The sequence below is a fragment of the Corythoichthys intestinalis genome, chromosome 16 (assembly GCF_030265065.1).
Source record: "Corythoichthys intestinalis isolate RoL2023-P3 chromosome 16, ASM3026506v1, whole genome shotgun sequence".
In the NCBI taxonomy this organism is placed as follows: domain Eukaryota; kingdom Metazoa; phylum Chordata; class Actinopteri; order Syngnathiformes; family Syngnathidae; genus Corythoichthys; species Corythoichthys intestinalis.
Window position 1 is genome coordinate 35,752,968 of NC_080410.1, and position 121,896 is coordinate 35,874,863.

The window sequence follows — 121,896 nt, forward strand, 5'->3', positions numbered from 1 at the left end:
CTCTGATAGAGTGATTGGAACAGATACTTCTTTGTCACAAAAAAACATTCATGAAGTTTGGTTCTTTTATGACTTTATTATGGGTGAACAGAAAAAAGTGATCAAATCTGCTGGGTCAAAAATATACATACAGCAGCGCTAATATTTGGTAACATGTCCCTTGGCCCTTTTCACTTCAATTAGGCGCTTTTGATAGCCATCCACAAGCTTCTGGCAAGCTTCTGGTTGAATCTTTGACCACTCCTCTTGACAGAATTGGTGCAATTCAGTTAAATTTGATGGCTTTTTGACATGGACTTGTTCCTTCAGCATTGTCCACAAGTTCTCAATGGGGTTTAAGTCAGGACTTTGGGAAGGCCATTCGAAAACCTTAATTCTAGCCTGATATAGCCATTCCATTACCACTTTTGATGTGTGTTTGGGGTCATTGTCCTGTTGGAACACCCAACTGCGCCCAAGACCCAATCTTCAGGCTGATGACGTTAGGTTATCTTGAAGAATTTGAAGGTAATCCTCCTTCTTCATTATCCCATTTACTCTCTGTAAAGCACCAGTTCCATTGGCAGCAAAACAGCCCCACAGCATAATACTACCACCACCGTGCTTGACTGTAGGCATGGTGTACTTGGGGTTAAAGGCCTCACCTTTTCTCCTCCAAACATATAGCTGGGATTGTGGCCAAACAGCTCGATTTTTGTTTCATCTTACCACAGAACTTTCCTCCAGAAGGTCTTATCTTTGTCCATTTGATCAGCAGCAAACTTCAGTCGAGCCTTAAGGAGCCGCTTTTGGAGCAAGGGCTTCCTTCTTGCACGGCAGCCTCTCAGTCCATGGAGATACAAAACACGCTTGACTGTGGACACTGACACCTGTGTTCCAGCAGCTTCTAATTCTTGGCAGATCTGCTTTTTGGTGATTCTCGGTTGAATCTTCACCCTCCTGACCAATTTTTCTCTCAGCAGCAGGTGATAGCTTGCGTTTCCTTCCCGATCGTGGCAGTGACAAAACAGTGCCATGCTCTCTATACTTACAAACGATTGTTTGCACTGTTGCTCTTGGGACCTGCAGCTGCTTTGAAATGGCTCCAAGTGACTTTCCTGACTTGTTCAAGTCAATGATTCGCTTTTTCAGATCCATGTATGTATATTTTTGACCCAGCAGATTTGATCACTTTTTCTGTTAACCCATAACTAAGTCATAAAAGAACCAAACTTCATGAATGTTTTTTGTGACAAAGAAGTATCTGTTCCAATCACTCTATCGGAGAAAAATCAGAGTTGTAGAAATAACTGGGAACTCAAAAGAGCCATGACATTATGTTCTTCACAAGTGTATGTAAACTTTTTACCCATATATTTTTTTCATCTAAATAAGCAACGCCTCTACTTCGTGGATTTCCGGGGGGGGGGGGGGGGGGGGGGGTGTTATCACTGTAGTTTGAAACGCTTTGAGGGCCTTAAAAAGGTGGAAAGGCGCAATACAAGTGTAATTCCATTTAACCAGTCAGAGGACGGGGCGAATACTCATGCAGGAGAGAGCGGCGCAGCTGGAACTGAGCTGAAGTAACCCAGGTTTAAGTAGATTTGTTCATATCGGCCGGTCGGATTAAAAAAAGGCTGATACTGATACGCGTCAAATTTCCAAATATAGGTGCCTATAATTGACTCGGCCGTTAATCGGTCTCTCTCTAGTTTTTATCCTTTATTTTTGAGTCTCAAGAAGGAACCAAGAAAATGGGAATATGTTCATTACATGGGAAAATTATATAGTGACTAGGGCTGCAGCTATTGATTATTTTAGTAGTCAATTAATTGATGAACTAGTTAGTTCGAATAATCAAGTAATCTGATATGGAACATAAAAAAATAAAATACCTACGCTGAGCCTCAAACGGTAGGCTATAAAAAATAAATTAAGGATCTAAGTACAACAAAAGAACAATTGGCTAACCTACATAGTAAAAGTCTGCTAGCTTAAAGGCTATAAAATGCAAACTTTTTTTTTTTTTAACAATGCTCTTAACAAATGGTTCAAACACATATTCCCACAAAAACTGCTAAATGTTCCTATAAACTTCTTCACAAATGCATTAAAAAACATTAGCTCAAACAAAAACTTAGCTTATGTTGATCTTAACAGGTAGCAGCTGGATTCAGACATGTGAAATGAGTTATTTCATATTCACTGTTGCCACAAGAGGGCAGTCTATCCACCCAAATCAATAAAACAAAATGTAAACACTTTCAAAACAAACCATTACAACACCACTTTAATTAAATGAATACTGGAAGCAGCTAAATTTAATTCGAATCTTTTTTCTAATAGAATTACTCGAGTTACTCCATTAATCGTTGCAGCACTAAAAGTGGCGTCATCAAGTTAAGTTGTTCCTAAATGTCGACAGCGTGTAGGACAGAGAAATAAAGGGGAAATATTCATTGTAATTTGAACGTTACACTTAAAAAAAAGAATGAACCAGGGCTGATCATTGACTAACATGTGAGCTTTATTCATTGCCTTTCCAATTCATTGTCCTTTCCATTTGGACTGGGAGATGTGGTTGTAAATGATCATGTTACAATGCTATCCATTTTGACTTTCCAGTCTAAATTAATCTGACGTCTATGACCGTCAATGAATTAAGATTTGTATTGTACACACAACAGAAAGCAGATGACACATGTGTGTATGATATGAGAGGCGTTAAAGTGATGTAGGAGTACAAAAAAAGGCATGGTTTGTTGTTCAATTGCTCAAGTGGTGACTAACAGAAAATTCCCGCAGCCACACACATTCCAAGACTGACAAAGGGTAAAATGAAAGATCAAATAATAAGCCATCTAAGCAGCCAAATTCAAAGCATCGCTATATTTGGGAAATTCCCTTCCACAATGTCCCAAAATTTCATTACACTTTCTGTCATCCTCATATTACCTATCCTGCAAATTTGAAATAAATAGACTAATGTATTATCAAGTTATCACAGAATTCCTTCTCTGGCATTTTTAACCCTTGATCTCATCACCATCTTCCGTTTCATATTCCAAACTTATCCTGCAAATTTGATAATAACCTCTTTGTTCAATCTTGAGTTATCTTGAACATGTATTTCAGACCTCTGTAACCTTTGACCTTATTAAAATTTAATTACCTATTCTGTTTCGTATTACAAACATAACAGAACAGAATACATCCGCTTTCTGTATATTTCGTCAACTTGTGGATTAGCTAATGGGATTCATGTGTATTAAAGTTCAGTATTGAGCAAGAAAAGGTGAAAGCACTCATCATAATCATAAATGACCTCTCATTCCAGGATGTCAACAGCGTGGCCGTTTCGCCCAACGACAAGCTGCTGGCTTCCGGCTCGCAGGACCGCACGGCCAAGCTGTGGTCCCTGGCGAGCCAGGGGACTATCAATCTGCTAGGCGTGTTTCGGGGCCACCGGCGCGGCGTCTGGTCTGTGTGCTTCTCGCCCGTTGACCAGGTGCTGGTCACTTCTTCCGCTGACGGTACCATCAAGTTGTGGAGCCTGCAGGACTTCAGCTGTCTCAAGGTAGGCAAGGAGATCCTTCCCAAAGTTTTTTGAGGTGCGGTTTGTAACTTGTAAAGTAAAAATACATGCTTTATTGTTTTGATTAGACATTTGAAGGGCACGACGCCTCCGTGTTGAAGGTCATCTTTGTGAGCCGAGGCACACAGCTGGTCAGCAGGTAAATCTTGACGCATATTTCTAAAGTGCCAAGACACATAATGCTATAATTGTCATGTGATATTGTTGACTTTAAAATTGTCCAAGTATTTTTCGCACTATAAGGTGCACTGGATTACAAGGCGCCCCATCAGTGAGCCAGTTAAGTTGGCCCCCAGTCAGACACAAATTTATTTAAAAATTATGTCAATCGTCTGTGCTACATTTGTGCCAGTTTGTGCTGTAAAAAGATTTGTTTGGGCTGCTGTCATTTTTGAGGTACTGTATTTACTAAGGGTGTAACGGTACATGTATTTGTATTGAACCGTTTCGGTGCGTGGTGTTCGGTTCGGAATGATGGCGTACCTAACAAGTTTCTGACGTAATGTAACCCTTACTTTTCGAGGCTGGGAGTCGATCGAGTTACAGTTTCTATGTGTAGATTATATTTACTCCATCTTCTCTACTATAATGAGGACCAACACCGTAGGACACTATAACCCAGAAACATCAACGGCGCGACAACGTGACCGCCGCGAGAACGCAATGAAACGCGGGCGTTTAAGTCAATCAGCCAATGCACACCAGTCACAGTGCGGCCGCGTGTTAGACGCGTCCCAGAAGCGGTGATGCACGCGAAAAGAACGGCAGAGTTTATTATTGGACGCGAGACGCGACCCTCCTGCGTCAGTACTACTACCGGTAGCTAGGATCGGGCAGACCGGAAGTCATTTGTGTAAAAATATGGTGGATCCGGTCGATTTTCGAACTAATATGCAATCATAACCCACTTTTTGAGTCCATCAGATCTCTTGAGTGGTAGATCGGGGCACAGTTGACATGTCTTTGTTGATTTACTGCTGTCTTCTCTGCTATAATAATAACCAACACGGCCCCGTGTTCAATACAAAACCCTCCTACCACAACAAAACAAGTAGGAACTAATATTCATATATCAACTAAAGTTATACAACATAAAATATACAATATAGATGAATACTACATCACATTTGTAAAATATAAACACATGATAAAATAAATGATAGCCCATTTAAATGAAATAAATTGAAATGAGCTAAAACACCTGTAATTAAATAATAAGAATATTAGACAGATCCTGCTTACACAATTAAATTTATTAATTTCTGTGTGGCGCTTAAACTTGAGAAAATCCACCAATAAAGCTTTTGAAAACCGTTCAAAGGAAACAAAAAAAAAGATTAATTGAGGCATTTCATTTGTAAAATACATGGTAAAATCTTTGTCATTGGGATTACTTTTCTCTTTAGTACAGAACTTCTTTTTTCTTCTTTCTTTCAGAAAGAAAGCTGACCAATACGCGGGGTCTGAAAGGCAAATTGTTGTTGGATTATCTTTAAATACCCGCTACTTTTTGAGCAGAATTCTAGCTTTGTATAGACCCTACTCACCAACGTCACAGAATGACGTGTCGCTGTATCCGGCCGCCATATTGTCCGTCTTTGTTTATCCGTATTCTCAATAGTTTCAATTTGTCGTGCAATTTATAGTGCAATTCATGGAAGCCCCGGTGCTTTCAGATGCTGTTAACTCATTGGATGCGTTGCATAAAAGGCGTTATGTGGAAAAGCTTCAGTCTATCCATTCACCAGATCCATATTTGATGCCTAAATCGATATTTTTCGACCCGCTGTCTTCGCCCTCTCTGCCTGACATCTGCTACCCTGATATCTACAACTATCTTGTCCACACAAAATCAGCCTATTCTCACGAAAGTTTGAAAAACTTTAAGAGCAGCACTCTACGCAACATTACCCCGTGTGGCCCTTTACTTCCAATTTTCTAAAATGGCGACAATCAATAAAAAAAAAAAAAGTTGACTACGATGGCCGACGCTTCAAGGATAGGTGGATATCGGACTATTTCTTCAATAAAACACGCAACAACTGTGTCTGCCTCATTTGCAAAGAGACAGTCGCTGTTTTCAAAGAGTTCGATGTGACACGATAATGATATTACCGAACAAGACACGCTGACATGTGCGACAACATTACAGGGAAGATACGCAGCGAGAAATTATAGCAACTTGAAGCTAGTTTAATTTCACAGCAGCAGTATTTCGCAAGAGCCCGAGTGTCGAAAGAGAACGCCACAAAGACGAGACTATTGAAATTATGAATTAAAAAAAATAATAAAGCAAATGTGACACACAGAAGGGCTCGCTAAAATTTTTTTAAATATATTGTTCATTTTTACCACACCAAATCTGGCCCCCTTTGCAAAACGTTTGGACACACCTGTTTAACTGATGATCCGTAGACGAGGCCAGCTTCTTTCACTTGGTACCAGTTAAATATTATTCAAAATGTAATGATGGTGGAAGAAATAAGCATCTTGAATTTGAAACTGTATGTTGTCGGCGATTAGCCTCGCAATGATCTTAATTGTGGTTGTCAGCCCAAAACCCTCTAAATATTTATTAAATGCATCTTACCTGATATAAAATGACTACTACATAATCTGCGGTAATCGTTTGGAGCCCAGTTTTCTCGTCGAATTGCAGCAGTCCATCTCGCTCTCCTCTCCGGGTCTCTCGGAATACGGTAGAACTTCAAGTCTCTCCGTCTATCTTCTCTGTTATTGCAACCAACCGCCACACATGCCTTCACCATTTTGATTATTAATGTTAACGAGCAGAAAAACACGCCATATCAGGAGGAATTTACGTAGCGGTAATGCGTCAACACGACGAGTAGACGGACAATATGGCGCGGAGGCGTGGTTGTGACGTCATGTGAGTAGGGTCTATAGCAGGGGTGGGCAAACCGGTCCTCGAGGGCCGCAGTGGGTCCTGGTCTTTGTTCCAACTGATTCAGCACAGACAGTTTAACCAATGAGGTTTCAGTGGAAACAAGAAGCACCTGACGGCAATCAACTGATTGTACTTGTAAGAAACCAGATTGGTGAAAGGCTATCCTCATGATGGGTATGAACAAAAACCCGCACCCACTGCGGCCCTTTGTGGAATAGTTTGCCCACCCCTGGTCTATAGGCTAATGTTCCTATTGTTGAAAGCACAAAGGTGTGTAATAAACAACTAGCACATTTAGATTTTGCATTTTGTTTTCTTACTGTACCGACAATGAACCGAACTGTGACCTCAAAACCGAGGTACGTACCGAACCGAGATATTTTATGTACCGTCACAACCTTAGTATTTACAATTCTTTAAGAGGTCAATCTGAGGTCAACCAGCCCCCCATTTTGATCTGGCTAAAAATGGTGTCAACCGTTTGTGCTGTATTAAATTTTGTTTTTGCTGAAACGGTTTTGTAGATATTCTACTTTTAATTTGTAGTGATGTAGTCACACGTGTTTATTTGTACTTTAATAAAGAATTTAAGTGTCCAAATTTTTTTGGGGGGGGGATTGATGAGCGTCAACAAAAATTTCATTGCAAAAAAAAAAAAAAAATGAGATTAGTCAACTAATCGTAAAAATAGTCTGCTGACTAATCGGGACAAAAATAGTCATTTGGGACTGCTCTAGATCAGTCAGTTAGATAAAGTTAGTTTCGAGGTCATTAAGCACAACCAGAATTCATATATCTGTAAGGTGCACTGTCAATTTTTAGAGAAAAAAAATAAAGGATTTTAAAAGTGCCTTGTAGTCAGAAAAATACATTATTCTTTTGAGCGTCTTAATTCATTGGCTTATGTTGATATCAGTCGCTGCCAGCATCTCCCTAGGACGTTTAAACGCCATTAGTGCAAGTGAATGAGTTAATAGTAAATATTGTCTTATTCACTTATTTTTTAATTAGTAACATGTTCTTTGTTTTTAAATTAAAAAAACACTGGAAAAGATTCCTATTCATGTTTTAATTTTTAAAATACAGTGCCTTGCAAAAGTATTCGGCCCCCTTGAATCTTGCAACCTTTCGCCACATTTCAGGCTTCAAACATAAAGATATAAAATTTTAATTTTTTGTCAAGAATCAACAACAAGTGGGACACAATCGTGAAGTGGGACAAAATTTATTGGATAATTTAAACTTTTTTAACAAATAAAAAACTGAAAAGTGGGGCGTGCAATATTATTCGGCCCCCTTGCGTTAATACTTTGTAGCGCCACCTTTTGCTCCAATTACAGCTGCAAGTCGCTTGGGGTATGTTTCTATCAGTTTTGCACATCGAGAGACTGACATTCTTGCCCATTCTTCCTTGCAAAACAGCTCGAGCTCAGTGAGGTTGGATGGAGAGTGTTTGTGAACAGCAGTCTTCAGCTCTTTCCACAGATTCTCGATTGGATTCAGGTCTGGACTTTGACTTGGCCATTCTAACACCTGGATACGTTAATTTTTGAACCATTCCATTGTAGATTTGGCTTTATGTTTTGGATCATTGTCCTGTTGGAAGATTAATCTCTGTCCCAGTCTCAGGTCTTGTGCAGATACCAACAGGTTTTTTTCCAGAATGTTCCTGTATTTGGGTGCATCCATCTTCCCGTCAATTTTAACCATCTTCCCTGTCTCTGCTGAAGAAAAGCAGGCCCAAACCATGATGCTGCCACCACCATGTTTGACAGTGGGGATGGTGTGTTCAGGGTGATGAGCTGTGTTGCTTTTACGCCAAACATATCGTTTTGCATTGTGGCCAAAAAGTTCAATTTTGGTTTCATCTGACCAGAGCACCTTCTTCCACATGTTTGGTGTGTCTCCCAGGTGGCTTGTGGCAAACTTTAAACGAGACTTTTTATGGATATCTTTGAGAAATGGGTTTCTTCTTGCCACTCTTCCATAAAGGCCAGATTTGTGCAGTGTACGACTGATTGTTGTCCTATGGACAGACTCTCCCACCTCAGCTGTAGATCTCTGCAGTTCATCCAGAGTGATCATGGGCCTCTTGGCTGCATCTCTGATCAGTTTTCTCCTTGTTTGAGAAGAAAGTTTGGGTCTTGGTAGATTTGCAGTGGTCTGATGCTCCTTCCATTTCAATATGATGGCTAGCACAGTGCTCCTTGAGATGTTTAAAGCTTGGGAAATTTTTTTGTATCCAAATCCGGCTTTAAACTTCTCCACAACAGTATCTCGGACCTGCCTGGTGTGTTCCTTGGTTTTCATAATGCTCTCTGCACTTTAAACAGAACCCTGAGACTATCACAGAGCAGGTGCATTTATACGGAGACTTGATTACACACAGGTGGATTCTGTTTATCATCATCGGTCATTTAGGACAACATTGGACCATTCAGAGATCCTCACTGAACTTCTGGAGTGAATTTGCTGCACTGAAAGTAAAGGGGCCGAATAATATTGCACGGCCCACTTTTCAGTTTTTTATTTGTTAAAAAAGTTTAAATTATCCAATAAATGTTGTTCCACTTCACGATTGTGTCCCACTTGTTGTTGATTCTTGACCAAAAAATTAAATTTCATATCTTTATGTTTGAAGCCTGAAATGTGGCGAAAGGTTGCAAGATTCAAGGGGGCCGAATACTTTTGCAAGGCACTGTATATATATATTACTAATATATTAAATATTCCCTGATTTGTGTAATATCAACCGTAAATAATGGGATTTGTAAATTAGCTGAAAAAATACATGAGGATTAGTCAACTGTAAAAATTGTTTGTGGCAGCCAAAATTCTAACCGCCCTCCCTCCGCAGCGGCTCGGATGGTCTGGTCAAACTGTGGACCATCAAGACCAACGAGTGCGTGAAGACGCTTGACGGTCACCAGGACAAAGTCTGGGGGCTCCATAGCAGCAGGAAGGACGACAAGATGGTGACCGGTTCTGCCGACTCCAACATAACCGTGTGGACGGTGAGGAACAGATGGCCACTATGAATACTATAATATCCTGGACGTGATGGTCTCACTGTTAAATTTTTTCGGCGTATGCGCATCCTCATGTCTCTTAACAGGACGTGACGGAAATCGAGCTGGCTGAGGAGCAAGCCAAGCAGGAGGATCAGATTATGAAGTAAGTCATCGGGTCATACTGCCTTTGTCACACAAAATTGCAAACAACCCAGTTGGCTTTTATTCTCAGCTGTTGCGACATACGGATAAATAAAGAAACCTTTTTGACAAAGACCGCCATTTTCATGCTTTTCTATTTAGTGTGACAATACCAGAGAGGCTGAGACTAAGAATTTGACAGGTTGCCTGCATGCCAACAAATTACATGCTTGCATGCACTCATTATCAAGGTTGTGTAAGCTGAAGCTGAAGGTTGCTTAAGCTTTTTTCATACAAAGCGTGCAAATAACACCAGGAGATGTGATCTTTATCAGCACACGGAGGTCGAATTGCCTCCTTTAAGCTTGGACATATATTCCACATCAATGTCTTATAATTATATGTGTTGTGGGAATGACAATTGACGAAATCTTACAAACCTAACAGTTGATCAACAATTTCTGTGTTCAGCAAAACCTTAATGCATTGTTATCACACTTTTTTAAAATATATGTCCTTATGATGTTTGTGTTGTAAAGGCAGCAGGAGTTGTCCAACCTGCTTCATGAGAAGAAATACTTGAAAGCTCTGGGCCTCGCTATCTCGTTGGACCAGCCGCACACAGTCCTGTCCGTAATTAAAGGTATCTAACCCATTTAAAGTTATTCTCTTTGTTTATCTTGCAGTAAGCTGAAGGGAACAAGAAAAAAAATAATTTGGTTCTTAGTTAAAAATGTCGAGGAGCCTTTTGTTAAATTTTATTTTTAAACGTATATGCTTAAATAGTCATTGGCTCTTGTTAACGGCGCCAGATATCCAATGCATTTTGACTGGGAGAGGGATTTCACTGTTAAAGTGAGTGCCCTAAAAAGGGTTAATATGTTTTGGCATGGCCTGGCTATGCTTGATGTGTTTGCTTTGTTACCTGTTGGGTCTCACGTCCACATTTGTGAAAATCTGGTTCTACAGGTTCCCGCATACTTTAATGTTCTTACCTTGGCAACGCGGTGTTGCGTAACACTGCAATGTGCAATTGCAAAAAGATGTGAAATTTGTCGAGATGACAGTTACGGAAATATGGATGGAAATCCCTTTGGTATTGTCGCGACTGACATGTTACAACATCTGTGGTTTGTAGCAATCCGACAAGAGGAAGACTGCAGTGAGCTTTTGGAAAAGACAGTTTTGAAACTTCGAGTGGATCAGAAAGGTAACAGGAAAGTTGGGCCTTTACCCCGTAATACTTACTTAAACCAGACCAGGACAAATTAACCTTTGAACTTGTTACACGAACGCACCCCTTGAAAGCTGTTAAATAAGCCTGATTGTCATCTTGACTTTTGTTGTCTTGTGCAGAGGCTCTACTGCGCTACTGTGGGGTATGGAACACCAATGCCAGGAACTGTCTAGATGCCCAAGTGGTCCTCAAAGTTCTGCTCACTCACCTACCACCTGAAGAGCTGCTGCAGTATCAGGGAGCCCGCACTGTTTTGGAGGGCCTTATACCGTACACAGGTCAGCAAATTTGTGTATGGTAGTTCTCTGGTTGCCATTGATGGCGCTAGACATCTAATTTATTTTGAATGGATTGGACGTCTTACGCCGTCATTAGCACTGAAACCAGAGTATTCACAGCCAGTCTATTGGTACAGTGCCTTGCAAAAGTATTCGGCCCCCTTGAACCTTGCAACCTTTCGCCACATTTCAGGCTTCAAACATAAAGATATAAAATTTTAATTTTTTGTCAAGAATCAACAACAAGTGGGACACAATCGTGAAGTAGAACAAAATTTATTGGATAATTTAAACTTTTTTAACAAATAAAAAACTGAAAAGTGGGGCGTGCAATATTATTCGGCCCCCTTGCGTTAATACTTTGTAGCGCCACCTTTTGCTCCAATTACAGCTGCAAGTCGCTTGGGGTATGTTTCTATCAGTTTTGCACATCGAGAGACTGACATTCTTGCCCATTCTTCCTTGCAAAACAGCTCGAGCTCAGTGAGGTTGGATGGAGAGTGTTTGTGAACAGCAGTCTTCAGCTCTTTCCACAGATTCTCGATTGGATTCAGGTCTGGACTTTGACTTGGCCATTCTAACACCTGGATACGTTAATTTTTGAACCATTCCATTGTAGATTTGGCTTTATGTTTTGGAGCATTGTCCTGTTGGAAGATAAATCTCCGTCCCAGTCTCAGGTCTTGTGCAGATACCAACAGGTTTTTTTCCAGAATGTTCCTGTATTTGGCTGCATCCATCTTCCCGTCAATTTTAACCATCTTCCCTGTCCCTGCTGAAGAAAAGCAGGCCCAAACCATGATGCTGCCACCACCATGTTTGACAGTGGGGATGGTGTGTTCAGGGTGATGAGCTGTGTTGCTTTTACGCCAAACATATCGTTTTGCATTGTGGCCAAAAAGTTCAATTTTGGTTTCATCTGACCAGAGCTCCCAGGTGGCTTGTGGCAAGCTTTAAACGAGACTCTTTATGGATATCTTTGAGAAATGGCTTTCTTCTTGCCACTCTTCCATAAAGGCCAGATTTGTGCAGTGTACGACTGATTGTTGTCCTATGGACAGACTCTCCCACCTCAGCTGTAGATCTCTGCAGTTCATCCAGAGTGATCATGGGCCTCTTGGCTGCATCTCTGATCAGTTTTCTCCTTGTTTGAGAAGAAAGTTTGGAAGGACGGCCGGGTCTTGGTAGATTTGCAGTGGTCTGATGCTCCTTCCATTTCAATATGATGGCTTGCACAGTGCTCCTTGAGATGTTTAAAGCTTGGGAAATCTTTTTGTATCCAAATCCGGCTTTAAACTTCTCCACAACAGTATCTCAGACCTGCCTGGTGTGTTCCTTGGTTTTCATAATGCTCTCTGCACTTTAAACAGAACCCTGAGACTATCACAGAGCAGGTGCATTTATACGGAGACTTGATTACACACAGGTGGATTCTATTTATCATCATCGGTCATTTAGGACAACATTGGATCATTCAGAGATCCTCACTGAACTTCTGGAGTGAGTTTGCTGCACTGAAAGTAAAGGGGCCGAATAATATTGCACGCCCCACTTTTCAGTTTTTTATTTGTTAAAAAAGTTTAAATTATCCAATAAATGTTGTTCCACTTCACGATTGTGTCCCACTTGTTGTTGATTCTTGACAAAAAAATTAAATTTCATATCTTTATGTTTGAAGCCTGAAATGTGGCGAAAGGTTGCAAGATTCAAGGGGGCCGAATACTTTTGCAAGGCACTGTATATACAGGTAACTTCCTGTTCCTTATGGGGAATTTCCCTGTTACTTTCAGTTGATCTAGAGTCATTTCCTATTCATCTGGGGACATTCTTGAGTTACTTCCTATTCAGTAACCCAAAATGCACGATAAGTGACCTGTCAATGCTCCAAAAACAAAAGGAAGTTACCCGTAAATGCGTAAATCCGTAAAAAAATCAGCAGGAAATGACGTGAAATGCCCCAAAATGAACTCATTGCCAGGCATTGTCTGCCACTGACGGCCATAGACGTCCAATCCGTTTGAAGTGGTAGCGATGGCAGCGAATGAAGAAACGTTTATTCGCTGCCACCCTCCCAGTTCAAACAAATCGGACATCTACTAGTAATAAACTTTTTCCAATTCACAGCAGAAGGAAGAAAATTGCTTGTTTTTCTGTTTATTAGTTCTTTTGAATGATTTACTCACCCATGAATCGACAAATGTTGTATTACTATATCGAGAGATCATCATTATTGTGAGGCTTGTATCAAATCGTATTGTATTGTGAGCTACTTAGAGGTTCCAACCCCTATTCAAACCTACTTGGGCCCAAATAGAAATTTGGCTGGTGTTGCATCCTAAAGTGGCTTTTTCCGGTTTAGAGAGACACATGCAGCGGATCGGCCGTCTCCTGCAGGCGTCCATGTTCCTGAACTACATGTGGCAGAAGATGAGAGTAGCCGGAGCGCCGGCTAGGTGAGGGACAGTCTTTACACACATGCACTGTGACCTTAAGTCATAAAATGAATTCTACCACTAAATGTAGGAAATATAGTAAGGAGAAACGTTTTTTTTGCCCTTTTTGATTCTATTTGTGACAGACAGCCAACATAACTATAGCTCCAGCAAAACTCTAGCGCTTCTAATGAATTGAGTTCAAAGAGCAAACTCCAAATAAGTCAGTTGTTTTTTTTTTTTTTTTTTTTTTTAAAGTTGGCACAAGATAATTCGACCTGCACATATTATCCGATTGGTAAATATATGTCATTGCAGATACTAATGGCGTACCGCACGCATGCTATTTTTAGACCGTGACGTTGCATCGCAAAGCAGAAGTAAAGCCGAAGTGGGACATTATAGACCCGCCCTCGCATAGAAACAACATAATTTCTGCTGCTTTTCTCCAGTAATCTTTCAAAAACGAACATGCCTATCACACATTGTTTTTTTGGAACTTGTAGAAACGACTCTAGACATTACGACACATGAAGGATTTTTTCTTCATACGTTTCCGGAAACCAAAAACTCGGGAGGAAAAAATGTGAAGACCGAATCAACTTGCGCGGACTTTAACACCAGCTCGGTGAATCCATTCACATTTCATACGCGGTAAACATTTTGTTGGGTTGGCATGGTCTTTCAGAGGACAAAGAGGGAAGCCATTTTTATATTTTTAATTAATTTTTTTAGCGTAACGTCGTGCCGTACTGCTTCTGTCTGACAATGAATGACCTGAAAAGAATTACAACGGTATCTGACTGCCACTGTTACCGTTTCTGTTATATATATACAGTGCTGCTCGAAAGTTTGTGAACCCCACAGCGATGGTCAGATTTTTTGTAAAAAAAAAACTAAAATAACCTTATTAAATGTTAAGTTATACCCAAATCCACAATACTGACATTCCAAATAATGGACTGAAACAAAAGAAATAGTTATATTGTCATTCTTTATTTAACAAAAGTGGTTGATTTAAGAAAAACTCAGATATCATGTGTGCAAAAGTATGTGAACCCCTTCAGTTAATAGGATATTGCGCCTCCTTTTGCAGAGATTACCTCAACCAAACGGTTTCTGTAGTGACTAATCAGCCTCTCACATCTACTTTGGGGGATTTTTGCCCATTCTTCCTTGCAGAACGCAGTCAGTTGAGAGAGGTTTGATGGGCGTCTGGCATGAACTGCTCGCTTCAGGTCCCGCCACAGCATTTCAATGGGATTTAGGTCAGGACTTTGACTGGGCCAGTCCAGAACACGAATCTTCTTCTTTTTCAGCCATTCCTTGGTTGTATTGCTGGAATGCTTTGGATCATTATCATGTTGCATGATCCACCTTCTGCCAAGCTTTAACTTCAAAACAGATGGCGTCAGGTTATGTTCTAGGATTTGACAATATTCCTCAGAATTCATGATTCCCTGGACTATGTGGAGTTGTCCAGGTCCTGAGGATGAAAAGCAAGCCCAGATCTTGACATTCCCACCTCCATGCTTCACTGTTGGGAGAAGGTTCTTTTGGTGGTATGCAGTGTTGACTTTTCGCCAGACATGGCGGTTTTGGTTGTGACCAAACAGTTCAATTTTGCACCTACATCAGTTGATGAAAACTCTTTTTAATTTAGTCTCGACAACACAACTGTTAAAAAAACAAACAAAAAAACTACTGAATTGATTGATTAGGAAATCAGGTTGAAATAATAGAAAATTCCAAAATGTTGAGGGGGTTCACAAACTTTTGAGCAGCACTGTATATATATGTAAGAAAAAACAACTTTAGTAAGGGGGAAGTGTAAATAAATTATAGAATTAAGATTTTTTATCCATGAAAAAATTAAAAGTGTTCGTTGGCTGTCACTGAGTAGCATTTGCGATCGCTACACAAAGCTAACTAAATTAGCCCCAAGAACGGTCAGAGATGTAGGACAACCAGAGGATACATAAGAAAGACAGGGCTGATGGTAAAGGATAGCTTGTTGAAACAGGAGAATGTCATTGTCAGTCGCGTCAATAAAAAAGCTAAGGCTATACTCAGGTCGGCTCGTTTTTTTATCGTCTTTTTCAGCCTTCAACACTCAAGCCATCTCTTTAACTCAGTACTTCTCAAATAGTGGGGCGCGCCCCCCTGGGGGGGCGCAGAGCGATGCCAGGGGGGGCGCATGTGTCCTCGGGGAACATGCTTTTTTCTTTTTTCTTTTTTTTTGCCGGACTGGAATAAAGTGTACTTGCACATCCACTCAGTGGGTGGCAGTGGCGCTTTCATTTTCAGAGTGCGTGCAGTATTTTTGAACTAAGGAAGAGCACTCAGCAGTCAGCACTCGTGACGGGATCTGTCGTTCACTTGAGTAAACGAATCCATTCCGGATCGTTCAGTAAAAAGATTCGTTCAAACGAATCGTTCAACGAATCGTTCGCCCCCCTCATCTCCCTGCCCGCCCAAATGAATCGTTCGGTTAGTGAACGGGAAGTGACGTTGCCGAACGAATCACCAAAGACCGCTTCGCAGTATAACTGAACGGGAAGTGACATTGCTTGGTCCCTCCCTCTCTTGCACATTGACCACTCGTCGTAGTTTCAGAAATGAGTGACAGGCGATATCATTCTGCTTTCACAGACAGCCTCGTCGCCCTCCCGCTGCTGCAAAAGCGAGGGAGAACTTCCGCGTCGTCTGTCCTAGTTCTATGGGCTCAAAGTCATGGCTCGTGCTTGCATTTCGATTGAGGACACGGTTAAACATTTTCCTTTTGTGGGGGGAGCGGGGGGTTGGGGTCGGGGGCGCACGGACTTTCATTAGCATGTTCTTGATCACATTTACAATGCTGCTTGCTACCAGCCAACGCAGCATGCTTGCTGTCACGAAAATAAAAATAAATCGAAAGTTTAATTTCTGAATATGGAACGACCATCACATCATATTTACATCTCGCTCTGTTGTATTTTTGTTTTTATGCTCATCACTATTATTTTTAGTCACTATTGTTACAAATATAAGTGTAAATAGCTAGTTGTCGAATGTGCTGCTCTGAAATAAAGACAATACTACATTTTGATATTTGTCAGTTTAATTGCAAATCAGTATTAAGATGATCGTATTGAATTTTTGCACTGGTATTAATAAATAAAATAATCCGGTCAACTCCCCTGTCGTCCCCGCATCTCAGATCGTCAAATGCTGACGAGAAATGATTGCTTGCTCTTTACGATGTCGCCTTTCTACCCTCATTAGTCTGTTAAGAAAAATGTAGACATATTGCGACATCTCCCGTGTCCGCGTGCGTTGTTTTGGGGCGCTTGAGTAGCGCATGATGGACGGATTGACATAATTTGTCAAACCAACCGACACGCTCTGGCACGAAAAAAAAAAACACTCGGAAAAAATTGACATGTATATAGTTTCATTGCAAATCAGTATTATGGTGATCGTATTGAATTTTTGCACTGGTATTAATAAATAAAATAATCCGGTCAGCTCCCCTGTCGTCCCCGCATCTCAGATCGTCAAATGCTGACTAGAAAATTGTTTGCTCTTTACGATATCGCCTTTCTACTCTCATTAGTCTGATAAGAAAAATGTAGACATATTGCGACATCTCCCGTGTCCATGTGCGTTGTTTTGGGGCGCTTGAGTAGCACATGATGGACGGATTGACATAATTTGTCAAACCAACCAACATCTGACACGAAAAAAAAAAATAAAACACTTGGAAAAAATGGGCACGTATATACCGTTTAATTGCAAATCAGTATTATGGTGATCATACTATATATTCTTTTTTTCTGTGCACATATGAGGTAAATATCGCTGCCATGAAGCCTCCATATAGTGACAGTTCTTTGCCTCCTTCATTGCCGTCACGCGACCGCAGCTCAGCTTTTGCTTGCCTCGTAGCTACCCGTGTTTTAAATTACTGTAAATTTGATAGTATGTCGTAATAGGTAGTCCCGAGTCTGTTGAGAAAAGTAGTACACTAAACCATGCTCGCTAGATTTGTGTGGTGTTTTTATCTTTTAGAGCTGCATTTGATAGGCTCCACGTTAACAAATATGTGACAAAGTCCTTTCCTTTCATTATTTGATTCGTTCACCGCATAGTCATTACTGGAAAGTCAAGTTAGCAGCAAGCTAGGTCAGGAGCCGGAGGACCGAGTCACTGAACGGGAAGTGACAAAACTCAGTCTTGCCCCCCTGCCTGCACGCTGGCTGCTTATTGGCCACACGTGGAAGTGAGTGACATACGCGCTGATTCTGTTTCCGGTCCCTCCCCTGCCCGCGATGAGGCTGGCGTCTGATTGGTCGTGTGCGATGTCAGAAGACGCTGCCGCTTGCTCAATGCCCTCCCACGCAGTGAACAAGCACCAACTTCATAGAACGAATCAGTGCAGATGGTGATTAGTTCGGTCTCGTTCACCCAAACAATTCGTTCAAAAAGAACGAATCGTTCGCGACCGATACAACACTAGTCAGCACACAGAAAACAGACATGAAGAGCAGTACGCCGCCGCCGTTTTCGAAAGCCGTTTTCCGACCGGACTCACTCATACAGCGACCCACTGTCTTGTCCGGTTCTCACGTCGCCGCCCGAGAAGTGCCATTTTCGGCTTGGGATCGTCACGACGACCGCCCTCACCTACGGTTCTACCTCGGCCGCCGAGAATGCGCTTTTTTCGGGCCGTTTGCCTTTTAGCTTTGACTTTTAATACAGTGGGGTGATGAGGAAAGACTACTGTTTACTGTGTCTGAAAATAATTATAGCGGACTGCCAGAAGCCAAATCATTTAAGACGCCACTTAAAGACATTCAACCCCAATCTCATAGATAAGCCGCTTGATTGTTTTTCAGCGAAAACGTGCCGAATATTGCCAACAATAGTCCTGCTTTGTCAGTGTTATATCAGTAAACCAGTGAGCGTTGTTAGCATGCTCATTGCATAATGACTCCACACCATTGCAAAGGAGGTAATACTGAGTGTGAGCAGCAAAAATAAAAACTGTCCTTCTGTCCAAGGACACTCTTTTTTTCCTTTATTCATTTTTGTTTTTTCGGTCAATTTTTTTGGCATATTGTCCTCATGAGTAAATGTTTCTAATCAATTTGAATTTGTTATTATTTACGGATTTTATTACATTTAATTTTTCTGTATCAAATGGTCAAAAATACCTTGAGTGTATTTTTACAGTTTGAATGTGACTTTTTTTTTTTTTAATTCAGGCAAATTGATGCACGTCAAGTCTTCTCTGTTACAAACAAAACAATGTTAGTAAAGTTATACTTTATTATAAGTTGATCTGTTACTTTTTTTCTTTATTAGAAAAAAAGGACACAATGTTAGGCAGATGCGTATTTATAATAGTAATTTTATAGACGAAGTATACTATTTACAGTGGCGGCGGAGAGTTTGGGGGGGCGCGAAACATTTACGTCTTGCTTGGGGGGGCGTAACAGAAAATAATTGAGAAGCACTGCTTTAACTGAACATTTTTATGTTCTTCCACATCTTTGCCAGTGAATTTAGCACCAGGCACATCATTTTCGGAGAGAATTGTTAGGTTTAGCTCTGTAAACATCTCCTTCGTACACGATTTCCATTCATTTCCTATTAGGGACAAATGGTGGCTTGTCCCTACTTAGCAACAGTAGCTAATGTCATGAATATTAATGAGCGGAAGTGACGTGTTGCTTGCGGTACGCCATTGAATACAATTACCGTACTTTTTGGACTATAAGCCGATACTTTTTCCCCTCATTTTAAATCCTGCAGCTAACAGTCCAGTGCAGCTTATTTGTTCATTTATTTGGGTTAGTAGGTACCACTCTATTTGACAGTGTCATAAGACTGTCCTAAGGCCGTCATAATTATGACATGACACTCTCATGGGCATTACTGAAGGCTTATGACATACTGTATGCCATTAAGTGTCATCTGGCAAATTATGTTACTTTTCCAGTTTGGATCTTTTACATCCAATCAAAAGTGAGATCATTTCCCAGATGACACTAAATGACATCTGTTATAAGCAATGATTAACACTAGAACTACCAAGGGTGGACAGTTGATACAAGTCGCTTTTGTAACCAGCGAAGGATCATCTGACCCTAGTCGGCATATCTTTTATGAGAACTATGGTCCTCATTCGACATAGAAGACAGGATGTGCTTTTTCTTTTTAAGTGTTTACTTGTCCCTTCAACTCTTCCAGTTTATACTGTATACTGTATGTGTGTGTAAACTGTATGGAAACAGAAAGGTGCCATTGGTCTGAGGCAATGAACACCTTTAGAGGTCATTTTCTCTCCCCCTTCCAAATAGGCTTGTCCAGTTGGACTAAACAGTTGTTGCTTGTCGGACAGTGGACCGCTCAGGCAGGCAGTCGGGCGGACAACCTTTTTACATCTTCCAAAAGCTGCAGTTTGCCTACAGTACATGGACGGTGTAATAAAAAATAAAACAAAACATTTTTTATTTGGTGACATATGACACTTCGCCCTTTTCCCAGGGCAAGGTTGTTGCCAAAGCATTTTTTCCTTATGGGCCTTCTTTGCGCCCACATGAGAGTGACCCAATTCCTTTGCAAGACCCACCAAGAAGTCCACCCGTCTATCTTATATTCAAGATGCTAATTGCAGCTATCCGGAGGGAACCAAACCCCCCCCCTTCAAATCTAGGCAGCGACTCCACAGGAGTGTGTAGGGTGGTGGCCTGCTTGATTGCTTATTTAAGTGGTCTATTGTTTGACAAAGCCCAGTAGTCAGTTTGGTATCGGGGTCATTTGACGCCTTTATGGTATTTCTTTATAGCCCAAAAAAAACCATGGACTTCCAGTGTTAATCCTCATGACAGTATGATGTCATATTTATGATTGTCTGATGACAGTCTTATGGCACTACTGTAGAATACGGTGTTACCAAATACCATAACTTGCAATTAATGAAACAATGTGAACAGTAGAGCTGGGAATCTTTTGGCACCTAACGATTCGATTACGATTACGATTCAGAGGCTCTGATTCGATTATAAAACGATTATTGAGGAACCCCCCTCATTTTTTTTTTTATTTTTTTTTATTGTTTTGTACATTAGTTCCAAAATTGTTCAAAAATCCTCTCAGGCTAAACCAAACTACTATTTCAGTATCAAGTTAATATATAACAGGAAACAAATATACAAAAATAACATTAAATAAAATACTCCAGTCCCCATTCTGTATTAGCAGCTTCAAACTACATTCAATTAATTTAATGTTGTGAATCAACCGTTGTTAAAATTGCTCCCGTTATTCCATAATTTCCCTTCTGTCTACTTTTGACATGTCAAAGTTTTAAAACTGTTTCATCATTTAAAGATAGATTCAAGACAAGATTTTGCCGATTTAGGAGTATTTTAGATAAAATGTTAATTAGGTTCGCTACAAAAGAGCCAGCTAGAAAAGTCTACTGCTTTAAGATGGCGGCCGTTTACTAACGCCGGCAAGTCTGTCTTTTCGCATCTCTGTTCAATAATACATGTTCTAACACCGCCGTTGTCTGTCATTTTGCATCTCGTTCTACATATCTATGATATCTACTGTAGCCGTATGTTTGTAGCAACTAGCAACTGGGCGTTGTTTGTAGCGGCTGTCGGCCGCATTCAGGTATGATTGTTTTTTTCATCTAGCGGCATGAGTTGAACATGATATTTACTGTCGGACCGTTCCTCATTGCGTCCCAAAGACCGCGACTACTGTGTTTTACTTCAGTTTTACCTGGTATAGTTCAATAATCGGAATTTGGAAGTTTGTGAATCGTTCTCGAATCTTCCATGGCCGAATTGCGAATAATCTAAGAATCGGAAATTTCGCACGCCTCTAGTGAACAGTGACTGAAGAAATATTTAGCACAGAACATGAATTTTGTCTGTAGCGCCACAATGCATGCTAGGAGGTAGAGCTGGGCGGTAAACCGAAAATTTACCGTCACCGAAATTCTTCACGATGACCGACGTAATTTTGACCATGTCGGTAAATTCATAAAACAAGAAAAGAGTCTTTTCATCCCCCTTTGACTCTTTTGTTCGTTTATGTTCATTCCCCTTTAAGAAAGCAGTCAATGGACTTACGTAGGGAGTCACGTGATGATCAGGAAGCCAATCAAACAGAAGCCCGGTAAGCTAACGCTAGCAGCTAACGCTACAAGCAAAACGTGATGGAGTGTGGCTTAAGGGAGGTTCGCCAAACTTTCACCCGACATTTAGTAGACTCTTGGTGGCATCCAGACGGGCTTTCACCCGCTGTCCTCCCTTGTTCTCACGATTTCCGGAGATGGTGCTTTCAGTGCTTTCTATTGGTAGCCAGGCCACAGGCTAGCGCTAGCGGCCGCTAGCGGCTAACGCTAGCGGCTAACACTACAAATGAACGTGATGGAGTCGGATAGCGGCTCTAACCTTGTCGAAACGGCTGAACTTAATGAGTGGATTGGGCACGGACTGCATCTAGCAATTACTATGTCGCGTTATTTTTTTTATCTGACTGTGTGTGATTTCTCTGATAGCTTTTGTGATGGTAAAGCATTCAGCATAAAGCACAATCCAACGGTGAAATTTTTAATATGACCGAGAAATGGCCCCAGCTATTTTTCTGTAAGTGCTTAATTCTGTGTCATTATTGCTATCATAAAATCTTAAGTGTTTCATTGCAGAAGATCAATATAGCTTTAATGTGTGTCTGTCTGTCTGTTTGGGGGTTCATGTATGCATGCATGTATTAAAAAATGCACTGGGGGGAAAAAAAAAAACCTGAAACCATAAAGTAAACACTTGTATTGAATAATTATGTCACAGCAGCCATTAACAATAAATTGTCTTTTTGAAGTGTGTCAAGCTGCAAGTCATTTGTGTTACAATGACATGTTTGCACAGGCATATTGATTTTGACAATGTACATTGTTCAAGCCATACACGCTGTTATAAATGCTCATACTTGAATTCTTATTGTTTACAATACATTTTTATAAACTTAATGTTTAGACTGCATGTACAATTGTTAAATATATCAAATTGAATGCTGGTAACTAAATCAACAAGAAACTGTTAATCTGTATTTCATGCATTGATTTAGATTTTCAAATTATATAACAGTCCGCTTGGGTGGACTTTATCGTCATTTATCGTTATCGAGGTAAATCTGCTCAATTTATCGTGATACGTGTTTAAGGCCATATCGCCCACCCCTACTAGGAGGCATGTTGGACGACAACAGTGTTGGCAGCAGAGGTTGACTGTCTCTCAAGGGAGCAGTGATGGCCAAATGAAGCTACTTGAAGCAATGAACCAATTGGTTCAAAGTTTCATGGTGTTTCTTTTGGTCTCATGACAGTCTGATGATGCCACTGTCAGTGTTACCAGTTAATATCTTTTGGTGTAAATATCTCATAATTCAATGAAGACTGTTGCCCCTTATAGTCCAGTGCAGCTTATCTATGAACGAGTGCCGTTTATGTGCCAAATTTGGTGGGTGGCGGCTTATAGTCAGGTGCGCCTTATACTCCGAATATTACGGTATATTAAAAATAAATGTTCTTCCCATTCAAATTCTGAACCTCCTGATTCAAACTGCCAATATTTCGGACAAACGGGATTAGAATGTAGCTTTTGAAGTACTTGTGTCTTTTAGCGTATTGCTAAAAAAAAATTTCGAATCCTCTTTCCTAGCATGGACCAAGATGAAGAAATGGACACTACTCCTCTTGGCTCTGAACCCGTGTTTATGATCAGCAAAGAGGGGTCAAAAGCTAGCCAAGACAGCCACGATGCGGGCGATAGTGAAAACGAACTTAAAGAGGAAGAAGACAGCGATGACGATGAGGTGAGTGCCACCAACAAAGCCACCACAAATGGCAACCACCACCCAGAGAGCGCGGAGATTTCTGATGAGGAAGACGTGGAAGAAGACGAGCGGGATCAAATGATAGTGAAAGCTGCAAAACATCTTGCAACTTCCTCTTTTTCACAAGGCTCTACTGTCACCAGCTGATCGGCATGACGCTACCACGCACAGTCTACTTTTCTTAATAGCTTCAGTGAACCATTAAGGAAACAAGGGCGTTGTTGTCTGCTGTCACGTTAATTGTACAGTAATAAGCGTTCCTGTGCAGCAGCTAGTAATAACTGTTTGCTCCGCCCAGTACACCCGCGCTACTGCAATCATGTAAGAGGGTGTTTTTTTTGGGGGGGGGGTATTTTTCTCTTTACATACACAGGAACATTTTTAGGGGAGGTAATTTCAGTATTCAACAGAACTCTGAGTGAAAATTCATGTAGAAAGCCACCCACTCCAGGTGACTTTCAATCTAGCGTGGTCACAGTCAGAGTGAAATATGTGCTTTATTTGCTTTATTATTGAAATAAAAAAGGATGTATTTTATATGAAGCAATCGGTGACTTGAAATTGTCTTTATACATAAAACCAGAATGGAGACCTAACATATAGTTGACTTTAGGAGTGGGAACCTCAGGGCACCTCACGATACGATACGATTCGCGATACAAGGCTCACGATAACGATTATCTTACGATATCACGATACAGCGATTATTGATATATTGGTCAGAAATTGGATCCATGACATTCTACGATACAACTGTTGAAACGAAAAAAAAAATCTAAATAGAAAAATACTGTTTGAGTCATTTATTAAACAGTGACACCTTTTCTGTGCAACATTGCTGTAAAATATAAATACTGCAAATTGTGCACCTGCACATATAGAGGAAACAAACCACAACCACTGATATCGCTTGGAGAGATCATGATGAATGGCACCCTTAATTTCTTTAAAGTTTTAAATCTAAAAAAAAAAAAAAAATGCTGTAGGTGTCAGCAGTTGAGCTTGGAGTGGGGCAATGATAAAATTGGTGGGTCTTTTCTTCGTATATGACCTTTGTTGCTTGGTTTGAGCACTTCCACTATCTGCTTCAACATTTAAGATGTCAGACTTGCTCAGTCACAGCCTTCCTCACCTTAAAAACAACAAAATAAAACAAAAAATATTAGCTACTTCATAGCTTTTTAGTTGAAATCCTGATTTTTTTGTGTTGTAAGTATTGAATTAAAAAATATAAATTGAATGTTTAGAAATTAAAAATGCAATAATTACCTATTTTTAATATGTAGGCTACATTAATTATCATGCACATCACTTTATATATTTTGGAACCTATTCAAACCATTTTTATAGCTTATTGTATCAAAATGACAGTAATAACAGTTTGTGTAGTAAACTAGAGGGAAAGTGGTTCTCAAATAATATCAAATAAATCTGTAAATTCATGTGGGCTTGTTCGATATTCATTTTCATCCAGTTTAGGGTCCTGGTTTATTTCATATCATTCAACACCAAATGTCATCAAAATAATACATGTAAATAAAAAATCAATTACATTGCAAAACTTTCTTACTTCAAGTTATGAATGCGAAGCAGTGAAAAAATCCGGTGTGCACTTCGTCACCAGCTCCCAGTGAACCTTATTTTTGTTAGACAATTCTTGCATAAAGCAAAGTCCTTGTTCACCTTACTTCTTTTCTTGTTGGTGTAAAATCTAAAGTGTGTCCCCATGTGTGATTTGTAGCAATATTTTTCTCATTTTTTTCCTCCACCGTTTTCACAGAGCTTTTTTATTTTATCAACCCAGTTGGAGCTTCCTGTCTTCTTCTCTAGACGACTTGTGCGCACTTTACCTTCACCGCCACTCCCGAGCGCCCCTAGTGGACCTCCAAGGAATTGCTCAACAAACATTGAGCAATTTACAGCATCCATACTCCATTGTATGGCCAATATGTTAAATAAAAGTATCGATACTTGGCGGGAGCATATCGATAACCGATCAGGTTGCAAAATATCGCGATAGATCGCTGTATCAAGATATTCTCACACTCTTAGTTGATTGTGTTTCTGCTGTCACACGGTTCTCAATGTGAAATTGAAAATTAAATTTAATCATCAAGGATTGGAATGAAGAAATTGTCTGTGACCAAGTTACTCCCTGCGGTTTGTCAGTGCAGTCTTTCTTTGAAATCACATTTCACACACCCATTGTCAATTTCTAACATTCTTACACTTAAACAAAAATCTTTGGATACATGTATAATTGAGCTCTCTGTCTAAATGCATATAAGGCACAACAAAAGTTTTCCAGTATGGAAAATATATCCAGGAGAGACAGGAAAAGCTTGAGTCGTACATGTTATTTTTTAATTGTGAATTAGCTACAAAGGGGCTTACAATCTTTCTAGTATGAAACAGTAAATACACGTGACCAAGTCGATCTGAGAAGTCAAAATTGAATCTGGTCTGGATTCTTCAACATCTGCTTCTTCTACCGACTCTGTATGGGAGTGGGTGTCGGACTCTGAGATCGGCTGGCGTTCTTGCGGGTGATTGTGGTACATCGGGTGAGGATCTCCTGGGACTGCGGCCTGGGTGGCATCCTGGGTGCTGAGACGTTCTTGAAAATGTTCGGATCGGAGACAGCGGGCATCATTTTGCCCCCCATGGCACTTTCTGGGTTTAGGGTGTTTCTGACAGGCGACGAAGGGCCAGGACTTTGGTGCATGCGGTAGTGGTCAGTGCTCATGCTCAGGTTCATGCTAGCTTTGGGCGCTGAGACGCTCTCGAAGATGTTTGGGTCGGAGACCGCTGGCATCATTTTGCCTCTCGTGGCTCTTTGTGGGTTTAGGGTGTTTTTCGCCGGCGGCTCAGGTGTGCGGCTCCGGCGCAGGCGGTAGTCATCGGTACTCATGCTCAGGCTCGTGCTTGGTGAGGAGGAGCTGAATTCGTCACTGCTGAAGTCGCTGTCGCTTGTAAACTCGTCTTCGCTGTCAGCGATCAGGCTATGGGGAAGATCACTATCCGCATCGTTTTCCACCATGATGATAGGCGTAGGGACGTACATTGCGTTGGAAGGTGAGGGTTGTCTGGTATTGGAAGGTGATGCTTGTCTTTCATTAGGAAGTGAAGTTTGTCTTCCATTGGATGCTGAGTCTTGTCTTTCATTAGGAAGTGAAGTTTGTCTTCCATTGGATGCTGAGTCTTGTCTTTCATTAGGAAGCATGACTTGTCTTCCATTGGATGCTGAGTCTTGTCTTTCAATAGGAAGCATGACTTGTCTTCCATTGGAGGGCGAGGCTTGTCTTTCCTTAGGAAATGAGATTTGTCTTGCATCGGGAGACTGGGGGCGTCTTGGTGGGACAGGCCTCGCCTTGGGTGGTATGGCAACGGCTGGCTTGGAGATAGGCAGAGTAGTCACAGGTTGGCTTAGGACCTCTGCGGATTTGGACAATTGCTTGCTCTGGGGTTGGAGGAGGTTGGGTGAGGTAGGCCTGACGGAGTTTGGACTACGTAGGTTTTCTTGAGAGCGGCTCATCAACTGAGAATGCACCGCGAGGGTGGAAGTGGTCAGTGGAGTGGGATTGCTGCGCCCGTGGTGGCCACCTAACATGCGGCCATGGCTCGGGGGCTTTAAGTACATGCTGGGAATGTAGCCTGCCTTTCCCTGGTGTCTGTGGAAAGCCAAAGGTTGGTTTATTATCTTGACAGAAAAATTCCTACATTGTCAGACATGGATGTAAGTACCCTTTTATCTAGTTCAAACAGGGTACAGCTATGTTCCCAAGTCCTAGAAATCAGTTGTATCGTGTGTAAAGGTACAACATTTGAGGGTGCCACCTCAATGCAAAGACGAGGTACATTGAAGGTACAAACAATGTGAAAGTACCTGTACATTGTTCATCGCCAATGGGGTACAGGTATGTTACCGAGTCATTAAGGTCTAGTGTCAAGCGTACAAGAGCAGTGCTTCTACGGGAGCCACCCAATGACAAGCTATTGTACTCCTTGTGGCATTTTCTGTCCCTTATAAAAACTACTTCATTAATACATTTGTCAATAGTTTGGCGTATAAATTACAGTACAGTAACCCTGAAACCTAATTCTGTACCTTTTCAAGAAGCAAAAAGAGATATGTCCTCAATCGGTAAAATTCAGTTATCAAAGGTGCAAGAACAGTTCCACTTATGGGAAAAACAAAATGTCAAGCCATTGATTAAACGTACAAAGATATCATTCGCTCTTTGAAATTCACATCAGAAAGGTCGAAGGATTAGAATACCTGATGAGCCACCAGCCGTTTTCAGACTTTTGCAGGACCTCCACCGAGACACCGATGCTCACTGTTATTTCATCATCGTTGGTGGCTTTATAACTCTTGGTCACGGTGTAAAACAATCCTGATAGGGATGGATAGATATCGTTTCAGTGACTTGTTCAACTCCATTATAGAATGGGAAGGAGTCCACAGGGTTTGTTGGCGTTTCTGTACCTCTTTCGGGAAGTCCGTCGATATCGTCCTCCTCTGGTTCATCGTCCGTCCTCTCTAGGTACGGTGCAGGAAACCAGGCTAAGCACTTGTCTTCATTCTCCACAAGCCACCAGCCTGAAGTCGTCCACAAAGCCAAATATCAGAACCAGATGCCAATTTGAATGTTTTCAGCTGAGGTTGAGCAAGTTGCTCAGCTAACCTGCTTTGTCCTTGATGAGCACGTCAACTTTTTCATTCAGCGCTACTTTGAATGGCTTGTTCTTGGTGTCCTTGGTCTCGTATGGGGCCACGCACCTGTACGTCTCTGTGGCAAAAGGCTGGGTCACGTTACCTCCTTGGCTGAAAATCTGCTCCTGAGCTTGGCTTTCAGGGGGCGTGATTATAATGCTGCAAGAGAGGGAGATAATATGTAAATATTGTGCAAAAACAGGGTAGTTTTTTGGTTATTTGATGACTCTAAATTGACCTTAGGTGGGAATGCGTCTTTGTCAATGTGCCCTGCGGTTGGCTGTTATGCAGCTCAACGCATACACCCTTTGGCTAAAAGCCAACTGGCATAGGCCTCAGTGGTATAAATGTATCAGTGGATGGAAACAAGCCTCAAGCAATGTCGCGCTGCCATTCTGCTTTTTCACTGAGGCGTTTCAGCAATTAAGACAAAAATGTCTCACTGTCACTGAACATTCTCGGCGCTCCAACAAGGAGTGTGGGGAAATATATTTTCGAATATTTCATTTTCTGTAATTTTGGATTAAAGCATTTCATAAACTATCTGGTTTAGTGGTTAATGTTTTTTTTCCTCCCAAAGTTACTAATTAATTGGGACTTTTAAATTCAACCTTGGTGCGGGCTTTATCAGACAGCCTCGTTTGTCTTAGTGAAACAAACATACCTGTTCATGGAGTACTCAGGCTGCAGTTCCTCATTTTTGGGGTTGAGAAACTGGATGAGATGAACAGACTGGTTGACCTGCGGATCGCAGCTTAGCAACTCATTACAGTACTTCTGCAAAGGCTTCAGGTAATTCAGGGACTTAGTGCCACCATTCTTCTGCCCAGCTTTAGCCGGCTTTGTCACTAGAAGCATAATGTCCCCTCAAGTTAGTCTCTATCTATAAGGAGGCAGTGTGATTGTGATGAGTGGCTACCTTTAAATTTAGGCACGATTCTCTCAGATTTTTTTGTGCCAGGGAAAGCTTTCTTGAGCAACTTCTGCAAATCAAGCCAGAATGGCACATTTAGCAACAAAACTGTAAAGTTAGTGGACTTGTATATACGTCTTTACACTTACATGCATTTTTTTGAAGTCCTCAACACTCCTGTAGATGACAATGTCTTCCTCGTCCGACCAAAGCACCGAGGTAATGTACATCTGGAAGAGGAACCATTAAGCATCCCAACTTGTTTAGAAATACAAGTAACTGGATTTACTCAGCAAATCTGAAAACATTACTTTTTTCTTGTCCTTCTCCATCACTCCGGTTAAACGGATGCTGATGGGGTATCTTTGCGACGACATGACAGTTCCAAAGTCCGACGTCTACGCCAGCAGCAGTCAGTTGAGAGAGCGGCCACGTCCTCTTTCTTTTTTGGCAGTGCGACACACGGATGCTTGCAAGTGGCATTTATACACATTCCACCTGCGCAGGTGTGGCTGCCTGACACAACTGCAGCATTTGGAGCACTATTGCGAAACCCGTTTTTGACCTAATCCCACAGCGCATCACAAATACAAATAATTAGTGGGAACGGGGAAATATTCAATTATTTGGAGGGCCAACAAAAGTAGTTGAACGTAGAGGTTGCTATCCAATTCCATCACAGGACGTTTATTTAAATAATTACAGTGGGGCAAATAAGTATTTAGTCAACCCAATTGTGCAAGTTCTCCTACTTGAAAAGATTAGAGAAGCCTGTAATTGTCAACATGGGTAAACCTCAACCATGAGAGACAGAATGTGGAAAAAAACAGAAAATCACATTGTTTGATTTTTAAAGAATTTATTTCCTAATTACAGTGGAAAATAAGTATTTGGTCACCTATAAACAAGCAAGATTTCTGGCTGTCAAAGAGGTCTGACTTCTTCAAACAAGGTCTAACAAGGCTCCACTCGTTACCTGCATTAATGGCACCTGTTTTAACTCATTATCGGTATATAAGACACCTGTCCACAACTTCAGTCATTCACACTCCAAACTCCACTATGGCCAAGACCGAAGAGCCGTCAAAGGACACCAGAGACAAAATTATAGACTTATTCCAGGCTGGGAAGACTGAATCTGTGAATCTGAATCTGAAATCAACTGTGGGAGCAATTATTAGAAAATGGAAGACATACACGACCCTGATAATCTCCCTCGATCTGGGGCTCCATGCAAGATCTCACCCCGTGGCGTCAAAATGATAACAAGAACGGTGAGCAAAAATCCCAGAACCACACGGGGGAACCTAGTGAATGACCTAGAGAGAGCTGGGAACACAGTAACAAAGGCTACTATCAGTAACACAATGCGCCGCCAGGGACTCAAATCCTGCACTGCCAGACGTGTCCCTCTGCTGAAGCCAGTACACGTCCAGGCCCGTCTGCGGTTCGTTAGAGAGCATTTGGATGATCCAGAAGAGGACTGGGAGAATGTGGTATGGTCAGATGAAACCAAAATAGAACTTTTTGGTAGAAACACAGGTTCTCGTGTTTGGAGGAGAAAGAATACTGAATTGCATCCGAAGAACACCATACCAACTGTGAAGCATGGGGGTGGAAACATCATGCTTTGGGGCTGTTTTTCTGCAAAGGGACCAGGACGACTGTCTGTGTAAAGCAGGGGTGTCCAAACTTTTTGCAAAGGGGGCCAGATTTGGTGTGGTAAAAATGTGTGGGGCCGACCTTGGCTGACGTCTTTTATGTAGAACAATATATTTAAGCAAATTTTGGCAATTCTGTGCGGCACATTTGCTTCATTATTATTATTATTGTATTAATAATTACAACAATCTCGCAACTAGCCTTTGTGGCGTTCTCTTTCGACTCGGGCTCTTGCGAAATACTGCTGCTGTGAAATTAATATAGCTTCAAGTTGCTTCAATTTCTCGCTACGTATCTTGCCTGTAATCTTGTCGTACATGTCAGCGTGTCTTGTTTAGTAATATCGCCTCACATTGAACTCTTTAAAACAGCGACTGTCTCTTTGCAAATAAGGCAGACAGTTGCGTATTTTAGTGAAGAAATAAGTCCAATTTCCACCTATCCTTGAAGCGCCAGCCGTCGCAGGCAACTTTCTTTTTTTGTTGATTGTCGCCGTTTTAGAAAATTGGGAGTAAAGGGTCACACGGGGTAATGTTGCTTAGAGTGCTGTTGCCTTTTCGTGGGTAAATGAGGAGCAGCATTTAGTGTGTAAGATACTTCAAATGCTGGTAGCAGTACTGCTGACCAATTTATTAAGTCTGTGTGCGGGCCAGACGTTATTGATTTTATGACAGAGGCTGGGGGCCGGATGAAATTTGATCACGGGCCGCATTTGGCCCCCGGGCCGGACTTTGGACATGTCTGGTGTAAAGGAAAGAATGAATGGGGCCATGTATCGAGAGATTTTGAGAGAAAATCTCCTTCCATCAGCAAGGGCATTGAAGATGAGACGTGGCTGGGTCTTTCAGCATGACAATGATCCCAAACACACAGCCAGGGCAACAAAGGAGTGGCTTCGTAAGAAGCATTTCAAGGTCCTGGAGTGGCCTAGCCAGTCTCCAGATCTCAACCCCATAGAAAATCTGTGGAGGGAGTTGAAAGTCCGTGTTGCCCAACGACAGCCCCAAAATATCACTGCTTTAGAGGAGATCTGCATGGAGGAATGGGCCAAAATACCAGCAACAGTGTGTGAAAAAGCTTGTGAAGAGTTACAGAAAACGTTTGACCTCCATTATTGCCAACAAAGGGTACATAACAAAGTATTGAGATGAACTTTTGGTATTGACCAAATACTTATTTTCCACTCTAATTTGGAAATAAATTCTTTAAAAATCAAACAATGTGATTTTCTTTTTCTTTTTTTTTCACATTCTGTCTCTCATGGTTGAGGTTTACCCATGTTGACAATTACAGGCCTCTCAAATAGTTTCAAGTGGGAGAACTTGCACAATTAGTAGTTGACTAAATACTTATTTGCCCCACTGTATATCTGTACAGGCATTAGTTACAAAAGTAAATGTAACCTGGAAAGTTTTTAGCTCCACTGACAAAAACTGTATGTTTAATTATAAAAGCAAACAGGTGAGGTGTTCTTGTTCCGAGCACATTTGCGGCAAAATTGAGTTACGCTAGCATAAATAAATCTTATTACGGCACTTCAAGATTATTACTCAAAACCCAGTGGGACTACATATAATTTTTATTGTGGTAAAAGTACAGCTAGAAATACATGGGCTCCCTCTAGTGATATAGGAAAGAATCACTGAATTAAGTACCAATATAATTAGCATTTGAACATGAATTGAAATAATCATTCGATTAAAATTTTATTCAGTCCAGTACAGTGCATTGTTTTGCTTTTTATAGCAACACTAGGTAACTTTTCACCCTTTATAAAATATTTTTAGAACATTTGTGGTGATATGTTGACTGACAGCTAGTTGAGTGACACCCTTTTTTATATCTTGAGGGCGTCTGTATTGCTTTCACCGGCACTAATTAACTTTGAGGATGGTGGCAGGAACCCTGCCACAAACAAAAAAAAAAATGATACAAATGTCCTGACTGCTTTATGGCATACCTTCACCGCCCCCCAACCGAACTCATTAGCACTGACGAGTTCAAGTGGGTTGGGGGGGTTAAGCCATTCTAAGCCCTACGGTTGCTAACCGTCATATGCTATTGTTTAGCCACAACTGGATTCATTACCTTAAACTACTCATCCTTCACACAGCCGCTATAAACAGAAATGTTGTTTAATCCATGTGCAGGTGATTGATTGATGATTTTACTACACTGCAGTTGTGCTGTCTTCCTTAAGGCAAAACACTACCGTTTTTGTCCATTGGCGTCGCTAAAGTCGACCAAAAATGAAAAATTACCAAGTGTTACTTTAAGCACTGCATATTTTTAAGTACAGTGGTACCCCTACATATGAAGATTTTTCGTTTCAGGACCTTGTTTGTAAATAGAAATGGTCGTATGTCGAGCAGGATTTTCCCATAACTATACATTATAATTCCATTAATTCATTCATGTAAAACATAGCCTTTTTTTACGTTCAGTACGTGTGGTACTTTACACGACAGAATGTTTTTAATGGATGGGCCATGTTTTCAAACCTCATACATAACTCCATCACCAAAACACTGAAATCAAGCAAATCAGTACAGCGCAGTGGCTCCGCCCAGGGGATACAATTTTTGACAGGGGTAACTACATTGGCATGACACCGGTTGGCGTACCATATTCAATGGATAATGATCTTGGCGAAAAGTATAGCTGTCCAAAGCAGCCTGATGTAGAATTTCCCTCAGGAATAATGGGAATTGGGAAATAACCAAAAAAAACACTCATTTTCAATTTATTTGGGTTGTTCCGATCATGTTTTTTTGCTCCCGATCCGATCGTTTTAGTTTGAGTATCGGCCGATCCCGATATTTCCCGATCCGATTGCTTTTTTTGCTCCCGATTCAATTCCAATCATTCCCGATAATTTTTCCCGATCATATACATTTTGGCAATGCATTAAGAAAAAAATGAATAAAATTCGGACGAATATATACATTCAACATACAGTACATAAGTACTGTATTTGTTTATTCTGACAATAAATCCTCAAGATGGCATTTACATTATTAACATTCTTTCTGTAAAAGGGATCCACGGATAGAAAGACTTGTAATTCTTAAAGGATAAATGTGACTTTGTATATTGTGACTAAATACAGCCATCTAGTGTATTTGTTGAGCTTTCAGTAAATGATACTGTAGCCATTTAACTTCTGCCCAAATGCGTGATGGGAAGTGCAACCATGACAGTGCGTCGTGGTACCAACTGATATATCTTCTCTGCGTCGGGAAATATCATAGGGTGTTAAGAAAAAGATCAACTACTACCTTTCTTCCCCACATTTCTTCCCACGATTATTCTAATCGTTGGGAGAGGGATTGTAAGGCTTTAGCCATTTAAAAAAAAGGCTCCAAAGGCTGCCCAAATTCACTCTATTCATTTAACGCTGCCTTTTAGCTCTATACACTGTATGGGTAAAACGGCGCCATTATAGATTGAACGCGACAATGTGTGAGTGGGTCGTGCAGCGCATGCGTTAATTGCGTTAAATATTGTAACGTGATGAATGTAAAAAATATTAATTCTCGCCGTTAACGCGATAAATTTGATAACCCTACCTTACGCTTAAACTAAAGACTCTGGAAGAGTGTAACACATTATGTCTGTAACGTTAAATACAATTAGAAAACGATTTAATTAAATTATATATATATATATTAGGGCTGTCAAACGATTAAAATTTTTAATCGAGTTAATTGCAGCTTAAAAATTAATTAATCGTAATTCATCGCAATTAATCGCAGTTCAAACCATCTATAAAATATGCCATATTTTTCTGTAAATTATATATATATTCTGTAAAATAATTTGTTGGAATGGAAAGATAAGACACAAGATGGATATATACATTCAACATACGGTACATAAGGACTGTAGTGGGCATTTCACTCTACTGTCATTTAAATCTGTCTATGCTGTCCTCACTCCGAAGCGTCTACTTTTTCCAAAGCTAGACAGCTAGTGAACGACGCCTTAATAATCAGACTTCTTCCTTTTTCATCTGATTTATTAATAAAATGGCCTCAAACCACTGTCCTCTTTAGACCGTAGTGAAACTACAAAAAAAAGTACAGAAGCATTGCATTGGCAACAACGTTAGCTTAGCACGCTATACAGGTTCACTAAACATAAACAAAAAGCGTCTCATACAAAAAATATAACATTTCGCTTACTAACATAATATGTACATTCTTTACAACAACCATACTTACGGACAAATCTTGTCCAAGGATCATATAAGCACAACATTACAACGTAGGCGTCAGCCCGATACGTCGTGCAGCCATATTGAACTGGCAAGAAAGCAATAAACCATGTCGCAAAGCGACCACAAGAGTTCGCTGTTAGACAGCACAAAAAACCTTGCTGTAAAACTTACCAAAATGCAGAATACTGTCTGAGCGGGACATGTGCGTTAATTGCGTCAAATATTTTAACGTGATTAATTAAAAAATTAAGTACCGCGCGTTAACGCGATAATTTTGACAGCCCTAATATATATATATATATATATATATATATATATATATATATATATATATACAGTGGGGAGAACAAGTATTTGATACACTGCCAATGGGAAAACCCATTGGCAGTGTATCAAATACTTGTTCTCCCCACTGTATTAAAAAAAGGCATGTCCGATATTTTTTTGCCGATTCCGATACTTTGAAAATGACGTGATCGGACCCGATCAATTGGGATGCCGATGGATCGGGACATCTCTGGTTGTAATTTGATTCCCTCAATTGGAATCGAGCTTGTAGGTTAGGCGGGAGACAGTTTGCGTGGGCCTTGTACATCATTTGAACAGTATTGAAGTTTATCAGGTCATAAGATTTTAATAGCTTGGATTTGATGTAGAGCTCATTTGTGTGTGCTCTGAACGGTGCATTGTGAATGATCCGAATTGCTTTTTTTTGAAGGATAAAAAGAGGATAAAGGTGAGTAGTGTGTGTGTGTCCCCAAATTTCCAAATAGTAGCTAAGGTGCGGCAAGACAAGTGCACTGTAAAGAGTTTGGAGAGCCTTCTCATCTAGCATATTTTGGGCTCTACAAGAGAATGGGAAATGCTCCTGGCAAGCTTGTTGCGCAGCTGTTCCACATGGGCCTTCCATGTTAGTAAGTCGTCTAGTACAACACCCAAGACTTTGTGCTGCTGTACTCTTATCATAACATTGTTTATTTGAATGTTTAAGTGCTGCTTGAGACCTTTCCTGCCAAATAGCATGTATTTAGTTTTTTCGAGAATAATATATACGATATGAAAATCTTTACAATTGGATGTGATTTTTTTTCTCCCTAATACTTTGCCGAGGTATTGGATCGGTACTCGGTATCGACAGATCCTCAAAATCAGGTGACTTGAACTCGGAACTTTAAAATTACATGATCAGGGCAACCCTAGTATTCAAGTGAAATTCTTAAATGAATTACATAGCCAATTTATTTGTTGAAAAAATATGTTTAATCTTGAATTGTCCAAATCCTCAGAAGATCAGCCTGTCAACAGCAAAAACAACAGAAAATGTTTACTATAACATGAATTGAAAAGCCTTGTTACCCAAGAAAAGCACCTTATTGGTATTGGAGTGCTATTGCAACACGGTTATTTACCACAACGACTTGCAAATTCTTTGCCCATGTAGGAGTTCATCTGATATTACTTTACGTCACAACAACTCTGAATTGTGTTTGCATACTTTCCTAAAATAAATGGTAGGTCGTAACGTCTACCGCTTGAATAAGGTGTGTCAGAAAAGTCCCTGAGGAAGTAATCCCATGCTTGATCGTTGATTTTAATTCCAAGGTGTGGTGTTACCAGTTTGGTCATGGAACAAATTCCCTTTCTACGTGAACACATCAACCGACTGTATATTAAGGCTACAATAAATGATTATTTTGATGTTCAACTAATCACCGATCATTTCTTAGATAAGTCAACTGATCGGTTTATATATACGACCAAATTTTAAATGAAGTCGCGACGTTGTGTTCAGCATAAAAACAGAATACAATGATTTGCAAAACATTTTCAATCTGTAATTAAATACACAACTAAGACATTTACTGTTCAAACTGATTAACTTTATTAATGGTTTTCATGTAACCATCAGTTTTTTTTGTGTGCAAAAGCAGATATTTCCAAATATTTGATTTTGATTCATAACAAAGATATCAAGGACTAAAGCAATCTATTTTGATTAAAAGTTTTTTTAAAAAATAAATAAATAAATAAAAGAATTTTAACATTCACAATGAAATTTACTTTGGTTTTTTTTTTTCATTTCAGGCAATTACAGTCATTTTTACAAGTACAGTTCTTCTGCTTTCAACTGGTGACATACAGTGCCCTCCATAATTATTGGCACCTCTGGTTAAGATGTGTTTTTTAGCTTCTAATATATATTTTTTTAATTCAAATAATATGGGACCTTAATGGAAAAAAAGAGAAAAATCCAACCTTCAATACAAGTGCATTTATTCAGTGGGGGAAAAAATCCCACATAAAGAAATAATTATTTGACATCAAATAATGTGTGTCACAATTATTAGCACCCCTGGTGTTAATACTTTGTACAACCCCCTTTTGCCAACAAAACAAGGTCGGGGGACTGAGATGGCCATGGGAGGAGCTTGATTTTGTGTCTGGTGAACCATTTCTGTGTAGATTTGGCCATATGTTTACGGTCATTGTCTTGCTGAAAGACCCAATGACTACCCATCTTCAGCTTTCGGGCAGAGAACAACAGATTTTGATTTAAAATGTCCTGGTATTTCAAAGCATTCATGATGCCATGCACCCTAACAAGGTTCCCAGGGCCTTTGGAAGCGAAACAGCCCCACAGCATCACTGACCCACCCCCATACTTCACAGTGAGTATGAGGTGCTTTTCAGCATGCGCATCTTTCGTGGCACGCCAGACCCACTTAGAGTGTTTGGTTCCAAAAAGCTCAATCTTGGTCTCATCTGACCAAAGCACACGGTCCCAGGCTTCAACTGACTGTTTTACATTCATATCTATAAAGAATTCGGGGATATAAGCATTTATTCACAAGAATTTTCAACGGAAAAAGCTCTTGGTCTGTGGTTCCACTCGGTCAGCTTTGACAGCCACGGCAACAATGCAGGCCCCCTATTAATGAGCCCGTGTCCCGTCATTAGTTATGAAGTCTATGCACTCAGGAAACTTGTCTATAAGGGCCTATTTTTACACATTTTTCCCTACCTGTTTAGTCATTTTTCACCCAGTCCCCAGCTACCACTTGAATGCCATATAACCTTTAAGAGGCTCAAGAAAGGATTGGGACAATTTTAAGGTGAGCAATATCTAAACGATTAATCGACTATCAAAATAGTTGTTGATTTATTTATTAAATGATTTAGTTGTCAATCACGGCAGACCTACTGTACAGTGGGGCAGATAAGTATTTAGTCAACCACTAATTGTGCAAGTTCTCCCACTTGAAAATATTAGAGAGGCCTGTAATTGTCAACATGGGTAAACCTCAACCATGAGAGACAGAACATGGGAAAAAAAGCGTTTTCTGTAACTCTTCACAAGCTTTTCACACACTGTTGCTGGTATTTTGGCCTATTCCTCCATGCAGATCTCCTCTAGAGCAGTGATGTTTTAGGGCTGTCGTCGGGCAACACGGACTTTCAACTCCCTCCGCAGATTTTCTATGGGGTTGAGATCTGGAGACTGGCTAGGCCACTCCAGGACCTTGAAATGCTTTTTACGAAGCCACTCCTTTGTTGCCCTGGCTGTGTGTTTGCGATCATTGTCATGCTGAAAGACCCAGCCACGTGTCATTTCAATGCCCTTGCTGATGGAAGGAGAGTTTCACTCAAAATCTCTCGATACATGGCCCCATTCATTCTTTCCTTTACACAGATCAGTCGTCCTGGTCCCTTTGCAGAAAAACAGCTTCAAAGCATGATGTTTCCACCCCCATGCTTCACACTGGGTATGGTGCAATTGAGTATTCTTTCTCCTCCAAACACGTGAACCTGTGTTTCTACCAAAAAGTTCTATTTTGGTTTCATCTGACCATAACACATACTCCCAGTCCTCTTCTGGATCATCCAAATGCTCTCTAGCGAACTGCAGACGGGCCTGGACGTGTACTGGCTTCAGCAGGGGGACACGTCTGGCAGTGCAGGATTTGAGTCCCTGGCGGCGCATTGTGTTACTGATAGTAGCCTTTGTTACTGTGGTCCCAGCTCTCTGTAGGTTATTCACTAGGTCCCCCCATGTGGTTCTGGGATTTTTGCTCACCGTTCTTGTTATTATTTTGATGCCACGGGGTGACATCTTGCATGGAGCCCCAGATCAAGGGAGATTATCAGTGGTCTTGTATGTCTTCCATTTTCTAATAATTTCTCCCACAGTTGATTTCTTTACACCAAGCGAAGAGTGAAGAGTTACAGAAAACGTTTGACCTCCGTTATTGCCAACAAAGGGTACATAACAAAGTATTGAGATGAACTTTTGGTATTGACCAAATACTTATTTTCCACCATGATTTGCAAATAAATTCTTTAAAAATCAAACAATGTGATTTTCTGTTTTTTTTTTTCCACATTCTGTCTCTCGTGGTTGAGGTTTACCCATGTTGACAACTACAGGCCTCTCTAATCTTTTCAAGTAGGAGAACTTACACAATTAGTGGTTGACTAAATACTTATTTGCCCCACTGTATATACTGAGAGTAACAAAGCTAAAAACTAGGACACCTTGCGGTATGAGCACACCTTTGTTTTTATCGGCCTTTATTCAACTTGGCTACCTTCCTTAAACCAACCAAAGCTTCCCCTCATCTCTGCCAAATGTTTGATGAGATTTCGTGTGGTTGAAAAGATAGCAGAACCTAATAATAAATCGGTTAAATGAGGGCCTGCAAAAGTGATATCTACTCTCGGCTAAATTAAATTGTAGCTGTGGTTTAATTTGCATATAAAGAAAGATATAAATACCCCTTGAACCAGTGCTCTACATGAATACTTGGGGAAAAATTAGATGAGAGGAGTTTTCTGTCAACTCTTGAGTCTCGTAAATCAGGTGAGTTCTTCCGAGAAAATGATCTGCAGAATTAGGCAGTTGCTTCCTTCATCCAGTGATGCATAGAAGCAATGGCGGTGTCTTCCTCCTGTTGGTTTCCATGGCTACGGCACGTACACACCGCAGTTGTTTGGAGTCGAATAGCATGTTAATAATCAGCTGCGTAGTCCAAAAGCGAGTGCTGCACGTGTTTTGTGTGCTCATCGGCAAAACCTGGCAGAAGTTATTTTAAGAAAATGTTTTGGTATTTGGGAGTATACAGGGTGACCCAAAAATTGGCCCCACATTTTGATGTCTTTTTTTTTTTTTTTTTCAGAATAAAAGTAATTAAACAAAAACTAGTTAACTTTAATATCATGTATAATATACTGAAAAAATATGCGGTACAGTAATTATAGCTCTTTTTTTTTTTTTTTTTTTTTTTTTTTGGGTCACCCGGAACTCTTAGTCCAATATTTCACATTGTCTTATTTTGTTTGAAATCGGATGTATTTTGAGAGTACTGGATGTACTCTAAAGAATCTTGAATTACCTAAAAATGAATTTTTGAGCAAAAGATGTCCACGCTAGTCTACACCAGGTTTTAATTCCTTAATTCTGGCAGTTAAAGATCACGTCACACTGACAGTCACTTTTGTTATGTACTTCCCTGATCTAAGTACATGTAAGGCCGAGACTTGAATGGAACAACACTTCTTTATTCAGTGTGCTTCTCATCATATATGTCAGAGACATAACAGAGATTCCTTTTTATACTGTAATACCACGCCCACAGGAAGTGCACACTATGGCAACAGCAGTGTGACATAAATATGTCACATCTCTGACAGACGTCCAATCTGTTTTGACTGACTGCCACCTCCATGTCAAAATGGACTCGAAATGACTGTCACGTCAAAGGAGCCAAAGAAGACGCAGAGGCAATGATAGTAGTACACAATAAACTACAGTACACAGTGCTCCGTTTTTCACGGTTAATGGGGACCAGAACCCGCCGTGATAAGTGAAAAACAGCAAAGTAGCGCACCCCCCTTACAAAAAATATAAATGAATTTATTCAGATTTAGCATTGGAAAGAGATCTATATAAGACATTTTTTTCCACTTTTTTTTTCCCAAAGTATAATTAGAAAAAATATGTATATGGCGGAAAACATTCAGGTGACTTGAAGTTCCGCTCTGAGACCCCCAATATAGCCAATTTTCAAAATTGTCCGATATGCATGTGTGATACATCATTGGAAAGCTTAAAGGGCATGAAAACGCAAAGGGGGTGTGAGACATCAATAGAACCGTTATGTGCCAAGATAAGAAATATTGATAAAGTTAACAAAAAAATCAATCACATTAATGAGCAATTATCGAAAATAGATCGAAAATGACGAACATTTCCGAAAGTGTTCCGGAAACAGCCGAATGGGGCGGAGACGTCATAACAAGGAAACAAAAGGTCGAGGCAGGTGCCATTGTTGTTTATCGACGAGAGAGTTGCGTTCGTGTTTTATCAAAAAATCGCTAAAATGGTTCAAACCTGTCATGCTATGTGGTTTAAAAATAGCCATTTGTCGCAATGTAGTATCCATGAGTTCCCGAACGCGAGAAAAAGAGCTGGACTACGCAGACAATGAGTAAAGTTCGTCAGTGCTAAGAGGGCTAATTTTGCAATTTTACAGGGAAACGGGAACCTGACGAGCCAGAAGATGTGCCTACAACCTCAAAGAAAACAAAATTTATGCTACTTCCCAATCACTAAAGACCCATGAACTGCGAAGGAGTGAATTCGTGACCCGTATGTGAATAAATCGAGTGATTCAAGCATGTCTATGGAACAGGAATATCAGCTTGTAGAGATCGCAAATCACGGCGACTTAAACGTACATTTGAGACAACAACTCTACCGAAGTTCTGGATTAAAGTCATTTCGGAATATCCCGACATCGCTAGGAGCAAGCTGAAAACTGTGCTCCAATTTCCAACATCGTGTATTTGTGATGCTAGCTTCTCTCACTCTCCCATCTCGGGACCATCTCGTCTCAACGAAACAAACTCAGCCCTCCCACTGATTCAGCGGGTGGGTTGTATTTTTTCCCTGCACTTAACACGACGGGGCTAAAAACAAATGCTATTTTATATTTGCTGTATTTTTCTGCTGCACATTGCCGGTGTTCTGACAAAGTTGGCATGCGCGTAACGTTAAAAAGGACCGCGAATGCAGCGATTCCTAAGTACACACTACAAACTTTCTTTAAAGAAGGGAATATTAATTTACGTTTGCCATGTTTGGCGCACACAACAACTGCATGTAGCCCTCTCACTTAACGACTTCGCCGTGTCGTTAAGCGTTAATTTACGCCATTTCCGTGTTGCACATGTATGTTTGTGATGTAAATAGTTTTTTAGCACCATTGGATAACATTGAGAGTCCAACTGAATATAAAAGTGGGACACCGGTCCGTGAAAAAAAGACCCAAATCACACCGGTCCGTGGTGCAAAAAAGGTTGGGGACCCCTGCTCTAATTCCATTCATATTTGTGTCGGTTGGAAGAGCGAAACCGATGATAGCATATTAAATGATAATTATTCTATACATTACTTTATTTTGCGGTCACGGTGTATCAGCTTCACAAAAAGAAATGCAAAACATACCATTTGGTGTTTCCCACATGAACTGTTGTTGGGGTTTCATCAGTGTGATTGCTCCCCTCCATGATCCTTTCATTAGGCTGCATTGGCTTTCGTTTGGGCTCAAATTGATAACCCAAAACACCAAAGAAAGGTTCATAACTCTCCTCGTCACCATTAGAAGAATGTTCATTACGTCGGCTTCGTCGCTGCAAATAGAAACAAAATTGTCCGCCATCATCGCCGCCATTCAGTACTAAGCACTGAGCCGCTTGTTTCCCTATAGTGACGTCACACACACAGTATGTTAGATTTCCGGCATCTCGGGGGCGGGTCCTTTTAGCTTGACAATCGACCTAATTTCTATCATTTTCTTGGTGTTGCGATGTGTGTAATTACACGAAGTGGCATGATATGAATTCAAAAGGCATGCGTTGATGGATAAACGATGGAATATTAGCATTTCCCCAGGTGTTGTCATACCCTTTAAAATCTCAATTTTCTGGGGGAAGACAAATTTTGAGCAGGAGGGCATTTTTTTTTTTAAATATATTTTTTAAACGGCAAAACCCTATCTGGAGGTGAGAGCACACGAGAACAGAATTACAGACGCAATGATGTTAACGAGATATTATCGCGTACCTACTTTGTTTCGATCCAAAAACTCCATATAGCATGTATCACTGAGTGTCAAGACACAGCTGTGAATGGCCACAGCTGGATTTTGGGGGGATTTTATGGGTGAAACATGGTAATATAACCAGTGTTGTTAATTTTACTTTAAAAAAGTAATTAATTACAGTTAAAAATTACTTCTCCCAAAAAGTAATTGCGTTAGTAACTCAGTTACCTGAATGTAACAGTAATTAGTTACTTGGCAAAGTAACTAGTGATAATTTTTTTTTTTCTCCAAAAAAAAAAAAAACAAAAAAAAAAAACAGGTCACACAATGTGAAGCTTAAAGGGTTTGGGGGACAACTGGCCCGAGCCCAATTCTTTACCCTCCACTTAACTAGACACAAGGATATTGCGATAACTAGCTAGTAACCTTTGCTATGTGTGGAAGTCATTTAAAGTTGTGAATCAATCGTTAAAGTTGTTAAAATTGCTGCCGTTATTGCAGTAGTTCCCTTCTGTCTACATTAAACATGTGTAAGTTTTAAAACTGTTTCATCATTTAAAGATAGATTTAAGTTAAGATTTTGCCGATTTAGGAGCATTTTAGATTAAAAAAAAAAAAAAAAAACTTAGGTTCGCTAGGAAGGATCTCTACATCAGGGCTACTGCTTTAAGATGGCGGCTGTTTACTGACGCAGGTAGTCCTTAAAACATATTGGCAATGCAGCAGTGCCTGTCTTTGCATCTATTCTATAATATGATATCTACCGTGTCATGTGGGCGTAGTTTGTCGGCTATGGCTACAGTCAGGCATTATGAGAGGGGCATTATAGACCCTACTCACCTACGTCACAAAATGGGCGTGTCGCTGTTTCCGGCCGCCATATTGTACCTCTTTTTCAGACCTATTCTCATTGTTTTCAATTAGTCGAGCAAGTTATAGAGCAATTCATGGAATCCCCGGTGTTATCTGACGCTGTAAACTCATTGGATCCGTTGCATAAAAGGCGTTACGTGGAAAAGCTTCAGTTTATCCATTCGCCAGATCTGTATTTGATGCCTAAATCGATGTTTTTCGACCCGCTGGCTTCGCCTGACATCTGATATCCTGATATTTACAACTATCTTGTCCACACAAAATCAGCCTATTCTCACGAAAGTTTGAAAAACTTTAAGAGCTTGGAGGCTTATAAATGCTACGTTGCTGGTTGGGTGAAACAGGTCCTCGTACACGAAAATTCGGCAGGAATCTTGTGTCCGGAAGGTGAGTTACGAAATTTTCAATTCAAAATCTTTTGTTCTTGCTAACATCCACTGTCAAGTCTAATGTATTTCATATCATTTGTCAATGGAGCTAGGGCTTTTAATGTTTATATGGTTTAGCGATAGCACTCTCACTGTATACATATATAATACGTAATAAATATGAAGTGCGATAGCACTACTCCAGCTTGTCCCTAGTTGAATTTATTTTTTGGCTTTTGACCTCAATAGTGAAATTGTAAATTAATTGTATGACAACTGTCTTATTATCCCCTTATAATTATATATTTTCAGGTAGTTCATTCACAACGTCTGAGTGTATGTTGTCGGCGATTAGCCTAGCAATGATCTTAATTGTGGTTGTCAGCCCAAAACCCTCTAAATATATATTAAATGCATCTTACCAGATATAAAATGACTACTACGTAATCTGTGGTAGTCGTTTGGAGCCCAGTTTTCTCGTCGAATTGCAGCAGTCAATCTCGGTCTCCTCTTCGGGTCTCTCGGAATACGGTAAAAATTCAAGTCTCTCCGTCTATCTTCTCTGTTTTTGCAACCGACCGCCACACACGACTTCACCATTTTGATTATTAATGTTAACGAGCAGAAAAACACGCCATAATAGGAGGAATTTACGAAGCGCTAATGCATTAACATGACTAGTATCCGGACAACATGGCGCGGGGGCGTGGCTGTGACGTCACGTGAGTAGGGTCTATTGGAGCCACCTAGCATCGCGGTTGCAACGGTGTCTTCCCCACTCCTGCTCTGCTCTCGTCCCCGTGAGTCCGTTTTTCTCAGACTTTTTTTATTCAACCAACTTAGTAACGCATAGTAACGCACGCCTTTCCCGCCTCAGTAACGGTAACGGCGTTGCCAAGATGAGAAAAGTAATTAATTAGATTACTCATTACTGAAAAAAATAACGCCGTTAGTAACGCCGTTATATTCTAACGCCGTTATTAACAACACTGAATATAACAAGGGTCGCGATGCAGAAATCGCAGACATCAAGGAGTGGTCGAGATTTTCTTTTTCATATAGTTACCCTTTTAAACATTTGTTTTTCAAATTTTTTTTGTTTGGATCAATTATTTATCATCTAACATATCAGAAAATATGCGACAGAAACAACAACAAAAAAAATACAATCAAGCGATAGTTATGAGGTAAATATATGTATAAATATATTTTTACAGTCGGCATTTTTTTCATTGTGATGTCATTTGTTTGAAAGTTTACAATATGTGAGTGAATAATTTTTTAAAGTCGTTTTTTTTTTTTTTCCCAAACGAAATATTAGACATCAATGATTCTAAGCTAAAAATGACATTTTGAATAATAAATATATCGTTTTATGGCTGGGATGAAACAAAAGCGGTTGCGCGACGTCTGTAAACGGGGGTTTTCAGGGTAAAACGGACAAATTAAAAATAGTTCGGGGGCTTAATGTGCCATGAATCTGCTATGGCAACATATAGACATATTGTTCTATCAAGCACAACAGTTGTTTTAGCTTAAAATACAGCAGTTTCTTTTAAAGAGGAGTGCAAGAGCAGAAACTGCTTTTTCAGTCTTGTCTGTGTTTTCCGCCATATATATACAGTATATATATATACAGTGGGGAGAACAAGTATTTGATACACTGCCAATGGGTTTTCCCATTGACTGTGGATCAAATACTTGTTCTTCCCACTGTATATGGCGGAAAACACTCAGGTGACTTGAAGTTCCGCTCTGAGACCCCCAATTTGGCCAAATTTCAGAATTGTCCGATATGCATGTGTGACAGCATGGGAAAGCTTAAAATCTGAATTTTCTGGGGGAAGAAAAATTTTGAACTGGAGGGCATTTTGAAAAAAAAAAAAAGTTTTTTAAACAGAAAAACCCTGTCTGGAGGTGAGAGCACGCGAGAGCAGAATTACAGACGCCATGACTTTAAATAGATATTATCGCGTACTTACCTTGTTTCGATCCAAAAACTCCATGTAGCATGTATCACTTTGTGTCAAGACACAGCTGTGAATGGCCACAGCCGGATTTTGGGGGGATTTTATGGGTGAAACATGGTCATATAAGAAGGGCTGCGATGCAGAAATCGCAGACATCAAGGAGTGGTCGAGATGTTCTTTTTCATATATTTACCTTTTTAAACTTTTTTTTTCCAATTTTTCTTTCTTTGGATCAATTATTTATCATCTAACATATCAGAAAAAATGCGACAGAAACAAAGAAAATATATATAATTAAGCGATAGTTATGAGGTAAATATCCGTCACTTTTTTACAGACGCCACTTTTTTCATTGTGACGTCATTTGTTTAAAAGTTTACAATATGAAAGTGAATAATTTTTTAAAGTCGTTTTTTTTTTTTTTCCCAAACGAAATATTAGACATCAATTAATGATTCTAAGCTAAAAATGACATTTTGAATAATAAATATATTTAATTACCTTCGTTTTATGGCTGGGTTGAAACAAAAGTGATTGTGCGACGTCTGTAAACGGGGGTTTTCAGGGTAAACCGGTCAAATTAAAAATAGTTCGGGGGCTTAATGCGCCATGAATCTGCTATGGCAGCATATAGACATATTGTTCTATCAAACACAACAGTTGTTTTGGCTTAAAATACAGCAGTTTCTTGTATAGAGGAGTGCAAGAGCAGAAACTGCTTTTTCAGTCTTGTCTGTGTTTTCCGCCATAATATATATATATATATATATATATATATATATATAATATACACACACACATATTTTAATGTTTATAGGCAACTCAAATGTAATAATTATGATAAGTTTTAAAACATGTTACTGTCCCACCGAATTATTTTTAAACAAGAATAAAGTAGTCGTAGGATAATGCTTGGCTTTATTAACTCATTCACTCCCAGCCATTTTCACCGGAGCAAGGCCCTTCGCTCCCGGCCATTTTACTGGATTTTGACTGATTTTGCACGGCCCACAAAAAATTCTGTTCTATTGCTATATAAACATGGAACCCACCAAAAGAAAGATTAGACTCTCTTCTTTCAGCAGAAAAAAAAAGTAAGTTCATACGTTATTTCATTCTTTAGAAATCAGCATTAGAAAATAGCTTAGTTTGAGCATTTTTCCAATTTCTGATGAAAAAACGGAGAAAATGAGCTTTTTGTAAACGCAAAAATTTCAAACATAATTTTGACTTTAACACGGCTATTTTTTGCTTCAGTGACATCCCAAACATCTGAATAATGTTTTCCTTTTACAAAATAACATGAACAACCAGCCAAATAGAGCTTTTCATAGCAAAGTAACAATTTATTCACACTTACCTAACTGAGAGATGACGTTTGGTGGCTGCGACAGCGGTTAAACTTTTCCCTCATTGCCGACTGTCTCGTAAAGATGGATTTTTTTTAAAGTCTTTTTTTGTGGTGACCACTGTCTCGTTCACCAGGGGAACTTATGTTCCTGGGGGGGAACTGGTTTGGCCGTGCGCGTTTCCGTGCAGGACCCTCGAGCGTGCGGTGGACATAAGCAGCAAGCTGCGGAGGGGCTCTGCTAGCTTCCCTAATAAAGTTGTACTGTTTGAATTGAGTTGTGGGCTCTTAACAAATGCGCTACTGCCCTCCAGTGGCCAGTTTTATTGCTTTAAAATGGGTTTTGATGCTTGTTTTTTGTTTTGGCGATAGATCGAAAGCTCTAGATGCTTCTTGTACAAAAAAACGCAAAAGACGTATAAATACGTAATCGGGACACTGAAGCATTTGGAAATAGAACGTATTTATACGGTTCCGGGAGCAAATGAGTTAAAAGCTTCACTGAGTGAGGGTACTCAAATCTGCTCAGAGCTGCTGACTTACACACAATGAGTTGCCACAGCAACTGTTTAACTTGTTAAATGATGATTGACGCATGTGGCGCTTAAGAAGTTTACTCTAGCCAGATCAAACATCGTTAACTTTAATAAACAACTCCAATGCAAGTGCACTGCCTGCCTGACGAACAAAGAGCAGCGAGAGGGAGTGTGCAGTCGGCTTTGGACAGCTCATCTGTATTTTTTTTTAATTGAAAAAAAAATCCGTGATGGACTGAGGGCGCCAAGTAGCGAGGGGTCACCATACTACACAATGATTACCCCGATCACGTGATTGGAAATCCGGCCGATCACGCCATTTTTTCCCCCAAGGAATCGGATGAAAAGGATCGTGTTTTAATTTTAAAAATATACTTTTCTGCTACTTGCTCATACAGCCTCTCAGCCTCCCTCCTGCCAAGCAGTGCGACCAAACTGTTTTTCTTGGTCACCAGTGCAGCTAGCGTTTAGTACTTAACGTTAACAATGATTGACAGGTTTGTAGCTTTGATCTGGTCAGAGAAGCCTCGGTATCTGTACGAATAAAGGCAAAACTGAGTTAATCATCGTTAAACTTGCAGCCTAGTCTGAAGTGTGGTGCCAGCTGATTCATTGTGTAAGTGAGAGGCTGTTCACAGCAGCGTGAGTGAATTTGAGCGGACTCACTCATAGGATTGATAAAAAGTATGGCGTTCGGCTTCTATTCTCCATGTCAAACAGCTGAACAGAACAGTTTTTTTTGTCCCCCCCCCCCCCCCAAAAAAGTTGATGCAATGAAAAATGTAGGTGCCCCTTCATTTTGCACCTTAAGAGTTATGCGCACCAGGGCAACCAATGCTAAAAGTTTGGAGCCTTGGCAAAATATATCGGTTATTTTTTTCCCACTATTGTTCAGGCCTAACCCAAACAGAGCTATTCACGTTATCTGGTGAAAATTCTTCAAGTTTCAATATCGCAATCTCTTGCCAACTCTCCCTGAATCGCAATTATTGTTTTTTCTAACATCGTTTCAGGCCTAATTTATCTATATTTTACTTTCTAAGGACTAAGAAGTAACAAAATAATATACAATGGCATAGCCAAAAGATACAAAAATATGTCTAATACTCCGCAACACTCCCAGAAAAAGTGGAAGAGGAAGCACTTTAAAAAGTTCCAAACGTTACAGTACTATTGTTCAAATAAAAACTTTACTGTATTGGCTCTGGACTGTATCGGCAGATTGTCAAAATCAGGTGACTCGGATGCAAAAATATGCGATCGGGACATCCCCAGTACTACATTCTCAAACAGCACTGTGTGTTGCTGACATCTAGTGGACATCATGTTACAAGGGCGTGACATGAAAACCGACAAGTGAATCATCAGTTTAATTTTCATTTTTCAGTCAAAAGTCAATTTGCTAATATTGCATTTTATAATGTGACACCAGTCAGTTTGGAATCATTTATTTTTCCCTAAAATGATTGTCCTTTTTTTCCCTCGATAAAGTAACTTCCTAGCAGCCAACACTTTGCTTCTATTTCTGCACGTAATAAGGATTAAAATTGTTTGAGCACACGTTACCGTTGTGCCAGTAAATCTGACAGCACATGGAATGTTACATCAGTTTCATGAAAAAAAAATCATGATTACCTTTTGTTAAAAATTGTTTTTTTCCTGGTCAAACATACGATGTACAAATGACAATTTTCTGTACCATCATGAGATCACAATTTCGACTAAATCAGTTAATTAATAGCGCAAGATCGGCACTGTGTTAGAATTCCACACATATATAGCACTTTCTTTTTTTCTTTTTTTTTTTTAAAAAGAAAGGACAATTTCACCGAATACCATCAGATTACATAAAAATTCAAATGAAATCAATCCCTTAGCACAAATTAAAACATGACATCAGATCATCCGGCCGCTTCTGAGTCGACGCCTCCTCATCTTGTCCGTCGGCCTTCGCTATTCATGTTCTCCTCGGAAACGAGGGAGTGCCTGCCGGCGGGGACTCCGAGCGTGCTCCGTCGTGGGCAGCAAGCGGCTCTCTCCGCGTCCTTGTTTTGATTTTTTTTTGTTCTAAAAATGATTTTGCATCCCATTGGAAAACCGGGGCGGCACGCGCCGGGCGCTCCTTGACAAACGCACTCGTGCGTCGTGTTCTTCAGCGGAATTCATAAATGGGCATACTGTGCTCGTGGACGTGGCTCAGGTTTAGGGACTGATACCTGGACGAGTGAGAGATTTCAACAGTCATTAGCTACATTTACATGGAGAAAGTTCCTTAAAGGGTATTAAAACACTAAGGGGCTGTGAGATATCAATTGAACCGTTATGTGGCAAGATAACATATTAATAAAGTTAACAAAAAAATAAATCGCATTCATGAGCAATTATCGAAAATAGATCGAAAATTACGAACCTTTCCGAAAGTATTCCGGAAACAGCCGAATGGGGCGGAGACGTCATAACAAGGAAACGAAAGGTCGAGGCAGGTGCAATCGTTGTTTATCGACGAGAGTTGCGTTCGTGTTTTATCAAAAAAATCGCTAAAATGGTTCAAACCTGTCATGCTATATGGTCTACAAATAGCCATTTGTCGCAATGTAGTACCCATGAGTTCCCGAACGCGAGGAAAAGCTGGACTATGCAGACAATGAGTAAAGTTCGTCCGTGCTAAGAGGGCTAATTTTGCAGGCCCAGCCTCCGACACGGTTTTGTGTGGTGCGTATTTTACACCTGAAAGCTATTCGAACTATGGACAAATGAAATCAGGTTTTGCTAAGAAATTGCTGATGAAAGCAGCCACCATACACGCGCAGCCACCTAAATGTCCCGAGATATCAAGAAAGAGGACGACTGGCTCTGATGAGACCCCCCCCAGGCTAACCAAAGGAGCGGAGCAGCCAAGGTCGAAATGGCCAGAGTGAGTACTCTTTTATAATAAAAACATATCACGCATTGGATATAGGACTGGACACATGTATAAATTATCGCGCGTAAAATATATAGAACAAATCCTCGAATCCCATTCATATTTGTGTCTGTTGGCAGAGCGAAAACCTATGAGAGCACAATAAATGATAATTATTCTATACATTACATTATTTTGCGGTCACGGTGTATCAGCTTTACAAAAAGAAATGCAAAACAAACCATTCGGTGTTTCCCACACGATGTTGCCGGTGTTTCATCAGTGTGATTGCTCCTCTCAATGATCCTTTCATTAGGCTGCATTGGCTGTCGTTTGGGCTCAAATTGCTAACCCAAAACACCAAAGAAAGGTTCATAACTCTCCTCGTCACCATTAGAAGAATGTTCATTATGTCGGATTCGTCGCTGCAACTAAAAACAAAATTGTCCGCTATCATCGCCGCCATTCAGTACTAAGCACTGAGCCGGTTGTTTCATTGTAGCGACGTCACGCACACAATATGCTAGATTTCTGGGATCTCGGGGGCGGGTCCTTTTAGCTTCACAATCGATCCAAATTTCTATCATTTTCTTTGGTGTTGCGATGTGTGTAATTACACGAAGTGGCATGATATGAATCCAAAAGGCATGCGTTTATGGATAAATGATGGAATATTAGCATTTCCCCAGGTGTTGTCATACTTTAAGAGGCATGGTCTATTTTTTTTAGTTGTGATTTCTTATCGCGTTTAAATGGGTGTACTTGATCTATGAATATATACTGTATTCTCACTGTGTTATTGTAAATTGGTTTAAAAAAAAAAATTGGGGGGGGGGGGGCAATAATATCGCATATTGCAATAATTTATGAGATAAATTATCGCACACTAAAATTTGTTATCGCGACAGGCCTAGACATAACCTAATCTTTTAAAATCGCATGTTCTCAATGTTATGTCATAACTAACCATTCAGAGCTCCTGTGGTAGTAGTAACCCTCAATAGTTGCAGTGGACTTTTGGAAGCAGATGTAGTAAAATCCGGCGAACGACGCCCCGCTGATGTCCTTGATGGTGTGATCAGGAACCAGGAACTGCTCCTTGAAGTGCATGAAACAAAACGTTCAAAGTCTACGTTAACAATTACAGAAACAATTCGGACTGACCTTCCATCTCATGAATATGTAATCGCTGCGCTCCAACGCCTCGTAGTCAAAGTCGTCAGAGTTGAAGCTTTTGGCCACTTTATAAAAAGGCTGAAATTTCCCCTAAGAATGTATGTAAAAGACAAAAATTAATAACGATGTAAACTCCTTAGTGGCGATAACAAGAAAACAAACGCACCCAGTGCTTCCTGTCCACGTCTTCGTCAGCATCCCACTTCCTGGTTAAAAAAGGTCGCTTTCGACTTATGATTTCGCCAGCAAAAAAGGTTGTGAGTGTTGGATACTCCTGCATGGAAATGGAAGAAACGGTCAACTATATACAGAGATGTTTTTTCCTCTAATCCAATGTGGTATCCTCCTACGTAGAGTTGTCCGATAATGACTTTGTAACCGTTAACTAGGGGTGTGACGATATATCGAAATGGTGATATATCGTGATACTTTGCATCCCAAAAGGTTATCGATACGCTCATGCCAAGAATCGAGGTATCGTTTTAAAAAGGTATCAATTAGGGTTGTTCTGATCATGTTTTTTGCTCCCGATCCGATCCCGATTGTTTTAGTTTGAGTATCTGCCGATCCCGATATTTCCCGATCAGATTGTTTTTTGCTCCCGATTCAATTCCAATCAATCCCGATAATTTCCCCCGATCATATACATTTTGGCAATGCATTAAGAAAAAAATGAATAAAACTTGGACGAATATATACATTCAACATACAGTACATAAGTACTGTATTTGTTTATTATGACAATAAATCCTCAAGATGGCATTTACATTATTAACATTCTTTCTGTGAGAGGGATCCACGGATAGAAAGACTTGTGACTTTGTATATTGTGACTAAATATTGCCATTTAGTGCATTTGTTGAGCTTTCAGTAAATGATACCGTAGCCATGCCCAAATGCATGATGGGAAGTGGAACCATGACTGTGCGTAGTGCTACCAATTGATATATCTTCTCTGCGTTGGGAAATAACATAAGGTGTTAAGAAAAACATCAATTGCTACCTTGCTTCCCCACATTCCTTCCCATGATATTTCTAATCGTAGGGAGAGGGATTGTAAGGCTTTAGCCAATTAAAAAAAGGCTCCAAAGGCTGCCAAAACTCACTGCACTCATTGTACGCTGCCTTTTATCTTTCAATATAGGTAAAACGGCGCCATTACAGATTGAGCGCGACAATGCGTGAGTGGATCGTGCAGCGCATGCATTAATTGCGTTAAATATTTTAACGTGATACATTTTTTAAAAAATTACCGCCGTTATCAGGATAAATTTGATAACCCTACCTTAAGCCTAAACTAAAGACTCTGGATGAGTGTAACACATTATGCCTGTAACGTTAAATACAATTAGAAAACGATTTAATTAAAAGATATATATATATTAACCCTTGAGAGTCGAAGGACGCGCCGGCGCGTCCTCAGCGCACGTCGTCTTTGAAGCGCCCTCACGTTTTAATTACGTCACCCACATGCTGTTGGTTGGTCTCGTTTTAAAGTGCGGAAGTTGCGGTTTACTCTCGTTATTATTTGAAGTCAATCGACCAACTAAAACGTGAGATATTGTCATTTAAGTTTTATAGTTTTATTGTCCTCTCAAAAAAACATTAAAACGCTGCATGGATCATTTGTTTATGTCTATATTTCGATCATTTCTTGTCCTTTTTCAAAACGGAAGCTCCATGAAAAAAAACACAAATCAAACGAACCCTTTCGAAGTCACAGTGGAAGCACAAAATGCGTTTTTTTTTTTTTTTTTATAAATAACACTGCCGTGCGAGGTTCCACCGAACGAGAGGGAGGAGTGTTCTGAAGCAGCGAGGTGGCGAGCGACGGCCGTTTGGATCAAGCAGCGACTTTGTGTGACTTTGAGAATGAACGGAAAACTAAATTTAGCGCAAGCAATTGTGCTTTTTGATCAACTTGAGGAAGAGGATGGTCTAAATTCGTCATCGTCTTCTTTGGAAGAGTCCTCGAGTGAAGATAGTGACGGATTTGAACACGTGGGTGACGCCATCGACGAGCAGAGGTAAGCCAACTCACTTTTTTTTTTTCATGCTGGAAAAAGTTTCTTTTGAAAGTTTTTTTTTTGATATTGCAAGACAAAGTTAATTTTGATGCAATATAAGTGTGTGTTTGTGTATATAATAATAAAATGTGCATATCAGATCAAAGTCGTACGTGCACTGTGTGTATCCCAGGCAGGAATTTATAATTTGTGGTGTTCTTCTTTCTATATGAAGATTAGGGATGTAGCACATATTCATCAGCTATGGTATTCTTTCTATTGTCATACATATAGATTTCCATTATTATTTATTGCTGTATATATTTTTATTTTATACTTTATTATTTTCATAAATACTGACTTTTTTTTCATGTACATTTATAGTGACAATGAAAAATCTACATTCACTGCCCGAATGGAAAGAGGACGAGGGAGAAGGGGTCATCACGGAAGAGCGATGAGATGTGAACGGAGGAGAGGCTGGAGAAGTCAGCGCGGCAGAAGCCGATCACCACTGGCTCAGCCTGCACCTGTGCCATGGAGCACAGAACAAGACACAGACACTGCCCCACAGTGCAGCCGGTTCACACCCCGGAGACCACCAGGACCTCAGGTGAATCGTGACCATGCATACACCCCAAAAGAACTTTTTGACCTGTTCTTCACCTCATCGACAATGATGAATATGTGCAAACACACAAACCAGTAGAGGTGTGCAAAATTTCCGATTCTTAGATTATTCGCGATTCGGCCGTGGAAGATTCGAGAACGATTCACAAACATCCAAATTCCGATTATTGAAATATGCCAAGTAAAGCGGAAGTACAACACACTCAGCGCGCCGCGCGGTCAATGAGCAACGGAGCGAGAGTAGCTAAACATCATGCTTCTCATTACCCGGCCCCTCGGGTAATGCCAATGCTCAACTCACGGCTCTAGCTCAACTCATGCCACGAGATAAAAAAAAACACAACAACATACCTGAAGCTGCTACAAAAGTACGTCATCCACATAATGTTACGGTAGATATCATTTATATAAGACTAGATGCACTGCGGTAGCGGTAGCGTTTGCAGCACATCTACAAAAAGCTAGATGCAGACGTAGTAAACGGCCGCCATCTTAAAGCAGTACACTTCTCTGCAAGGCTGTTGTAGCGAACCTTCCAAGCAAACCTAATTAACTTTTTATCTAAAATACTCCTAAATCGGTAAAATATTGACTTGAATCTATCTTTAAAATAGTTTTAAAACTTTCACATGTCGAAAGTTGACAAAAGGGAAATTATGGATTAACGGGAGCAATTTTAACAACTTTCACGGTTGATTCACAACATTAAATTAATTGAATGTAGTTTAAAGCTGCTGATACAGAATGGGGACTGGAGTTTTTTATTTACTGTTATTTTTGTATATTTGTTTACTGCTATATGTTAACTTGATACTGAAATAGTAGTTTGGTTTAGCCTGAGAGTATTTTTGAACAATTTTGGAACAAATGTACAAAATATTTAAAAAAAAAAAAAAAAAAAAAAAAAAAAAAAAAGGGGGGGGGGGGGGTGCATCAATAATCGTTTTAGAATCGAATCGGACCATCTGAATCGTAATCGTAATCGAATCGTTAGGTGCCCAAAGATTCCCAGCTCTACAAACCAGTATGGCAGAGTCCGAAAAGAGATTGGGAAAAAGTTTGTGTGGACAGACACTACAGTGGAGGAGCTTGAAAAAATTATTGGACTCCTCTTGTACATGTCTTTGGTTTCACTTCCAACTGTGCAAGATTATTGGAAGGCAAGGAATTCCAGGACGAAACTGCTTTTCGGAGTGGCATGCCATATATATTTTTTTCCCACAATCAGTCTTCTCAATTTGTGTATATAAATGTGTGTTCAAGAAGCTTGATTGTGTGTACATAGTTTTCATCAGGTGATGGGCCGCAATACCTAAACTCATAAAGAGATGGCCTCTAAACACTTTTTGTGTTAGATGGTATATATTTTTTCACTGTTCTTCACTGTTTGGTCTGCTGTATATAACCTGTTTTGACTAGAGCATGTATAAAAGCAAAAAACGCCTATGGCTATACCTGTTGTTTATGTTGAATTGTCAAATATAAGACTATTTATTCTAATTTTTTTTGGTTGAATGTTCATCCTAACATGTTGAATAAATATTATAAAGTTTCAAAACGGTTCGTTACGCATGTTTGGTTGTCAATTGGACATCAATATTAAAAATTTTCACAAAACGATTTTGGAATTTTTGGTCTTTTTGGGCCCAAAATGATGATTTATAATTGGTCAGTGAAGGAAACAACAGTTTGGACATGAAGTTCAAGGTGTCACAAAAAAAGGGACCAAACCAGGCCATCGTAAACAATTCTTTCTTTGAAATATAAAAGCAACTTCAAAGGCATGCAAAATCAGACAAAATAGGCCCAGACCTTAAAGGGTTAAAAAAAGGCATGGCCGATATTTTTTTTGCCGATTCCGATACTTTGAAAATGACGTGATCGGACCCGATCGATCGGCAATGTTTATTAAAAAATAAAAAAATAAAAAATTTTTAAAAAGAAGGAACCAACAAGCTGCTTCCAAAATCTAACTACATAAGTGTTTCAGTTAACTCAATGGCAGCCATTGATGGTCACTTTTTCCGATTTTCAGGGCATTTACAGGTCACTTTATGTTCATTTTAGGGCATTTACAGGTAACTTCCTTTTGAGTTTGAGTCACTGCCTCTTCATTTGTGGGATTCCTGGTTCACTTCCTGTTCTGTAACCCAAAATGAACAGGAAGTCCCCATAAAATGCCCCAAAATCAACAGGAAGTGACTGAAAATCAACAGGTAATGACCTGAAATGGCCCAAAATGACTTCTTGCCTGGCATTATTTGGCTGCCACTCATGTCTATAGAAATGGGAGGGGCCTGGTTGAAGTGGGAGGGGTTCATTTGCTGCCACCCTCCCAGTCCAAATGGATTGGACGTAAACTAACAGCAGAAGGATAAAGATGGCTTGTTTTTCTGTTTATTAGTATTATGATTTTCTGACCAATGTATTGATAATCGCTGTATTGCTATATTGTGAAATCATAGTTATCGTGAGCTTCATATCGGAAATCGTATCGTATCGTGAGGTACCAAGAGGTTCCCACCCCTACCGTTAACGGATATCCCGAAATTATCCAACCCCAAAAATGTTATACCGATATCAAACAGATACTGATATATGCGGTCGTGGACTTAACATTATGGCTAATTGTATCGTGATGCCCTGTTGAATGATTTAATAATTATGAATGTAACAACTTCAAGGTTTTCCAAATAAGCATTATGTGAAAGATAAAGACAACTTCAACTGAAGTTATGGAAAAGTACCTCCACAGTGGTACCGCGACATACGATCGCTTCGACACACGATCTTCATGACATTCGACGTAAAATTTGACTCGCCATAGGTTTTCGGACTGTGGAACAAATTAATGGAATTCTAATGTATTCTTATGGGAAAATCCTGCTCGACATACGACCATTTCGACTTACAAACAAGGTCCTGGAATTAACTATATTAATGTTGTTGAAATCAAAATAGTGCAAACATCAGTGTTTTGGATCATATGTTAATAATGTTATCATCCATTATTTGTCAAGCATTTATTGTTCATTTAAAGTGCATGTGACACGAAAAAGCATGTTTATTTCATAATACACGCGGTATTTTATGCTCCTGAATGATATGGACCGCTTGGATGTATGTGGAAGCGATCGCTATATTTATTTAGTTTTTTGAATCCCGCGCCATGAAAATGAGTGACTTCCGGCTTCGGTCTTGCATTGAGGAGGAGGGTGCTGTGACGTGTACAGGAGACTGAGTCCTCTCCACTATACAGCCGTACTGTTGTGTATGAGGACTAAGGATTCAGCTGATTTTTCGGATTAATGCGTTTATTTTTCGCATCACGCCTAGCCAAACGGCTGCAGAAAAATCTTGCTGTATGAGGGAGAGGTGTGTGCACCTTTTTGGAGTTTCAAAAGGTTCCCATTCACCTTGGATATTGGCCAAAACAAGCCCTACTACTGTGGGACCATTGGATTTACGAGGAAGTGAGTAAACATCTTGTTTTGTATTATGTCAAATACGAATACAGCGATTACAAAGTAACCACTACAAACTTTCTTTAAATAAAGGACTACTTACGTTTGATCATTGATAGGCATGTAAAAAGCTCTCCTCATGCACATTAGCTTCACGTTAGCTGCACAACAACTGCCCTCCTCCGGGGAACGAGCTGTAAATTGCTCTCCGCCAGGCGGTTTGCCGATCCGCGAAGACAATCGACAACCCAGTCGTCATGTCAAAACATCCGGGCTAGTTATGTGTGATTTTCCGCTTCGAAGACTTTGAAACATCACTCGGTTCGGGTTAGCATGTCGGCTAGCTGTCACGCCTCTTGGTTTGTTTACATTCTCCGAAGCCGGAGAAGGGAAATGACATGACCGATTTAGGTGTCATAAAATATCGTTCGGTAGGTGTGACAGTAAAGGTGAAGTCAACAGTTTTGACCATTATGGAGTAATTTTGCCATGTCGTCCTGAATAAGTGCATTTTTATTATTTAATATTCCATTTAGCACAAGACCGTTATTTGTCATGACCATGCCATTTATTTAGCAGTTGGGGAAAATACTTGGATAAAAAGAACATCCTGTAAAAATATTGAAGTAAAGAGACAGAAACGACATTTTGCAGATCTCTTCGTCGCGTTTTCCTCGTTGTGAATAGTTCCCCCTCGATGGGCTGACTGGTCCTTCTCAAGCCATTTATTTAGCTATTGGGGAAAAATACTTGGATAAAAAGAATATCCTGTAAAAATATTGGAGTAGAGAGACTGAAACAATGACATTTTGCGGCTCTCTTCGTCGCGTTTTCCTCGTTCTGAATAATTCACCCTCAATGGGCTGTATAGTAAAACTGATGAGCCTAGTCTCCCGCTGACGTCATCCACCTGTTGGGGACGCTTGAGCCCTATAATGGTAGGTGTGGCTAACCGGCAGATTAAAAGACTAATTTCTCGTCATCTGCGCTTTGCTAAATTGTTGTATATAGTCGAATCGTCTCAAAATACGATTCTAATTCACATAATAATGCTATTTAAGACTTTGTCTCCTGTCGTATCCTCAATGAGTTTTGTGCCATGAATGCAAATGATCTGCTCACATCATAAATCCCAAGCATTTTAGTTTGCAGACAGTTAATGGTCAATAAGCATACTTGTGCTAAGCTGTGACCACCCCATGTACAAAAGCAGAAAGCTTCTACATTCACTTTGAAGGCAAAATGCATATCGGCACAAATCCAATAATGAAAAACCAATGTAGATATTATATAATTTTAAAATGTTTTAACCTGATCTACCCCTAAGCATGGGCACTCAGTGAGGGATTTTTTTAATCCCCCATTCACTCATTTGTTTTCCCTTCTCCATCTAAAGAATCGGGGCTCAAGTAAACATGCCACCATGCTGAATCCAAATCTGAAACCTAACCCGCTGACATGTTTCCTAACCACTTGGCTTCACCCTTGAACATTCCACCCCACACTGCATTACATAATGAAATGAATACACGCTTGTCTCCCAAACTAAGGTCAAGAAGTACGACCTTAAAATAGGGTTTCGCCATCATCGCATCAACTGTCCCGAGTTGAATCCTCTAAGGTGACTACGCATGTTTATAGTCGATTCTTTCCACTCACTTACCTCAGTCAGTCCACTGATCTTCAGATATCCACACAAATAAGAATCCTCCGGAGTCACGTGCTGGAACAAACAAACAATTGGAGTGAAGCTTGATGCTGTCAGCGTAAGAGCAAATGGTTGTTTGTTAACCCATTCACAGTCATTAGCGGCGATGGACGTCCAATCAAGATGAGCGGCCAGTCCAGAATGTAGTTACAAGTTTGTTGTGTATTGTCAATCATTTTCAATACTTTTACATATCTGCTATTACATTGGGATTTAATTAAAATTTTCCTGTCATATTTGTTAGTTGATTAATTTCAGTAAAATTTAGTTTTCCTTATATATTGTTTAGTGCTGCAACGATTAATCGATTAACTCGAGTAATTCGATTAGAAAAAAAGCTTCGAATCCAATTTAGCTGTTTTGAGAATTTGTTTAATTAGATTGGTGTTGTAATGGTTTGTTTTTAAAGTGTTTGCATTTTGTTTTATTGATTTGGGTGGATAGACTGCCCTGTAGTGGCAACAGTGAATATGGCATAACTCATTTAACAAGGCAGAATACAGCTGCTCCCTCTTAAGACCAACATAAGGTAAGCTTTTGTTTGAGCTAATGTTTTTTATGCATTCGCAATTTCGTTTATAGGTATATTTAGCAGTTTTTTGTCGGAATATGTGTTTGAATGATTTGTTAAGAGCATTGTTTAAAAAAAAAAAAAAAGTTAGCTTTTTATAGCATTTACGCTAGCTGACTATGCTATGCAAGTTAGCCAATTGTTCTTTTGTTGTACTTATATCTTTTTTTTTTTTTTTTTTAAATATCATTCGAGGCTAAACTCAAGTATTTTCTAATTTCTAAATAAAAGTGCAATTGTGCTTAGTTTGAAGAAACACATTTGGGAATTTTATTTTGTATTCACATTTAATATTCTTTTCAAGGTGCAATCTTAGCCATTTAGTAAGCCTTCGTTTTACATCCCCTAAAATTTATCTTGCAACGCATTAAATGTGTCTAATCTGATTACCCGATTATTCGAACTAACTAGTTGATAGATTAGTCAGACACTAAAATAATCGATAGCTGCAGCCCTAATATTGTTGCATTATCTTTTGTTGCAGTTAGACTTTTTTTTAGGGTCGTTCCGGTTGAATTAAAGTGCTATAGCAATAATGTTGAGTTTTACTTAACCTTTTTAATTCGTAACCTTTTTTTTAACCACAAAAAGGACTACAATTATATAAATTAAATACATTGCCAAGTTGTAGAATGCAACGAAATACAACAAAATAATAATAAAATTTAAAAAAACGTAACAATATCATTGATTTTGACTGACATGTCGAATGTCACACTAACTAGGTCACTGTGTTAGTATTGTATCGACGTGCTAAGTAAGCTACCTAGCAACTGAAGCTAAAAATAATGTCATTTTAAGAGTGAAATGTCCCGGAGTAAATGTGGACAATTGACTTACCAGCAAAACAACATCCACGCCGTAAGCATTCCCTTTGCTCTTCTGGTAGCCCCGAAACTGGGAGCCGCTGTACAGGAACGACGTGGCCACGCCGGGCTGCTGGCCGTTTATCGGGGCAGGGGGGATAAGAGAGCCCGGGGATGGGCAGGCCACGTCGGCGGGAAGGCAGCACTCGGCCGGGACGGGCATGACGAGCGGTAACGTTTCGCCGTCGGCTACCGTCATGAACTTTGGAGCAGGTAAGCGGCTCCGGACAACGGGATAGGAGGGCTCGCCGGTAGTGCAAAGTCCTCGAGATCCAAAAGTTTGGACAATTTCCTTGTGACTGGCGACCTCAGCAGGAATCTGAATGGAGAGTTCCGTTTCTCGAATTCTGATTGGTCTAAATCGGGGGGTTTGGTGCGGGCCTTTTATTGGCTACTGTGTGACCAAAAGGCTTTCTGGGACATGTAGTAGAATGACGACATTTTACAGATGCTGTCCAAAAGGGAATGTCATCTTCAACTAATGGAAACACGTTTTTTACGTTCGTCGTCAAAACTTCGTTCTCATACTTTCGACTAAACATCTTTGCTGAACGTAATATATATGGCGGAAAACACTCAGGTGACTTGAAGTTCCAGTCTGAGACCCTCAATTTGGCCAACTTTCAAAATTGTCCGAAATGCATGTGTGATACATCATTGGAAAGCTTAAAATCTCCATTTTCAGAGGGAAGAAAAAATTTTGTACTGGAAGGCATTTAAAAAACAAAAATTAAACAGCAAAACCCTAATTGGAGGCGAGAGCACACGAGAGCAGAATTAAAGACGCCATGATTTTAACGAGATATTATCGCGTACTTACCTTGTTTCGATCCAAAAACTCAATGTAGCATGTATCGCCGAGTGTAAAGACACAGCTGTGAATGGCCACAGCCGGATTTTTTTTTTTTTTTAAAGGTGAAACATGGTGATATAACAAGGGTCGCGATGCAGAATTCGCAGACAACAAGTAGTAGTTGAGATTTTCTTTTTCATATAGTTACCCTATTAAACGTTATTTAAAAATTTTTTTTGTTTGGATTGATTATTTACCATCTAACATATTGGGGAAAATGCGACAGTAAGAAAAACCTACAAATAAGCGATAGTTATGAGGTAAATATCCGTGACTTTTTTACAGACGCCAAATTTTTCATTGTGACGTAATTCGTTTAAAAGCTTAAAATATGTGAGTGAATAATTTTTAAAGTCTTTTTTTTTTTTTAAACTAAAATTTAGACATCAATTAATGATTCTAAGCTAAAAATGACATTTTGAATAGTAAATATAATTACTTACCTTCTTATGGCCAGGTTGAAACAAAAGCGGTTGCGCGACGTCTGTAACGGGTTTTCAGGGTAAAACGGACAAATCAAAAATAGTTCGGAGGCTTAGTGCGCCATGAATCTGCTATGGCAGCATTTAGACATATTGTTCTATCAAACACAACAGTTGTTTTGGCTTAAAATACAGCAGTTTCTTTTAAAGAGGGGTGCAAGAGCAGAAACGGCTTTTTCAGTCTTGTCTGTGTTTTCTGCCATATATATTTAAACTCTGTTCTTGATTCATTCATGTTTTACTTATTAACCAGTTCTTATGATTGTCACATTTTTTTCAGATTTTATTATTATTTTTAACAATAAATAAGTTCCGTTTATCAATGCCAGATGAGCAAGACAAATAAAAATGTGTCATTTCATACTGCCTTAAAGGAAGAAGATTATTTTGTTAATCTGATTTTATACATATTTTTTTCCCAATAAGGTCAAATTCTCCAAAACAAAACCTCATTTTACTGCCTTAAAAAAAAAAGAAATGGCGCTATATATTAAATGGTAAATGGAGAGTACTTATATAGCGCATTTAACTACATGGTTATCATGCCCAAATCGCTTTACATTAGCACACATTCACACACCAATAGTGCTGCTGCCATGCAAGGCGCTGCCAACCCATTGGGGACAAATTAGGGTTCAGTGCCTTGCCCAAGGGCACTTCGACAGTGGGCAGTTGTAGCCGGGAATCAAACAACTGACCCTTCAGTCCCAGAGCAACTCGAGCTACCAACTGCGCCACGTTTATACCAAAGTCAAAAAAGGCTCTAAAAACGTGGTATTTGTCTTTCCAATTTAATGTTTGTGTTTAATTTGTCCTCTTTTTTTAACCCCTGGCATTTTATACTTTGTATATTTTTTTATGTGTTAATATTGGTTTTCTTTTTGATTTGTTGTTACATGTTTGTCTTAAATGTGTTGAAATATGTATTATAAGTACTTTTCAGTGTTAAATTGTTCTTTAAAAAAACAAAACAAAACCAGTATGTTCTTTGTTCTTCCACGAGAGGGCGGAAGATCTATTTCGCCACCTCGATACATTCAAATCGAATAATTTTTTAACACTAATGTTACATACGAAGATTTTTTTCGTTCCAGGACCTTGTTTGTAAGTAGAAATGCATTCCAGTAATTCGTTCCAGAGCTGGAAAACCCTCACTAAATCCTTAACAAATGCTGCTGGTACTATTGCAAATAGCAATCAAACAGAGCAAAACAAATAAATTATGAATAAAAATCGCCATAATAATAATAATAAAAATAATAGTAATAATAATAATACAGTATTATAATTTGAAAAAAATTCAAGAAGAACAAAAAAAAAAAAAAATACACAAATCAGTACAATTTGCATGTATTTTTATTTGTAGGAAATTGACATATAATGAATTTTGACTACACTCAATCAAATGCCTTCCTGCATCAACTCATTGAGCTGCTTCCTCAAATAGTCTGCATATCTGTGAATATCTGCGATTCGCATTCGGTTCCTCTTAAGTTCTGTATCTTCAATCTGTAACATCACATAAAAACAAAAATAAGTGAGCCTGTGAAACACAAAAGTGACATTTTAATTCATTTCAGTTTGTTACCCCTTTAATAAGGGCCAATTTCCAGGCTTCGATGCGGGTAACCATCTGAGTTTCCCTGTCATTGATTGTTTGTAGATGGTTATCGTGACTGGCAGCCAGTGTGTCCATAACTGTGTTTTTGTCTAGGAACAGCTACAGTATGTGGAGAAAGACAGGTTTCAAAAGTTATCTCTGACATTGATGACAATAGATGGCCGATCCATTTTAATTACAGTGGGGCAAATAAGTATTTAGTCAAGCACCAATTGTGCAAGCTGTCCTAATTGAAATGATTAGAGAGGCCATGTAATTGTCAACATGGGTAAACCTCAACCATGAGAGACAGAATGTGGGAAGAAAAAAAAAAAGAAAATCACATTATTTGATTTTTAAAGAATTTATTTCATAATTAGAGTGGAAAATAAGCATTTGGTCACCTACAAACAAGCAAGATTTCTGGCTGTCAAATAGGTGTAACGTCTTCTAACGAAATCTAACAAGGCTCCACTGGTTACCTGTATTAATGGCACCTGTTTTAACTCATTATCGGTATAAAAGACACCTGTCCACAACTCAGTCAGTCACACTCCAAACTCCACTATGGCCAAGACCAAAGAGCTGTTGAAGGACACCAGGGACAAATTGTAGATCTGCACCAGGCTGGGAAGACTGAATCTGCAATAGGTAAAATGCTTGGTGTAAAGAAATCAACTGTGGGAGCAATTATTAGAAAATGGAAGACATACAAGACCATTGATAATCTCTCAATTTGGGGCTCCATGCAAGATCTCACCCCGTGGCGTCAACACGATAACAAGAACAGTGAGCAAAAATCCCAGAACCACACGGGGGGACCTAGTGAATGACCTACAGAGAGCTGGGACCTCAGTAACAAAGGCTACTATCAGTAACACAATCTGCTGCCAGGGACTCAAATCCTGCACTGCCAGACGTGTCCCCCTGCTGAAGCCAGTACACGTCCAGGCCCGTCTGCGGTTCGCTAAAGAGCATTTGGATGATCCAGAAGAGGACTGGGAGAATGTGTTATTGTCAGATGAAACCAAAATAGAACTTTTTGGTAGAAACACAGGTTCTCGTGTTTGGAGGAGAAAGAATACTGAATTGCAACCGAAGAACACCATACCCAATGCGAAGCATGGTGGTGGAAACATCATGCTCTGGGGCTGTTTTTCTGCAAAGGGACCAGGACGACTGCTCTGTGTAAAGGAAAGAATGAATGGGGCCATGTATTGAGAAATTTTGAGTGAAAATCTCCTTCCATCAGCAAGGGAATTGAAGATGAGACGTGGCTGTGTCTTTCAGCATGACAATGATCCCAAAGACACAGCCAGGGCAACAAAAGAGTAGCTTCGTAAGAAGCATTTCAAGGTCCTGGAGTGGGCTAGCCAGTCTCCAGATCTCAACTTCATAGAAAATCTGTGGAGGGAGTTGAAAGTCCGTGTTGCCCAACGACAGCCCCAAAACATCACTGCTCTAGAGGAGATCTGCATGGAGGAATGGGCCAAAATACCAGCAACAGTGTGTGAAAAGCTTGTGAAGAGTTACAGAAAACGTTTGTCCTCCGTTATTGCCAACAAAGGGTACATAACAAAATATTGGGATGAGCTTTTGGTATTGGCCAAATACTTATTTTCCACCATGATTTGCAAATAAATTCTTTAAAAATCAAACAATGTGAGTTTCAGGTTTTTTTTCCACATTCTGTCTCTCATGGTTGAGGTTTACCCATGTTGGCAATTACAGGCCTCTCTAATATTTTCAAGTGGGAGAACTTGCACAATTAGTGGTTGACTAAATACTTATTTGCCCCTCTGTATGACTTAAGGCCTGTACACTGTATACAACCTACCATTCTAACATCATCTGGCAAATCATCTTCAGCTTCGCCCTTAGCCACCACTTCCAATGTAGTGACAGCGATTTTCGTAACTTTCTGATGATGGCTGTCCTCCAGCTCTCGACAGTGGACGAATGTGCACTTGAGTCAAGGAAGGCCTGGCAGGAAATGTCCAACGTAATATTTTACCCAACAACAATGCAAAGGATATATTCCTTGAGCTGTTTCGCTAAAGCTGCCCGTCATCTCTGTTATGTTGTTGTCAAACTTTTTGATTGTTTCCTGGAAGGAGCATGACTTACAATCAGAGGTGGGTGGTAGTAACATGTTAAATGTACTATGTTACATTACTTGAGTAACTTTTTGACAAACATACTTCTAAGAGTAGTTTTACTAAGCCATACTTTTAATATTTACTTGAGTAGAATTGTGAAGAAAAAACGTTAATCAAGAGTCGTTATTTTTCCTCTTTGTTCTTCATATTAGATTTATTTTCTTTTTGCTAGCAATCCTATTACCAAGAGTAGCGCTACTAATTTCACCAATGAGACGTCGCAACAAAAATCACATGACTCATTATACCAATCAGACGCAAGCTTGCTGTTCTATGATCACGCCAGCCTGTTCAATCACGTGGCATCTTTAAAGCACCGTAAAAAATGAAGTATTTGACATAGAGCGCTACCCCTCAACGTGACTCAAAACCTCCCTTAAATCTCCCAGTTTTTATTTGGCGCCGATTGACCATTGAAAACCAGAGATATGATCCTTTTAATTTCATAACACTAACTATGAAGGAACTATTCACTAGTCAAACTAGGAACTATTTTGTCCACTAGAGGGCACTTGTGCTCTTTGGATGAATAATGCGTGTGTCTTTTTTTTTCTCTTAGCGGAATTCAATTTTTTTCCCCTCTATTTACTATTTCTTTGGTTTAATGTGGTTATGTAATGGGTTATATTGCACAGTATCATTATAATCAATTATAAGTTCATATAAAAAATGTGCTGAGAAAAAAAAAAAAAACGTTTAAAAAAAAAAAACTAACGAAAATGTAAGCAGCTACTCACAATGTTACTCATTATTTGAGTATTCTTTTCACTGAATACTTTTTTATTTGTACTTCAGTACATTTTTTGGATGACTACTTTACTTGAGTAGTATTGTTTTGAAGTAACGCTACTCTTATTTGAGTCAAATTTATGGGTACTCTACCCACCTCTGTTTACAATATAACTTTTAAACACAAATTGTTTTCACATGGCGGTAGTGTACATCAAATTAAAACTTTACAAAACCTCCAGGTAGCTGTATAGTTGAAACTCCACTTCCATTAACTTGTAGCACAAAATGTCGATTTCTCTGAGGCAGATGTCCATCTTGGTCTTCTTTTCATCCTCTAGGGCCTCTTGTAAATCCACTATTCTCTAAAAAAAAAAAAAAAAAAAAAAGAATTATATATGGCGGAAAACACAGACAAGACTGAAAAATCAGTTTCTGCTCTTGCACTCGTCTTTAAAAGAAACTGCTGTATTTTAAGCCAAAACAGCTGTTGTGTTTGATAGAACAATATGTCTATATGCTGCCATACCAGATTCATGGCGCATTAAGCCCCCAAACTATTTTTTATTTGTCCGTTTTACCCTGAAAAACCCCGTTTACAGACGTCGCGCAACCGCTTTTGTTTCAACCCAGCCATAAAATGAAGGTAATTATATTTGTTATTCTAATTGTCTGTTGTTTTTAGCTTAGAATCATTAATTGATGTCTCATCTTTCGTTAAAGAAAAAACGACTGTAAAAAATTATTCACTCGCATATTTCAAACTTTTAAACAAATTATGTCACAATGAAAAAAATGGCATCTGTAAAAAAGTCAGATATCTACCCCATAACTATCGCTTAATTGTATTTTTTTTGTTACTGTCGCATTTTCTCCGATATGTTAGATGATAAATAATTGATCCAAACAAAGAAAAAATGAAAAAAAAGTTTAAAAAGGATAAATACAAGTGCGTAGGTTTGCATATGGACGGTAGGGACATAACACTACCAACTTTTCAGGATGCTCAAATTGTCCCCACCAATTTTTAAGCTACCTTATTTGCATTTTCAATTAGTTCAGCTATAAAGGTAATTTAGATTGTCTTCCCATGTGCTGTTAGGATAGAATTGACCCTACCATGGTTAAGTGCATTACTTTCATTATGTTCAGACCAGAGGTTGCGCTAGACTTTTTCGTTGTCTGTCATTTTGACTGACAGGGTCATAAAAATCCGGTCATACTCTATTTTTACTTGTCACTTAAATTTTTAAAATGATGATAATGACATTGTGGTGACCCTTTGTTTGGCATAATTCACCTTCCGTACTTGTGTGTCCATTTGGCCGAGCGTGTTAGCGGCTACGACACAGTCACGTGACAGAGACACTTAAGAGTCGCGCGCGTTCCGGCTTGAACAGAGAGTTCATAGAGAGCAGCAGAACTACAGCGGCTGGACACAGCAATTCAAGCTAACAAGACTCTTAACATTGCATACCGCTTCAACATATTCAATAGTATTTAGTTTTCATTCATTTTGAATTAATATTCTGTCTGAACAAGCTTAACAGAGAATCCACACCGTGCCATCACACATCAAGCAGATGAATATGTAACTTTTTCTCCACAGTGACAAAAACAGCTGACTGTGGCCCCAGTAGGTAGGCTACATTATGGAACAATGAAATTAACAGTTCACCTGCTGTGGCCTGAACGGAGTCTTACACCTTCCTCCTGGTGCGCATGGACTTGAATTGCGTGCCCGCTTGTGCAGTTCCTGTTTTTTCACCTCTTTTATCAACACCATCGTCGTTTTGGGGCTTTTTGAAGAAACTTCGGACACTCAGTTGCCTTGACATTTTTCAGAGTAAGGCCAACGACGTCATGCATCAAGAGAGTCAATAGCTAATTAATATGCTCACTCGCCACCCTGTGGTCTGGGGTGTGAATTGCAACCTGTCAAAATGACAGGTGGACTTCAGTTTTTTCCGTCACCGTTTTAAAAAATCGGTCAACGACGGAAAATATTCGGTTAACGCGACCCCTGGTTCAGACTTACATTTACCCCTTTTCACTTGCTGAATGTGCCGGTCCATTTTTTTCCCCTGAAACGGACGTTTGATTGGCTGATGACTAGAAACCCCACATTCACACAATCCCAAGCGAAATACATGTTAATATGCCACTTCCTCCGCCCCCGTTGATGAGGAGAAATATTAGAAGATTTTTTTTTCTTTTTTCGGGCAGCAGCAGCCTCTCTAAATAATGTAAAAAAAATGTCAATGTTGTGGGGGTGGGGAACATGCCACTAATTCTGTTACTGGAAGTCCGACCCCTGCATCAGAGTTGGCATAACATTAAACTGTGTGAACTTGCTAACCTGTAACAGTCAAATAGAAAGCTGCTTAGAGAGGTGTCTTCCTGTATTTTTTTCTACTGTCAACTTTAATTCAACTGTGCATTTTGTGCATTTATTCATTAATTGAAATGTATTTATTTTCTAAATTATAAAAAAAAAAAAAATATTTATATTTACAGCCTATACACATTTTTACCCCCCCCCCCCCCAAAAAAAAACACAAAAATACAACAACTGTAAATTTCCTTTATATGAAGGAAGCATTTTTAAAAAATGACTTCATCCCCACGAAAATAATTTTTACTTTTTTCATTTTTAAGTAGTAACCAGCAATTTTTGAGAAATGTACCCAATCTGTTTGGTCTTTAATGTCCCGTCCCCAGCAAAACGTGTACATGCAGGTTATGCAGTAATAGCGTCCCTACCAATGTTGAGACCAAACCTACGCCCTTGGGTAAATACATGTAAAAGAAAATCTGGACCACTCCTTGATGTCTGCGATTTCTGCATTGCGACCCTTGTTATATTGCCATGTTTCACCCATTAAATCCCCCCAAAAACCAGCTGTGGCCATTCACAGCTGTGTCTTGACACTCAGTGAGACATGCTACATGGAGTTTTTGGATCGAAACAAGGTAAGGTCGCGATAATATGTCGTTAAAAGCAAGGCGTCTGTAATTCTGCTCTTGCGTGCTCTCACCTCCAGATAGCGTTTTGCTTTTTAAAAAACATTTTTTTAAAAGTGCCCCCCTGTTCAAAATTTTTCTTCCCCCAGAAAACTGAGATTTTAGGCTTTCCAACGATGTCTAACACATGCATATGGGACAATTTTGAAGGTTGGCCAAATTGGGAGTCACAGAGCGGAACTTCAAGTCAATTGATTGTTTTCCGCCATATGCGTTTATGTTCTTATTTAGACACTAAGTGGATTTTATCATCAAAGAAAGCTCAGTTTGATCTTTGGTTCTAATAGAGATGAACAAGTTACAGCTACCTATAACAGGTTTAAAAATAACTGAGAGCCACAGTCGCTACGGCTAGCTGTTATGCTAAGGCTAACCCAGACAGTATCATTGCCCTCCATAATTATTGGCACCCCTGGTTAAGATATGTTTTTTAGCTTCTAATATTTTTTTTTAATTAAAATAATATGGGACCTCAATGGAAAAAAAAGAGAAAAATCCAACCTTCAATACAAGTGCATTTATTCAGTGGGGAAAAAATCCCACATAAAGAAATAATTATTTGACAACAAATAATGTGTGTCACAATTATTAGCACCCCTGGTGTTAATACTTTGTACAACCCCCTTTTGCCAACAAAACAAGGTCTGGGGACTGAGATGGCCATGGGAGGAGCTTGATTTTGTGCCTGATGAACCATTTCTGTGTAGATTTGGCCATATGTTTAGGGTCATTGTCTTGCTGAAAGACCCAGTGACGACCCATCTTCAGCTTTCGGGCAGAGGGCAACAGATTTTGATTTAAAATGTCCTGGTATTTCAAAGCATTCATGATGCCATGCACCCTAACAAGGTTCCCAGGGCCTTTGGAAGCGAAACAGCCCCACAGCATCACTGACCCACCCCCATATTTCACAGTGGGTATGAGGTGCTTTTCAGCATGAGCATCTTTCGTGGCACGCCAGACCCACTTAGAGTATTTGGTTCCAAAAAGCTCAATCTTTGTCTCATCTGACCAAAGCACACGGTCCCAGTTGAAGCCTTGGACCGTTTACCTGTTACTTACCTGCAGTTATTTTGTATAAAGGTTGTTCTACCAAATATTAGGCTGAGAGTGCAAATACTTTTGTCCAGCCCATTTTTGGAGTTTTGTGTAAAATGATGATTTAATTTTTTTCATTCTCTTTTGTTTTTTTTTTTAATTGCATGCAAAACAAATGAAGATATTATTACTAACAAAGAATTTGTAATTGCAATCATTTTCTGAGAGAAATTGAGCATAATCTGACAGAATTGCAGGGGTGCCAATACTTTTGGTCAGCACAGTATTTCCTATTATTAGATTAAAAGGACCATATCTCTGGTTTTCCGTGGTCAATCAGTGCCAAATAAAAACTGGGAGAGAGGTTAACGTACGCGATTTCGAGTCATGTTGACAGCAGCGCCCTATGTGAAATACTTAATTTTTTACGGTGCTTTAAAGACGCTATGAGATTAAACAAGCCGGTGTGATCATAGCACGGCAACCTAGAGTCTGATTGGTATAATGGAGTCATGTGATTATTGTTTTGACTTTTCATTAGTGAAACTGGTAGAGCCACTGTAGGCATCATCTCTGGCAAAAAAAGTCAAATCTGATATGTAGAATAAAGAGGAAAAATGGAACGACTAGTGTAGCCCAAAGTAACGGCACAAGAGTAGCGTTTCTTCTTCACAAATTTACTCAGGTAAAAGTAAAAAGTATAGCCTATTAGAACTACTCTTAGAAGTACATTTTGGTCAATAAGTTACTCAATAAATTTAATGGAGTAAATGTAACGCGTTACAAATCACGTCTGCATGTTGTATTCACATACACGGGAGGCATTTCTTCCATTTTCATTCCGTTATTCTGGGTTGAACCGAAGATTTTCATAATAATTCCAGTGGCACTTGCTTTGTTAAAAACGACTAGCGAAAAATTTAGGTTATATTTCTGGTAAAAAAAATTTATAGCTGCTTGTGTCTGGAGGTTTGACTTCTGGCACTATAGTTTATTTCCCTACTGAGCCAGGGGTGCCTCTTAGCTCCTCCACCATCACAAAGCACTCACAGGCAGACACACTTTGAGCTTCTGCCACTCATACCCACCTCCGGGTTATGGTTGGGCCAGGCTTATGTTTATTTTTTTCTTAGTCAGGTGTGTTCAGTTGTGCCGAGTTTATGGTAAACTATCCTATGCATTAAGATGCAAACGGAAGATTAGGACAAACAGATTTATGAGTAGGCCTGTTTTGCCTCGTAGCCTAGAAGAGATCGCCAACCAAAGAAAATGCAGCGTGAGAACTTTGTATTCAGCTTTCCTGCTTGATGCTATTGAATTACAGTGGGGCAAATAAGTAATTAGTCAACCACTAATTGGGCAAGTTCTCCCATTTGAAAATATTAGAGAGGCCTGTAATTGTCAACATGGGTAAACCTCAACCATGAGAGACACGGTGTGGAAAACCCCCCCAGAAAATCATATTGTTTGATATTTAAAGAATTTATTTGCAAATCATGGTGGAAAATAAGTATTTGCTCAATACCAAAAGTTCATCTCAATACTTTGTTATGTACCCTTTGTTGGCAATAACGGAGGCCTAACGTTTTCTGTAACTCTTCACAAGCTATTTACACACTGTTGCTGGTATTTTGGCCCATTCCTCCATGCAGATCTCCTCTAGAGCAGTGATGTTTTGGGGCTGTCGTTGGGCAACACTGACTTTCAACTCCCTCCACAGATTTTCTACGGGGTTGAGATCTGGAGACTGGCTAGGCCACTCCAGGACCTTTAAATGCTTCTTACGAAGCCACTCCTTTGTTGCCCTGGCTGTGTGTTTGGGGTCATTGTCATGCTGAAAGACCCAGCCACGTCTCATCTTCAATGCCCTTGCTGATGGAAGGAGATTTTCACTCAAAATCTCTCGATACATGGCCCCATTCATTCTTTCCATTACACAGATCCTGGTCCCTTTGCATAAAAACAGCCCCAAAGCATGATGTTTCCACCCCCATGCTTCACAGTGGGTATGGCGCAATTCAGTATTCTTTTTCCTCCAAACAAGGGAACCTGTGTTTCTACCAAAAGGTTCTATTTTGGTTTCATCTGATCATAACATATTCTCCCAGTCCTCTTCTGGATCATCCAAATGCTCTTTAGCGTACCGCAGACGGGACTGGACGTGTACTTTCTTCAGCAGGGGGACACGTCTGGCAGTGCAGGATTTGACTCCCTGGCGGCGTATTGTGTTACTGATAGTAGCCTTTGTTAATGTGGTCCCAGCTCTCTGTAGGTCATTCACTAGGTCCCCCCGTGTGGTTCTGGGATTTTTGCTCATTGTTCTTGTTATCAATTTGACGCCACGGGGTGAGATCTTGCATGGAGCCCATATTGAGGGAGATGATCAGTGGTCTTGTATGTCTTCCATTTTCTAATAAATGCTCCCACAGTTGATCTCTTTACACCAAGCGTTTTACCTATTGCAGATTCAGTCTTCCCAGCCTGGTGCAGGTCTACAATTTTGTCTCTGGTGTCCTTCGACAGGGTTTTGGTCTTGGCCATAGTGGAGTTTGGAGTGTGACTGACTGAAGTTGTGGACATGTGTCTTTTATAACGATAATGAGTTAAAGCATGTGCCATTAATACAGGTAACGAGTGGAGCCTCGTTAGAAGAAGTTAGACCTCTTTGACAGCCAGAAATCTTGCCTGTTTGTAGGTGACCAAATACTTATTTTCCACTCTAATTTGGAAATAAATTCTTTAAAAATCAACAATGTGATTTTCTGTTTTTTTTCCCCACATTCTGTCTCTCACGGTTGAGGTTTACCCACGTTGACAATTACAGGCCTCTCTAATCTTTTCAAGTAGGAGAACTTGCACAATTGGTGGTTGACTAATTAGTTATTTGTCCCACTGTATACGGGTATATGTAATGTGTCAACATCTTTGGTCCATCTCACCTTCTTGTGCTCCAGCTGAAAATCAGCCAGTACTTTGGATCCTCTGGCCTGGCTATCGCCCACATCTGTACTGAGTCGACTGAAGAATAACTTCACCTCAGCATCTCTTCGCTTAAACTCAACCAAGCCGACGTCAAAAAGCTGATTGCACATTTCCACTAGCTTTTTCTCGAACGTATACATGAAAAGTCAAGGTTTTAAAACAAATTTTCATTCCGACATTACATCTCTACATATGATTTCAATACAACAAAGGATATTCTTCAAGTAACTCATCCACTCCTGGTAAATAGCGTAGTTTGCTTAACTCTGTATCATTTTGGAGTATGTTATTATACAAATAGTCTCCATTCAACTGCTCCACAAAGGCATCCTGAATAAAAATTAAAGAATTAAAAGATAAGGGGAGGATTTTTATGAATAACAAATGTATTTATACAACTCACATCATGCATTTGTAGTACAGCTTCCCGTCTTTGCTTTTCTTCCGCAGCTTGTTGCGCCTGAAGCTCGCCTTGATTCATTTCCTCAATGTCCAGGTTGTACTTTGCCGAAGCTCGATTTCTCTACACATACAGTGGAAAATTGAAATCGTTTTAGTAATCCTGATTCACATAGGCGGAGTTTGACTTTTGCGGTAGGGGGGGCACAAGATGTTGATGACCCCGAAACGCTGTGTCAGCAATAAAATTAACTTACCAGAATATTTATAATAATAAATTGAAAATGAGCATTTTTTGTCTTCCATTATTCTTGAGGGGAATTCTAAATCAGGCTGCTGGCAGGACAGCTATACTTTTCACCAAGATCATCATCCAATGAATATGGTATGCCCGCCGGTGTCGTGCCAATGTAGTTACCTCAGTCACAAATTGTATCCCCTGGGCGGAGCCATGTGGACACAGATTTGTGTCTTCATTATTCAATCCCAAAAAAAAATGCTTCAATCAAAACAAAAAGTTGCCTCAATCGAAATATATATTTTCAATAAAAAAGTCACCCCCCCCCCCCAAAAAGTGTTTGAATGCAAAAATATTGAAACCCCAAAAAATGCATTTGAAAGCTATTTTTATTTCTGTTTATTTTTTTAAGTCAATTTTTTTTTTTTTTTGATTGAAGTAATGTTGTCTTGTGTTTAGGGCACATTTTGGCTAGGACATTTGTGTCTTTATTATTCAATCAAAAATTAAGTTGCTTCATACAAAAAAATATATTAAAAAAAAAAAAAATCACTTTAATTAAAAAAAAAAAAAAAAAAAAAAAAAAAAAAATTCAATCCTAAAAAAAAAGTTTTTGAATGTGAAAAAAATATTTAAAATTTTGCATTTGAACACTTAATTTTTCATTAAAAAAGTTTTGATTTTCGCAATCCTTTTTGTGTTTGGGCCATATGGGTAGGACATTTGTGTCTAAATCATTCAATCCCCCAAAAAGTTTCAATAAAAAACATATTTTCAATCAAAGAAAAAAATCATTTGAAAAATAAAATTGCCCTCTCCTATTTATTTATTTATTTTTATTTATTTATTTTTTAAATAACATGCAAAGCAAATGACCATCTAAGGTGCTAGTCACATGATCTGTTCAAAAAATAATTTTGACCCATTAAAAAAATGTTTTTTGTTCATTTCATTCATTTTTGTTGTTTGTTCTCTTGCTTTACAACTTTTATATATATAGGAAAGTCAATTGCATGCAATGACACTCACTTTTTGGCCACCAAGGGGGGGCCTGGCCCCACTGCCCCCCCTTAAACTCCGCTTATGCTGATTAAGTCTGATTTCATGTAAGACGCCAAGACAAAAAAGTGTAGGTGTCTTTTTCACTGATGAAAACGTTTAACTGTCTGTTGGCTGTCATTGACAGCAAAAACTGTCCAAATCATTTTGACTTTGAGAGCTGGCAGCGATTTTGCAGTTTTTCCCAGTTAAAAACTGATTGGACGGCTATTACCGCCAATGGAACTCAAACATGTTAGTGTAAAAAAAAAAAAAGCAGGTTTAAAATAATGTTAATTAGTTGAGATGTGCGCCAAAACATCTCACACTTTACTCACTATATCTTCATTGACAAATATGTTGTTCAGGAACTTCAGTTGTTGAAAATAGGCGGCGAGGAAAAGGGTGTATTTTTCTTCATTGTTCTCCTCAGGAATCGGATTTCCATCTATATTAAGGGTGAAGAGTTTCTTGAACTTGCGCAAATAGACCACCTTAAAGTGCAGGATGATACATGTCTTGGAGTTAGGAGAATGTTTCCCAAAATTTGTTTTTACAATACGGCTGTTTATTTACATTGTTCAGTTGATTGATTTTGTTGTTTGCGATGCAGAAAATGGTGAGTTCCATAAGGTTGTCCATGTTTTCGAGGCGAGAAATTCTGTTGTTGGACAAATTCAACACTTCCAGCTTCTGAAGACAGTTCAAACCCTCGATTTTCTTGATGTTGTTGAATGACAGATCTGAAAAACAAATCAGAAATCTCCATTTACTCCTTTTGACTTTCAACTCGAATCCATGAAATATATTTATTGGCAGGCCCACAAAAAAATCTCGATTGTCTCCAACTGACATTCAACTAGGGCCCACAAAAAAGTTCTCCAATTTCAACCGGTCCAAATTTAAACTACTCAGCTTGCTCCTCTTGACATTTTGGAAAAGGGAAAGTTTCACTGAAAAGCATACATTGAACCGTTTGGAGTCATTTGAGTCCATGGTCAACATCCTTGGACTACTATATACGTAAGTCCCACAAAAAATACCTACTGGCTCCCACTGATTCTAACTTTCAGAGCCAGCTGATTGGTGGCCTCACCAAATGTCTCCACTGGTACTCATTAACTGGACCCACAAAAAAAAAAACTTTGACTAATATAATTGCCATAAAATAATTCCTAAAATTGCATTTTTGTAGTCATTATTATAGGGCTGTCAAAATTATCGCGTTAACGCGCGGTAAATAATTTTTTTAATGAATCACGTGAAAATATTTGACGCAATTAACGCACATGTCCCGCTCAGAAAGTATTCTGCCTTTTGGTAAGTTTTACAGCAAGGCTTTTTGCGCTGTCCAACAGCGAACTCTTGTGGTCGCTTTGCGACATGGTTTATTATTTTCTTCTTTTCTTTCTTCATTATGGCTGCACGACGTCTCGGGCTGATAATGTTGTGCTTATATGATCCTTGGACAAGATTTGTCCGTAAGTATGGTTGTTGTAAAGAATGTACATATTATGTGAATAAGCGAAATGTTATATTTTTTGTATGAGACGCTTTTTGTTTATGTTTAGTTAACCTGTATAGCGTGCTAAGCTAACGTTGTTGCTAATGCAACGCTTGTGTACTTTTATTTTGTAGTTTTACGACGGTCTAAAGAGGACAATGGTTTGAGGCCAATTTATTAATAAATCAGATGAAAAAGGAAGTCTAATTATTAAGGCGTGGTTCACTAGCTGTCTAGCTTTGGAAAAAGTAGACGCTTCGGAGTGAGGACAGCATAGACAGATTTAAATGACAGTAGAGTGAAATGCCCACTGCAGTCCTTATGTACCGTATGTTGAATGTATATATCCATCTTGTGTCTTATCTTTCCATTCCAACAATTTATTTTACAGAATATATATATAATTTACAGAAAAATATGGCATATTTTATAGATGGTTTGAATTGCGATTAATTGCGATTAATTACGATTAATTAATTTTTAAGCTGTAATTAACTCGATTAAAAATTTTAATCGTTTGACAGCCCTACTTATTATTATCATTATTATTTCATGTTTCCAAGTTCACCTAAAAGATAGGCTTACCACTCCAGTTCCCACCCCAGTTGGCACAGATAAAAAAAAAAAAAAGAAATCATTTGACATTTACAGCCATAAATTCATTAGTAGTAGTATCCTTATAAAAAGAATAGCATAAAAAGATTGTATGAAGCTAAATTTCTGTATATCAATTTGTAAATGTCACTTATACCTTTTTGTAGTATCTATATAAGAATACTTAGCAAACTAATTCAATTTGTATAGACATCTGCCACATGTTGACACTAGGGGTGTAACAATCAATCCATGTGGATCAGTATTAGAGGAAAGATCTTAAGCCCGAACCCGACCCGGCTCAATTATTACATTCGGGCCGGGCTTCTCTTTCGCTATCTTTTTTTCAAATAAATATATATTTATATATTATGTATACTAAAACAGTGTGTGGATGTCAAACAAAGGAATACTTGTGATAAAATTAATAATTTGGATCAAACAGAGCCAGAGCATGCCCGTGGTCCCGCTCTCTTTTATGGTTTCCCCTCCACATCCATTACATATTTTTGACCTGGTATTTCGATATGGAGCAGCAAGAGGTTAAAAACAAACTAAACTACTGTCGAGGTCTGACTGACAAACCCCCTCCTTTTCCTCCTTCTCCTAAGTCCTCACATATAAAACATAAAATTTCGCGTTTGTTTTGGGCTTGCAAATCAAGTTAATAGATCGGGCTCGGGCCGGGCCAGGCTTTAATACCCGCGTTCCTGGGCCGGGTCAGGCTTGATTTTTTCAGGCCCGATCTTACTTCTAATCAGTATATCGATTTGTGAAGCACAATTGAATGTAATTTAATCAAAATGATTATATTTTCGGTATGCTGTTTTGTAAAAAAAATATTTTGTGAAAAAAATATACCGTATATGGCGGACAACACAGACAAGACTGAAAAAGCAGTTTCTGCTCTTAGACTCCTCTTTAAAAGAAACTGCTGTATTTTAAGCCAAAACAACTGTTGTGTTTGATAGAACAATATATCTATATGCTGCCATAGCAGATTTATGGCGGATTAAGCCCCCAAACTATTTTTAATTTGTCCGTTTTACCCTGGAAACCCCCGTTTATAGACGTTGCACAACCACTTTGGTTTCAACCCAGTAATTAATTATATTTATGATTAAAAATGTCTGTCATTTTGGCTTATAATCATTAATTGAGGTATAGTATTTCGTTAAAAAAAAAAAAACAACAAAAAAAACAACTTTAAAAAATTATTCACGCGCATATTTTAAACTTTTAAACAAATGACGTCACAATGAAAAAAATGTCTGTAAAAAAGTCACGGATATCTACCTCATAACTATCACTTAATTGTATTTTTTTTTGTTACTGTTGCATTTTCTCCGATATGTTAGACGATAAATAATCGGTCCAAACAAAGAAGAAAAAAAAAAAAACGTTTAAAAGGGTAAATATATGAAAAAGAAAATCTCGACCACTCCTTAATGTCTGCGATTTCTGCATCGCGACCCATGTTATATTACCATGTTTCACCCATAAAGTCCCCCAAAAATCCAGCTGTGGACATTCACAGCTGTGTCTTGACCCTCGGTGATACATGCTACATGGAGTTTTTGTATCGAAACAAGGTAAGTACGCGATAATATCTCGTTAAAGTCATGGCGTCTGTAATTCTGCTCTCGCGTGCTCTTTAAACTTCAAGTCACCTGAGTGTTTTCTGCCATATTGATTTGTGGAGCACAATTGAATGTAATTCAATGAAAATGCAAAACGATTATATTTTCGGTATGCTGTTTTGTAAAAAAAAAAAAAAAGTTCAAAAAAATAAAAGTTTTGTCCACAATATTGTGCCACACATCAAAAGTGATTTGTGTTTTTTATTGCGTTAGGGAAATTTTAACATTGTGTTAATGTCTTCATCATTTTTTATTAAATCAATCGAATGCCTTTGAATCGAATCGTTGCAGAGTATCGGCTCATTGCCCAAAGAATTGATGCCGTATCATCCAGTCTTAAAATATTTTCCACCATCAAAAACTTGCTCCCTCCCTCTTGCCACCCCGTAAATATTTTTCTATGTCCGCCCCAGCTTTCACGGTTTTCTTACTGAGCCATGTCAGGTGAACGAGATGATCCAGTCCTTCTATCTTCTTGATGAAGTTGTTGTTCATATTTAACTTGGTCAATGCAGAAAATTGCCACAAGTGGTCAATCTTCTGGATGTCTTGGAATGAAAAGCATTATTTCACGTGACACATTCAACACCACAAATTTGGCATTTTTCTACTCACTACTGTACTCCAGACTTAATCGGCGGGCCTCGTTAAAAAGGATTCCTTCGGTCTTGGCAATGCGTTCAGCTTCATCTGTAAGACTTTGCTCTAGTACGGCCTCCTGCAGAATCTCCTCATCTATGTAAATGGGGTTTTTATCATGATAACCGCTTATGTTGGATGATTCCTTGGTGCCAAACATGACTTTATGTTACAACCTGAATAAAAAGAAAAAGAGAAAAATTACATCATTGTATGTACTTGCCAATTACTATTGCATCACATGACTTTATGTTACAACCTGAATAAAAAGAAAAAGAGAAAAATTACATCATTGTATGTACTTGCCAATTACTATTGTTAAAAACACAAAACTGAAGCACATTGTACATCTCATAATGTGTCGTCCGCTTATTGCAACGTTGCATTCAATTTCAGTTCATAACAGGGTACATCAACACCGTCTTTAATGAACGTGATGACTATGACACCCGCACGACGTTTATTACGGTTTTTCGAAATGCAATTTAATTATAAGGAGCAACTGTATTAGGAAAGAATATACAAACCGGAAAGGCGAGGCACGAATAGTCACAATAAATCAAATTCGAGGTCCTCTTTTCAATGTTTACGCGCTGTCACATAGCAACTGTCTGTTGCGTTCACGTCCACTCGAAAATAACAAATTTTAATGTCAAACTAATTTATATTTATTTCCGGAGAGCAAACGTAAACTTTCCAACTGCCTATTTTTGTAAGTATTTCCAGTAACGGTAACGCTTGAGTGACAAGTTAAAACTCTTGCGACTTGTTAACGTGGGTGAAAATGTACGTCGATAACATGAGAAACTAACCATGACTGACAGCATTGTTAGCCATAGACGTTTAAGTTTTGGATTTGTTGTGTCCAATAGGATTGCTCGGAAGGCCGGGCTTCGGAGTACAGCCTCTTGGCCTCCGCCTCTCACTCTTAGCGGATTTTATGTTGTCAAAATGGAGTTCTTACTTGGAAATCCGTACAGCACTCCTGTGGGACAATGTGTAGGTACGTCTGCCTTTTAAAAATCACGCGTTATATTTTGTGCGTAACACGCGGACTAACATTTTAGTGAGTGGCACCAGTGAAAATAGCGAGCTAGCATCCCTGCTGCAAACGTCATCTAATTGGAATGAGCTTCCAGAAAATATTTCCCCCTCCCATTGTCAACTACACTTATAAGTTATTGATTCGTTTGTTAAAATGAATATGCTACAATTACTGCATTTATGGCAAGATATATGCAGGGAATAGCTCCGAGTTATGAAAAGTTGACTGTAAGCAAGTACAGTAGTATCTAACATGTTTTCCATGTTTATGTCCCATAAGTCCAAGTATGTTCATAATTAGAAGATATGTGCGCTTATGGTAGTCAATAGTATATATGATAAAGAAGTTCTATAGTTCACAGTGGTGCAGAAGAAAACAACTTTGTAATAAGAGGTCTTTCCAATTCATTTTAGAGGATAATAATGAAATATAATAATAATAAAAAGCACAGGAATAATGGTGCCTTTTGCTGTTGATTTTTATGTTGGAAATTTATTTTTTGGTTTTCATGTCTACATTGTCATTTTACTGTTGCATCCTTGCATCACATAATATTTTCATAGTGTAAAATATTTTCATTTTTTCATTTTCATTTCATTCGTTTATTTCAGGCAATTATTCCTTGTCAAGACAACAAATATATACAGCCCATATAATCAAGTAACAAAAAAGAGCAGCAAAGCTAAGTAACATTGCAACATCAATTACATGCCTGAAAAGGAGTGGGAAGAAGAAAACTTATTTAATCCCACCCTTATTCTTATCTAATTAAGAACAAAACATTCTTGCTACTTCCTTCCAAAAATGTAGGCCACCAAAAAAATCAGTCCAAACAGTTTTGCACATATACATTTTTGTAACAAATTTTGTCCCTTGTGATGAAGTTACCACAGGTAACACCCAAACCAAAAACAATTTCATACCAACATGGTAAATGAAAGTAAAACCATACCAACAATGGTAAAGGCCACAGACACAGGACAACAAATTATAACTGGCAACAATAACTATACCAACAACGGTCACGGACAATATACCAGCAATGGTAAGAAACAATCAGCACTCATACCAAGACAATTTATTGATGTAAGTAAGACCTTATATCAGTATACTATGACCACACCATAAGTTTGTATAACATTTTAAATCTGTAGATAGTTTGGCATTGCTTGTGTTGCATTCCCAAATTATTCCAAAGTTTCATTCCACACACAGACACACAAAAACTTTTACGAGTTGTTCGAATTTTTGGTATTTTGAAGTCTCCATATCCTCTCAAGTTATGAGTTCTCTCTTTCATTGTAAAAAAGTTTTGCAATTTGATTGGTAATAATTTATTGAATGCTTTATAGAGGATTATTGAGGTATTATAATTTACAAGATCGTTAAATTTTAGCAGCTTTGATTGAATAAACAAATTATGTGAGTGATCCAAAAGCCCGACCTTATGGATGATCCGCACGGCCCGTTTCTGTAAGGTAACTAAAGGATTTATCGTGCTCTGATGAGTGTTTCCCCAGACTTCAACACAATATGAGAAGTATGGGAGAACCAAAGAGCAGTATAAAGTGCGGAGTGCGTTCTCATCAAGGAATTGTTTAACTTTATTTATAATTGAGAGACTCTTGGAAATTTTTGTTTTTATATGTCTGATGTGGGGTTTCCATGTCAGCTTACTGTCAATTGTGACACCCAAAAATGTATTCACATCTACGTTTTCAGTTTGGATACCGTCAATAATTACATGCAAATCAAGATTAGTTTTAAAGCTACCAAACATCATAGCTTTGGTTTTACTTAAATTTAATGATAATTTATTTATATCCATCCATTTTTTAATTTTAATTACCTCCTTGTTCACGACCTCAACCAACTCATTATAATTATTACTACTATAGAATACATTGGTGTCATCTGCAAAAAGAATAAGTTTTAGAGATTGAGATACATTAAAAATATCATTTATATAATATGATCCAAATGGATTTTTTTTTTTTTTTGCCAAGTACGGGTCAACCTTCCACTGAGCAAACCAGTTTGTACTCCAATTTGATAGAGGGCGAGCAATTGAAAGAACTGGTCAAACCAGTCCAAAACGTAGGGCTCTGCGTTTCTTAACCTTCACAGAACCCCTGAGCCTTACACATCGAACCCCAGTTAAAAACCACTGCTTTAAATACTTAAATGTGCCATTAATTAATTGAAAGGGGAATTCTATGGAGGACCAAACGGGACAGACTGAAACGTATACTGTAATTTGCGGACTATATTCCGCAACTTTTTTTTCCTCATTCTAAATCCTGCGATTTAGAGTCCAGTTCGGTTTATTTGTTGATTTATTTGGGTTGATAGGGAACACTTTAGTGACAGCGCCGTCATAAGACTGTCATAATAATGACATGACACTATCATAGGCATTACTGAATGCTTATGACAGATGTCATTAAGTGTCATCCGGCAAATTATGTCACGTTCTTATGCTGTTGATTTTCATGTTGGAAAATGTTTTTTTTTTGTTTTCATGTCTGCCTTTTCATTTTAGCGGTGCATCTTTGCTTCACATAGTATTTTCAGAGTATAAAATATGACGCAAATGTTTTTTGTTTTGGTTATACTTCCTCCTACCAAGTACGGGTCAACCTTCCACTGAGCAAACCAGTTTCTACTCTAATTTGATAGAGGGCTGGCAATTGAAAGAAATGGAATGAAGCCCGTAAATTGAGGTCAAAACAGTCCAAAACGTAGTCTAAAATGACACTTTGCCTTACGTCGGTGTACAAAAATAGGGCCCTGTGTGTCTTAACCTTTGCCTAACCCTAGACTTACTCACCGAACCCCTGGGGTTCAATCAAACCCAGGTTAGGAACCACTGAGCTAGAGGTACATTTCATTTGCGTCATCCAGTGTGCCTAGCATCCCTTTGCCAGGCAGACCATGGCTGACCTTCAGGTTTACAGTTATTTTATTTCACAAAACTAGGACATAAAGTACTAAATTTTTAAAAAAATAATTCTTAAAAATGTAATCAGGTTGAACTAATAATTATCCTCCAAAAAGTCATGTTATTCAGTTAAATTCTTGTTGGTTCTCAGAACAGTTAGCAAAGATGACAACAGAGGGACAGAAGCTTAGTTGGCACCGCATGGCACTGCCTGCCTCGGATCTATTTTCACTGGAAGGATCTCGTTTCCCAGTAGCGGGGAGTCATTGACACCATGAGTGAATGCACTCTGTGGGAATTTAACCCTCTGATTGTCTTTAATTCAATTTCAAAATAGATTCTAAACACAGTGCTCAGTTTAAACATTTTGAAGAGGGCCTATATTTGTGTCTAACCCCCCAAATCATGTAGTCCACCATTTAAGTCTGTAGTATTAAAGAATTAAACTTTTCTACTTGGAGTGGGAACCTCTTGGTACCTCACGCTACGATACGATTTGCGATACAAAGCTCACGATAACGATGATCTGGCGATATGGCGATAAAACGATTATCGATACATTGGTCAGGAATACATTCTAGGATATTCTACAAACAACTAATAAACAGAAAAACAAGCTTCTGCTGTGAATTGGAATGAGATTATCATTAGTAGATGTCCAATCCGTTTGAAGTGGGAGGGATGGCAGCGAATGATGTTCATTCGCTGCCATCCCTCCCACTTCAAACGGATTGGACGTCTATGGCCGGTAGTGTAAGGCAATGCCAGGCAATGAGGTAATTTTGGGCCATTTAAAGTGCCTGTGACACGAAAAAGCATGTTTATTCCATAATACACGCGGTATTTGATGCCCCTGAATGATATGGACCGCTTGGATGTGTGTGGAAGCGATCGCTATTTTTATTTAGTTTTTTGAATCCCATGAAAATGAGTGACTTCCGGCTTCGGTCTTGCATTGAGGAGGAGGGCGCTGTGACGTGTACGGTAGAAGACGTCCTCTTCACGCTACAGTGTACTGTTGTGTATGAGGACGAAGGATTCAGCTGATTTTGCGGATTAATACGTTTATTTTTCGCATCACGCCAGCCAAACGGCTGCAGAAAAATCATTCTGTATGAGGGAGAGGTGTATGCGCCTTTTTGGAGTTTCAAAGGGTTCCCATTCACCGTCGATATTTACTGTGGGACCATTGGACTTACGAGGAAGTGAGTAAACATCTTGTTTTGTATTATGTCAAATACGAATACAGCGATTACAAAGTAAACACTACAAACTTCCTTTAAATAAAGGACTACTTACGTTTGATCATTGATAGGCATGTAAAAAGCTCTCCTAATGCTTATTAGCAGCAGCACGTTAGCTGCACAACAACTCCAGCCACCCTCCTCCGGGAACGAACTGTAAATTGCTCTCCGCCGGGCGGTTTGCCGATCCGCAAAGACAATCAACAACCGGGTCGTCATGTCAAATAATCCAGGCTAGTTATGTGTGATTTTCCGCTTCGAAGACTTTGAAACATCACTCGGTCCGGGTTAGCATGTCGGCTAGCTGTCACGCCTTCTGGTTTGTTTACATTCTCCGAAGCCGGGGAAGGGAAATGACATATGTTCGATTTAGGTGTCATAAAATATCGTTCGGGAGGTGCGACAGTAAAGGTGAAGTCGACAGTTTTGACCATTATGGAGTAATTATGCCATGTCGTCCTGAATAAATGCATTTTTATTATTTCATATTCCATTCAGCACAAGACTGTTATTTGTCATGACCATGCCATTTATTTAGCAATTGGGGAAAATGCTTGGATAAAAAGAATATCCTGTAAAAATATTGAAGTAAAGAGACAGAAACACTGACATTTTGCCGCTCTCTTCATCGCGTTTTTCTCGTTGTGAATAGTTTCCCCTTGACGGGCTGACTGGTCCTTCTCAAGCCATTTATATAGCTATTGGGGAAAAATACTTGGATAAAAAGAATATCCTGTAAAAATATTGAAGTAAAGAGACAGAAACACTGACATTTTGCCGCTCTCTTCATCGCGTTTTTCTCGTTGTGAATAGTTCCCCCTTGACGGGCTGACTGGTCCTTCTCAAGCCATTTCTATAGCTATTGGGGAAAAATACTTGGATAAAAAGAATATCCTGTAAAAATATTGGAGTAGAGAGACTGAAACAATGACATTTTACGGCTCTCTTCGTCCCGTTTTCCTCGTTCTGAATAATTCCCCCTCAATGGGCTGAATAGTAAAACCGATGAGCCCAGTCTACCGCTGACGTCATCCACCTGTTGGGGACGCTAAAGCCCTATAATGGTAGGCGTGGCTAACTGGCAGATTAAAATACTAATTTCGCGTGATCTGTGCTTTGCTAAATTGTTGTATATAGTCGAATCGTCTCAAAATATGATTCTAATTCACATAATAATGCCATTTAAGACTTTTTTTCTCGTGTCATATGCTCTCTAAGGTCATTTACCTGTTCATTTTCAGTTACTTCCTGTTGATTTGGGGGTATTTTATGGCTCTCTTCCTGTTTATTTTGAGTTACAGAACAGGAAATGACCCAGGAATCACCCAAATGAACAGCACTCAAACTCAACAGAAAATGACCTGTAAATGCCCTAAAATGAACAGCAAGTGACTTGTAAATACCTTGAAAATCGGACAGAATGACTGTGAATGCTCTGGTTTCGAATGAATGAACGTTCCCAGTCTAAATGGATTGGGCGTCGAGCACCGTCAATGCAGCCTTAGAGTTAACTGAGACACTATTATGGTGGAAGATTTTGGTAGCAACTTGTTGGTTCATTTTTTATTTTTTTTAGACATTGACACCTTTTCAAAATGGTATTTCAATTCTTGGCAGGAGCATATCGATAACCTTTTGGGATACAAAGTATCACGATATATCACCATTTCGATATTTTGTCACACCCCTATTTTCTACTGTGTGCTGAATTGCCTGCACAAGTTTCACTTTCAGTGAATCATGTGATGCTTTTAATCTAAGTGTTTGAACTTGACTTTAAAAATTGCAACGTCTTCTAATACATGAGCCAGTTAATAGGATAACAATAGAAGATTGGCAGCGAATTATTGTAGGGCAGCCAAGTAGTGGCACCGTCGTACTGGTGTGTTCACGGCCTGTATAAAACCACAAAAGCACTTTCACTTAAAAAAAAAAAAAAAAAATTGACAAGAATCACGAAAAAGAAAAATATCCATTTACCTTAAAATCTTGCAGTAAAATCTCCACGCTTGATGAACTCGAGGCATTATTTTAAATCTGTTTCGACTTGTTTTGTAATGGCACCAAGAATCGGACGGAGCCTTTTTCGATGATATAATCCCCATATTGCCCAATCAGATCAACGAGCAGTGTGCTAGCATAGAGGCTAACCACCCGTGCTAAAGCTTTAAAAAGTTCATCCATTGGCACCAAGGATATTGTCTTGACAGCAATCAATATGTACTAGAGGTGTGACAAAATATCAAAATGGTGATATATCTTGATATCTATCATCCTAAAAGGTAATTGATACGATCATGCCAAGAATAGATAAAACGTTTTAAAAAAGTATCAATGTTTAATAGAACATTCGTTCTTCCGAAACCAGGGCATTCTGACGTTCTGTTCATTTTAGGGCATTTCCAGGTTACTCCCTGTTGTGTTTCAGTCACTGCCATTTCATTCCCAGGTCACTTCCTGTTGATTTTGGGTTACAGAACAGCAAGTGACCCATAAAATGCCTCAAAATCAACAGGTAATGACCTGAAATGGCCCAAAATTACCTCGTTGCCTGGCATTGGCTGCCACTGATGGCCATACAAGTGGGAGGGGCCTGTTTGAGGTGGGAGGGGGGGTAATTTTCTGCCATCCTCCCAGTTCAAATGGATTTGACGTCTACTAAACTTACAGCAGAAGGATGAAAATACCTTATTTTTCTGCTTATTAGTTGTTTTGTAGAATATCTTAGAATGATATCCTGACCATTTTATCAATAACCGTTGTATCGCCATATCGTGAGGTGATTGTGAGCATTGTATCGCAAATTGTATCGTATCGTGAGGTACCAAGAGGTTCCCACACCTAGTTACAGGTCACTTTTTGTTCATTTTAGGGCATTTACAGGTCACTTTTTCTTGCTTTTGAGTCATTGCCTCTTCATTTGGGGAGATTCTAGGGTCATTTCCTGTTCTGTAGCCCAAAATCAACAGGAAGTGACCCCTAAATTACCCCAAAATCAACAGGAAGTGAGTAAAAATCAACAGCAAATGGCCTGAAATACGCCCAAATTAAACTCATTGGTTGCCATTGACCGCCATAGACGTTCAATTCATTTTAAGTGGGAGGGATGGCAGCGAATTAATAAACGTTAATTCGCTGCCACCTTCCCAGCTCAAACGGATTTGACGTCTACCAGTGATACTTATTCCAATTTACAGGAAAAGTATGAAAATAGCTTGTTTTGCTGTTTATTTGTTTTGTTGTTTTGTCGAATATCCTAGAATGATTTCCTGACCAATGTATCGCTCATGGTTGTATCGCCGTATCGTGAGATCATCGTTATCGTAAGGTACCAAGAGGTTCCCACTAGAGATGTCCCGATCGATCGGGATGCCGATCACGTCATTTTCAAAGTATCGGAATCGGCAAAAAAATATCGGCCATGCCTTTTTTTTAATATATATGTATTTTTTTAATTAAATTGTTTTCTAATTGTATTTAACGTTACAGACATAATATGTTTCACTCTTCCAGAGTCTTTAGTTTAGGTTTAAGGTAGGGTTATCAAATTTATCCTAATAACGGCGGTAATTAATTAAAAAAAAAAAAGTATCACGTTAGAATATTTAACGCAATTAATGCATGCGCTGCATGACCCACTCACGCATTGTCGCGCTCAATCTGTAATGGTGCCGTTTTACCTATATAGAGAGATAAAAGGCAGTGTAAAATGAGTAGAGTGAATTTTGACAGTCTTTGGAGCCTTTTTTCAGTTGGCTAAAGCCTTAAAATCCCTCTCTCAACCATTAGAAAAGTCATGGGAAGCAATGTGGGGAAGAAGGGTAGTAGTTTATCTTTTTCTTAACACCTTATGTTATTTCCCAACGCAGAGAAGATATATCAATTGGTGCCACTACGCACAGTCATGGTTGCACTTCCCATCATGCATTTTGGCAGAACAGTTAGATGACTACAGTATCATTTACTGAAAGCTCAACAAATACACTAGATGGCAATATTTAGTCACAATATACAAAGTCACATTTATCCTTTAAAGAGCATACGACACCAGAAAAAAAGTCTTAAATTGCATTATTATGTGAATTAGAATCATATTTTGAGACGATTCGACCATATACAACAATTTAGCAAAGCACAGATGACGAGAAATTAGTCTTTTAATCTGCCGGTTAGCCACGCCTACAATTATAGGGCTTTAGCGTCCCCAACAGGTGGATGACGTCAGCGGTAGACTAGGCTCATCGGTTTTACTATTCAGCCCATTGAGGGGGAATTGTTCAGAACGAGGAAAACGAGACGAAGAGAGCTGCAAAATGTCATTGTTTCAGTCTCTCTACTCCCAATATTTTTACAGGATATTCTTTTTATCCAAGTATTTTCCCCAATAGCTATATAAATGGCTTGAGAAGGACCAGTCAGCCCGTCGAGGGGGAACTATTCACAATGAGGAAAACGCGACGAAGAGAGCGGCAAAATGTCATTGTTTCTGTCTCTTTACTTCAATATTTTTACAGGATATTCTTTTTATCCAAGTATTTTTCCCCAATAGCTATATAAATGGCTTGAGAAGGACCAGTCAGCCCGTCGAGGGGGAACTATTCACAATGAGGAAAACGAGACGAAGAGAGCGGCAAAATGTCATTGTTTCTGTCTCTTTACTTCAATATTTTTACAGGATATTCTTTTTACCAAAGTACTTTCCCCAATTGCTAAATAAATGGCATGGTCATGACAAATAACTTGTGCTAAATGGAATATAAAATAATAAAAATCCATTTATTCAAGACGACATGGCAAAATTACTCCATAATGGTCAAAACAGTCGACTTTACCTTTACTGTCACACCTGCCGAACGATATTTTATGACACCTAAATCGGACATATGTCATTTCCCTTCCCCGGCTTCGGAGAATGTAAACAGACCAGAAGGAGTGACAGCTAGCCGACATGCTAACCCGAACCGAGGGATGTTTCAAAGTCTTCGAAGTGGAAAATCACACATAACTAGCCTGGATTATTTGACATGACGACCCGGTTGTCGAGTTTCTTTGTGGATCGGCAAACCGCCCGGCGGAGAGCAATTTACAGTTCGTTCCCTGGAGGAGGGTGGCTGGAATTGTTGTGTAGCTAACGTGCTAACAGCTAACTGCTAATGAGCGTGAGGATAGCTTTTCACATGCCTATCAATGATCAAACGTAAGTAGTCCTTTATTTAAAGGAATTTTATAGTGTTTACTTTGTAATCACTGTATTCGTATTTGACATAATACAAAACAAGATGTTTACTCACTTCCTTGTAAGTCCAATGGTCCCACAGTAAATATCCACGGTGAATGGGAACCTTTTGAAACTCCAAAAAGGCGCAGACGCCTCTCCCGCATACAGAATGATTTTTCTGCAGCCGTTTGGCTGGCGTGATGCAAAAAATAAAAGTATTAATCCGCAAAATCAGCTGAATCCTTCGTCCTCATACACAACAGTACACTGTAGCGTGAAGAGGACGTCTTCTACCGTACACGTCACAGCGCCCTCCTCCTCAATGCGAGACCGAAGCCGGAAGTCACTCATTTTCCTGGCGCGGGATTCAAAAAACTAAATAAATATAGCGATCGCTTCCACACACATCCAAGCGGTCCATATCATTCAGGAGCATAAAATACCGCGTGTATTATGAAATAAACATGCTTTTTCGTGTCACAAGCACTTTAAGAATTACAAGTCTTTCTATCCGTGGATCCCGCTCACAGAAAGAATGTTAATAATGTAAATGCCATCTTGAGGATTTATTGTCATAATAAACAAATACAGTACTTATGTACTGTATGTTGAATGTATATATTCGTCCGAGTTTTATTCATTTTTTTCTTAATGCATTGCCAAAATGTATATGATCGGGAAAAATTATCGGGAATGATTGGAATTGAATCGAGAGCAAAAAAAAAAAAAAGCAATCAGATCGGGAAATATCGGGATCGGCAGATACTCAAACTAAAACGATCGGGATCGGATCGGGAGCAAAAAAACATGATCGGAACAACCCTAGTTCCCACCCCCGTAAAATTCTTGCCGTCTGTCAAACATAGCCATGAGAATGCAATCCTAGCAACAAAGCTAAAGTTGGGTTCGACAAGAGACTCTAAGCTTGCGCTGCTACACTCGGAATGCCATTGCTGATGGATAAACTGAGCTTTTTATACTTGCTTCACATAAAATATAATTGAAATCTGGTAACTCTTTCATCTTCCAGAGAGAGCCACAGATGGAGGCCTCCAGAATGACGACTGGGCCCTCAACATGGAGATCTGTGACATCATAAATGAGACCGATGAAGGGTGAGTTGGGCAAATGAGCCACCAGGGGGTTTAAAGTGGACAGTGTGGTATTCATGGAAAGAATTCTGCTTTTCGCGCTGGTTGCGCCCACGTCAGTTTGTCATGGAGCTTTCTTTGTTTTACTGTCTGACTGAAACGATAGTTTACAGGCACTACAAAAAGCCCTTTGTTTGTTTTTGAGGTATCACTGAATGTACTTCCTTCTCTATTTACTTCTCATACAAACACGCATAAGTGGGAATTTGTAATATCTAGGGCTGTCAAACGATTAAAATTTTTAATAGAGTTAATCACAGCTTAAAAATCAATTAATCGTAATTAATCGCAATTCAAACTATCTCTAAAATATGCCATATTTTTCTGTAAATTATTGATGGAATGGAAAGATAAGACAAGACGGATATATACTGTACATTCAGCATACTGTACATAAGTACTGTATTTGTTTATTATAACAATAAATCCACAAGATCGCATTAACATTATTAACATTCTTTCTGTGAAAGGGATCTACAGATAGAAAGACTTGTAATCCTTAAAAGATAAATGTGAGTTTGTATATTGTGACTAAATATTGCCATCTAGTGTATTTGTTGAGCTAAACGAAATGTTTGAATAGAGTTTGACCAAAGTCTAAGTATCATTTTGCATAGCTATTTTGATTGGGAATGCCAGTTCTCTTTGCATTGAGCGCTTTTCTTTTTGTGAACTTTTTTTTGTTTTGAGAGATAGGAATATTATTTTTGTTGTGCTTTCAGTAAATGATACTGTAGCGACTTAACTGTTCTGCCCAAATGCATAATGGGAAGTTGGGCAGCCATGACTGTCAGTGGTGGCTGCAAATGCTATATCTTCTCTGTGTTGTGTACAATACAGGGTGTTAAGAAAAAGATTATCTCCTGTCGTTCTTCCCCACGTAGCTCGCCACAATAAATATGATTATTGTGGAAGAGATGCCAAAGGTAATGCCAATAAATAGCGCGGCCCCAATGAACGCCTGTGTCCACTCCACTCCCTTGTCTTTGCCTCTTAGCCCTCAATATACATAAAATGGCGCCATTGTAGTCTGTTTGCGGCAATGTGTGAGTGAGTCGTTCCGCGCATGCGTTAAATGCGTTAAATATTTTGACGTGATTACTTTAAAAAATTAATTACCGCCCGTTACCGCGATAAATTTGACAGCCCTAGTAATATCACTTCCTCAGTTTGATAAATCAGGATGCTGAATGTTTCAGCAAGAATGTTGAAAATGCCGTCTTAATTTCCCTCCCCGATGCTCTTCTGTTTGCCTAGTTTTTGCATTTCTCATGTTTACAAACACTCATTGTCAAGACTCGCTATTCAAGCCTAGTCACAAAAAACAAATATTCCACCAGTTAGACAATGAAGTCCAGTTGATTGTACAACGGCAAGGAATAATGCATGCTAATTAAATATGGAGCAGCTTAAACGAATCACAAAGTGGTGCATTACAGCGGATTAAGTCTCATCTGCAGTGCCGGAACAGGCCAGCGTGAGCCAAGCTGGACTTTTCACGCATGGACAGTGGCGATGTCGCCTCAAGGAAAAAAACAGAAGACCAGATGGTGACATGATGGCTTCACTCAGTCACAGTCGCACACCTCCACTGACAGACAAATGGTCATTTGTTATCGTGCCAAGTGCCAACTGACAAAATAACGAGAAAATTATTTTTTGGGGGGCAGTGTTTTCTCAAAAATGCTTATAAGTCTCTACAGTAAGATTTCTATATGTCTGGAAATCATTGCGAAAGATTCATATAGGTTTCTGTGTCAATGTGTTCAATTAGACCCAAAGATGCCATGAGAGCGCTGAAGAAACGACTCAGCGGCAACAGGAATTACAGAGAAGTCATGCTGGCGCTAACGGTGAATCACATCACTTTTGAATTCAAATGATTCAATTTTGCACCTGCTTTATTCATATTATGTAACTCCGCAGGTCGTGGAGACATGTGTGAAGAACTGCGGCCACAGGTTTCATGTGCAGGTCGCCAACAGAGACTTCATTGATGGTGTTTTGGTCAAAATTATCTCCCCTAAAGCGAATCCTCCAACAATTGTGCAAGATAAAGTGCTGTCGCTCATACAGGTACAGACTGTTAATATTAGGGCTGTGGCAAAATATCGAAAGGATGATATATCGTGATACTTTGTATCCCCCAAAAGCTTATCGATATACTCCTGCCAAGAATCGATATATATTTTTGGGGCGCTTACAGGTCACTTTTTGTTCATTTTAGGGCATCCACAGGTCACTTTCTGTTGAATTTGAGTCACTGCTTCTTCATTTGCGTCACTTCCCGTCACAAAAATAAACGAGAAGTGACCCATAAATGCCCCAAAATCAACAGGAAGTGACACATAACATGACAAAAAATTAACAGCAAGTGGGCTGAAATGCACCCAAATTAAATTCATTAGTTGCCATTGACCTGCATAGATGTCCAATCTGTTTGAAGTGGGACGGGGGGGGTGCCAACGAATGTTCATTCGCTGCCACGTTCCCAACTCAAATGGATTGGACGTCTACTAGTGACAAACTCATAGCTAGTGCTGCAACAATTAATCGATTAACTCGAGTAATTCGATTAGAAAAAAATATTCAAATTAAATTTTGCTGCTTCAAGTATTCTTTGGTTAAAGTGGTGTAATGCTTTGTTTTGAAAGGGTTTGCATTTAGTTTTATCGACTTGGGTGGATACACTGCCCTCTAGTGGCAAAAGTGAGTTTGACATGACTAATTTCACATGGCTGAAGCCAGCTGCTCCCTGTTAAGACCAACATGAGCTCATAATTAAGTTTATGGATATATTTAGACGTTTTTTGTGGGAATATGTGTTTGAACCATTTCTTAAGAGCATTGTAAAAAAAAAAAAAAAAAAAAAAAAAAGTTAGCATTTTATAGCATTTAAACAGCAAGACTTTTGCTATGTAAGTTAGCCAATTGTTCTTTTGTTCTACTTAGATCCTCATTTATTTATTGATTTTTTTTTTTAATGCCGTTTGAGGCTCACCTCAGATACCGTATTGGCCCGAATATAAGACTGTGTTTTTTGCATTGAAATAAGACTGAAAAAGTGGGGGTCGTCTTATATTCACAGTCTAGACGTTATACCCATTCACAGCGGCGCCAGAGATCATTGAAGCGATGTTCTGTCATGACAGATCTCAGCTACTCTCAAGTTTAACCAGTTTGCATTATTTTATTGCAATGTTTTTCCTTATTCAGATTTGTTTCAAGACTACAGTTACAGTTAGACTTCACTTTGATGGTTAATGCAGTTATTGCATTATTTTGTTGTTTTATCACAATAGATTGGTTTATTTACATTTGAAAAACCAGAAGCCATTCATTTACGAATGTGATTGCACTTTAGTTTACATATTTAAATGTTCAGAACTTCAGATATTAAGATTTGAATGAGGCAAAATAACATGCTTTTTCTCTCAAATATATCGTTATAATTATTTGTTTCAGATGTACTGTAATTGTTTTCTGTATAAAAATTAATTTGGTGTTCAAAAAGTCGTTTTTCAAACTTGAGTCTTGAAAAAGAAGGGGACGTCTTATAATCAGGGCCGTCTTATATTTGGGCCAATGCGGTATTTTAATTTTTTATGTTCCTTATCCGATTACTCGATTATTCGAACTAACTAGTTCATTGATTTATCGTCTACTAAAATAATCGATAGCTGCAGCCCTACTCACAGCAGAGGGATGAAAATAGCTTGTTTTTCTGTTTATTCATTGTTTTGTAGAATACCCTAGAATGAACGTATCGATAATTGCCGTATTGTGAGATCATCATTAACGTGAGCTTTGTATCGCAAATCATATTGTATCATGAGGTACCAAGACGTTCCAACCCCCAGTTAATATTGCAAAAAAAAATTTATAGTAGAAAATGCAGTTTTTTGAGAAAATCCGTGGCAGTGCATTCATTGTGATGGTGACTTTGTATTAAAAAATAATAACTATTTAGTCAAAAGTGGGAACGTGAAAAGTGTTCAATTGTAATATGTAAAAAAAAGGAAAAAGTGTAATCTTCGATTTTCAAGTTTCAAATAGGATTTTATTGGATTTTTTTTTTTTTTTTTTTTTTTTGTGGCATCGCCATTCAATGGGAGCCAATAGGCAGTTTTTTTGCAGTGTGTTAAAAGGCGCTTTCACTCTAGCAGTGTTTGGTCCGTTGTAAAAGGACCAGAGTTCCTTTTCTCAAATAGTCCACTTCATTTTGTAAATGTGTACGCGCATCCGAACTCGAGTTCGGACCAAACAAATGACCTCTGGTCCGCTCAAAAAAATGGGGTCCGCTTTTGCTACTTTATGTGAAGCGTCACAGCCTGGAGCTGTGATGCTTTAGGCTGTGACGGTACACATCGAGCATCCTTGCAAGCGGAAGTACAGCGCGCACGCTATTCAAAATCAAAAATGGCAAGATGACAGACGATTAGCCATGGCCAAATGTTATTGTGCTGCGCTAAGCAGTTGCAATTTATACCCAGAATCGCGTTCTACTGTGGCGGTTGTGTTTTGCATGCTGTTGCTGAACATATCGTGTGAGAGTGACAGTGGCACAGGCAGACGAAGCCTCTCGGGGCGGCCATTACGTGAGTCTTGCTCTTCTGGAAATGGCAACAATTTGACAGTGCAAATAGTCACAAAAGTGAGAGCGATTGTACGCCTGTGTGACTTGGGATACTACCCGGTTCCCTTTTGTGGTTTAATTTTCCTCTATGCATTTTTTATATACACTACTCCAGTTCCTTTTGCATTGAGTCAGGAAAGAGCGACTCCGCCGCTGGCCGAGCGGCGACTTGCTATGTTATGCTACATTACGTCCAGTGTCACAGCACCGCGCTCTGGTGCTCCACCCCCTCTCAGCAGGGAGGTATTTCCTCTTCTATTTGTCCAATGAATGAGTACGCCTTTTGTCTACATGATGCTACTCAGAACGTTCAGTTGGTGCAGTATGAATGCTGAACCTTATGAACAACTCATTTGCAAGCCTTGCTGCGAGGAAGCTCCCCAACCGGACCCTAGTCCTTTTTGTCTAGTGTGAAAGCACCCTAAGAATGTGAACAATGTACTCGCTAGGATTCAATGTATGTTGTTTAAGTGGAATTTTCCCCAGAACCTTTTCACAAGGAGCGAACAAATTAGTGTGAAGTATGAACGTTTAAAATTGGTCAAAAAGCTTATTTTGTTTTAAAGTCCTATTTAAATGTCAGTGGAAGGCAATGGATTTTTATTTTTGTTGGTCCTCTATGTTTTTGTGGGTCTCAGTTAAAAGTCACTAAAACTAAAAGTAAACGATTTAAATGGAATGAGCAGTGTCGCTATTAGATTGAATGTGTCATTGGATTTGAATGGAGTGTTTTTTGCCAATAAAACATGAATTTTTATGGGAGCTGTCAATTCTTGAGTTAACAAGACACATATAATGCATGTTCCTGTGCTGTAGGCTTGGGCTGATGCCTTCCGAAGTAGTCCTGATCTTACTGGTGTGGTCCACGTCTATGAGGAACTGAAGAGGAAGGGCATGGAGTTCCCCATGGCAGATTTAGATGCACTATCCCCCATCCACACACCCCAGCGGGTAAAAGAAAATCAGAGCAACATTTGGAAAAAAAATTAGGGCTGTCAAACAATTAAAATTTTTAATCGAGTTAATTACAGCTTAAAAATTAATTAATCGTAATTAATCGCAATTCAAACCATCTATGAAATATTCCATATTTTTCTGTAAATTATTGTTGGAATGGAAAGATAAGACACAAGATGGATATATACATTAAACATACGGTACATAAGTACTGTATTTGTTTATTATAACAATAAATCAACAAGATGGCATTAACATTATTAACATTCTGTTAAAGCGATCCATTGATAGAAAGACTTGTAGTTCTTAAAATATAAATGTTAGTACAAGTTTTAGAAATTTTATATTAAAACCCCTCTTAAAATTTTCGTTTTAATAAAATTTGTAAAATTTTCAATCAAAAAATAAACTAGTAGCCCGCCATTGTTGATGTCAATAGTTACACAGTGCCCATGGGTGCTGAAGCCTATAAAATCAGTAGCACCCAAGCGTGAGCAGAGGGCGACAAAACTCAAAAAAACTCAAGTAACAAGTGGACATTGCACCGTGCTGTCATTTTAATATGTTTGAGCGGGGCATGTGCGTTAATTACGTCAAATATTTTAACGTGATTAATTTAAAAAATTAATTACCGCCCGTTAACGCGATAATTTTGACAGCCCTAAAAAAAATACTTTGATAATCTGTATATTATTTCACATACTGTGAACTCGTATTCCTCCACCCAGGGCACGCCTGAAATTGACCCCGCCATGATCAAGTACCTGGCCCCTGCAAACACTGCTGCATCTCCCAGACCTGCCACAAACTCACCTGCCAGGCAGGTCTCTCCACATGGACCCATCACAGCAACTCCAGAACAGGTGCCACACAACTCAGCTTTTTCAGTTGCAGTGTTGTTTTTGGCAGCCCTTTTAATTTTCATCTTGGTCTGTCTTTTGGATGAAAATACTTATTAGTCTTAGGCATATTTTAGTCATCTCAAAATGTGTTTGTCTTTGTCTAGTTTTTGTTGACGAAAACCCAAGACTAATTTTGTCTAGTTTTAGTCGACGTTCACTAAAAATGTTGTCGTCTGTAAATTAAAAAAAAAAAATTACTCCAAAAATAGGTAAATAAATAAAAGCTTCCAACTACTGTATTTCGAATGAACATTGACAGACAAGCATATATTGTAGTGTCTAACAGTACATTAAAAGTAACAAAATAAACAGTACATTCCAGTATTTTCAATTAATTATACCCACCTGGATGCCAAAAACTATATGTAAAAATAACTTTCCGAGAGTTTGAGGACGCACGCCGTTAGCATTAGCCTATTTCTAACGCGAATGTTATTGAAGGAATATGACTTTCTAGCCAGACCGCCGGAAACGTGCCATCCGAAATGCCGGACCCGCGCTGGAGCAGCACCAACAGCCCGGGCCGGCCGGACTCCGGCAATCCGGCCAGAAGGGCAAACTCTGCGCGTTCACTTTAGTCTTAACCCTTTGTACTGACTCCATTTTAAAAGGTTTAAAGAAGGCTCACGGGGAACAATTTAACAATGTATTTGGGTCAACAACGATCAAAACGGCAAGGCGAAACAGAAACACTCAGGCGAGGAGGCAAACTTGTTCCAAGGTTACCATATCAGAAGTCAACAAAAGGTTCCCGAGAAAAAAATGACAACGCTTATTTAAACATTCAGTCTTTTGAAGGCTCTCGTAGGGCGGGCCGTGGGCAGGAAGAAGGGTGTGTTTGGGATTATTGTCTGTTTGTGGATTGGACAGGAGGATTCGGGAGTTACTGTTTTCCGGGCAACGAGGGTTGTGGATTTTGCCACCTAAGCGTCAAAAGGGCTCCTGGAGTCTTGTCAGTCGTGTTATCAGTTGGATATCGGGCGTTCTCCGGTGCTCCTTGTGTTGGTACAGAGCATCCCGCCAAGAGAACTGATTGCGAGAGTTGGTGCGTCAATCTTGTTCATGACGCATACGTTGGGCTTCCGTGATAAGAAGGCATCGTGTATCTTTGATATTCTGCTTGTTTCCTTAAACTATGGTATGAGTGCTATTTTTTTATATCGGATGTGATAGAGTACCGTATTGGTAATGGTAAATGGTGTTATACTTATATAGCGCTTTTCCACCTTTCAAGGCGCTCAAAGCGCTTTACACTATCACGCCATCCACCTACTGGTGACGCATCACCAGGAGCAACGTGGGGTTCAGTATCTTGCTCAAGGACACTTAGACGAGTTCATCAGGGCGGAGAATCGAACTCACAACCTCTGGGTTGGGGGACAACTACTCTACCACTGAGCCACGCCGAATAAAAGATGGTGTTTTTTGCATTGAAATAACACTGAAAAAGAGGGGGTCGTCTTATATTCGTAGTCTAGACGTTATACCCATTCACGACACTAGATGGCGCCAGATATCATTGAAGCGATGATCTGTCACGACAGATCTCAGCTACTCTCAAGTTTAACCATTTTGCATCATTTTATTGCAATTCAATTCAATTCAATTTTATTTGTACAGCCCTGGATCACAACAATGTCGTCTCAAAGGGCTTGCAATGATTTTTCTTATTCAGATTTGTTTCAAGACTACAGTTACAGTTAGACTTCACTTTGATGGTTAATGCAGTTATTGCAATTTTGTTGTTTTATCACAATAGATTGGTTTATTTACATTTTAAAAACCAGAAGCCATTCATTTACGAATGTCATTGCACTTTAGTTTACATGTTTAAATGTTCAGATATTAAAATTTGAATGAGGCAAAATAACATGCTTTTTCTCTCAAATATATTGTTATAATCATTTGTTTCGGATGTACTGTAATTATTTTCTGTATAAAAAATAATTTGGTGTTCAAAAAGTCTTTTTTCAAACTTGAGTCTTGAAAAATAGGGCGTCGTCTTATAATCAGGGCCGTCTTATATTCGGGCCAATACGGTAATACAAACAGTTAGACGGTGCCTACGAAAAAAGGTACTATTCCCTTCACTACGCTAACTTAACGACATACATGTAGTGTGTGATGATCACTCAGCACAGACCTTTAAAGGCTGAAGCAACATTGCGTATTCTCGCTCGCCAAGTTAACAAACCTTACAGTGTGCAAGCGTTCATGGAGACAAGAGAGGACACACTGGTGAGTCGGGAAGGGGGTAGCGCAGCATGTCATGAGTGACACAACCAGACACTGCTAAGATGCGGGCTAACTACACATAAAATGTCACACATTGTGAACATGTGACGGAAAATATGACACATTTTTGTCTCGTTCTCGTCAGACAAAAACTGGCATGAGTCTTATGTTTTAGTCTCCCAAAACGCATTTTTAGCTTGTTATCGTCTCATCCTTGTCATAAAAAAAGTGTTCGCTTTAGAAGTATTTTCGTTGTCGTCATCGTTGACGAAAACAACACTGGTCAATTGCTGTTTTTCTAAAATTGATGGGTTTTTTGTACTGTTTTTGTTCACAGGTGGCTCGATTGCGTAGCGAATTGGACATAGTGAGGGGCAACATTAAAGTCTTGTCAGAGATGCTCACCGAGTTGGTTCCAGGCCAGGAGGATGGATCTGACCTAGAACTACTCCAGGTTTGATGAATACAGAGTACAAAATTGTAAATTGCTGTTTTCCCTATTAACTGATTCACTGCCATTGACAGCAATTAGCATCAAATAAATTTAAATAGTAGCGTTTAATTTATTTCAGTTAGAAAGAAATGTGAGAGGAAGGTTTTGGGTTTATTGACTGTATTAGATTAATGATTTTACTAGAGTTATTTGCAGCATTTAAATGTAGCCAATGTTTCTGCAAATTATTTTTAAGTGCAAAATGTGTGAGAAAAAACTGCTCATGTGGTAATATATGGTTACCACCAGGGGGAGTTGTGGACTAAGGGCTTGCAAATGAAAATATTTTATTCCCTTTCACATTGTTAATCCTTATAATAACCAAATTCAACCTTTAAACCAGGGGTGTTCAAACCTTTTGCAAAGGGGGCCAGATTTGGCGTGGTGAAAATGTGGGGGGCCGATCTTGGCTGACGTCCTTTACGTAGAACAAGATATTTAAGCAAAATTTAGCAAGCCATTCAGTGTGTCACATTTGCTTTATTATTTTTTTAATGAATAATTTCTACAATCTCGCCACTAGCTTTTGCGGCGTTCTCTTTCGACTCTCGGGCTCTTGCAAAATACTACTGCTGTGAAATTAAACTGGCTTCAAGTTGCTTTAATTTCTCGCTGCGTATCTTCCCTGTAATCTTGTCGTACATGTCAGCGTGTCTTGTTTGGTAATATTGCCTCACATTGGAATCTTAAAAACAGTGACTGTCTCTTTGCAAATGAGGCAAGACACAGTTGTTGCGTATTTTAGTGAAGAAATAGTCCAATTTCCACCTATCCTTGAAGCGTCGGCCGTCATAGTCAACTTTTTTTTGTTGATTGTTGCCATTTTAGAAAATTGGAAGTAGAGGGTCACACGGAGTAATGTTGCTTAGCCCTTAAATACCTGCAACATGAAGCAATTATCAGAGAATCCCAAAATTTGAAAAATAAGGTCCTAATGAAAACTTTTTTTTTTTTTCAAATTTGAGAAAAGAAAAGTCAAAACGAATATGTGTAATAAGCGCCCTAATATCTATAAACTGACACACTGACAACAACTTCAGTAACGAGTAATCTAACGCGTTCATTTTTCCAAGCCAGTAATCCGTTTAAAGTTAGTTTCCCTAGTGCCTGTGCGTTACTGTTTTGTTTTTGCCTCATAATTTATGTAGAATGAAGAATACTGTAGTCATGTACGAAGAGCATTTCTCATCGGGGGGGACAGGTCACGTGTATTACAGTGCTGTCTGAGCCTCAGCGCTGTCTGCCACAGCGGGCAACGACATAGCATTCTGACGAGGCAGCGAGGCTAACAGTGAAAGGCAGGATATACAGTGCTGCTCGAAAGTTTGTGAACCCCACAGCGATGGTCAGATTTTTTGTAAAAAAAACTAAAATAACCTTATTAAATGTTAAGTTATACCCAAATCCACAATACTGACATTCCAAATAATGGACTGAAACAAAAGAAATAGTTGTATTGTCATTCTTTATTTAACAAAAGTGGTTGATTTAAGAAAAACTCAGATATCATGTGTGCAAAAGTATGTGAACCCCTTCAGTTAATAGGATATTGCGCCTCCTTTTGCAGAGATTACCTCAACCAAACGGTTTCTGTAGTGACTAATCAGCCTCTCACATCTACTTTGGGGGATTTTTGCCCATTCTTCCTTGCAGAACGCAGTCAGTTGAGAGAGGTTTGATGGGCGTCTGGCATGAACTGCTCGCTTCAGGTCCCGCCACAGCATTTCAATGGGATTTAGGTCAGGACTTTGACTGGGCCAGTCCAGAACACGAATCTTCTTCTTTTTCAGCCATTCCTTGGTTGTATTGCTGGAATGCTTTGGATCATTATCATGTTGCATGATCCACCTTCTGCCAAGCTTTAACTTCAAAACAGATGGCGTCAGGTTATGTTCTAGGATTTGACAATATTCCTCAGAATTCATGATTCCCTGGACTATGTGGAGTTGTCCAGGTCCTGAGGATGAAAAGCAAGCCCAGATCTTGACATTCCCACCTCCATGCTTCACTGTTGGTAGAAGGTTCTTTTGGTGGTATGCAGTGTTGACTTTTCGCCAGACATGGCGGTTTTGGTTGTGACCAAACAGTTCAATTTTGCACCTACATCAGTTGATGAAAACTCTTTTTAATTTAGTCTCGACAACACAACTGTTAAAAAAACAAAAAAAAAACTACTGAATTGATTGATTAGGAAATCAGGTTGAAATAATAGAAAATTCCAAAATGTTGAGGGGGTTCACAAACTTTTGAGCAGCACTGTATATACCGCAAATGGATGCCTTTGCTCACTGGAAATGCAGCCATTACTTCACATTTCTGTCCAGTAAAGATGACAAAAATATCTCCGTGCGTTGCAAACTTTACGCTGGCTGAAAATGACTGTCGGTCGCTAAATCAACAAAGAAGCACTTGGAATTACAGTACAACGCGACAAAACTCGAAACAGCCTACAGGTAACAAGACAGCCAGCACTTCTACAGTTTGTAACCAGCCTTTATGCACATTTTATTGTCAGTGTTTGTAACCAGAGGCGGAGTTTTACTTTTTTGGGGCTGGGGGTAAAGCATGTTGATGACAAACAAAAGTCAAAAGTTTGGACACACCTAAACATTTTTACGTTTTACATATTTTCACTACTATTGTAAATCCTCTCTGAATACATCAAAACTATGAACGAACATGTGGAATGGCCAAAAAAGTGAAATAACTGAAAACAGGTTTTATATTCTACATTCTTCAAAGTATCCACCTTTGAGGTGTCGCCAAACCTTTGGCCAATACTGTATATATATAAAACAGTTCAAGCTCAGTTGTTGTTGGTTGCGTTTGAAAGCTTAGGTTTACAGTAATTCTAAATATCCATCTTGCCTCCACAGGTGTAGTTTTGGCTTAGCAAAGCAAAAGCTAGTGTCTTAGGTGCTAGTCAAATGATCTGCTCGAAAAATGATTTTGACCCATTATGAAATACGTAGTAGGATTCTTGTTCATTTCATTATATTTATTATTTGTTTTATTGCTTTACAACTTTTATAGACAATATTTTAATAGACAGTATTTTAACAGTTAGGTCTTTATTTTAAAGGGGAAGTTCAGAATTTTTGACATTAGGCTTTATCTTGGAGTTAGCGGGGGTTTATTTAGTCGTTGGAGTTGATTTGAACAAATTCCGTGCAGTTTGTCGGTTATTTGTTAGTTTCAGGGCTCCGGGGTGGCTAAGCTAGCGCGAGTCAATGGTGGTTGAAATCAACTCCATCGACTAATTAAACCCCCGCTAACTCAAAGATTAAGCCTTATGTGAAAAATTCAACTACATGTGATTACATTATTTTGTTGTCGTTTTTATGTTGAGGCAGCAAAAGGAGAAAAATTGGTAAAAAGTAACTGATAAGTTACTTTTAAAGTAACTTAGTTACTTTGATTATAAAGTAATCGGTAAAGTAACTAGATTACTTTTTTGAGGTGTAATCAGTCATCAGTAATTAAATTACTTTTTTAAGTAATCTGTGACAACACTGTCTATAACCCATGCTAAATCATGTTTTATTCTCATGGAACCTGCAGATGCATGTGTTGACTTGCATCCATCATTTTTTTTTTCCAAAAAGAAAGGTAAAAATTCTAAATTAGTCTGAAAATCATGAAATTTTAGGTGTATCAAATGTGATACATTTGGCAATAAAGGGTTAAAGTGCTGCTGCCTTTTAGTGGGTAAATGAGGAGCAGCGTTTCGTGTGTAAGCTACTTCATATGCTGGTTGCAGTACTGCTGAGCAATTTATTAAGTCTGTGTTTGGGCCAGATGTTATTGCTTTTATGACAGAGGCTGGGGGCCGGATGAAATTTGACCACGGGCTTTATTTGGCCCCCGGGCCGTACTCTGGACTTGTCTCCTTTAAACAACCTCACATCTAAAGCCAACTGAACCAACCTGTCTATATGCACTGCTTCCTATTTAGGAGCTGCACAGGACATGCAGAGCAATGCAACAGCGAGTGGTTGAGCTGATCTCGCGTGTGTCCAACGAGGAAGTGACCGAGGAATTGCTCCACGTCAACGATGACCTCAACAACATATTCCTCCGTTACGAGAGGTGCGCTTCTTCTTAAAGCTATTCATATGAAAAACATGCTGTGAAATGAATTTCATAACTGTGCTGCTTCCAGGTATGAGAGGTACAGGTCTAGCGCTCAGAAAAAAGGGGTGAGTATTGTTGTCATTGTCATTATAGTCTTTGAATGCATCCAAAGTTGTTTGTTTGCGTAGTTAGGCAACGTTAGCTGTTGGGTTATGGAAGTATTTGCGAGTTGACTGAAGATCCAGCCCTAAAGCAGCATCTGCAATACTGTTATGATATTTACATGGGCTGGAAATGTGCTACAGGCCAAGTTAGCAGTCTGTTGTTTGGACGGTGTATTTGCCAGTTTGCCATGTGTGAGAGGAGCGGGGCATCTCTTGCCACATTGCTGTTTGTACTTGCCTTCTGTTGATCTGTTGGCGTGCTTCGGTCTATTTGTATTGTGATTCGCTGGTGATGGCTTTTCAGATTGTAGGTGACAGCACAGATGACAACCTGATAGATTTGGGTCCCGGTTCCCCTGCAGTGGTTACACCCGGTCCACCAACTCAAAGCACCGCGGGAGCTGCGGCCTCCCCAGCCCGGAAGGCCGCAGCGGCCTCGCTGTCCTCTGCAATGGCCAGTCTTGGTATGAAAATTCACTGCCAAAATTATAAGACCTAGTGTTCACATGCGTGGGCGTCAAATTTTCGATTATATATCGGTGTTACGGCTGCAAAGATCCAACGATCGTTCGTTGACTAATTGATTATGAAATTAGTCAACAACTTTTGATAGTCGATTAATCGTTTGAAGACATTGTTTTAATATAAAGTAAATGGCAGCCAATGATTTCTAACTCTCTCTTTCCTTTTGCCCTTTCACGGTTTGCCTTTTTCCAGATGTCAAGCCTACGACCCTACCCAGTCAAAAACAGGACGACTTCGACATGTTTGCCCAGACTCGTAGCAGCTCTCTGGCTGAGCAGCGCAAAAAGTATGTTGGGATAAATTGGGGGGATTGTAACTAGAGGTGCACAGATAACTTTTTAACGTCCAATCACTGATTTTTGAAAAGCTTTACCTGCTGAGATTGAGTTCCGATTTTTTTTCAACAACAATATGCCTCTTTCAAACTCCATTCACAACCAAGACTGTTTTTTTAACATCACATGCAGTCGTTCTCTAAAAAATAATCGAAAAATTAAAAACGGCAAAATTATATCTTCCTTCACCAAAATATGCAGGAGTATTTTGCTTTACAAAAAGAGAATCACAAGGTTTAAAGAAATTGATAAATTAAAAACCTTGTCTTTCCTTAATATCTTTCAATGCTGGAACATTCTGAATGTGAGCATTCACAAAACAGGTATTATCTGAAATCTGCCCGATTAAGAGGTGCACCTTTAATTGTCACCACTAGTGTTTTTTGTTCTTTCTGATAGCTATAGAAGCAAAGCAACAATTGGCTTGTGGGTCTTCTCTGTGTTATTGTGTTTGTTGTTAACAGTGTCAAGTACGAAGACCCTCAGGCTATAGGAGGTCTGGCTTCAGCATTGGATGTCAGACAGCACAACACGGGAATGGTAAGTGCACTCAACCACGTCGGATGAGAATTTTTTTGGCACCTTACTTCACGAAGTATCAAATTAATCGTCAACTATTTGGATATTTGGTTAATTGTTTCCAGACATACCATATTTTTCAGGCAATGATGGAATATTAGTCAAACCAATCAAAAAAGGTATCATGAAGAAGAAGAAAAAACAGTTACACTGGACTATAAGTCTCATTTTTTGGGGAGAAATTAATTTTTGAAGCCTCATACTGAATCACAGGACAAACCAAACTATGGGGAAAAAGGGAAAAAACAGTGTGACTTCTGGCCCAAAAATATACTATCTAAAAATCGTTCAAATCCAAAAGGTCTTTACTCATTGGCTGCCATTGACTCCCACTCAAAATGGATTGGACGTCTATTGCTGTCAATGTCAGCCAATTAGTTAATCATACACAAACAGTGCCAAGGTAAAGTCACTTTCGTTGCTGCATTCCATTTTTTTCACTTTTTTTTTTTTTTTTTTAATAAATCTTTGTGTCCATCCTTTTTTCATTGTCTTTTCCCTCCTGAACATACAGTATTTGACTTGGCTTTCCGTGCTATACTGTGCTGCGTCCTTTCTTCTTTGTAGTAAGGTGTATTTCTGTTGTTAATTCAGCTGAGGTTAGAAGGGGATGATAACCCAGCAGATCAGGAGCTGCCCATAGACAGCTGGCTTATCACGCAAGGAATGGTGAGGACTCCATCATTAGTGTGTCCTCCTAATCCTCCATTATTCCAGCCGCTGACCATCACCACCCGCTTCATTCGTAATCCACTGCTCTCAGTTTTTAGTCTCACGCCACTCTTTCCTTAAAAAACCCCTAGCTGCAAATTTTCCTTATTTCATACCTAATACCGGTGTTGTACTCAGTTATGGGTAATATGATGATGTAAGCATTAAAAGTCATATTATAGCTGTGAATTTGGCTCTGCTGTTTTTAGCTGAAGCAGCTATTTTGTAGTTATTGCAGATGGTGTTGCGGCTATTTAAACAGAATGGCTTCGTGCCAGCAGTTGTGTTAAATATTTTACTTGGCAGGACATTGTGTTTGGTCAGGTATTTATTTTGCTGCATGGATTTAAATCCTCCTTTGTTTAGGATACATGCCAATTATATTTCTATGAAAACATAGCCAAAAGAGTTTTCTCCATATTGCCCAACTACTGTTGTACTTAATTGACATAGCTGCAAAACTTAATGGTAACTAATGCCAATCACATTTACTACTTGGCTACCAGTGGTGGTAATAGAGTTATCTAATCCATTTTGACTGGGAGTTAAAAATGGATTGGACATCTATCACCATCAATGTGTGTATTCAATATACATTTCATTTGTCTTTAACTTACTACCACAACACATACTCTGTGTATACAGTGATCCCTCAATTATCACTGTTAATTGGGACCACAGCTGACCCGCGTAAGGTGAAAAAAGGCGAAGTAGTGTCCCCCCCATTTTTAACATAAATATTTTTTGGTGTACTGTATATAAGGGCTGCAGCTATCGAATATTTTAGTAATCGAATAATCGACTGAAAATTCTATCGATTAATCGAGTAATCGGATAAAACATTTTTTTAAGGTAAAGAGCAATTATAAATATACATGAGAAAAAAAACACATTTCATCCAATATTGAACCATTTTCAGTCAATCAGTGTCTTTATTTTCGATGTACATTGTTGAAAACAGCCAACAATTGCATCTCAGATGTGACTCGGGAAAAAAATTCACTGCTTTCACTCAAAACACTTCTAGATCTTATTAAAAAAAACATTTCTTACCTAAAAATGTAATTACGCTTGATAAAACACATCACTTGTAAGCTACGTGTTTTTCCCACGTGTTTCAATTGAATTTCCATTTGTGTCAAGCTATTTTTAAGTTCTAGTTAAGTTTTAAGTTAGTCTAAACTGTAAGTACTGATAGGATTTTGAGTTTTTGTGTTCAAAATAAATGTATGATACCTGCTGTATTGGAGCACATTAGGGACCAGTGCTATCTGGTGTTTTATTCAGCAATGACTACTGAGCTAAAACTGACAGTTAGCTTTATTATGTTTTAATTTTACACCCTCATCAATCTACAGCACTATGTTTTTACAGATTAAATAAAGCCTGTATTTAAGACACATTAGCCACTCATCGACAGTGGTCATAATCAATAGAAACCTAGCCCTTCAAAGGGCTAACGTTACGTGAGCGAGTGACAGTAACGTTATATTTATTAGCGCCGAGAAGTCTACTGCTTAAAGATGGCGGCTGTTTACTAACGCTGCCCAGACGCGGCCGAGTCTGTCATTTCGCATCTAGTTCTAAATGCATGCTATATCTATGAGACGCCTTGGACATTACCTGCTACCAAACTAGCATCATGCGGGCGTAGTTTTTAGCAACGTCGGCGTAGTTTGTAGCGGCTGCAGTAAGTTTATTTTTATTTTTTTATTGCTTCTTCCTCTACGCACATGACGTCAGCGTGTTGTCCCACATTAAAAGTACTCCGGGCAAAACGTGATGCTTAAAGCTGGCAAAATTAAATGATTCCTCGAGGTGAATAAAATTACTTGGATCAGTTTTTAAACTTGAGTTACTCGAGTTGCTCGAGTATTCGTTTCAGCTCTACTGTATATATAATATCATTAAGTGTGTATATAAACCCCTATAAATGCATATGTTATCATTAAAACATTACAGAATAATTTCAAACATGTAAATAAAATCTGATTAATATGAATAACATACATAAAACAATGCAGAGGTGTCCAATAAGGTCTTTATAACCGATATCCTGATATTGTCCAACTCCCAAAATCCGGAACCAATATCAAACCGATACCAATATATGCGGTCGTGGACTTAACTTAATCATTATTTTTCAATCATTTATTGTTCATTTTACAATGGCAGAAAACTTCTACATTCACTTTTAACGCAACACACATATTGGCCCCAAAAACCGATAATGAAAATCTGATGTCAATATTCTCTTATATCATTATAAAATGCTTTTATCGTCCGATATAATTGGCTAGCCGATAATATCAGACAACTCTTAAATTATGTATGTATAATACGTACTGCACATTCATTCTCTCACTTTCTCTCAAACAATATGTACCGTGTATGTAAGTGTACATGCACTGCTGGCCAAAAATATTGGCACACCTGCAATTCTGTCAGATAATACTCAATTTCTCCTAGAAAATTATTTCAATTACAAATGCTTTGGTACTAATATCTTCATTTAATTTGCTTGCAATGAAAATACACAAAAGAGAATGGAAAAAAATGAAATCATTTCATTATCATTTTACCCAAAACTCCAAAAATGGGCTGGACAAAAGTATTAGCACCCTTTGAAAAATCATGTGATGCTACACTAATTTGTGTAATTAACAGCACCTGTTACGTACCTGTGGCACATAACAGGTGGTGGCAATAACTGAATCACACGTGTATCGAGTTAAAATGGATTAAAGTTGACTCAACCTTTGTCCTGTGTCCTTGTGTGTACCACATTGAGCATGGAGCAAAGAAAGAAGACCAAAGAACGGTCTGAGGACTTGAGATGCAAAATTGTGAGGAAGCATAGGCAATCTTAAGGCTACAAGTCCATCTCCAAAGGCCTGAATGTTCCTGTGTCTACTGTGCACAGTGTCGTCAATAAGTGTAAAGCCCATGGCACTGTGGCTAACTCCCTAGATGTGGACGAAAAAGAAAAATTGACGAGAGATTTCAACGAAAGGTTGTGCGGATGGTGGTTAAATAACCTCAACTAACATCCAAAGAAGTTCAAACTGTCCTGCAGTCCGAGGGTACAACAGGTCAACCCGTACTACCCATCAGCGTCTGAATGATAAGGGACTCTATGGTAGGATACCCAGGAAGACCCCACTTCTGACCCAGAGACATAAAAGTGCCAGGCTGGAGTTTGCCAAAACTGACCTGAGAAACCCAAAAACATTTTGGAGAGAGAAAAGAACACTTTGAAAAGAACACGGTCCCCACAGTCAAACATTGCGGAGGTTCCCTGATGTTTTGGGGTTGCTTTGCTGCCTCTGGCACTGGACTGCTTGACCGTGTGCATGGCATTATGAAGTCTGAAGACTACCAACAAATTTTGCAGCATAATGTAGGGCCCAGTGTGAGGAAACTCAGAGGTCATGGGTCTTCCAGCAGGACAATGACCCAAAACACACTTCAGAAAGCACTAGAAAATGGTTTGAGAGAAAGCACTGGAGACTTCTAAAGTGGCCAGCAATGAGGCCAGACCTGAATCCCATAGAAGACCTGTGGAGAGATCCGAAAATGACAGTTTGGAGAACGCACCCTTCAAATCTCAGAGACCTGGAGCAGTTGGCCAAAGAAGAATGGTCTAAAATTCCATCATTTGTTTTTTTTTCATTCTCTTTTTGTTTTTTCACTGCAAACAAAATAAATGAAGATATTACTACCAAAGCATTTGTAATTGCAACCATTTTCTGGCAGAAATTGAGCATTATCTGACAGAATTGCAGGGATGCCAATACTTTTTGGCCAGCTGTGTACATATGTAGATGTGAATAAAGTGTACTTAAATGTTTTTAGAACTCTTTTATATAATAATATAATATATTTGTTTAAATCCGCGATGCAATGAGGGCAAAGTTGCGAGGGATCACTGTACTATACGTACAGTGGGGAGAACAAGTATTTGATACACTGCCAGTGTCATTGGCAGTGTATCAAATACTTGTTCTCCCCACTGTATACGTATGTACACACACTGTAAGTGGGCTGGCAGTAAATGATTAAATCCTCCTTACTGCTCTTTGGAAAAATTGACAATACTTGAACCTTCACATTGTTGTATCAGCCAGATCCATCTTGTTTCATAAGCACGCTAAAATGACTGTAGACTGCAAATTCGGGCTGGACGATTTGGGATGAACAATAAATGTTACTAACACACAAATTAAATATTAATCAACACTTGACATCGACTAGTCAACTAACACGTAACTCTGTAGTTGGAATGTTTTTAGTAAAGTGACAATGGAGTTGGTGTTTTCCTAGTCCAATTTCCCCTTTTGTCACTCAAGGTTTACATGCAGCCAACATTTGGGTAGAGTTGAATATTCCATTTTTTTTTCGACATTCGGAATTAACTGTTTATATACTTGAGCATAGAGGATTTTAAATAAATCAGCATATTACATTCGCACGACAACATCACCATTCACATAGAACGTGATGCTGCAAATCACCTCAATTCTACATTTTGAATAACCCTGCGTAAACTAGACGAGTTTCAAAAAATTAGATTTAAGAATTAGATTATTACATGCATCGCGATTCGACACGTGACGATTCGATTACGATTCATAAAGGTTCAAAAATGATGATTTTTCTCTCATAACTTTATGACAGCTGCTCGTAACGGAACGGAATTCAAGACACGTCTGCCGCACGGACACCGTTAACGGATGCACGCACAACGTTATGACGGATGATGGTTATTGGGAGAGAGATTTACTCTAAAAGACTGGAATTTAAATTTGTATATGAGAGAGGTAGGTACAGAATTAGCTAATTCGCTGCGCTAAGCTAATTAGCTAACGTGTATTTCATATGCAGAACGTGTAAAACCATGATTAAGTACAGCGGTAACACTACAAACATGCGAAATAGTACAGAAATCTGTTGTTGCAAGTGCTGCCTGGGAGCTGACAGGCGTGTGTGCGCGTGGGCGGGCAGGAAGAGAAGAAAGTGCGCGCGCTGTAATGAGTGTGTGTGTGGCGATGTTGGAGGCTGCCGGACTTTCTTATGTGCTCGGCAATAAACGCCACTAGTTAAAAGTGATCAAGAGCAGTTGTGATTTCCACCTGTCACTCCAAGAGTTACACAAGGGAGGCAACACTGTGAAAACAAAGTAGAGATGCACGATAATATCGGTCACCGATAATTATCGGCCGATAATGGCAATTATGACGTCACACAGATAATCTAGATAAAACAAAATTCAACCGATAATGCAATCCGATAATTATATACTTGATTTAGCCTCCAAATGTGTGCAATCAACAGTTTTGTCCAATTCTGCTAGTTTTAAGGAGGTGTTTTTGCAGTGTAGTAATGTGATATATGTTAGGAATGTTTTACTTTTAAAGGCATTTTTGTGCAACTTGGGTGTTTACTCTCTAAGTAATTGTTGCCAAAAGCTTACCATTACACAATGTCATTGCCATTGTTTAGATGTTGGAATTTACTACTTGTTCACATTTGATGTGGAAAAAAATAGCACTAAATTATATTTTTGCACAGTAACATTTGATCTTTGTATTCTTTAACATTTTACATACATATTTGAATAGAATTATCGGCGTGACATTATCGGTTATCGGGTGGAAGGGGCAGGAAATTATCGGTTATCGATATCGGTTGAAAAATGTATTATCGTGCATCACTAAAACAAAGTATATTGGTTAAAAGAAGTCTTATATCTACATACACTTTGTGTCCAGAAAATGTGGAATTCATTCCACCAGTGTAAATTTTATTGTATTGTTGAGAGATATAAGTACTCCCTTTAAAATGGTTAATGTTTTTGCACTTTCTTGTAAAAAAAAATAAATAAATAAATAAAAAAGCAGCTTAAGGGCAGCTTTTCTTTTTGTGGGCATGTTTCCATCGTTCCTGTTGAATCATAAGGATATTTTAAATAAATAATGGACATAAATTTGTTTGGCTACTTTATTAATCAGTAATGTACGGTGCATCGATAATCGTGATAACCGTGATCATCAATCAAAAATCAAATCGGAGCACCCTGAATCGTAATCGAATCGAATCGAATCGTGGGGGGCCTAAGATGGCACACCCCTAGCGCACACATAGGAAGACCAGACCCCAGGATTGAACTCTGGATCTCAAAAATGTGAGGCAGATGTGCTTACCATTCATCCACCATAATATATTAAAAATAAATTATATATATTTATTTTGTAAAGATGGCCTTACATAACCAGGTTACTGCCAAAAAGGATTATTTGGCTACATGTAAACGAGTGAATGTGCTTCACTTTGGATTAGCTCTCTTCTCTGATCTACTCACGAGAAAAACCTTTCCACCGTCACTTTTGATAAGTCTTCCTGATAAGACTCTCTTTGTTCCCTAATCGCAGGTTCAACTTTTCACTGGCTGCACAAACACACCTGTTCTGCTTTTGGTATCACAAAGCACGTGGAGTGCACAGATTTCACATTTGTTTACGAATAGACTTTTTAGGGTGTATTTTATTTTCATTGTGATTGGAGGCGTTGATCAAACTGTCACCACTGTAAATCCTTTACCTCCAGCATTAGCAATATGTTGTCCTGGTGGCCTCATGCAATGACATTACATTTTAGGTTATGTGATAAACTACTCTTAAACCTTCATAAGACAATCATTTAACTTATTGGGTGCCATTAACGGCGCTAGACGTCCAGTCCATTTTGACTGGGTTCGTTTTCAGCCCTCCCAGTCATAATGTGATGTCAGTGGCTCTGAAACATGAGCATTCACAGCCAGTCCTCCTACCCTTAATTAATTGGACATCTAAAAATATTCAGTAATTTATTTTAAAAAATAAACAACTTGGTTTGTTTTTTCAAAAAATTAAAAATACAAAAAAAAAAGGAAAAAACAGTATTCTCTGATTTATTTTAAAAGATAAAACTGCAGTTTAATATCTTTATTTAAAATGTTTTTCATGTTTTTTGTTTTTATTAAAAACAAAAACAATAATTAAAAAATCTGTTAATTCTAACCCTTTATAGAAAAAAAACAACTACAAAAAGAGAAAAAAACAGTATTCTCTTATTTTATTTATTTGATAGGGACAGTGCACATTGATGTACATCTATAAGATGTAAATATGCCAGATTGTAGAAAAAAAAAATGCTGATTTGCATCCGCAGTCACTAGGCAGGTTATTCATGTGTTTGTTTTTATTAAGAACAACAACAAAAAAGAATAATAATAATAATTAAAAAAAAAGATCTGTTAATAATGCTATTTCATTTAATTTTTATTAACTTTATGGGGGGGGCTGTAACTTTTTATTAATGTATCATTTTAGTTATTCATAAAAATAATATATATAAAAGATAATAATTATTAATAATAAATAATATCATTCTAATTGAGACCTGGTATCCCCATACTGTATGTGTAATTCACATTTCGCCTCATGTAGGCCACACTTGTACTCTACCAAATCTTGATATTGTGAGGCAAAGTTTTTAAATGACCAAAAATAGTCACTTGCTTATAAAGGGTTAATTAAATTCTGTCAAGGTCACTGCAATCTCACCATCACGGATCCTTTATATCTATATGTGTGTGCGCGCGCTTCAGGTGTGTCCTTGCGTTTCCTGCTTTTCTCCTCCAATCCATCTCTTAATCAGGTTGAAGTGATTTGCTAATTCCCTAATGATGTGGAATAATTACCACCGCTGCGTGACATTAGGCGGCAGCTGTTAGGCCATGTCAGCATCGCGGAGCTAATGAGAAAACACTCAACCTGGGAACTCCTGTTCTTGAGGTCAGCAGCGCAACTAGCGAATTGTCACACAGTGACAGAGTTTTGAGTTTGTAGGCTCCTTTTTTTCACCTTTGGTGTCATTTCAACATTTTTCCTCCTCCATAGCTCTCATTGATTCCAATTTTTTTTTTTTGTCCGTTTGATTTTTATTCCTGTTTTTTGATGTGCTTTTGTTTTATGTCGTGTGGCTTATTTTTTTGTGGCTCCCTGGTGTTGATGGCTTTGCTCCGTAGATCCCAGTATCGCAGTCCTCTGTCATGGATGACATAGAGGAGTGGCTCTGTGCTGATGTGGTGAGATTTGATTTAATTTGATTTACATTCTGCTCTTTTCTCCCCTTCCTCACTTTTTTTGGACTCATCCATCCCACAAAACATTAATTTCCTCAAACATCAGATTTCTTGGTAGTCTTACTAATTAATATCACTTTATTTTCACCAATTACTCACATCACAGATGAGTGTGCGAATGATCTGTGAGTGCCATTGACGGCGATAGACATCCAATCCATTTTTGTCTATCGCCGAACAATGGCCGCGAATGAGTTAATACACTGCATTTGACTGCAAAGTTTACTATTTTGAGTAAAGCATCTGATAAACTGTGTACAGTGGGGAGAACAAGTATTTGATACACTGCCGATTTTGCTTGTTTTCCCACTTGCAAAGCATGTAGAGGTCTGTAATTTGTATCATGAGTTCTCTTCAACTGTGAGGGAGGGAATCTAATACAAAAAAAAAACAGAAAATCACGTTGTATGATTTTTGAATAATAAATTTGCATTTAATTGCATGAAATAAGTATTTGATACATCACAAAAATCGAACTTAATATTTGGTACAGAAACCTCCTATTACAGATACCAAACGTTTCCTGTAGTCATTGACAAAGTTTGCACACCCTGCAGCAGGGATTTTGGCCCACTCCTCCATGCAGATCTTCTCCAGAGCCTTCAGGTTTCGGGGCTGCTGCCGGGCAACACGGACTTTTAGCTCCCTCCATAGATTTTCTATCAGGTTCAGATCTGGTGACTGGCTAGGCCACTCCAGGACCTTAAGATGCTTCTTATGGAGCCACTCTTTAGTTGCCTTGGCTGTGTGCTTTGGGTCGTTGTCATGCTGGAAGACCCAGCCACGACCTATCTTCAGGGCTCTCACTGAAAGAAGGAGGTTGTCAGCCAAGATCTGGTGATACATAGCCCCATCCATCCTCCCCTCAATACGGTGCAGTCGTCCTGTACCCTTGGCAGAGAAGCAGCCCCAAAAAATGATGTTTCCTCCTCCATGTTTCACGGTTGGGAGGGTGTTCTTGGGGTTGTACTCATCCTTCTTTTTCCTCCAAACACGACGAGCCGAGTTTAGAGCAAAAATTTTGGTCTCATCCGACCACATGACCTTCTCCCATTGCTCCTCTGGATCATCCAGATGGTCAGTGGCAAACTTCAGACGTGTCTGGACATGCACTGGCTTCAGCAGCGGGACCTTGCGTGCGCTGTAGGATTTTAATCCATGACGGCGTAATGTGTTTCCGATGGTTTTCTTCGAGACTGTGGTTCCAGCTCTCTTCAGGTCATTGACCAGGTCCTGCCGTGTAGTTCTGGGCTGATCCCTCACCTTCCTCATGATCAGTGATGCCCCACGAGGTGAGATCTTGCATGGAGCCCCAGAACGAGGCAGATTGACCGTCAACTTGAACTTCTTCCATTTTCTAATAATCGCTCCAACAGTTGTTACCTCCTCACCAAGCTGCTTGCTTATTTTCCTGTAGCCCATCCCAGCCTTGTGCAGGTCTATTATTTTATCCCTGATGTCCTTACACAGCTCTTTGGTCTTGGCCATTGTGGAGAGGTTGGAGTTTGTTTGTTTGAGCATGTGAACAGGTGTCTTTTATACAGGTAACAAGTTCAAACAGGTGCAGTTACTTCCGGTAATGAGTGGAGAACAGTAGGGGTTCTTAAAAAAGAACTAAGAGTCGAAATATTTACTAGTTGGTAATGTATCAAATACTTATTTCATGCAGTTAAATACAAATTAATTATTTAAAAATCATACACCGTAATTTTCTGTTTTTTTTTTTTTTGTATTAGATTCTGTCCCTCACAGTTGAAGAGAACTTATGATACAAATTACAGACCTCCACATGCTTGCAAGTGGGAAAACCAGCAAAATTGGCAGTGTATCAAATACTTGTTCTCCCCACTGTATGTGTATATAAATGTCCAACTAATGATGGTCAAAATGGATTTATACATGTTGGGATTGTGTTGTTGGCTAGAAAACAGTCATTTAAAAAAATATACATTACGGGAGTTCATTTTTACATTTATTTTGTTTGGGGCACTGCAAAAAAATATGTCAATTGTCCAAATATACATTCCATTTTTTAAAATAACTGTTTGATAGCTTATACACTCTAGATATGATCAAGAGTATTCTTACATAAGGCTGCAACATGGATAATTGGATTGACAATTACAGAAAAAAGTTGGAGAAAATCTCTCTAAGTCTTGCATGCACCAATCTGTATAGAATTAGGTTGAAACGATGGTGCATGTACACAAAAGAGATGACAATATCAACATTTCATTTCACAAGGAAGACAATGTCCGCCAAGCATTGCAACAACAAATCTAAGATCGCCAACATTAAGGGTGTGACAATATATCAAAAAGGTGATATAAAGCAATACTTTGTAGCCCAAAAGGTTATTGATATGCTCTCAGCAAGAACTGATATATTGATGGCGCTAGACATCCAATTCATTTTGACTGGATTGGACGTCTAGCACTGTCAATTGCACTGAAACCAGAGCAATTACAGTCAGTCTTTACTGCTTTATTCTTGTTCATTTCAGGCCATTTACAGGTTACTTCCTGTTGATTTTGAGTCACTTCCTGTTCATTTGGGGACATTCTTGAGTAACTTCCTATTCTGTAACCCAAAATCAAAAGGAAATGACACGAAATGCCCCGAAATGAACTCATTGCCTGGCATTGGCTACCACTGATGGCCTTCATCTACTAGTGATAAACTCATTCCAATTGGCAGCAGAGGGAGGAAAAGAGCTTGATTTTCTGTTTTCTTAGTTGTTTTGTAGAATATCTTAGAATGATTTCCTGACCCATGCATCAAAAATTGTTGTATCGCCATATCGTGAGCCTTGTATCGCAAATCATATCATCTCGTGAGGTACCCTGAGGTTCCCACCCCTAGCCAACACAAGGTTAAGTATTTCTTTTAGCTAATATTACATGGCCTATCATCACTTGTTAGCAGACATTGAAAAGTTCTCGACAGAGTTGACATGAAAATTTCAATCACGTTATTTAACGAAGAGTACGAAAACAAGTCCATAAAAATCACATTTGTACATGAGCTGCAATTACATTAACAAAACTATCAAAATACAATTTTTTTATCTTTAAATTTACAGAAAGGTGATCCTCCAGATGAAGGCGTCACCAGTGAAGGTACACTAAGGAATAATTCATCTAAGAACGAACACACCACCAATCGGTGTGCTTTAAAGACTCTTTGTGTTTCTGTCAGAGTTTGATAAATTCCTGGAGGAGCGAGCAAAGACTTCAGACACATCTCCCCCTGAGGACAACCCAGCTCATCCTGCCCGCGCTCCCGTCGGTTCTCACAAGAAACAAGAACGGACGGAAGACGCCCTCTTTGCCTTGTAGACTCTGTATTTGGTCATTTAATGTGGGATGTAGTGACGCCTTACTTCACATTTATAATGCGCCACCAGACGATGGCCTAACTCCATTCATTGTAAGGATGTATGTACACAAGTGTTAATATCATGCTAATTGCTAATGTCCGCATGTATTATTTGAAAGGTTTGGTCTATTTTTTTAGGTAATGGAAAATATTTTGAATCACTTAATTTTGCACTTAACATTTTTTAACTCCTGGGCTGCCACTGACGATGATAGATGTCCAATCAATTTTGACTGGGAGGGCAGACAGCTCGGCCGGCGCCAAATTTCTTTGGTGGTGGGGGGGGGGGGTGCCTGAAAAATATTCTTATGCCATGCTTCCCGTATGTTTTCTAACATACTCCAGTTCATAGGCTACATATTAAAAATATTTGCTGTTTCTGACCTGAATTGGATTAGCCACCTGCTATGTTGTACCTCTCACGAGGCAGGGAGGATCAGTTTGTGCTTACAGTTACAGTGTATGAGCAAATCCATTCAGACACAATAAATCAATTAATAAATAAATCAAACATCATTCAAAATCACGGTTTCAGAACAAAACTAAAATTGTCACATAACAACAAACCAAGTAGCATAACTAACAATCAATGAAACAACTGGAACAGTAACTGAAGAAAAAATTTGCACAAAACATGAACTTGGAACGATATTTATAGCGCCGCATTGCATGGTGGGAGGCATGAGGCAGGAGTGGCAATACATACACTTTCACCTAGGGCATCTAGGCACCTAGAGCTGGCAACAATCATTCGCTACCAGCCCCTCCAAATCAGAATGGATTAAATGTCTATTTTCAGCCATTGAGTCAACTTAACTATAGGCTAGAATACAAATAAAATAGGAATAAAAATGTCAGCTTCCAATACTTTGTGAAATTGTCATTAATTACCTTAATATAAACTAATGACATTTTCAAAGATACATCATTGGCTATACATAATATACCTCAAAGAACAAAAATGTAGGAAAAATGTTTTTTCTTTGTTGTGCTATGCAGAAAGAAGGGCAATGTGTGTACTACCTTCCCCTTATAATGTATATATATTTGTACCATTAATTATATTGATAGCACAATTACTACTTTTCTTTGTTTTTTTTTAATAATTCGCACGTCCTGGGAATTTCAAAAATCCTCCAAAAATGTCTTAATTCCAGCACTTTTAACCTTCTGGTTTTAATTTTGTTCTGCACTAATATTTTTTCAGCTTAAGACCAAAAACGCTTGTTAATCAAATGCAGTATTGTCGGAATATTCCACTGGATTTGTTATTGACCCGAAGACTTATTTGCCTACATATTTTGCATAACTTTTAAACATTTTATTGTACTTTGTTAAGCTTTAACATTGTTTTATACATACACTATGTAGACTAGAATTACCAAACTGAGCAGTAACTTGAGTAATGTAACAGTCATTGTGTAAACTGTTAGCAAACAAGCTAAACATGTGACCTGAGGTTTTAAAAAGTATTTAAAATGTTGATTGGTGTTGTGTTTTCGACTATCAAATATCAGGTTCAGTGTTGGGGAAAAAAACGTAACTGTATATTGTTTTTTTTTTTTTGTTGAGTTTTTTGGACATCCTCTTTGGGCTGCCATTGCTGACTGTCACGTATTTGTGAGACTTAATGCACATTTGTAACTGCCCAATAAAACATGCGAGACCGCTACCTCACATGATTTTTGTTTATTTGTGGATGAAGTCATTAGTTGCATTGGCCGCAAGCCAATAGTTTAGTCAAGTTTTTTGCAGGCGGTATATACCAGGGGCGGGTCTTGGGGTGTGCAGCTGGGGGTAAAAACCTGGCTTTACATTGCGCCGTGCTTCTATCAGTGGGTTTGAGCAAGTGTATTATCAAACCGAGCCTTGATATGGCCGATAGCACCCCCCACCTCAAATGGCACATCAAGTTGATAAATAAGCATCCAGTGGAGATACGACGTTGACTTGCGTATAGCGTACTCACTAGATACGCATGTACAGATCGGATATTAAACCGACATAAACTGACCCTCTCGTTTCGAATAAAATCTTGATTGCAATGGGTTTGATTGAGACAAATTAGTCTCTGAAGCATTTTTATTCAAATCTGGTTTTAACCTGAATAATTGTGTCCATGTACTAAAATTAAAACCCTTAAAATCAAGAGGGCTTCGCGACCCCGCCGTGGATTTTTGGCGGCCGGGGCCCAAGGTTGGGAATCCCTGAACCACACTGCTGCAAGTTGAAGTTTGAATATAAACAAATCAGTGCAGTTTTCACACAGCAAATAATTGTACATGAAACACAGATTAAAAGGTTTGAAAAGTTTATGTAACTGTAAATGTGTCTGTAGTGTTGACTACTTGCCTCTGACAAAATCATGTTGGAACAGTGGTTCTTAGCCTTGCTAAAGGTACTGAACCCCACAAGTTTCACATGTGGATTCACCGAACCCTTCGGAATGGCGTACCGCAAGCAACACGTCACTTTTGCTCATTAATATTCATGACGTTACCAATTGTTGCTTGGTGGGTCAACCTCCCGTTTCTCCCTAAGAGTAAATGCATGGAAATAGTGTACGAACGAGATGTTTACTGAGCTAAACCTACCAATTCTGTCCAAAAATGATGTCCCTGTTGCCAAATTCACTGGTAAAGATGTGGACGAACATACAAATGTTCAGTTAAAGCAGTACTTCTCAAATGGTGGGGCG

General features: G+C 39.1%; 5 protein-coding genes across 9 annotated transcripts in view; 2 read left to right on the top strand and 3 right to left on the bottom strand.

Moving 5' to 3' along the window:
- The window catches only part of tbl3 (transducin beta like 3), a 38,441-nt gene extending 12,948 nt beyond the window's left edge, over positions 1–25,493 (top strand). Inside the window, exons 15-23 of the mRNA XM_057817769.1 lie at positions 3,317–3,556; positions 3,643–3,713; positions 9,340–9,496; positions 9,598–9,656; positions 10,174–10,277; positions 10,773–10,844; positions 10,991–11,149; positions 13,509–13,602; positions 23,301–25,493. Of these exons, the coding sequence (XP_057673752.1) occupies positions 3,317–3,556; positions 3,643–3,713; positions 9,340–9,496; positions 9,598–9,656; positions 10,174–10,277; positions 10,773–10,844; positions 10,991–11,149; positions 13,509–13,602; positions 23,301–23,622 (1,278 nt within the window). The 3' untranslated portion in view covers positions 23,623–25,493. The remainder of the gene's footprint in view (positions 1–3,316; positions 3,557–3,642; positions 3,714–9,339; positions 9,497–9,597; positions 9,657–10,173; positions 10,278–10,772; positions 10,845–10,990; positions 11,150–13,508; positions 13,603–23,300) is intronic.
- Positions 25,061–29,574, bottom strand: noxo1a (NADPH oxidase organizer 1a). The gene is made up of 8 exons (XM_057817770.1): positions 29,417–29,574; positions 29,255–29,335; positions 29,112–29,175; positions 28,857–29,040; positions 28,164–28,351; positions 27,965–28,078; positions 27,755–27,872; positions 25,061–27,146 (listed from the first exon to the last, which is right to left on the bottom strand). Exons 1-8 carry the CDS (start codon positions 29,480–29,482, stop codon positions 25,964–25,966), a joined length of 1,998 nt encoding a protein of 665 aa, XP_057673753.1. The 5' UTR covers positions 29,483–29,574; the 3' UTR covers positions 25,061–25,963.
- Positions 29,575–48,956: 19,382 nt separating this feature from the next.
- Positions 48,957–61,847, bottom strand: gid4 (GID complex subunit 4 homolog). The gene is made up of 6 exons (XM_057817971.1): positions 61,481–61,847; positions 60,025–60,084; positions 52,428–52,535; positions 52,250–52,351; positions 52,053–52,183; positions 48,957–50,399 (listed from the first exon to the last, which is right to left on the bottom strand). The coding sequence occupies exons 1-6, from the start codon at positions 61,703–61,705 to the stop codon at positions 50,336–50,338; spliced, it is 690 nt and encodes a 229-aa protein (XP_057673954.1). The 5' UTR covers positions 61,706–61,847; the 3' UTR covers positions 48,957–50,335.
- Positions 61,848–64,193: 2,346 nt separating this feature from the next.
- Positions 64,194–81,183, bottom strand: drc3 (dynein regulatory complex subunit 3). Of its 2 annotated transcripts, XM_057861645.1 has the most exons (13): positions 80,953–81,183; positions 80,402–80,601; positions 80,218–80,334; positions 76,625–76,791; positions 76,387–76,542; positions 74,777–74,896; positions 74,591–74,703; positions 74,331–74,505; positions 67,566–67,694; positions 66,478–66,548; positions 66,279–66,402; positions 64,430–64,561; positions 64,194–64,350 (listed from the first exon to the last, which is right to left on the bottom strand). In XM_057861645.1, exons 2-13 carry the CDS (start codon positions 80,583–80,585, stop codon positions 64,243–64,245), a joined length of 1,596 nt encoding a protein of 531 aa, XP_057717628.1. In that variant the 5' UTR covers positions 80,586–80,601; positions 80,953–81,183; the 3' UTR covers positions 64,194–64,242. The 2 variants fall into 2 exon arrangements, 1 of the variants encoding a protein (XP_057717628.1); XR_009067364.1 differs by lacking the exon at positions 66,478–66,548 and having other exon boundaries at positions 66,279–66,424.
- On the top strand, positions 77,322–120,864 carry LOC130932176 (TOM1-like protein 2). Of its 4 annotated transcripts, XM_057861641.1 has the most exons (17): positions 77,322–77,529; positions 81,298–81,428; positions 91,904–91,988; positions 93,799–93,877; positions 93,951–94,100; positions 97,477–97,611; positions 98,346–98,480; positions 101,092–101,208; positions 105,203–105,336; positions 105,410–105,446; positions 105,790–105,949; positions 106,203–106,296; positions 106,810–106,885; positions 107,519–107,593; positions 115,704–115,763; positions 118,903–118,939; positions 119,019–120,864. In XM_057861641.1, exons 2-17 carry the CDS (start codon positions 81,377–81,379, stop codon positions 119,156–119,158), a joined length of 1,566 nt encoding a protein of 521 aa, XP_057717624.1. In that variant the 5' UTR covers positions 77,322–77,529; positions 81,298–81,376; the 3' UTR covers positions 119,159–120,864. The 4 variants fall into 4 exon arrangements, with proteins under 4 accessions (XP_057717624.1, XP_057717625.1, XP_057717627.1 ...); XM_057861642.1 differs by lacking the exon at positions 107,519–107,593; XM_057861643.1 differs by lacking the exon at positions 77,322–77,529 and having other exon boundaries at positions 81,360–81,424.
- Positions 120,865–121,896: the final 1,032 nt, after the last annotated feature.

Excerpts from the sequence above, each read along its gene's own strand:
- drc3 (XM_057861645.1), bottom strand. The coding sequence starts at position 80,585 with ATGTTTGGCACCAAGGAATCATCCAACATAAGCGGTTATCATGATAAA. Across the intron at positions 67,695-74,330 it reads TTCAGCTGGAGCACAAGAAG|AGAATAGTGGATTTACAAGA; the intron begins GTGAGATGGACC and ends TTTTTTTTTTAG. Across the intron at positions 64,351-64,429 it reads AATTGGCCCTTATTAAAGGG|ATTGAAGATACAGAACTTAA; the intron begins GTAACAAACTGA and ends GTGATGTTACAG.
- noxo1a (XM_057817770.1), bottom strand. The coding sequence starts at position 29,482 with ATGTCGTCGCAAAGATACCCCATCAGCATCCGTTTAACCGGAGTGATG. Across the intron at positions 29,041-29,111 it reads AATCGTGCCTAAATTTAAAG|TGACAAAGCCGGCTAAAGCT; the intron begins GTAGCCACTCAT and ends TTATGCTTCTAG. Across the intron at positions 27,147-27,754 it reads AACGGCTGGTGGCTCATCAG|ACACCAGGGAAAGGCAGGCT; the intron begins GTATTCTAATCC and ends GGCTTTCCACAG.
- LOC130932176 (XM_057861641.1), top strand. The coding sequence starts at position 81,377 with ATGGAGTTCTTACTTGGAAATCCGTACAGCACTCCTGTGGGACAATGT. Across the intron at positions 101,209-105,202 it reads CTGACCTAGAACTACTCCAG|GAGCTGCACAGGACATGCAG; the intron begins GTTTGATGAATA and ends CTTCCTATTTAG. Across the intron at positions 118,940-119,018 it reads TGAAGGCGTCACCAGTGAAG|AGTTTGATAAATTCCTGGAG; the intron begins GTACACTAAGGA and ends TGTTTCTGTCAG.
- gid4 (XM_057817971.1), bottom strand. The coding sequence starts at position 61,705 with ATGACGGTAGCCGACGGCGAAACGTTACCGCTCGTCATGCCCGTCCCG. Across the intron at positions 52,184-52,249 it reads ACATATTCATGAGATGGAAG|GAGCAGTTCCTGGTTCCTGA; the intron begins GTCAGTCCGAAT and ends ATGCACTTCAAG. Across the intron at positions 50,400-52,052 it reads TACCACAGGAGCTCTGAATG|GTATCAGTCCCTAAACCTGA; the intron begins GTTAGTTATGAC and ends TCACTCGTCCAG.